Raw genomic sequence first — 144,179 nt, forward strand, 5'->3', positions numbered from 1 at the left:
CTCCTCAAAGTGCTAACACAATGTAGGTAAGGCATTATTGTTTAGACTGCACTGCCTTTGCCAAACTTCATTATTGAGACGATACAGACAAAAAGGTAGCCTTCTCCAGACATGTCTATCAGACTAATTGACCGTGTACCATGACTCGTTACTCTAAAGCACAGCTTTCTCTTGGTCTGCTGTACAAGAATGGCAGGTCTCACACAAATCTAGATGGCATTGGTTAGGGTGATTACTGGCTTGTGGATGGCTGTACAATTGTAGTAACCTGTATCATGCAATGTCCTGTGCATTGTGGTGGTGCTGACATGTGTCCCAATCATCTTAATGTGAACATATGTGTGATATCAACCTGTATTTAGAGTGGATGATTCTTTGCAGGACTCTCCTGTCAACTTTGGATATTTTCTGGGTTGTTTCATGACATTTTTCAGCACTAGTCTGCTTCCATTTGCAGATCACACCACCAGTCGTTGACCTAGGGGGATATTCAGTACCACTAAAATGTCACATTTTATTTTATTTATTTTTATGAAAACCTCAAACATGAGAGGTATTAGAATATTTAGTACTTAGTGCCGTGCATGGGTTGGAGGTTGAGAAGATGAAAGAAGATATTTGTTGACAGTAGACTTGAACTTCTGTAGGCTGTAATTTTCAGGAAATACGTATGAAGGAAGGTTGTTCCAGAAAACGGCAATTGAATGAATAAACGAGGAAGATGAAAAGTTGGTTCTGTGAGTTTGAAGTTGGACAGTAAATGGATGTTGGCTGGTGGCGGCACATGTTTGGACTGTTTTGAAAGAGAGAGTGGGAATTATAGAAGCCACTTCAGAAGAACAGTGCCCATGGAAGTATCTGTAGAAAAGGCATGCAGCAGAAACAGTATATCTATGAGACAGAGAGTGGAGAGACGGTTAGAGATGAGTCATCAGTTAACCTAACTGCCCTCTTCTGAATGGAAACTTGAAGCCTGAGAGAGGTTTTGGGGGCACCACCTCAGATGTGGGAACAATATTCCATGATAAGGCAAATTTCCAATTTGTACAGAGTTTTGGAAAAAAAGTAATGCCAAAAGTAAAGTACACTGTTTGGAAAAAAAGTAATGCCAAAAGTAAAGTACACTGTTTGGAAAAAAAGTAATGCCAAGAGCAAAAGAGAAAACCAAGTTTTTTAGATGCAGAGGAAGCAATCTTTGTAATGTGTTTGTGCCAAGAGAGATTAGAAAATAGGGTAATCTCTCATCTTGCTTAGAAATCGCAGTGTCACCAAAGATAAGTATAGGAGCAGAAGAATCCTTTTTGCGAGATATAAGACAGGACTGAGTTTTAGAAGGATTGAAATTGACTAAGTTGTCTTTGCCCCACTGGAGAATTACCTGGAGATCGGCATTTAAGGAATTAGTAGCAGATATTAGAGAAGTTGAAGCTGATTGAGCAGGGAGAGGTTTCTCAAACTGGAAAGGGGAATGCAATGTGCTATCACCAAAACTATGGATAGGATTTCCGGTCAATGGAAGGTCATTAATATAAAAGAGGAAAAGAGTGGGGGAAAGAACTGAATCTTGGGGGACACCAGCATTAGTGGAGAAATTAGATGACAGAGAGCCATCTACCATCACCCTCAGTGCACGGTCAGAGAGAAAACTGGATAACCAATTGCAAAAAACAGTTGGAAACCATAAGACGGAAGCTTGTTTAGAAGACCTTTATGCCAAACACGATCGAAAGCCTTTGAGATGTCAAGAGCAACTTCTTGTGTTTCACCGAAATTTTCCACAGATGGGTAACATAAGCCAGAATATCACCAGTGGATTGACACTGTGGAATCCATACTGGTGATCACTGATCAGACAGGTTTCTAAATAGTTTAAGAGTTGGCGGTTAATTGATTTCTCCATTACTTTAGAAAGAGTAGAAGTAATTACAATGGAAAGATAATTGGATGGGAAGGATTTGTCACCCTTTTTTAGGAACTTGCTGGATATGAGCAAATTTCCAAGCAGAAGGAAAAACACCTTTGGAATAAGAAAGCGAAAAAAGGTGGCAAAAACAGGAGTAAGTTCAGGATTGCAGGTTTTGAGAACAAGTGGGGAAATACCATTAGGACCTGGAGCTTTCTTAATATCGAGATTAGTCAAAATCCTTCTGACATCTTTCTGACAGAAGGACCACAGGAGGCATTGAATGGAGCCTGCTGGGAGGTGTTTTTACCAAGATCATTAATACATGAGTTGGAAAAAAAATGGGATGTAGCAGGTCAGCTTTAGCCCTTTGCTGAAGTGACAATAGAACCATCTGGTTTTGACAGGTGGGAGCAGAGATGGGCGAAAGTTCTAGTTTGGACTGATTAATAACTGCTTTACAATTGTTGCGAGCTCTGGTGGTAGGCAGAAAATGAAACTGAAGAATTGGAAACAAGCCAATTACAATAAGCAACATTCATCTCTTGAACAACCTTAGCACATTTATAGGAAAAACAAGGTGTAGATAAAGGACGAGATTTTAAGGTGGAATGTGGAATAAAGGATTCCATTCCTACAAGAATAATTTCGCTTGATCTCAGGAAACTTTGACATGAGAAGTTTCGAAACAGTAATTCAGCCAAGGAAAAGAAGAAAAGAAAATTTGCAGGTCATCCCATTTTGCATTCTTGTTATGCCAAACAACACGAGGTTGGGAATAGCCATGAGATAAAGGCTCCATTGAAGAAGGCAATCACCAAGTTGTGATCTGAGGTGGCTAAAGGACCACTCATTTTGACCATGTACTTGGAAAGGTTGTTTGTGAGAAAAAGATCAAGTGTGTTAGCTGTATGGTTAGGATTCTGGTAGGTAAATGAACAATCAGTGCGAGGTCATTAGTAATTGCAAAAGCCTCAGCATCTCGACAGCTGGGTCTGTGTGACTAGAAAACAGAAGCCAGCTGGAGTTGTGAACATTAAAATCGCCAAGGAAAATTACCTCACTGTTAGGAAAGTTGGACTGGAGAAAGTCAAATTGCAAAGAGAGGAAGTCAAAGAGTTCCAGGTGATTAGTGGAGTTGGGAGAACGGTAGAGACAACAGATAAATTTGACAGAATGAGGGAGAGATTTTAAGCCAGAGAAGATCGAAAAGAGGAGATTCCAAATTACCAAGTCTCTGACAGGGAATATCAGAATGGACATATGCATAAGTACCACCTTTGAGGCGAAAGGAATCATACAGCAAATAAATCTCTAATCATACAGCAAATAAAGGAATCATACAGCAAATAAATCTCTAATCATACAGCAAAAGGTTGAATCAACTGATAACTGAGATTCTGTCAGAAAAAGTACATGGGATTTGGCGGACTGTAAGTGTAAATGGACATCACTGAAATTAGAACTCCATGTTTATTTGTGAAATGAACTAGGAAGTGTTTGGGAGGTTTAGATCTTTTCGCAGATAAGTTTGCTCAATTAGTTTGACAATTCATGGTGTATTCAACAGTAAGAAAAAGGGGGGGACATGCTGTATGAAGTAATGAATTTTTGGATATGGTGTACACATGGTAAGAATATACCCAGATCCTTGATATAACGTGGCCTTGACAATGCCCCCACATACACACTACTCGGACTCCCTCCAGTCACTATCTGGCAGAGTGGAGGTAGCAAGATTATACACTAGCTGATCTGGAAGCCTCCTAAAGAGTTACCAATAGGTTCGGTCCGGCATACTAACTAGCAGCCAGCCTGAGAATACCGTTTTAGAGCTGTACCCTCGAAATGTAAGGAAGTTTGGATCTTGCCATGCTGTTCATCATAACCTCAAAAGACATCAATCATACTGCATGATGGAAGAGATGGGATGGGTTGACCAGAAGGTTTAGCTCTGGAGGCTAAACATGGGTTCCACCACTTCAAGCTTCCAATAAGCAAAGTGGTGGTATTGCACCCTGTTGATGAGTCATCTACCACCTAGTAATGGTTGATCACTTAATCTGCAATCTTATTAAAAATTGTTTATTTTAGCTTTAAAATGAATAACGTTTTATTCAAATTGTTCATTGTCTACAAAATATCGCTATTTACAGTATTTATTCTGACTCACCCTATACATATTTTTTGAACATTTTTTATATTACATAATATATGTATGTATGACTATAAAATGACTAAGCAAAACCTGGTGAATTCCAAGATCTGGAATGATTCGCATCTCAAGAATACTAGATACTGCAGGTTTGATTGTATTTTTTTTTCTTGTTTATCTCATGTGATTAATGTTAGTTATGACATGAAGTTAATCCTTTCAAGAGTCAGTTTGCTAAATTATGAGAGAGTTTAGAAGTGAGTTTTCTGCTAGGGATCAGCTCTGTATATTTTTTTCATGGAATTTTAAAGTTTGGTGAAAAAACTTTGTATAAATGTATTTAAATATTAATTGTCTTATTTTGACTTGATTTCCCAAAATGTATTATTATTAATTATATTGCTTGATTCAATTTCATCTGCTTATGGATCTGAATTCTAGAGGATTTCTTTATTTGCAACTTACATAAGCCTAAATATGACAAGTGAGGTTAACAGTTGCAATCCTCTCCTCCAGTTTTAAAAAATATTTGCATGCTGCCATTCTGTTGTACACCATTTTCAATATTAATTAGAAACAAAGAAAAGATGGCAGCAGAAACTGGAAGGATTCAAGACAATGGCAGTGTATACTAGAAGATTAAGACAATGTATATATCAGGGTAGTCTTAAAATGGGCACGTTATTTGAAGCAGCATAAAAAAAATGTATGTGAAGATTAAATGAGCAAGGCATAATGTAATATGGGTTTAAATTAACTACATTATACTGATATTATATAATAAAAAATATATATATATGTACTCCTCAGAGCCCACACACAAAGGTTTGTTTGAGGTGTGGTTATTAAATAACAAGACTGTTGCAATAAAATAAATATTTCATACAAGTTATCCCCTTCAAAATAATTGTCTTGGGCTTCTACACACTGTTCCATATGTTTCTTTCAACACAAACATTTCTGGAAATCATCTTCTCTAAGCCCTTTTAATACTTTTTTTTTTTTTTTTTTTTTTTTTATAATATCTTCAATGATTCCCTTAAGTACATGTTTCAGTTTAGGGAAGAGAATCACAAGGGTCTAGATCTGGCAAGTACATTGCATGTTCACATACAGGAACATTTCTTATTGTTTCTTATTTCTGGTCAAAAAGTTTCTTTGTTTTTTGGCCAGAAACTGGGAAACAGAGTGTGTTGTATGCTGGAGAATTGTCTTGGAACATACAACCATCCTTCCACAATTCAGGTCTCTTCCTTCAAATATTTTTATGTCTGGGGAATGTTTTGTCTTCCTTTGCATTGACAGTCTTTTAGTTTGAGTCATACTGGAGCAGCCAACTTTCATTGCAAGTAATTACAGTACTCAGTTTGGATCTTCTATTTTTTTCAAAACATCTTCACCAACTTGGAGTTGTCTCATTCTTTTATCTTCAAAATTTTTGGCACATACTTTTCTCATGCCAAAATTTCTGTTTCTTTATCCATATTAAGTTCTGATGCAACTATTCTAATGCTTAAATGATGATCACTTCTAATCAATGTCCTTATCCGATCCACATTTTTATCAGTTTTCATGAATACCAGACAGCCTGGTCATTCATTGTATTCCACATTCTCTCTTCTTTGTAAAAAATCTTTTATGCCATTCAAACATGCAAGCTCTTCTCTATAAACATGATGTAACAACTCATAACTGTGAGTCTGTTTATTTTCTTTAGTTTTGTTAAGAAATTTGTGGTTGATTTGTCATTCAATTCTTTTGTCTCATTTTTCCAGCAGACTGCAAAAACACAAGGTAATGAAAACCTATTTCACTGCAAAGCAAATGAGCGTGTTGGAACGTGACTGGCAGACATCTAGGGAAAAGTTCAAGATTAACTGCTGTGCCTTTGTTTCACAGGTGGTGCTTGGTGTGTAGTGGCTGTGCATGCAGTCTCGTCCATCTGGTGTTATACCTCAATTTAATAGCCACACCTTGTATTTATATATATGTATTATAATCTGGAAAGGATTAAGAACCAAGTTTATCTATTATGTGTAGCATTCATAAAATTTAAAAGTTAACATTAGTTAAATTGCATGTGTGTGTAAATACTATTTGGTATTTTTCTCTAGACTGAATGAATAATTTATTTTTTTATTAATAATTAGCACTTCCATATGATTGTACAGAAAACCATGACCACCCTCTCTATTCTGCTGGATATAGTGATTCTTCAGGATACAATGGCTCCAATAATTCTTTTATTAAAGGTCTTTCATATGCACATCAAACTCTAGACCAAGAAACATTTTTATCCCCTTTTGGTTGTCTTTCACATGGACCATCTGATGTTATACCTCGACAGTTTCAGGGTAGTGTTAATTCTTGTGGGATACCTGGTCAGCCATATGGATCTTGTCTCAACCATGGAAATAGATACTTTACAAATAGCGAATATCGTGGTAAGTATTACTGAACTTGGAAAACTTACAAATATAAATTTGTAAAATTAAGTCTTAGGAAAATTGCCAAATATTTTTGTTATTTTTCTCAATTCTTTTGATTGCTAGACATATTTTAAAAATTGTTTCAAAAATTTAAAATAATATAACTCAATTGCTATTTACAGATGGCTTTTCACAGTACTCCTTTGGGAGCTCAGCATATAATAAGCACCCTCATGAATTGCTTAATATGAACATGCCCTGTGTGCCTGTGTTTTCTGATAACAATAACTTAGATCATACGTGTGTGCCTCTAGTTGAAAGTTTTGATAATACACCTCAATTCTCAGTGGCTGGAGAGAGGGAAATTAAACATATTGGTGAGTTAATTTTTCTGATTTATCTGATAATCATCTGAAATATGGATAAATAAGATGAATTAGTATTGCATCATCTATGTATTGCATCATGCTTTTAAAGGAAAGTGGGTCTGAAATTTTGTAATGATGCAAATTCACATTCCCCCCTCCCCTTCAAATCTACAAAACTCCCCATGAACACACACACACACCTGAGCAATATACATAATATAGTGGTGCAACATGGCCTGAGATGCTGATGTTCCATAAAATCAACAATAATTGAAAATATTAGAGATATATAGTATTTTTCATCATAAATTTGTTTTTGTAGTGTTAACTAACTTTCTTGATGTCAAGCAAATTTTTTTTAAATGATGAAAAAAAGACAATTATAAAATCATATAATAACAGTTCTATTAGAGGAACAGTGGTTATATTGTTCTTTCCTAAGCCTGCTCTGTGTTTAGTAATTCAAGTGTACTAGTTTGGAGGTTGAAAGAAAGGGAACTGCTGGAAGAATAAATTTTAAAGGGAGCAAGTGAGGGGGGGCAATTTGAAGGATGGATTAATGCATGTTGATTTTGCTGGATGTGACACAAACCTTAAATGATATTTGAAAAAGATGTTTTTAAAATCATGCTGAATCCCTTTCAGATGCATCCGAAATGGATTATTATGATATTGAAACCCAGAACTATTCCTCAGACAACCATATTTTGGTGCCTCCGTAGCCAGGTGGGAAGGAGCAACAGTGCGTAGCACATGCTTCTTGATTAGACCGGGGTTCGAGCCCGTCACCACCAAATACGTAGGATGCGGAAAGGTCAAGGGAATGACCACTGCATATTCCCGGAGCAATATGGCCTTAGTTGCTAATGCTCCTAAAAACCAAATAACAAACAAACAACCATATTGAGGATTATCAGAAATTATGTATATTTATACAAGAATTACATTCAGATGATGATTTTTTTTTTCATTTCATTGCTAAGATAAGCTTTAATATTTCCATTGAAAGCTAGAAAAGGAAGAACACTAATTAATCATGAAAGACAGAATTATTTTAATATGTACTGTTTAGTGAAAATGCCTTATCAAGTAACTGATTCACTTCACTGGACTACAAGTTGTCCAGTGATCAGAATTGGAGCTTATTGCATTCTTCAAGAGAGTTGTAATATTAGCATTGACTCACATCAACATAGTTTTCTATTAATATGTTATCAATGAAAAACTGTTTGTTTGGAGGCAAGGAATTCTCAATGCCATGTTCTCTCATGACCTTTTGAGTTTGGAAATTAAATACAAATCTCTCTCAATATGATATCCCTAGTATTGAGTTTGCATCATGTATCATATAATCAAAGCTAAAGCATCTTTTTTTTTTTTTTTTTTTTTGCTCTAAGAATTGACTTTAGTCTGTAAATTTGTTTTATGGAATATCATCTCCACATCTGGTGTGGTGCATCCAAAGCCAGCAATTTTGGAGCAGTTCAGTATTTTCTGAAATGACATTTGGAATTCCACTTCTTTCTTCCAAACCGTCTGAATGCATGCATCAACCAACTGCTACTCATTCATAGTTTAACTCTAACCTCACCCAACCAACTTTCCTAATTTTCTTTGCATCTGCTCTCCGGAACACAGATGCAAAGAAAATTGTGCTGCCTCCTCTCTCTCTTAAATTTATTCAAACTATCCACCTATACACAATGTAAGATGGAAGTTTTTCCAATATTCAGATATTTGAGAGTAAATTCTTGCATCTCTCCTGCAACCCTCTTCCTATTTAAATATATTTCCTAATGTATGTTCACCGAGAGAGGGTAAGGATGCCATCACAATTTAGTTTACTCAACCTATTTAAAGCATTAAACGGTATTCAAGGTCTCTCCTTGCAAGTGCTAAGTTTCGAGCTGCTGCAATTTATAGAACTCAAGTCTTTCTTGGTAAGCATACACCTTTTTGTGCCTGTGACTAACATTGCTCTTTTCTCCTCTGTTCCAACAGATCTACATCCTTCCTAAAATGAAGTTTCCAAACCTGTATTCAGTGCTCAAGATTCAGTGCTTAACCATTGCTTTATATAGAAGGATAATCACTCCCTTTGTCCCTGATTTGGAAAAAAAAAAAAAAGTGTCAATGACACTCCTCATGAGCTGTCCTAGCAGCCTGTTTGCACCTTCTCGTAGAACATCATGTGCGACTAGGTTTTTTTCATTCTCCACTACCTTGAGTGTAGTAGTGTCACTCAAATGGTATATTTTTCTGGGATTATTGCTACCCAAATGCAGTATCTTGTATTTATCAATGATAAACCTCAGTTGCCACTTTTCAACTCATTTGCCTAACTTATCTAGGTTTTCTTTGAGTAGCATACCCTATTCATTACTTCCCGAAAATTAAAACTTAAATAAATTAATTTCAATAAGTTTGTTCTGGCTTACTAACCCTCATAAACAGTACTAGAACACCCTGTTTCAACCCTTTCATGTTGTCACTATTAAGAAAAAAAAAAAACTGTAACTAGCAATAAACATTTCCTTCTACTGCTTTGATAAAATGAAGAGATTTTAATTTAAATTTTATTTCCTATATATTTAATTTTCTTTGCAAGAGGAATACAGTGTGGTAACTGTAAAATAAGACTGATGTTAGGAGATGAGTGCTGGTATCTACTAGAAGTAAAGATGAAATGAAAGAGTGATTGTTCCTTGAGCAGTCAAGGTCAGAAATTGCTATTATTTCAGAATGTAGTGTGAGCTGAACTGTACCTCCCCTGTGTCTGTGTTGTGGAGGGACAGTGGAACAAAGAGCAAACATCAATGTTTGTGCTCAGCTGGGCAAAAAGTGCCATGGAAAAGTCATCAAATGATGAAGCAAGTGTATGGAGAGAATTGTCTGTCTTATGTATGTGTGTTCGAGTGGCATAAACATCTCACCCATAGAAAAGAATCACTGGAAGATGACGAACATCCAGGCCCAGTAAAAATGGTTTGAATACCAGAGTTGATTGAAAAGGTGCAGGAAATCATTACCGATGACTGATGTGCAACACTCAGAATGATTGCAGAAGATCTGTGCATGGTTTGTTCCATATTCATTAACACCATGGTCGATGACAGGTGCAAGTTGAATACTGCAGAGAACTCTGAGACTGCTGAAAGCAAACCCAACTTCCTGGATTCAATTGTTATGGATGACAAAATGTGGCATTTTCAGTATGACCTCACAATGAAGCAACAAAGTACGGAAGTTGGCAAACTCTCCCAAATCCAAAAATCATTTGTCAAGAAAGGTTTTTTTTTTTTTTGGTAGTTGTTGGCGCATAGGCTTCTGTGGCCATAATGCACCTCCCAAGGTTTTTGCAGTACTTTGATCCAAGCCCGAGGCGGGAATCGAACCCGCGACCTTTGGGTTACCAAGCAAGAACTTTACCCACCTGGCTAGCCCGGTCGGCTCAAGAAAGGTTAAAAATGAAACCATGCTCATCACTTTCTATGATAGCAAGGGAATTGTGCACAGAGTTCATGCCCAATGGGTTACTGCTGCCTACTATCTGGACATTTTGAAACGTTTATTGCAGAGAATCTGTTGTGTGAGGCCTCAGTATGGAGAAGACAGCAATTGGTTCTACTTTACACGATAATGCACCAAGACACAAAGCTCTTGTTGTTTGGGAGTTTTTGGCTAGTAAAAGAGTCTGCAAACTGTTGCACCCAACTGTATTCACCAGACTTAGCCCCCCCCCCCCATGTGACCTCTTTGTTTCTGAAGCTCAAGGTACCACTGAAAGGTTGTTATTTTGACATCGGCACCATTCAAAGAGCTCTGACGAGAACATTGAGCAGTACACCAGTCACAGCCTTCCACCAGTCATTCCAGTTGCTTTGTGATCGTTGCATGCAGTGTGTGGATGTGGGAAAAAGTTACTTTGAATAAATCAAGGTTAGTTTACTCATAATGGGATCATTATTTTTCCAATTGTCTCACTATGTATATGAGTAATAATACTATAATTTTTAATTTCTTTATAATCTGTTAACTCAACAGTGAATTCTATTATATGAACTGTGATAAATTTCTGTTTTAGATTCTGCCTTTACCAATAACACCCCAGTTGATTTTTCTCAAATGCACTCAGCTGGTGACAGCTTGAGCTATACAAAAAGAGAAGCAATGCATCCTCAACATCAAGGCTATGGATACTCCATGACTTCTGATTTCCAGGGAAATACTTCATTCATGTAGGTTTAAAATTTGAATTACTAAGAGTTCACTGTAATCTGATGGCCATTTAATATCAAGTTAGTGATGAATGATGCTTGCTTTAGCTAACTTCTGTTCTGATGACTAAACTAAACAATCTGTTTTCTGTGGATTAACAGAGATAATAAGTGAATTTATGGTTAGCTCTAAAAATTAATTTCACTGGTAGTACAAACATTCTAAAATTAATAACTTGTAATTCTTTTATACTGCATATATATATATATATATATATATATATATATTGAAAAGCTTTAATCATATTCTAGTGGAGATATATATATATATATATATATATCTCCACTAGAATATGATTAAAGCTTTTCAATATTTCTGTAAATAACATTATTTGTTGTGGAATATTTTCCTCATGGAAATAACTGGCTTTTGCTGTTCAATTTAAATCTGTAGCAGTAGGGTAACCTAATGTAAAAATATGAAAATGTTTTGATATAACCAAATTTTGTCATTGGACCTCAATTGAGCTGAATACATGTATTTCTCAACATGTTGTCCCTCTGACTAAATAACAGCAATAGTAAAATTTTGAACAGCAGAGAAAAGATGACCTTGAGACACATTCACTTTATCTCTACCTGGATTGCTCCCTTTAGTGGTCATTTTTTTTTTTTTTTTTTTTTTTTTTGTTTATGTTTGTAGAGTCAGTAATAAAAGTTCATAGCTGGACTTCAAGGTGAGGTGGCTACTTTGTTTCAAAACTTCCACTGATGCTTTGTCCACCAAAATTTCTTTTAATAACGCAGTAACTCTCTTGTGAATATGAGTGCCCCATCCTATGAAAAATCACCTGGTCCAGCAACCTCTCTGGCTGAAGTTAGAATCTGGAATGACATTTTCTGTCAAAAGTGTCAATAACTGCTTTGAAAAAAATGGTTGAGTTTATGAAAGCAGTTGTGAAATACCATTACCATTGCCTTATGTAATGGTTTTGTACTTGTTCACATATGAGTATTTTCAGTCCACACAACAGTTATGCATATTGACAGCATCAAAATGATAAAAGTGGACTTCATCAGACAATAAAACATCTTTAGTCCCTCCATACTCAAGTCTGTAAAATTCAGTCGCTTCTGGGTCAGGTGGCAACAATCCTTGAATGATTTTGAACTTATAAGGGTGTGGTCTATATCATGGTCAAGTATAGATGTCTTGGTTGGGTAATGTATTTGTAAACATCTGGACTACTCTTTCACTATATTCTCCTAAAGTAAAGTTTGATGATTATTCATTAACAGTTTGGCTCAGCAAAGGTTTTCACCTGTATTGAGGAGCTGGCCTTTTTGTGTGTGTGTTTTTGTCATTAATGCATCCGGTCTATTCAAACGAGTGATTGGGGAAAGTACTTATACTTTTCTTCATTCCTTGTTCTCTTTATAGTATATGATATTTACTTTTCATGAAAAGTTTTAGAAATATATGTGGAAGTTAATTTGATAATCTTAATCATGTTCCTTGTTATATTTCTTTTTAAGTGCAGCAATAAAACTAGGTTGTTTTTTTTTTTATGTAGATTAGTATGCTTATATCAAAACACTTACATTGTTACTTTGTGGTCACCCTATAGTTTTGTTAATGTTTCTACCTCCTCAAACTTTGATACTGAAAATTACGGTTAGAGATAAATGCATATTTACTTGCAGAATTTTCTAGTGTTCACCTCAATACAGCAGTCATTCCACAAATTCTGTCATATTCACCACTAACTGATAGTAGAGGATGCTTGTGCATTAATAACCCACTTATGCAATGAATAAATTAAATCATATGGGAAAAAAAAAATTGTTTAAACTCTGGGATAGTGATATATCAGAGAAATTTATAAGGTAGATCACATTTTACAGCAATGAATAATTGTGAATTCAAATATGCAGCATGCATAACTGTCTTTGTACACTGACTACTCAGCTGTAGTTTACTGACTTGTATGACACTTGCAGCCTGTACAGGTACTGGGATGAAACTGTTGCAGCAGTAAGCAAAACAGTCTGTAATCTGTTGTAATAAATTTATATTGATTATTTGCTGGATTATTTTTGTTTTTCATATATTTATAGTTTCATCATGTGAAAGATAGTGGTGTTCCAGTACTTCTGATAAAAGTGCATTTCATTTATCTTGTAAGAAAAAGCAACTCATATTCAGAAGTCCTTAATGACCTAGTCTAGTTTGATGAGAACAAGTGCTGCCACTGCAATGGCCAATTCAGAGCTACAGTGTTACTCCCTTTTTATAAATATTAGTGTATACAAGTTATTACATGTTATTTTAAAATAAACAGTACAGTGATGCATTTTTTATTTGTAAAACTAAATTAAACTTGCCCAAGAAATAACAAAACTCAATGTGTAGTGACTTATTTGCATGGAGATATCATTTGCAGTCCAATTTGAGACTTTGGCCCAATCTGCAACCCTGAGTTACACAGTCAATGCTGACATTCCTTTGACTATCAGGGTCTGCTGTTGAATGAGTTACACTATCAACTTGAACTTTTGGCTGTTTTAGACAGAAAGTTGAAGCATCCAGAACTTTTGACGAAAAAAGTTATTTTGTTTCATGACAATGCTTTCTGCTATACTGCCTAATTACTGTTATCATTGAACAGGTATGATTAAGAGTGTCTGGAATACCCTCCCTAAAAGTGCCATGGAAAAGTCATCAAATGATGAAGCAAGTGTATGGAGAGAATTGTCTGTCTTATGTATGTGTGTTCGAGTGGCATAAACATCTCACCCATAGAAAAGAATCACTGGAAGATGACGAACATCCAGGCCCAGTAAAAATGGTTTGAATACCAGAGTTGATTGAAAAGGTGCAGGAAATCATTACCGATGACTGATGTGCAACACTCAGAATGATTTCAGAAGATCTGTGCATGGTTTGTTCCATATTCATTAACACCATGGTCGATGACAGGTGCAAGTTGAATACTGCTGATCTCTTCTCCCATGTGATTTTTCACGTATACAGACCTTTGAAGAAAGCAATGAATGGAAGACAGTTTAGCACAGATGAAACAGTGCATCACATAGCCAAGGTTGTTCTACAAGTGGCTTATTTAACTTCATCTTGGGGCATGTGTGTGTGTCAACAGGCATGGTAAACTTGTATAGAAAAATATATCTTTTGTGCTTTATAATCTTGATTGTCCACTTTTCTGAATGTCCCTTATAATCATGAGGAACTTTCAGTAAAGAATGAGTAATAGAAGACTGTGCAGGTAACAAGCCCAATGCTTATATAGGAAAGTTCAGTTTTGATATTATAATAGCATTTATTTCCCTATAAGTCAACTGACACCAAACTAAAAAAAAAAAAAAAAAAACTAGCTGCACTACTGCAAGTGTGTCAAATGGTCAATGAAACATTATGATGACATCCTGAACATAATCAACAGTGCAGACAAAACATGTTGCTTTACTTCAATCCCAATAGAACAAAAAATAAAATGCAAAATATGTCAAAACTGCAAATAACTTTTCTTAAAAAGCTATTTATTAATTACAATATCAAAAATAACTGTACATTATTTATCTCATTACAAAACATTATTTTGATTTATATACAATTTCTTGAAAAAATGAGCTAAAATAGTTTTTTATAGATGTATTATTTTTATATTTTACAGTATGTGGGATGTAAAGAGTCCCCCTAACAAAAAGACTGACTCCTAATTTTATTGAAAAAAATTATGAATTCTCTTCTTTGGTTCAACTGTAGTTGGTAAAGACCTAAGAGTATATACAGTTAAAGAAAAATAAAGTTTACAAATTTAAAAGCAATACATAGTCAAGATTCTTTTATCATTAAATTGTTCCAGTAGATGTATAAGAAATTAAACTGATAATATAGTTTATGAAAGTCCAGCTTCTGAAAAGTGAAATAACATTTAAAATAAGTGTAGAAAGACTTCAAAGATTATCATGATAAAGACATGAGTACTGTCTACACCTCAAAGGTAATTAGGATTTGTAACAATGGAAGAACAGATTTGATTCTGCTTAGTCCTGAAGAAGAAAATGATGTGAATGGATTTTTTTTTTTATTGAGAAGTAGAATTGCATGTCATAAATTCTACATTGCAGTACCAAGGGGAAATTTTTAATAAAATGCTTTTTTTTTTTTAAACAATAATTATGTTAGTATTGTGACATCTTAAATAACACAATACACCTATAACACAATTGGCATGAATTCTGAAAATATGCCTGTTGAGTTACTGCAGGGACCAGCAAATTGCCAATCACAAAGCATAGAAATAAAAATATAATTAAAAAATTATAACAATTTTATAACTAGTATATTTTATTTAAGTTAGAGATATATTTGTACAAAATTTGGTAGGGCAATCTTGAGTATTTTTTGGAAAAGGTTGCTGGCCCCTGGTTTACAGGGAGTATTCCTTCCTGTATTTAGTCTGTAGGAAAATGCAGGTGTTGAAAAACTTGCATTATGATAATGTAATGAAGCACTGGCAAAGGTTTATGCAAATTATGAAAATGAATTGTGCTAATCTGTAGTGTTTTATAATTCAACCAGTTTACATGAAGTAAGGAGGTCTATGCTGTTAGAAATACATTTTTGAGCATGCATGAGCTCACTTGTGCGACATGAAGATGCATGTGTTGCTACCAACTATGGTTATAGTGAACATTTATCGTGAATAATAATATACATTTTAGTTTTCTATAATTCCTTTGCTGCATTTCATTATTACACAATGTAAGTTTCTGTTGAACTGCACCATCTTCCTACAGACAATCCAAGAAGCAGTACCCTAAATCAACAATCATTTCATCCTTTAATAATTTTATTTTCTGATACTGATATAATAAAACTTCAATTTTTTTTTTTTTTCCCTTCAAAGAAAACTAAGAACATTTTAGATTAGACATGCAATTCTGACTTGCTCAGTGTAATGTACCATGACTGGCTGTCATTTAACTCTTTAGCAGGGAGAGAGAAACCATATAATAATGTAAATTTTTAAATATACAATAGAGGCTCAGTTACATAATTATATGAAGAGTTGTCAATATTTCATTCAGCAAAAAAAATTATAAAGACTATCAGTTACCTACTTTGAGCTTTTGAAGTGAAGATTGCTTCAGGTTCATAGTTAAAGAAACAAGGTGGCTAAGAATAAAACTCAGAAAATTTGACAGCATTCAGCATCATTTTTTAGATTAATATTAAGGCCAAGTTTTGAAAGACATTTAATCTTTTAACAGCCACCATATAATTTAAGCTCTATAGTCATCATCACAATTTTCTACACAATGTTCTTCTGGTGTATTCAAGGACTTCTCATCTTCTTGACCTAATATTTCTTTCATTTGTTTGCGACTCAAATTGAGTATTCCACCCTACCAAAAATAAATAAAGAAAATAAGCAGTTCAGCATAGAGAATTCCTATCTTATACTACAAATCAATAGATTTTGCAAATAAACATTTGAAAAACTGAATTTTTTTACTTAATTGTACACTAATTTCAATGTGTAATTTAATTTACAGTGCATAATAAAATATTTATGTAAAAAGGTGAAAGTTAAAGTTAGCATAACTTAGTTGTTTACTGACACCCACCCTGAATATAATAAATTGCAGAAATGACCAGCACTCAGAATTAGTGTCAATGTCCACCCATGACATTGATTTTTAAGTAATACATGCTAGAGTGTGTTTATTGAGCTGAAGAATAAAATGAATGCTAGATTGTAATATCAAATGGCAGTTAGTGAGAGCATTAGCAAGGCCACATGATGCAAGAAAACAAGCTTATATAGCATCAGCCAAACCCCCCCCCTTTTTATTAAAGGAATTTTTTTTAAAAAAAGTCTTTTTTTATTAAGGGAATACAGAGGAGGATAGATGGTAAATATATAAGAAAACAGTGACTATTTATATAATGTTTAATAATACTGCCTGTTGTATCATGTTGTTTTTACTGCTTAAAGTCAAAGTTGGAAAGCTTATACTTGCAATGGCCTCTGTAGCCAAGTGGTTGAGTGCAGTAGCACATGCTCTTTGAGTAGACCAGGGTTCAAGCCCCTGACTGCTAAATACGGTTGATCTGCCAACTCAAACTGGACCAGCGTGGCACTTATGGTCCATTTCCCTCAGCATGAATTGTTGAGGAGGCTTCCATCCTGCAGTGGGTGGATAATGGCTGCAGTTTACTTATTATTTTTTTTTTTTTATACTTGCAGGAGTCCTTGCTGTGTGCTTTGGGACTTCTGTTGGGGTGCTTGAACAAGTAGGCACTTTGTTTAGTAAATGGAGGGTATTGCATCTCTAAAGAATCATCACTTGAAGTAACACCAGCATCTATTGTTTATAGCATTCTAAAATCAACAGATGCATTTGAATAAGATTCAGAATCTCATCACTTGAATAGAATTCTATTTCAGTATCAGATGACATATTAGAATATAACTGTCCATCCCTGTTCCTTTTTGATCCCGATATGCCAGGCTGTGGATCCATTATAACAACCTTTTAGGGTAAAATTTTACAGGAAAACATTTTATACTAAATTTTATCAGTAGACACACTAAGGATGATGTTTTGTTTTTCACAAAGTAAAGAATTAAAATTCAGCAAGCATAATCTTCAAAAAATTTTACCTTTTCTTTCTTGTGGAAGATACAATACTAGATAAAATAACTTCAACAATAAAGACCATATGAAGCTGTGAAAGTAAAGAATTAAAATTCAGCAAGCATAATCTTCAAAAAATTTTACCTTTTCTTTCTTGTGGAAGATACAATACTAGATAAAATAACTTCAACAATAAAGACCATATGAAGCTGTGAAAACCCAGTATACAGCTTTTAAAGTGCTCTCTAGACAGTATGATCGATGCTGAGCAAAATCCCAGCCATAATGCAAGTAGCCCATGGTTCAATCAGTGTGTCAATATTGAACAGCTGCTTGTTTCATGCACTTTTTCTTTTACAGTGCTTATTTATTGACTAATTGAATGGATGCATATTTGTCTTAAGGCACAAAAATTGTAGTTTGTTTTTACAAACGGTTGTGTTCTGGCAGCAAATGTGTTAAAGAGAATAAAGGATTGGGATAAGTTGCATGTGATACAGACCAGAGTTTTCATAAGATTTCAAAAAGTACTTCCTAGAAATTTGTGTTGGGGGCTAAATTTTTCCATTTCAGAAATAGAAAACTCCGAAAATGTTATTTTTCAGAAGAACTGGAGGTGGAAGAGTGGTATTAGTAATATATAATTTTTAGAGTAAATGGCATTTCTGATTATTTGAAGATATGTAAGGATTTTTCTCAAAGCTAAAGGTAAAAAACCCTTATGCCTTTCCTTTGCATCAGAACTCTTAGGAAATGGAACACTGTTCTTAAACTTACAGGTCACAAAATTGTTATTGTGTCAAAAATTTGATAAACATTTAAGGTATGTCTATTGGTAATTAGTGAAATAGCTATTTTGACTTAACACAAAACTAAATATTTCTATATAAATATTCAAACTGTTTACTCTTTGATGTTAACTGTAAAAAATCTTTTATACAGAGTGTCTCAAAAATACACGGCATAACTTCAGGAATGAGTTCCTCATATGTAGACAATAAAAATATTTTATATCAACATAGTTCCGGAAATGCTTGGTTTCCGAGTTTTGAAGGTCTGTCTATGACACTTAACTGTTCACATCACCTTATAGTAATTGTTCAAAATGTCCACCTTCTGCCTGAATACAGGCCTCACATCGACGTCTCACGGACTTGCGAAGACGATGCCAAATTCCTGGCATGTTTCGTATTGTCTCACAACCTGCCACAATTCGATTGTGGAGAGTTTCCACATCAGCTACCGGAGTTGAATACACCAATGACTTTAAATGGCCCCACAAGAAGAAATCTAGTGGGTTTAAATCAGTGAGCGTGAAGGCCAGGAAGTTGGTCCACCTCTACCTATCCATCGACCAGGAAACCTTCGATTCAGGTAATTGCGGGCTAGGTGGCTGAAATGTGCGGGAGTGCCATCGTGCATGAAGTGTGCTTGTTGACGAATGATCGGTGGCGGGTCGTCCAAGAAATCAGGCATGTTGTTTTCCAGAAAGTTTCTGTACGCCTGCCCTGTGAGTTTGTTTGGAAGTACATGGGTGCCCAAATGGGACTGAACAGCTGTTGGTGATGTGATGAAAGAATTGCATGTGGGTTTTCCTCAGCCCATACATGCTGATTGTGAAAGTTTTGGATTCCGTCTCGTGTGACCTGTGCTTCATCTGTGAATATCACTAAGGCAGGAAAGTGAGGAGTTGTACCACAATGCTGCAAGAACCACTGACAGAACATTACTCGGGCAGGTTAATCTGCTGGTGACAAGGCCTGTACCCATTGCAGATGGTAAGGACACAGTTGGTGTTCTTGCAACACTCTCCAAATAGTCGAACGTTGAACAACCAGTTGCATTGCTATTCTGTGTGTGCTGATTCCAGGAATGGTATGCACAACATCCAAAATCTCCTCTACTTCAGGAGTCGCAGATCTTGGTTGTCCTCTGTCAGCAGCACGAGGTGTAAAGGTCCCATTTTCACAAAGGCAGCGGTGGATACCTTCAAATGTTTTCCTGTCTGGACATCTTTGTTCTGGGAACCTTTCGTGGTACAAACGACGAGCCCTCAGAGCATTGCCATCCACCAAACCGTACATAACCGCTTGCTCCTGATTTGAGTACATGGTCGGAATGGAAAACTACCAGATTCTGTCAGTACCTTGTGATGAAGGAAATCAACGGTGGGAGATAAGACATTCTGTTTAATAACTCGGGAACGAAGCATTTCTGGAACTATGTTGATATAAAATATTTTTATTGTCTACATATGAGGAACTCATTCCTGAAGTTATGCCATGTATTTTTGAGACACCCTGTATATCATGTTTTGAAGTTAATGTTTTAAATTTATAGAGGTCCAAATTAGTAATATCTCACTAATTTGGACCCTCTATAATTCAAACAAATTTTTTTTTTTCATATACAAGGTGTTCCAATTAAAAGTCACCGAATTCCATCTCACTTATTTTTAGGTTTAGGCTAATTTCATCATATTTGGGGCTGAAATTTTTGAATTTGATGTTAAAAATTGGATTAAGTATTACCATTTACATTTTGGAATTTCTAGATTTAAAGTTTGCCTAATCAACTGGTTTTTTCTCAATGGGAAAGTTGTTCATCATCGTTGGTTTAGTTTAAACACGTCATCAGTGTACTTCTGAAATGAATATAAGCCACTTTTATTTGAAGAAAAAAAACCAAATACAATGGTCATATGTGATGGCTGCTTTCAAACAGGTGTGTTTAGTGCTGTGTCGAACAGCTAGCTGCATTGCATTTCCTTTTACAAATAATAGCAAAAGAAATAAATAAAAAATAAATAAACAGGAATGGATATTTGGTGTTTTTAAATTTGTGATTTTGGCCTTTTGTTATCAAAGATCACTCATGTAACATTCAACAAACACTGTATGGCTGCTGCTATTATTGCTACAGATGAAAGGTAACAATGTCAGATTCAAATAATTTTAAAACAGCAGAAATGCAACCACACAAACTGACCCTTCACAACTGGTGCAGCGAAATTCACTAGAAATAAAACTTCTTGGTGTTTATTTGCATGCACATTGTAAAATTGTGTGAAAGCATTACATAAACCATTCCAAAAATAGTTTGTGATATGGTATTACTAGAGGGACAATGTGGCTGAAATGCTAGAGCAACAGATTATTTCTTTTTTTATGCTCAAAAGGAAATGAAGAATATCATCATGAAGTGACAATACCATGGGACTTTCACTCAAGAGAAAATTTCTGATCCTTTTTTTAAAAAAAGGACAATACAACTGGGGATAGTTTTGGAATTCCACTACCTCTGCTTATATTTATAGTTCTGTGTAGTGCATTACGATTTGTTAAAAAAATCATTTTGTGATCTATTTTTCTTGTAAACATTTTTGTTAATTTTTTTTCTTTTCAATAACATTTGCCCTCTAATAGTATTTGTCATGTAGTGCAGGGAAGTCACAGGTGTTGTTGCACTGGCAAAAAAAAAAAAAAAAAAAAAAATACAATTTATGTACATCCCTCCTGACATAGTAACTATCTAGTTGACTTCTGGCTTTATTCAAACTACCTGCAAAGATAGTTTGACATGAAGACAACTTGTTCTTCCAGTGATCAACGACTTGTTGGCTAAATGGTGTAAACTTCCTACAACCTAGTCTAAACCTCTTCCCCTGTAATTTGAATTTATGGCCCCTAGTTTTGAAATTCTTTATAAAGTGAAAATTCCACCTTCTTTCATTTTACTAACCCCTCTCAGAATTCTCCTCATAAATTTCAATCAGGTCACCAAGCGCTCTAGCTCACATGATTGGAGTCTTTCTTCATATGGTGGCCTTTTTGCCAATCTTGCAATGCAAGTTGCCTGTTTTTGTATCTATTCAAGAAACTGTTTTTTTTTTTTTTTTTTTTTTTTCAGATGAGGTCTTCATACTTAAACACACAGTATTCCAAATGTGGTCTTACAATTGCCTTATACAGTGGGATTATGACCTCCCTATCTGTGCAGGATAATGTTTGATAAATCACTGATAGACACCATGTGCTTTCCTGGCTGGCTGGCTGCCTGCTTATGCTGCTCAAAAAACTTCAATCTGCCTGTATCATAACTCCTAGCTCCCTTTCTTCCTCTACCATTCTTAGTTTGATCCTGCTAGGTGTGTGATTTATTTGCTATTCCCCAAGTGTAAGATGTTACATTTTGCCACATTAAACCATAGCTGCCACCTTTCTGAAGTCTATTCAAGTCATCCAGAAGGAGTGCTGTTTGGCACTGCTTATTAATAGCTCTAATCTTTTATTGCCTGCAAATTTTTTACCATGCCTTCTATCCCTTCATTGATGTCATCTATGAAAATCAGAAACAAGTGCTCCAAGAACTGATCCTTGGGGGGGGGGAGTCCCACCCCTGATGTTACACCAATCTGAAGAATATCCATTAATCACAATCATCTGCCTTCTGCCCTGCAGCTTTTCAGCAATCCCAACATGTTCCAGCTTATACAGTAACCTCTTGTGAGGGACTGAGTCAATACCATATATAGATAAATTTACAGAGTTGCTGGATTGTGAATGTTTGTTAGTTTCTTGATTATAATTTTAAAAATATTTATATATAATTATATTCTATAATTCAGGCTTCACTAAGTCTAACTACTTGGTTCAAATAACTGAGGTTTAATGTATTTCATTTATTTAACTAAGAATGAAAGGGCACCCTCTTTCTTATTAACTATTTACTGTTTTTTAAAAAAGTGCTCCAACAAAGTAATTTACCAACTTCTGTTTGAACTCACAAAGTTTTTGAAATGTAAACCTTCATTCACTTGTGTATATATAAATATGTAACTAAAGTGTAGTTTGCAAATTATACTGTTTCTTTTACTAGTGTCATTGTGGAATTCTGTTTTCAGGATAAATCATATACATATTTACAAAAGGAATTTTATCATTTTCAGATATCAGCCTTTCAGTAACACTCTGAATACATAAATTAATATTTAAACAAAAAAAAAACATGGATGTAAACACCATATTACAAATGAGGAAATAAAGAATATTGGGCTAACAAATATCCACTAAAAGTTAAGTGAAGCAAACTCAAGCTATTATGGAAGAGAGATTAGCTCACAAAGACAGCTGAAGCAAAAATGAATGAATCTAGAGGCAGACCAAATAGGAAGGTGAACTGATGCTATCAAGCATGCATTAGAAGAAAGCAGGTTAATGCTAGTTAGGGTTATCGGAAAATAGGGCAGGGCAGAGGAAACGGTGAACTGATGGCTAATAGGCAAGACTGACTGATCTGTACTCTCATAGTTTTCATTTTAATTAAATGAAATCTGTGTGACTATACGGTTATATGGCTGAACATAAACGGCCACAATTGGAGCATGAGCATTAAGTTTTTCACAGTTTATTCATAAAACTGAAAGGTGCAGCCAGCAATTTAAAGATAAGATCAGAGTTAAGGAAGGGGACACTTCATGATCATGACTAGTTACCAGGATGATTTAATGCAATTTTTTTTGAATATTATAAGCCTAATATGAAATAATGACATTTTTCTGAAATGGGAAGCAAAAATAAAAAATTACTTGACTGCAAAAGGTATTTAATTCAGTATTTGAATTATAGTGCATATGCTAATTACAAGAGTTAATGTAAAAATTATCCATTACATCAATGTTGCCTCTAAAAATACATCTACCAAATTCATGATTATAATATAAATCTGAGGTATCGTTTTTGGTTGGAAAATTTGTTACTATTTGAATTATAACCAATAGATTCCTACCTTTTTGCGATCTGAAATGTTTAAGAAGCCTGATGATATAATACAAGCAATGGCATTTCCAAACAGGTAAATCATGACATATTTCCAACGATGAAGTATTTCACTTCGGTCTAAACTGAAATTGAAAGAGAACAAATAAATCTATAAAGACTATGGCTAACTGACTAGAGGAGATTGATTATGAATCATGCATAAATTTCACTGAACATTAACAATTCAAGAAATGAGATTTGAATAACTGAATTCGATAGATTCTGCAGCTACTCTCTCTCTCTCACATAATAAGCTCAGGGCAGTCAAGAAGTCGTGCAACGGTTTCTTGACTGCCATATAGCATACTGTAGTTTTATTTCAATTATTATTGTAAACATAATTATAATAGCTTACAAGAATGTTGAAAGTGCCCTCCCCAGATGTAGCATGAACTCTTTTTTACCATGATATAATGTTTGAACAGTTATCTGAGATTGAGTCTAAATTGGTTTGATTCTTCCAATGTATTAGTTGTTATCACATAAAAAGCAAAAATCACAACAAATAGGAAGGTGTTATAACTGTCTAATACTAAAATAAAACTGAAACCACACAGTGTTCTGTGATAAGGATGGGGATAACTACCTAAAAGCATCTTTAAAGTCCATATTGATAAATTTGGCCCATACCAAAAATCAAATTCTGCATATTTGAAAAATAAATAACACAAACCACTATATCTGGAAGAAAAGGACACTCAGAAGTGAAGCTACCATGGTGCAAGAATTAGCAAAATAGAAGGGAGCCTACAACTCTGTTCAAATAAAAAAAAATTTTTTTTTGTAAATATTATGGATAAAAAACTATATCATATAGTATTATATACATCATCCAATCAAAACATCATGGTCGAAGGGTGGCAGTATTATGGAAACTGCAAATCATGTGGGCTGTTCGCAGAGTGCTGTAGTTAAGGATGGATAGTGTATAGAGCAGCATTTGCCAGTGGTGAGCACTCACACTTCATTAGCATTAGTAGAGGCATATGATGAAAGTAAGCAAGCTTATACAGCATCGGCCAGAAAAAAAAAAAAAAAAAAGGCCCCTTCCCATTTCACCCATCCATTCATTCCAAATGCTTGTCTAGTTCTGCCTTGAATTTATTTAAGCTATCGACTTCCACAACAGATGGAAATTTGTTCCAGCAATCAACTACCCTGCTGGCTAAAGGTAAATTTCTGCACATTTATTTGACAACTGTCTTTCCTCAATTTCAGTTTATGCCCCCTCAGGTCTCTAATCGGAGCAAGAATCCTATCAGCATTGAGCCTACTCAATCCATTCAAGGCCTTATACACCTCAATCAGATTGCCTCGCAGGTGCCTAGTCTTCAGATGCTGCAATTTGCAGAACTCAAGCCTTTCTTCTTAAGAGCACCCCTTTGTTCCCCTGCTAGTCTTGTTGTCCTTCTCTGTACTCGTTCTAGCAACTCTACATCCTTCCTAAAATGAGGCTTCTGTTTGTAAAGGACAGTTATGCAAGTGCCGGTCCTAGTTAGCCAATATCATTTCATGTTCTGATCAACTTGTAGCCCTTTTTCTGTTTTAATTACTATTTCATTATTACACTTTGATTATTATTTTTTGTTTTTTATTTATTTATTATTATATATATTTTTTCTAATAAAAAAACACTTGTATAAACAACATATTGTAAGATTCCTCTGGCTTTCTGTGTAAGGAATCACAATTGTATACAATTTATGTTAATAAAGAATCTTATTATTATTATAATAATATTTTTTAAAGTAAGGCATTTAAAAGTAAATGCCTTACTTTTAAAGTAAGGCATTTTAATAAAAACTGAGAGGAAGTCCCTCCTGTGGTCTTTACATGAGGGGCCCAAATAGTCTAGCTAAATTACTAAGAATACTATTTCTGACTCTCCCAAGACAACCTGGAAAATTTTCAAATATGGAGATGCAAATAATAATGTGTTTATCTACATTATGCAGGAGCATGGCTTCAACAACAGTGATGTCACTGGACAAAATATGAAAGAGAAACATGTTGGATGGGATCTGGTTTTGTATGAAGTTTTACTAATGAAGCGTCAATAAAAGAAAAAAATTTCATAAACAGGGCCATACAAAACACTAGTTGGATCAGTGATCATAGTTAACTGTTGAGTCTTCCTATATAATAAAATATATATCCTTTATATAAAATATGTATTGCAGTATGAGTGATAAAAAAATTTGTAAAAGAGAGAAACACTTATTAACAAACTAAACATCTTCCTGTTAAGAAACATATAACAAATTATAAACTTTCGTTTTTAATTTGTTATATGTCACAGGTTTTGGAATTCAAAATAAAAATGTATTTCATGATTAAAAAATTAATTTTTCATATTATTACCTTTCATTTTTTCCTGAGATTTTTCCAACGATAAGGTTAGATATTCCAATCCCAATCATCTGAACCGATGTTGTAATACCCATAGCTGAACCAATAGTGGCTGGAGAAACAACTAGTGGGATAGATGGCCACATACTAGCCTAAAAAAAAAAAAAAATATATATATATTTTGCATTTGAATTGTGTTTTTTAATTGTGCATGAAAACACACACACAACATTGCAAGTTTCACCCTTTCATTTTTGAGTGCTGAGTTCTTAGTCTGGTTTTTGATGGTATCTGTTCTATATGTAGAGTTTCACAGTAATAAAAGCCCTTACCATTCAGAAAAATTACTTAAGCACTTGCTGTCTGCTTTTTGAAATACTCGTTGTAGATTTAGCAGCTTTCTGAACAGAATAATGCTATGGATGACATTCTACCCTTTTCATTTTTAACTGTTGAATCATTTCTGTGATATTCACACTTTAGACCACAGCTTACTTTGCTGTTTCATGGTTCCTACATTGTAGTCTTCAGAAAAAAATCTTCAATTTGGCATTTTTGTTGCCTTATTAGGTCCAATAATTTAGTATACTAAATTAGTTTATCCTGCGTCTTTAATTCTAATTACTTTTATCGTGTCTCTTCCCTTTGCTTCCGACTCCTACTCAATTCACAGTATGGATTACCATTTGTTGCTTGTGATATTTCAAGGTTTTCAGTTCTTCAGCCAATCTTTTCAGTGGTTTCAAAATTATTCGTTTATGTTTTATTTGATTAATACAAGCTTTAACCATTTTATATTTATCAAAGGTATTTTATACCTCAAGTGCTATACTCCTGCTTTTATCTCTCCTTTTTGCAGTTGTTGGTACCACCTTTATTTCTTATTTTTCTATAATATACATTATGCCTATATTGCTGTTTTGTGACTCTGTATAGATACATATTTGTCTTATATTTTTCCCCATACTACTCATGCATTCTTTTCCTACTTTGGTTTCTTTTAATACAAGGGGGTTTCAATAAATTATCTACCTAAGGTACTTCCCATTGTTATATTTCAATGATCTATGATTTATCATGTTCCTACATATCTCAATTTGAATCATACTAATTTTGATCCCACTATGTTTTTAGGCTGTGCTGCTGTAACAGAAAGAAGGAAGACACCTGTATCAAATTATGGATTTGCTGAAATTGGAGCATTGTTCAGTCATCAAATTTCTCACCAAAGGCCATTCATGAAAGGATGTTGGCTGTGTATGGCAACAGTGCAACTATAAGTACCAGGTGAAATTTTGGTGAAAATAATTCAAGTGGGGTAGAGTCCATTGAAGATGATCCACGTCCAGGAAGGCCTCTGACAGGGACCATTCCAGAAATGTACCAACTGTGGAAACCCTTGTACTGAATGACAGACATTTAAAGGTGTTCCAAATCTCTAGGGAATGTAACATATTCGAGGGAACAGTTTTAACCATCTGCCATGAACATTTGGGGATGACTAAGGTCAGTGCAAAATGGATCCCCAGATTTCTGACCCCCTGTGCAGAAGCAATTCAGAGCTTTATGGAAGGGATCCTGAAATTTTCATCTCCAGAATTGTTACAGGTGATGGGTTCATTACTGGGATCCTGACACCAAGCAAGAATAAATGCAATGGAAGCAGCACAAGGGTTCTCCCCCACCAAAAAAATTTCAAACACAACCCTCAGCTGGCAAGATTACAGCCACCCAAAAGCACCATTTTTTGGGATGCTGAGAGAATTTTGTACATTCACTACTTGGAACACAAGCAGTCACTTAGAATTCATATATAGTCAGTTCTGCTATGTGTATTTTGGCAACACAAATTTGCTTAAACACGACTGATATATTGGGGAACAATGCAAATATAATGAGATTTTCATGTTGGCTCGTGCGATTTCATCTGCGAGTAACACTAGGTGAATGCAAAACCCGGCACCAAGCTGAGCGTAGCGACCTGCGCAGCAATACATAGAAGTTTACAAAGCTTAAAAAATGTCAAACATCATCAAATGCGTGAGGGCTATATTTCCCATTTACTGTAGTTATATTGGTCGGAGACACACTGTTGTCATTCGCTGTATTCATACAATATTGTAGGCCAACTCGTTCTGAGGAGCTCACATTTTTCAGTTTGAACAGAAATTTCGTAAGGCGTGATAGCGTGAGCAGAGGGGTACATTTCTGGAGGTCACTACCATAAAACAATAAAAACAATTTGCAGTTCCTGGTTTATTGGGCTTTTCTATTAGTGTAATCTAATTATAAATGGGTAGTTTTTCAGTTTTCATTTTTGCACATTTTTTTTCAGTTTGAACAGAAATTTCGTGAGGCATGATAGCGTGAGCAGAGGGGTACATTTCTGGAGGTCACTACCATAAAACAATAAAAACAATTTGCAGTTCCTGGTTTACTGGGCTTTTCTATTAGTGTAATCTAATTATAAATGGGTAGTAAACTTGATCTTATTGCATTTGTTATAATACTGATAGCTAGAATTCTGTGGGTTTTTATGTTATTATGGTGAAATGTGTTTCCCCTTCCATGAAATCTTCAATTATATAAAAAACAAATTTTCAGAATCTTCTCTTCATTCCTATTTTTAATGTGAAAAATTGTTACTGCGTATCTTACTTGTGTAATTTGTGCATGCCATGTTCGTCGTTATTGATTGCTTATCTTTTTTACTGTTTTAAATTTTAGAACAGAAATATCAATTAGTATGTGTATATTACAGTGCTATATTTAATGTAATATTAATTTATTTATTAGAAATTTAAGATGTTTAAACCTGCGTTAGCAATTTTATTGGGTTTCGAACTGTTTTTTTGGAATTTTCTTACTAGACTGAAAATTTTGAGTGTCCTGATGCATCCCTATTTTTTCCAATAAGCCCTGTTGTTTTTAATATGCGAAATTCCATAAAGCAGAGATTTTTAGGAACACATGTACTATGTTATAGCAGAACTGACTGTACATCCCTACTGTACAACCTAAGGGATATAATTTTTTCAAAGATGAAATCATATTTAGAATAACAAAAACTGCTAAAGGCAAAGTTCTCATTAACTGGCAAACATTTTGTACAGTTTTATAAGTTGCTGCTACTGGCTGCAGTACTGTAAACTTAACTTGTTAACTCATAGTAGTATATCCTAGGGCGCCTCCGTAGCCAGGTGGGAAGGAGCAGCAGTGCGTAGCACACGCTTCTTGATTAGACCGGGGTTCGAGCCCGTCACCACCAAATACGGAGGATGCGGAAAGGTCAAGGGAATGACCACCGCATATTCCTGGAGCAATATGGCCTTAGTTGCTAATGCTCCTAAAAACCAAATAACAAACAAACAAGTAGTATATCCAGGCACTTCCGTAGCCAGGTGGGCAGGAGTAGCAGCAGCAGCAGTGCGTAGCACACACTTCTTGATTAGACTGGGGTTCGAGCCAGTGCCCACCAAATACGGAGGATGTGGAAAGGTCAGGGAATGACCACCGCATATCCCCGGAGCAATATGGCCTTAGTTGCTAATGCTCCCAAATAACAAACAAACAAGTAGTATATCCTTGGGGGGGGGGGATCCCATAGTCTGATCCAGAATGTAACCCAGCTCAGCTATATTGCCTTATTTTCTATGGAAAACAATTTCTGCATGGTAATTCCTAGGAATATCTTTTAAAAAAACTTTTTTTTTAGCTTTTTTTTTTTTTTTTTAATTCTTATGTATGACTTAGATTACGTGGTTGAGTTGTTCCTTATTTTCTATTTATGCACTATACTTTTTAAAGTACAGCATTAAAAAAAAAAAAACTATAGTAATGGTGCATTTGATATTTAAAATGCTTAAACCATTTTATCCACTGAAGGAAAAATAGTAAAAATAAAAGAAAAAAAAAACCACATGAAATTAAATTTGCTTATGTAAAAAAGCTTATGTAAAAAATGATTAATCGGTCGTCTCACAGTCATTGTGTATTCATATTAAAAATTTTATTTTTAACCTTAGTGTTAAAATTGTCCCATGATGCCTGTGTTACATCAAGGTTGTACTGTATAAACATGTTTTAATATCACCATTATTCCGCTAAATGCTTTCAGTTCTACCTTTCTTATTTACCTCTGTATCCTAGCAAACTCAGTACCAGTAGCAGTTGTGTGTTAAACAGATTTTTACTTTCTGTTTTGTGGTTAATCTCAAAGTTTCAGTTATCATATGAAGAACTTTGGTATTGGTATTTAGGGGCACAAGGGCAGCTGAGGCCAAAATGTGCCAGGTCCTATATTATTTAACAGTTTTATTTTATTATTCTTTAGTAATATAATAATTTGTTCCATTTTGGCATCAGAGGAATTTATATATGTGTATTTGTGTCAGGAAAGTATAGAGTTCAGCTTGGTTAGCACTATTTCCAATCATGTGGGTAAGCAATAATGGTTCTTGCAGTTGTGATTGAGAGTGGAAAGTAATAGTGAATAATTAACTATCAATTATTGTTTAATTGCTGGAGGGCTGAACTGCCATTCTTTGGACTGTTCTGCGCATTTCGAATACTTTCTGTGTGAAAGATGTAAAGGCTTTATAATTTTCCTCTTCTATGATGAACAGATGTTCTCCCCTGGGAAGGGGGCCAATCTGTGCTATTAGCTCTGTTCTGGGGATGTCATTATATTATACATTCATATAGAATGTGTGCCCAGTCTTCACTCTCGCCACAGGTGCAGTTTGGGTCATCAGTCAGCCCTAAGGAGGTTAATTTTGCCTTTAGGGAGCTGTGACCTGTCAATATAAACATTGCAAAAAGTCCAGGGGCATACCACTTAGGTGGCTTTGGGCTAACCATTGAAACCCGTGGGAAAAACCGTTTGATAACCAGACCTCTGGTTTCCTGCTCCCACTTTGTTTGCCATAGCTCATGGAGCTTTGTGGTGGCTATTCTTTTTCTTTCAGCATTGAAGGTGTTGGTTGTATCAAGGACTATCCCCAGAAATTCTGTGGGTATGCCCTTTTTTAAATCTATAATATAAGCCTCTTTTGGCTACTTCCAGGTAAAATGGGAGAGCTCCAGCCAGCAACTGTAGCGCAGGTGTGCTTACTGTGCGACATGCTCTGGTAATAGTGAGTAGTATTGTCCTTTGTATCGATTCTAATTTGTTTCTATTTCTTACTATGGCCGAGCAGGTGAACCACGCACCGGCTCCATAGGTGATAACAGGTAGGAACATTGCATAGTATATGATTACCAGGGTCTTTCTTTTGAGTCCCCAGTCTGCTCGATTGATCCTGGCAATCATACCTGTATAATTTCTCACTTTCTTCGCCAAGTAGATCAAATGGGGGTAAAAAGTTAATTTTGAATCAAAGGTCACTCCAAGATATTTTAGTTCTGTTACCATTTTTATAGTGGTTGTGTTAATTTTGAATTGTGGACATCTTATGTCCAAATTGCCTTTTTAGAAGTATGTTTGGTTTTTTCAGGCAATATTTTGAGCATGTGCATTTGTGCCCACTCCTGCAGCTGCAAGCAGGCGGCATTTGATCTTTGCTCTACAACCACTCGCGTGTTACCTTTTACAAGGAAAATCATGTCATCTGCAAAGGCCTGGCTTTCCACAGGCCCAGATCCAAGGCCAGAAATTCGTCCAGAATAATGTTCCAGAAGAAAGGGCCAACGATTGAACCCTGCAGGCAGCCTTTATTCACAGGGTGTGTCAATCCCTGGAACCTTGTGCATACTGAGACACTTCTGTCTGTAAGATAGCTGTTTATTACCTTATAGAGATTTTGTGGGGCATTTGCCTGGTGGAGTCTCCTAAGGACACTAGGCTACCAGAGTGAGTCAAATGCCCCAGCAAAGTCAATGGAGATTGCTAGCATATTTGTATTTCTCCTCTGTTTTTAACTGTTGTCAGTAGGTGGTGAATGGCATTCCTCCGTAGAATTGCCCTGCTTAAAACCGTATGGATTGTTGGAATGTAAACCTGCTTCTATGTAATATTGAGCTAATCTGCTATATATTAGTCTTTCATATTTTCCTTAGTACAGGGAGTAGGGCTATTGGTCTATATGATTTGGGATCAGTAGGGAGTTTTTCAGGGTTTTTAAGAATTAATCTTAACACTGCTTTTTTCCATATTTTTGGGAATATACCTTCTGTCATACAGTTATTATGTAGTGCTATTAATTTGTCTGGTGCTATTTCTGCTAAGTTTTTGATAATCTCAACCTCTAAGAGATCAAAACCTGGGCATTTACTGTTTTTGGTTTTAGATAGTGCTATTTCTAAGTCTTGTATAGTAAACAGAGGTTCAATATTGGCATTATCATATTCAGTGTTTTCTTTTATAATGTCTAGCTGGGTGGGAGAATGACCCCTAGTTACAGTCTGAATAATACTGTCTAGGATGTTATTTACAGAATCGAACTCAGGGTTGGAATTCCATCTGGTTTGACAGTAGTTTCTAAGACATCTCCTCTTGGCAGCTTGTTGGTCACTATTCTGTAGACAATTCCCCAAGGGTTATTGTTTCCAGTAGTTCCCACCAAGTGCCTCCTGCACTCCTTTTTCTTGTCTCTTATGAGGGCTGTATACTGATTCCTGAGAGTTCTATAAGAATCTCTCAGTGCATCCACCTCATTTTGTGGCCAAGATGTTCTGGCTCTTTGAAAATGTCTCCTCGCCTGGTGTACCCTACTTCTGAGTATAGTCAGTTCGGGGCACCACCAGGGAACTACCTGCTTCCTTGGTTTTTTCCGTGGGATAAACAGGGTTGCTGTTTTTGTTAAAATGTTTGTCATAGTCAGTGCTTGCTCGTCCGGGCTACAGTTGCCTGATCTAGACAACTCATTTTCCTGTTTTTGCAGCTCAGCTGCTGTATGTTCTGCGAAAATCTGCCAGTTTGCCTTTTTAAGGTTATATCTTTTGATATCCAACAGGGAGTGTTGGGTTGTTTGTAATTGCCAGTTTAGTTTGTAGGAAATGGCTCTATGAGCTGATGTAGTCCAGGCTGGCTATAATATTTTATAAGCTATTGAATTGGTGGCAAGAGTAACATCAATGTCACTCTCCCACATGGTACTGCTAAAAGTTGGGAGGTTATTTGGTTGGTTTAGCACTTGAAAGGGTGAGGTGACTATATAGTCTGAAAGTATCTGACCATTGTGGTGCCTGCTCTGTCTTCCGTACAGCTATGCCATAAGGCTGATTGGCAGTTGACATCAGCACACACTATGATATTTGCAGTAGGTGGCAAGTTTGTGACTACTTGTAGGTATTCAATAGTTGGATTTATATCTTTACCTGGTCTGGAATATAGTGAAATAATGTAAAACTGTCCTACAGCACTGGTGAGATGGGCACACACTCCCCTGGGGAGCAGAGGTGACCCACCTTTGTGACTGTAAGGTCAGTATTTTTAACTACTATCGCTGTAGAAGGGACATCTGAGGTGTATTCTATTATTTTATAGTCCCTTGGGTATCCTTGAACCCTACTCATATGTGTGTAGGGCTCTTGGAGTACCAAGATATCTATATTATTTTCTTCCAATTTGAGTTTGATCTGATCTACAACGGCTCTTGCTCTTTGAGCACTCAATTGAATAAGATTTAGAACCCTAGTCACATTTACGTTTTCAATCTGGCCCATAGTTGGTCCTAGATTGTATAAATTTTACCATTTTTTTATAACAGGGGCATTTATCATCCCTGATGCTATGTGCATAGTCAGTCAGCAGTGCTACTTTATAGGTAGCACATTTTGGCTGCTGATTTTTATTTTGGCAGTTCTTGTAATAGTGGACACTGACTGCACAGTGGCCACAGACTGGGTAATTCTGACTGCAGTCTCTGGAAATATGCCCATATTTATGACAGTTAAAGCACTTCTTGTACAGGAAAGAATTCCCTGAATTTATGGCTGGTCCAGCCAGCATAGATTTCTTTGCTGTCCTTGTAGGTTTTTCCAAATTCTGGGTGACACTTCCACAATGACATTGAATTGCCCATTTCTTTTGTTTTTTTGTCCCTCTCTTTAGAAGAAATTCTTTGGCAAACTCATCCAGTTCCATTATATTGATAAAGTTTTTGTTGTAGATGATTTTTTTTTTTTTTTTTTTTTTGATTTGGTAGTTGTTGGCGCATCGGCTTCTGTGGCCATATTGCACCTCCCAAGGTTTTGGTGTACTTTGATCCAAGCCCGAGGCGGGAATCGAACCCGCGACCTTTGGGTTGCCGGGCAGGTACTTTACCCACTCGGCTAGCCCGGTCGGCTTTGTTGTAGAAATCGAACATAAGACCTCTTTCCAGAGTTTGTCTCAGGGATGTCAAATATAATAATGTTGGGGTTCCTGCCCCTTGGCTTTTCTGTTTGCAGTCCCAGTTTGAAACCAACCCAGAGGTAGTAAATCTTTTTAACATCTTCTTTATTTGTTACTTCAATTAAAACTCCATTATCTATTATTTTTCTCATGTTATTCACTTTTATTTCTTTCAAATGAGGTTTTAATTTTGTCATGACAGTATCCCTGACTGCCTTGCTGGATTTGTATGTATAGTCAGGCTTAGCCATTATAATGATTAAGTTTGTTTCTTTTGCCTCTGGTATTTCCTTAGTCTTATTGTTGGTTTGTTTAGTTTGTGATGAATCTGCTTTGGTGGCCCTTGCTACTTGGTTGTAAGTCAAAGTATTTATTTCTTTATAATTATTCTTCTTTTCAGTCACCATTTCTACTTTTGCATTCAATACTTTGTTTTCTGTATTAATTCAACCACTCTGTTCCAAAACAGACCAGCATTTCACTATCTGCAATCTTGTTGCAGATGTAATCCTATTTTTCTGTTTATAAAGAAACTCTTCTAGGAACAGTTTCATTTCTTTAATTTGTCTTATGGGATCCTCTATTTGATTTATAAGCTGAAATTTCCTCTCCTCCTCCTCTGTTTTTGTTACCTGTGGCTCTAAATTATCATTCTCCTTTTGATCTGTATTTTCTACCCTGTTTTACACTAAGGTGGCAAGATTCTAAGTCTTTGTTTGTAATTTCTTCAGGCAGGTCCTTCAAGTCAAGATTGCGATTGATATTTTTAGATATTTCAGTTTTTTTCCCTTGAGTTTTGGTTTTTGCCAGTCATTTTGCTGTTATTATAATGTTCCTTATATCCAGGGGAGTAATTTAAAGTATATTTTATCGTTGTGGGCCTATTAAAACCCAAGATGCAACGTTTTCCAGTTTTGGCGGGAAAACAGCCACACACACACACAAAGAAAGATACTCTTATACGCAAGAATATGTTTAATCTAAGTGAAATTCACATTTCCCCTCACAAATATTGTGTATTCAGCTAATTTGATTGAAAATTTATCCCAATTTTTGGAATTTTGAGGCGTTGCAATATCAAAATCGGCAACGCTGTAACAATTGTATTGCACGTAAACACGTTCAAAAAACCAACAGCTAAAAACAACTATAACTAACTAGCTTGCTTGAATAATAATAGTTGTTTTCATCTGTACACAACATGAAGAATCCAAGTTCTATGGTTTTTGAAGCCGGAAAATCCAAGTAATCCTCCCTGCCACTGTCGGTCCCTACCCGTCGTTTACATCAAGTGGAGCTTCTTGCAGATGCATCAGTTCACCTCCACGATCACAGCGCCCTCCGGCTGTAAGTGGTAATGTACAATGCATGCAGAGAGGTGAGTCATTGGTGCATGCATGTACATTACCACTTATATAATTTTTTGATATAATTGGGTTCAACCAAATTACACCGATGAGCCAAAACATTATGACCAGCAAGTCGTTATGCAAATCAAAGAAACTGCAGGTGAACTACGGTGCATGTGTGGGTCGGGACACTGTGTAAAAAACCACCTGATAGTGAGCTCTGTTAATCAGTGTTACTCTTGTTTTTCAGATGGGAAAGGCAGCAGACTTAGCACAAAGGCCAAATTGTAATGGCCAGATGACTGGGTCAGAGCATATCCGAAATGGCATGGCTGGTGAGGCGATCATGGTCAGCTGTGGTTAGTACGTACCGAAAGTGGTCCGAGGAGGGGGAACCCATGAACTGCAGGCGAGGTGCTGGATGACCACGGATCATCAATGCTTGAGGTGAGCGAAGGCTCTCCCAGACAGTACCTGGCAACAGAAGGGCGACTGTGGCGCAACTCGCCAGTAATTGGAATGCTGGTGATGGTCACAACACACAGTACATTGAACCCTGCTGAAAATGGGGCTATGCAGCCACAGGCCACTCCGAGTGCCCATGCTAACCACAGTTCACCGGCGACAGCACCTACAATGGGCACCCGAGCATCGAAACCAAACCTTGAGTGATTGGAAGAAGACTGCCTGGTCCAATGAATCCAGTTTCCTGTTGTACCATGTGGACAGCTGGGTATGTGTGCATTGTTTACCTGGGGAAGTGATGGCACCTGGATGCACTGTGGGACGAAAACAAGCTGATGGCAATGGTATCATGCTTTGGATGATGTTCTGCTGGGATACCGTAGGTCCAGTCATCCATGCGCCGGGCACTCTGATATCTACCTAAACACCATTGCTGACCAGGTACACCCTTTCATGGTAACGGTCTTTCCCTCTGGCGGTGTCATCTTTCAGTAGAATAATGTGCCATGCCACACCGCCCGGATTGTTCGAGACTGGTTCGCAGAACATGAGGAAGACTTCCAGGTATTGCCCTGGCCTCCAAATTCCCCAGAGATCAATCCCATCAAGCATCTGTGGTTTGTGTTGGAACAGCAACTCCGATCTGCTGGGTCTCGACCACGTACCTTACAGGAGTTAAAGGATCTGCTGGTTACGTGTTGGTACCAGAAACCAAAAGACACAATCAGAAATCTTGTAGCATCCCTGCCTCACTATTTTGGCTGCACGTGGAGGACCAACATCATATTAGGTAGGTGGTCATAATGTTTTGGCTCATCAGTGTATATCAACAAAAAACACACCCAACATTGTATGAGAAACAAATTCGTGAAAGGCAGTTCATGAATATTTACATTTCTTCATTCAAACAACTTTACAGAAAGGTCTAAGTTTTATTTTATAAGAAAAGCTATACTTATTAATATTGCAAAATTTAACAGTTTTAACTTAAGATTTATATGCTTAGGTTTCCAGGTAATAGTTTTTTGACTTACAGCAGCAACTGAATATGTCACTCCTAGCCATAAAGTGGATACCAATGGATGCACCATAGTAAAAGCAAGCAATCCAAATACTGGTAAAGTAAGAATGGCACAAGAAATGGCTAAATACCCTCTCTTTCCAAACACATCCTATAAAATACAGAGAAAAGAAATGTCAGCAAATGGTACTAAGTATTATAATACAAATTCTAATATAGTATAATCTCGATAATTTGTCACTGATGGGACTCTGACTGTGACGTATTAAAAGTAATGCATATTATACTGCAAAAACCATGGAAAGGGTGGTCAGAAATATGAATAAGCCTGGAGGCAGACCAAGAGGAAGATGGATGAATGGTGTTAAGCAAGCTTTCTATTCACTATTTATTGCATGCTATCCCCTACTTTCTATTGGATTTTTTCAATAAAAATCCAACAAAATAGAATGGAAAGCTGAGAGTCCAAGAATGATTTGTACTATCACAGTAACTTTACATATTTGAATGATATCCTTTAATCCATTTAGCTACTTTTTTTTGTTTTTGACTGAATGCAGTTAAAATTTAAGAACAAAGCTGTATTATTTATTATGAGAATGATGCTAATAGAGTATTTATACTTTTTCACATAAATCTGAAGGTGCTGGAATTTTAAAATTTGTAATATAAAATTTCAAATAACATTTTGCAGCCCACAAGCAGGTGAAAAAATACAAAAAACCCAGAAGTTATGATGCAATACTGATGTTTACTGAATGACTCATCTTGGTTGTCATGTATCCTGAGTATATCATAACCATCACAAAAGTCAGCTTTAAGAAATCAATAGTAACATGAAATCTGGCCATAATGTCAATCCAATAAATATTCAATCTGATACAATTTTAGTACTGTAATTCTATACTCAACAGTAATTACCAGAAAAAATAAGTGGCTGTATCTTATGTACTCTCAGTTTTGAAATATCAAGAGAGAGAGAAATGATATGATGGAAAACTTTGGTCTGAAGCAAGGTGTCTCACACTCACAATCCAAACAGAACTTATCTATAAGGATCATATGATGATGGTGGAGTGCCCAGATACATGCTTTGGATGGAATAGAGTAGTACCCGATAGCTTTTATAAATTAAATAATCTTTATTGAATGTACCATAGCCTAGAAGTAACAACTGAAAGGTACATAATGTCTGTCATGATAGGAAGCCAGTGACTAATAGGATTGTTGAATATAGTGTTTTATATAATTAAAAGTTGGTGCTACATTCAAATTGTCAGTCATATTCACAATGATTCAGACAGAGATTTCTGAATAATAAATTTAATGTAAGGTTGATAACTATTATTATAAATTAACATATCATTTTATTTAAATAAATTTTTGTTATATAAGTAGCAAAGTTTTAAGAATTTCATTAATTTTCTCACTCTTGGGTATATTTAATTGCATAATTTTTTTATTTTTTCCCGATTTTTAAGGATTTTATTCGATTACCTGACTTTTGGATATGATACATGATGTATATCTCCATTACTGATAGCATATTTGCATTTATATACAAAAGGACTAATTAATCTGAAAACTGTAAGGTATATTCAAGTTATAAGGTCTGATTTCATTTCACAAATGTATTATCAAATGTCTAAAAAAAATGTCTTCTATAAAATGACTGCATAACAGAAAGCTTCTGATAGTGTTCCTGTTTAAGCACATTTGATATAGTGATAATGGCATTTTCCTTAAAAGAGCAGGTGTTATCTGATTTCTCATCTGAGAAAGTTCTATTAGCATTTGCTGGAAAATGCCAGATGTGAGTCCTAGAGAGCTGATAGATGCAAAAAATATATGAAGTTGGGCATGTAAGATCCACAAGAATTGTGTGATAATGAAGCATGGCAAGGCCATAAACAAACCATTCAATGCCTGCACTACCAGTATTGAGGCAAAAGCTATAGAGGACAGATAACAGACAGTGGATGACCCTTCAATATTGTGAGTTCTATGCATGCAATTTTGCTTGAAGACCTCAAAATGTGCAGATTTTCAGCCAAATGGATGCCTGGGGCATAAGAACAATTGTACCAACATGCATCCAATGAGGCGATGATTAGCAAATGTCACCAATGAGGAAATGTGGTGCTTGACCAAGTGCTTGATTTGATTTCATTTTTAATGGTGCATATTCAACTATGCCATGATGTACGAAGTCCAGTGAAGACCAAGTGCTAATCTCCACAAAATTTCTTTGGTTGTAGTGTATTACTGCACTTCCACTGAAGCACACTGATAAACTGCTGCAGAGAAAAATGTTTGTAATTTTTGAGAATGCAGTATGGGATGCTGATTGTCATTCTCACACACTGCATTGCCAACGGAACTTCAGTTACAAGAAACAACTATTCAATGGTTCTGAAGGAGAAATTCTACCAGCCAGAATTTACTGGCGAATGACTTCTGATTGTTTCCAACAAGGAAAGACTCCTTTCATTGCCAATAAGTAGCATTTGGTACCATCAGTGGGCTAAAAATATTCTTCAGTAACCCTTCAAATGCCAGGGGCTCACATCTGGTGACTATAGGCTTGGCACACCCAGGGTCTTGAGCTGGATATCATCATTTTTCTCTTTCTTGGTGATTCCTTTCTACTTCTGATTCTCTCTCTCTCTCTCTCTCTCTCTCTCTCTCTCTCTCTCTCTTGGGAATTTTTTTTTTGGCTGGTGCAGCATAAGCCTTAAGTTTCTTGCACCATATGGCTTATAATAATAATAATATTAATAATGCAGACTTCACAGCTTGAGAACAAAGATGCAAGAAATGTGTGAAATGTTTTGGAGACTATGTTGAAAAATTATATAAATGTCATTCCATCATGTATTATTTCTCCTGAATAAATTAGGGGATCTTATAAGTTGAATGGATCTTTTAAATTAACATTATTATTGAGGTAAATATTGAATTACAATTTAGAGCTAACAAAATGATAAAAATATAATTGTGAAAAACTTACAATTATTCCACCAAGAAATGGAGATAAAACCATAGACACATCATAAACTGCTCCTGACATATACGCAGAAGTTTTAAGATCAAAGCCATATTTATCATGAATAAATTTGCTGAAGGGAAAAAAATAATCAAAATGTAAAAATATTTATCTGAAATGGCTTCAGAAAACTAAATAATGTATTAATTGATTATTAATATATATATATATATATATATATATATATATATAGAATCCAAATATTACAGAGTTTAAATTGTAAAAAATATATAAAATTATTAAGTGTTACATATAGAACTAACCGATTAATGCCATCAAACGATAGAATATTACATCGGACGTTAGGTATGTCCAAATTGGATAAGTTATAGTGTAATGTAAGTACCTCCATAGTTTGAAAATCGATGTAGCCACAGACCAACCGTACATCCAGTATACATGAAAAAATACATGAAAAAATATAAAATATTAAGTTAGTTAACATAATAAGCCTTACATGGGAAACCCATTTTGCAAGAGACTTTGTCGAGGGCTAAACCCTTACAAAATAACCAACCCATGTTAGACTGAGCCATCGGTTTCTGTTATCATCTGCCTGTATGCCAAAACCAAAAATCCATAATAATGGATAATTCATCTAATTTAAAATTAGGTTATAGTAAAGACTATAAATCAGTATAAATCTAGCCGTCCAAAAAGGGGGGTATGTCTAACCATAATTTGTAAGAATACAGGCTGGATGATATTTAGCCCGACCGATCGCTGCAACATTATAAGCACAACTGAGAAATTATTAATATTTGCTGAACAATATTTGCTGAAAATGGCTAAATTAGCTAACTAAAGGCGAACGGAAAGTAGTGTAGTTAAAGCAATAGTACCTCACTCCCCCTCGAATTACTCTAATAGTTCGTGAGATATGAAAAAATAAGGCAAGAGGATAGATAAAAGTGAAAAAGAAAAGGAAAAGCAATTTATCGATAATACATCGGATAAAACCGGGAGTGTAACTTCCTGACCCTAATAGTAGGGATCCTGGTTAAATAGTAAGAGCTGGTAAAATATATATCAATAGAATGCGAAAAGGAACGGAAAAAAAGGAATGGCTAATTCCTAAGATAATTTACTATAAATCTAACATCAAAATATCAAGTAGTGGCGAACTTTATGTAAAGCGTTAAACATTACATTACACTATAACTTATCCAATTTGGACATATATATATATACACACCAGCTCAACTGATGCATTCACAATGTAATAAAAAAAAAACATTTAATATGTATTTATGGTATTACACTGATAATACAAATTAGTGTTTCGGCGTACATGCTTTTATCAAGTGGTCTAGTAACAACAAACGATGTTGGTTTATGAGCACATTAGCTACTGTACCCCTATTATGCCTTTCAAATGGTTTCTCATGATTTAAATTTCTTTTTTTGTTTTAGTATATATTTGATTAAAGCACTGCTTAAGTTTTAAGAACAGTAAATACATCAACAATATCCTGTAATATATGCTGCAAAGTCATGATGTCATGCTTATGCATGAAGGAAGAAAATGCTATTTGACATGCCTGTTTAAGAGACAGCCAATAATAATATGCTTGATTGTAAACTGAGTGTGACTGTCACAGGAGTTCCAGTATTGTAATTCTAGTCTGATTTGAAGTTTATTCTTGGTTTAATTCTGGCATATCTATTTCAAATGATCTTTGGTGTGTGGAATATTGGAGTTTATAGTCAGCAGATTTTAAGTTTCAACAATAGGGCTTGTTAACAGTTCTAGCACCTTGATTGGCACATTCACTTTGAGTGATTCCAATATGTTCTAGAATCCAGCATATTCTTATAACTCTGTGTTTTCTCTTAAACTTCTTAATGACATTGCATTTTTCTTGTGGGGGGTGAAGATGTAAATTCTGTTGTAAGACCCAAAATGCACTTTATGAGTCTGTTTATATCACTCTGTATGGAAATAGTAGTAGATGAATCAGATCCATGGCTATTTCTATGGCGTATATCTCAGCAGTGTATACATTGCATTTAATTGGAGGTTGATACAGAAGGGTTCCATCTACACCAACATTGATAACAGTTTTGGAACTGTCTGTATATATTCAAAACTGTAAGAGTATTGAGTGAGTGAGTGAGAGAGAGAGAGAGAGAGAGAGAGAGAGAGAGAGAGAGAGAGAGAGAGAGAGAGGCATGCTGCTGTTTTAAATGATGACTTAGAGAGGTTATTTTTTTCAAACAGTAAGACACAGTCATCACATATTAATGAACAAAAGTCCCAGGGAGGTTCTAGAGTTGTGTTTTAGTCAATCCTGTTGTAATTTAGTTTCCAGTCATTTAAAATATTTTGTAGATATATACCAGCTGGTTTATTTATCAGTTTACTTTTGTATAGGTTTGTCCATTTTGGATCATAGAAGTGTCATCACATGTATGGTTGGAAGACTTTTAATCTTTTGCAGTATAGTTTAGCATGACCGCCCAACTGATAAAATTCCTGTTTTGCATATATTAATGAAACCTTGTAAATATATCCTGAAGACTGCTTGGGTAAAAACCCTTTGCTTTTTTTTAAATGAAGAGAAAAGCTTGCAACAAACTGAACAATTCAGTTTCAATTTACAGCTGATATTGGAAAACTCCCTGTAATTTCTATATTGTCTTAGTATTGTATTATGAAAACTGTTTAATTTCTTCCAAATACATAAAGCCAAAACTTAATCTTTCTTTAATTAAAGGAGGCAGATTTTTAATAAGCTGAGAATGTAATGGAATCCTTTTTATTAACAAATTTTGTTCATGGATTTTAAATTATTTCACCTTCACAGTAAAACCATGCTTCACTGTTGTTGTTCTATGGTTGATCAAGTGCTGCATAATCTGCTCAATGATAGGAAAACCCATTAGCTGCATGACATGAGACTGCTGTAACAATGAAGTTGACATTTTTTTTCCCATAGCAATTTCTAATCACGAACTTTTTCATAGGTCCAGCTATGGTTCTATGGGTAATGTACATGACCACAGGTTAGGAGGTGTTGCAAACCTGAGACTATATACTTCCAGGAAAAACACACAGTCCATGCATGACAATGCAAGTGCTGGTGCTATGAAGGCACTGTCCCCTAATTCTTCAGATGAGTCCTTGTGACGTTGTTCCTTCCAGATGAAGGAATTACACAAATGTTAACACTTCTGATCAACACAAGATACTGTAAGCAGCAGACTGTTCTCTCACTGCCCCTTCAAAACCAGGATGTCGATGGTATCAGACACCTCCTACATGTTTGGAATCAAGTTATAATGGAGGCTAGGAATTACTTTGATGAAATGTTCCCATCCAGTACTTGTAAATAAAGCTTGTTTTCTTAACAGCACCTTATCACCACTTTTTGAATGACCCTTCTACATTACATGAAGCTGCACTGAAACAATGCAATAAACAATGGCAAATATGCTGAAATATACCAAATAATTTAAATGACATACGAATACAATAAAGATAATTACATAGATGCCTCTTGTTTCACATAAAATATATCTTTTTTTAACATATTTTCACTATATAGATATTTTCAGCTTATCATTTTAGCATATAGAGATAGAGAGATCTAAAAGCATTCTTGTTAATATTAAACCAGAAACTAATAAAATTCTTTTCAAAATTATAAAATAGTTATCTAAAAAATCAGTATCCTACTTCTTCAAAATAATTCATATTTATTCATTACATGATATTTGCTGATATTAATCCAAAATTTTACATCATTAGCACACATAAAAAACATTTTATGTAGTGCAAAAAAAAAAAAAAAAAGTTCAACTAAGTTAAAAATCCATAGCAAACCCTTCTGAAGTATTCTCCTTGTGAGGTAATCCTGAAAAGATACATACAACTGCAGCTAAAATAATCAATTTGTTCAGATTCTATTAATATTTCTGAAAGCACTTCTGAAACCCCAGATGCTTTATGCTTTATATTGCCTCTTTTGATTTTCATTTTATCTTCAAAGTGTCATTAAATCTTATCCTTTGATATCAGTTTTAGTCTTGAAAACAGAAATCACAGGAGCCAGATCCGACAAGTATGGAGGGTGGGGGAATATAGAGCCATATTATTTTTGGCCACAAATTGTTAAACAGAAAGAGTGTTATAAGTGGATGGGTTTATTTCTTTGGCTTATCGTAATGCAGCAACCAGTCCCCTGCCTAACAGCCTCCGAAAGATTCTGTAAAAGTGCTGATTAAAGTGAACCCTGTCAAACTCAATGTTCTTTCAAATCCATCACCTGGGTAAAATATAGACATCGCAGAGTTCTTAATCAGAGATGCACAAAATACCACTGAAACAGTTCATCTGAGAAAAATATAGACATCATAGAGTGTTAATGCAATCTAATCAGAGGTGTGTAAAATACTACTGAAGCAAAATAGACAAGGCATCTTCTGCTTCAGTGGTGTTTTATGTGCCACCTAATAGCAAATTCTATACAATCATCTGTGTTATTGGCATTCTCTTCCCATGGGAAGGGTAGTCTGGGTACTTTTGGGTAGCACCAAGTTTTGTACAAAGAAAACAATAGGTGTGAAAGGAGAAAAGACTTGGTTTATTACTGAATGCATTTGGATATCATATATGTCAAGGAGGGCTAAATATTAATATAAACACTTAATGAATTTTTGCCATCAGAGTACAATTCAATGAGCACATAATTTTGGATATGTTTCTTGATGCTGGAAGAATCTGTTAATTTAAAAATAATAAATTTCAAAGCAAAATCTACTAACCTTGCATCAGCAACAAATGGAAATACTCCATTGTAGAAAAACATAATAGATATAGCTAAAAGCCAGTAAGAGAGGGAAAAATGCCTGATATCTGTGAAACGCTGGAATGAAATATTAAGATAATTAGATATACTGCAAATAAAGATCTATACTATAAAAGACAAGTTTGTTTCATAAAGGTGCTAATTTTTCCTATTGTGAAGTTATTCATTATGAATTACCCCAGTGCTCCATGGCAGATAAACCATACTTCTAAAAAGAAGTACAACCTATTTATTTGTAATGTGGCACCCTCAGAGATGCCTCTTTTGAGAATTACAATCTTTGCATAAATACATCTATCAGTACAGCACTTGACAACTAAGTGACAACTTAACTCGAGAAGAGAGAAAGGAGTGCAAGGTGAAACAAACTGTTTCACTTAATTAGAAAATAGAAGCATCAAGCTTAAAGTTTTCAAACTAATTCATCAGCAAACAAGCTGAAACTTTTAAAATCTCAGTTACTCAACTTTCACTTTGTGTGTCTTTTAGACTGCTCACATCTTGTTAGTTAACTCACTACTGATTGGACTGTCATGTACTGCACTGATTGGCATTTAGCCACCCACTGATAAGAGGATAATAACTTCAAGCAGCCATCTGGATGACTTTACAAATAAAGAGAATTATATTCCTACTTTAAAGGAGTTTACTTTTCTTCTGGGAAGTAAAACTTTCAAGCTTTTGTCATCACAAATTACCTTGAATGTTGCAGTGCAACATACAAGATAATTTGTGATGACAACTTTGCAACATGAGAGATTAATGTTTTGTGAAAAGACTTCTTTTTAGAGCAAACCCTTGTTTGCCATAATTATTCATCTGGCAAACACATGGAAGTATCATTATTTACCTTTGTTATCTTATGAAATGTCTTTAGGAAAGTGTTATGTCACTTTACTGATATTGTTCTTTATCATCAGTACACTGTTCTTGCAGTGGTTTATGGCATCGTTTGTAAAAGTAAAGTGAGCTTAGATGATTATTTGTAATGCAAAATCATTACTTTCATTATATATTTTAAGTATCATACTAGAGAATAGACCATTAGCGTCAGTTAATTTAATTGCTTAGCAGCCAGGTTTGTAGGAAATACAAAAATGGAGAAATCATAACTTTGAAACAGCTAAAAGTATCTCTGTTTGAAGGACATGCTTGCAATAGACATTTGTGTTGGTATGCTGACAACATTGATGGGCTTTACTTCACCATATTCTATCGGTAGATATATTGGTAATATTGCCATATACTTACGTTATGCGGATGGATAGACAAATGAATGGAGGGATGTGGTGAACTCACATCCCTCCTTTCATCTCTCTGTCCATCCAATAAGCAGTTATGTATATGTGTGTGTGTTCCAACATGCCTAAAAAGAAAAAATGTAATTCCAAACAATCAAGGTAAATATTTCAATTGTAATCAAATACAGGGCGTTTCAAAAATGATGGTCAATAATTTAAAGGTGAAAAGTACAAACTAAAATAAGCAAAAAAGTTCCAGTGAACATTGGGCCGCAAATGACCCATGTTTGAGATAATGCACATTTTCTGTTACACTCCGCCACTGACTATGGGAGCACTAGTTTAGCAAAAAGCTGTGAATCCTTTGCTAAGGGTGGTTTTATTAAACATAAGATAATACATTTTTAATTTTTGGTTTCAACACCACAGGATTTTACAGATGTTACAAAAGGTGTTCAAAATGCTGTCCTTGCATCCTTATGCAGCTTTGTAGTCTTCTCTGCATGGAGTTGCGAATCCTCTCAGGCATTCCTGGGTCATTTCTGATTTGCTGAAAGGCCCCTTCAACCCGACACTGCAATTCCTCAACTGTGTTAATGTCAGAAGTGTACACTAAGCTTTTTACATGACCCCAGATACAAAAATCCATAGGATTTAAGTCTGGTGATCTGGGAGGCCACATTACAGGCCCACCTCTACCTATCCACCATTGACCATACCTTCTAGTTAGATACCAAGTCACAACTCGAGCAAAATGTGCCGGTGCACCATCATGCATAAACTACATGTTCTGGCATTGCTGAAGTGGAACATTATCATCATCAAGGAGGTCTGGAAGAACACTCTGCAGGAACTGAAGGTACAGCTCTCCTGTTAGCCTGTTTGGCAGAAAGTGTGGTCCAATTAGACGGTCTCCTAGTAGTCTTGCCCAGACATTCAACGAGAAACATTGTTGATGTCGTGACTCGTGAATTGGATTAGGATTTTTGTGGGACCAAACGTGACAGTTATGAAAATTAAAAGTATCATCATGAGTAAACTCAGCTTCGTCAGTGAACAAAATGTTGTCTAAAAATTGGGGATTCAGGACACAGTGTTGTTGCATCCACTGGTAGAAATTCACTCTGGGAGGGTAGTCTGTATTGCTGAGACCTTGTACACACTGGATATGGTAGGGGTACAGTAATTGGTGATGTAAAATTCACCACACACTGCTATGACTCAGTACACACTCTTGCAGAGCAACCCTCCTTGTCAAAATTCATGGATTTTGTTCTATTCTTTCTAACACCCTTTCCTCAACACCAGGTGTTATGCTTCTGGGCCTACCTGCTTGTACTCCATATGCAAAGTGCCCATGTTCTCTAAGGTGTTGATGTACCCTGATGAATTTGCGCCTGTTAGGCTGCCTTTGGCAGGGAAATGCTTCTTGGTACAAATGTCCAGCCTCGAGTGCACTGCCATTGGTTAAGTTTATCATACATGAAGTGCATGTCCGCATATTCTTTGTTGCTGTAACCTCTTTCTATGTTGACTATCCTTTGACAAGTACTAGTATGCCTGCTACGTCTCAGAGCATTGAGAGAGGGAAAAGGGAGAGAATGAGCATAGCATAACCTAACCTAAACAAACAAGTCAGTGGTGGATCCCAACTATAAATGTGCAATATCTCCAAAACGATTCACTTAAGGACCTGTGTTTACTAGGCTTTTTTTGCATATTGTAGTCTGTACAGTTCACCTTTAAATTATTTACCATCACTTTTGAAACACCCTGTATATATTTTCAGCTTTAGTCAGACACTGGGTATTTTTTTGGCTACCACAGTAGTTGTTCTAAAGTGACATCAAGCTGGCCACCAACTCACAGAGCATAATTAACAAGAACAGTTTGTGCTTCATTAAGTTTACTGAAAGTGATAATGCAAAAAAGAGAGAAATTCCATTCTTTTTTACCTAGGTCACTAATATCAAACATCAAATAATATCCCAAAATATGAACACTTTCTTGAATGTCTGCCACAGAGCTTGTTTTAACGTACAGCTTGTATATATCATATACAAGTTGCATGACTGTTATGGTGGCAAAACCGAAACTTAGTCTCATTTAAAATATTAATAATTTTTTGGTATCATTGTGATAGACATTCATGAATATACAGTTAACACATTAATTTAGTCAATATTATTATTAGCAATATGGTGCAAGGAAGCCTGAGGCTTATACTGCACCAGTCAAAAAAAAAATTCCCAAGTTACCCTGTATATGTGTGTGTGTGTGTGTGTGTGTGTGTGAGAGAGAGAGAGAGAGAGAGAGAGAGAGAGAGAGAGAGAGAGAGAGAGAGAGAGAGAGAAGAGAGAGAGAGAGAGAGAGAGAGAGAGAGAGACAAAAGGGAATCACCAAGAAAGAGAAGAATGATGATATCTAGCTCAGGACCCTAGGTATGCCAAGCCCATACTCACCAGATGTGAGTCCCTGGGGTTGAGAAAGTTAATTGTGCTGTGGAGAAATATAATAAATTAACATGTTAACCAATTTATTCATGAATGTCTACCACAATGATACTAAAAGATTATTAATATTTTAAATGAGACTCATGAAAATTCTGTAGTTTTGAGAAGAATATGTGACTAAAAATTTTTATTTATTATTTAATACGGGCAAATACTGGCATGACCTGAACTTGTAAAGATACTTTGAGCCCCTTTCACATGTTCACTGCCTTTAAGCATAAAACAGCACTAAATGATGTGCTGCTATGCACATCTGAGTTCAAAAGGCACACAAGTGCTATGCTGTAATGCACAAGAAGTATTCTTAATTAGTCAACCAAAGAGTGTCATAAATTTATGTAAAGGCACATGAAATTAACAACTACTCAGTATTGACATGCTAACTGAATGCTTTGCAGCAATGCTTGGCTTTTGTTTATAGATTTGGTGCACAGTTTTATTTGTTCTTTGCTTATGTTGATGTTAGTTTATGTATATGAATAAACTTTTTATATAATTTTAAGATTTTTTCTGATTTGCAGCTTAGCACAAAAAATACGTGTTTGCTTTTAGCAATGAATTCCAAACTTTTAATTTCCAACCATTATTTATGCATTTTTTGGAATGCTGGAGATTCAGAATGTTGATTTTTTTTTTCAACATTCCAAAAATAATGGCATATTGCACGGTTCTCTCAAATTTAGATGGCAACGAACGTGTTAAATCAAAATGGATGTATTTTGGCCCTTTGAATTTTAAATTAACCAAGTTTTACTGTAACTACATTACTTCATTGACCACTTATTCGATTATTTTCCTGGCACAGAAGTCAAGCTTACAGGTCTGTAATTACTCATCTTGCCCTTTGATCCTTCCCCCCCCATGAACCAGAGAGATATTTGCACAGCTGGATTACTTACTTCTGTATAATTTCTTCAATAATATCTTTTACACTTTTGCCTCAGTTATCATAAAATCACTTAACTCCCAATCAGCATTAGACACACTTATGATATTCACATCTCTACTAAAAACTTCATGTGTGAATGTAGATGCAAAATATTTTTGTTTGTTAAGAACTTGTACAAAATCATTAATATTTATGCAATTCATATCGAGTGGAACAACACAGGTCACTTTCCTTATAGTATTAATATAAGCAAAGAATTCTTTGCACTCTTAGCAAGGGGCTTCTCATAATCTGGCTTAGCATGCCTACTCCCTGAGAAGCTTGGTTTCACACTAATTTATAATTAGTGTAAGTTTCTGTATTCTCTGATAATTTATAATCATCCCATGAATTTTGATTCTCTGCTACTGGCAGAAAAGATGAATAACTTGGATCCCTGGGATGAATAACTAGAGGATAAAAATGGCATGAGAGATTTATAGGTTGACAGACTCATTATAAGAAATCAGTGGGTAAGAAAGCATTGGAACAAGGAATTTTTCATATTAATTAGTTCAAAGTTTGTTTTTTTAAAACTTTTCAGTATTATTGCTGTTCAAGTTTTCATCATGACAAAAAATACTTACCACCGCTTTTGATTGCTGCGCTAATTCATTAAAACGGCCTAACTGTCGAGCTCCCCAAATATCTAAGAAACTCACAAAAATGGCAGATATAAATCCCACACCACAAAGAATTGCACCTAGATGTATATAAGAAAAGTGAATTATTTTATTTAAATTTACTTCACAGCAGAATTAGGTGTTAAATATAATTAGGTATTAAATTTAATTTTATTTAGGTATACAGGGGTTGCCCAAATTAAACAGAAAATGTATTAGGAAAGAGTTCTCAGGATAACAAAATATTGTTTCTACTGACTTCAAATGATTTATTAAAATAAATTATTCAAAATTAGAAATTAAAAATAAATAAATTATAAATATATACATGAGTTTAAAATAACTGACTATGAATAATACAATAAAACTGTACTACATACAATTAAAATATAAAATAAAACAACCAAATAAAACAGCTAAAACACAATCACTTTATAAAAGATAAGACAAGAAGCTTTTGAGGTGGTGGGCCACTTCTTCAGCTGTAGAAGAGGCCCTCTTCTTTCCACTAAATGCTTTCCATTTAGCAAATTCTAAATGGAAAGCATTCAAGAAATTATTCACAGAAGCTACTAGGCTTTTCCTACCAACTGAGAAATACTCTTCAAGGTATAGGCCTAAATGGATGCCAGATAAACTAATGGGACTCTTAGCAGAGAAGAAAATGCATTGGATGCATATAAATTATCAGGTGATACAGACGACTATGGTAGATACAAACTAGTCCGTAATCAAGTCACAAAGGAGGTTAGGCAAGTGAAGGCAGATTACAAGAAATCTTTGGCAAAGGATGCAAAGAAAAACAGCAAAGACTTCTTTATTTATGTAAACACAAGAAGCAATGGGATGAATCAAATTGGTCCACACATAATACCAATGGTTTTACTGTTGACGATCCTGCTCAGGTTTCTGACAAACTGAATGAGTATTTTGTATCTACATTCACACAAGAGGATGCCAGAAGTTTATCAAACTATAACAAGGAGCTAAATGATAAGTAATAACTGAGAGAAAACAGGAAGAGAAACTGTTGAAGTTTAAACATAAGAAAAGCACTTGGGGTGAATGGGATCTAATCAGTTATATTACGGAGACAGTGAAGGAAGTAAACAAGCTCTTAGTCATAATCAGGAGAGCATCATTGGATTCATGGGTTGTTTCTTGAAGATGAGATGAACAAATTTATTCCCAATTCATAAAGGGTGACAAGAGTAATTACAGACCTGTTAGTTTAACTTCTGTTCCAGGGGAAATAATGGAGTCACTACTAGTAGTAGTAGCATGTGATGCAAGAAAGCAAGTGTGAGCATATGCAGCATCAGCAAAAAAAAAAAAAAAAAAATCACACCATTCCCTCCAAATGCCTGTCCAGTTCCTCCTTAAATTTATTTAACCTATCAACTTCCACAACGACAGATGGAAGTTTGTTCCAGCAATTAACCACCCGCTGGCTAAAGGCAAATTTCCGCACATCTATTCTACATCTGTCTTTTCTTAATTTGAATTTATGCCCCCTTAGGTTTGTAATCTGAACAAGTGGAAGGATCCCATCAGAATTCAGCATGCTCAACCCATTCAAGGCCTTATACACCTCAATCAGATCACTGCACAGGTGCCTAGTCTCCAGCCACTGCAATTTGCAGAACATAAGCCTCTCTTGGTAAGAGGATCCCTTCATTCCCCTCACCAATCTTGTTGCCCTTCTCTGCACACGCTCAAGCAAATCTACATCCTTCCTAAAATGAGGCCTCCAGACCTGTACGCAGTACTCAAGGCGTGGCCTGACCATTGCCTTACACAGAGGGACGATCACATCCTTTTCCCTGCTAGCAAAATTCCTATATATCATTGACAAAAACCCCATGACCTGCCCTGGCAGCATGTCTGCATTGCTCAGAAAACTTCATATCTGACTGCACAATTACTCCCAGGTCTTTTTCATTTTCTACCACTTTAAGTGTAGTACCACACAGTTGGTAAGTTTCTCTGGGGTTACTTCTACCCATATGCAGTACTTTGCATTTCCCAAGGTTAAACTTCAGTTGTCACTTCTTAGCCCATCTGCCCAAATTATCTAGATCCTGTTGCTGTTTGTTTGTTTGTTATTTGGTTTTTAGGAGCATTAGCAACTAAGGCCATATTGCTCCGGGATATGCGGTGGTCATTCCCTGACCTTTCCGCATCCTCCGTATTTGGTGGTGACAGGCTCGAACCCCGGTCTAATCAAGAAGCGTGTGCTACACACTGCTGCTCCTTCCCACCTGGCTATGGAGGCGCCTAGATCCTGTTGCAGTAGCACACTGCCATTACTGTCATTAACAACCTTGCAAACTTCAACACTAAGCCTGATACCTTCATCAATATCATTGATAAATATACAGACACCGAAGCATCAACACCGAACCCTACGGGACTCCACTAATAACATTAGTCCATGAAGAGCAGCACCCATTGATTACCACCCTCTGTCTTCTCTCACTCAACCATCCTTTTATCCATTGTAGCAACTTACCCTAATACCATTCTGCTCCAATTTGTACAATAGTCTTCCATGCGCAACGGTGTCAAAAGCTTTCCTGAAATCCAAATATATGATATCAAAATTATTTTTTGCATCCAGTTCCTTTGTAACCACATCATAATATCCTATCAAATTTGTCAGACAAAACTTTCCCTTAACTAACCCATGCTGTGTCTGAATTATTGCTGCAGTCTTGTCTAGATGACCTTGCAATGCATCTTTAACCAGTGACTCTATTATTTTACCCGGAACAGAAGTTAAACTAACTGGTCTGTAATTACTCGTGTCACCCTTCGATCCCCCTTTGTGAATTGGGGATACATTTGCACATCTCCAGTCTGTGGGGACCTCTCCTGAGTCCAAGGATGCTCTCATAATTATGGCTAAGGGCTTGCTTAGTTGCTTTGCTGCCTCCTTTAATATAACTGGATAGATCCCATCCACCCCAGGTGCCTTTCTTATGTTTAACTTCAACAATTTCTCTTCCACTTTGCTCTCAGTTATTACAAAATCATTAAGCACCCTGCTACAATTTGATAATCTTCTGCCATTTTCAAACCTTAATAACTCCTCATGTGTGAATGTAGATGCAAAATACTCATTCAGTTTGTTTGCTATCTGAGCAGGATCATCAATAGTCGAATCATCGATATCAAGTGGACCAATCAGATTCATCCCCTTCCTTTTAGAGTTTATATAAGTAAAGAAATCCTTGCTGTTTTTCTTAGCATCTTTTGCCAAAGATTTCTCGTAATCTGCCTTCGCCTGCTTAACCTCCTTTGTGACTTTTACTAGTTAAAGAAGTAATGCACGATCAAGGCTACAATTATATTTAAGATACAGCATGGGTTTGTTAAGGGGAAATCTTGTCTGACCAATTTGACTGGACAGTATGAAAAGAAATTTATGGAGTTAAATAGTGTTATGACAACTTTTAACAATTTAAGTTTGTTTATATAGTGATTTAGCATTAGCAGAGGCATATGATGCAAGAAAGCAAGCTTATGCAGCATCAGCCAAAAAAAAAACAAAAAAAAAAAAAAAAAAAAAAACTCACTGCACTGGGTTTAGCACGCTGAATTCTGATGGAATCCTTCCACTTGTTCAGATTACGAACCTAAGGAAGTTGATAGGTTGAATAAATTTAAGGAGGAACTGGACAGGCATTTGGAGGGAATGGTGTGATTTTTTTTTTTGGCTGATGCTGCATAAGCACATACACTTGCTTTCTTGCATCAAATGCCACTGCTGCTACTACTACTAATACTACACCACTCCCATTTCACCCCTCCGTTCGTTCGAAACACCTGTCCAGCTGAGCCTTAAATTTATTTAGGCTATCAACTTCCACAACAAGGGATGGAAGTCTGTTCTACCAACCAACTAACTGCTGGCTAAATGCAAAGTTCCGCACATTTGTCTTTCCTCAATTTGAATTTATGTCCTCTCAGGTGATTATTCTGAGCAAGAGGAAGAATCCCATCGGCATAGAGCATGCTCAAACCATTCAAGGCTTTATACACCTCTATCAGATCACCTCGACAGTGCCTAGTCTCCAGACACTGTAATTTGTAAAACTTTAGCCTTTCTTCGTAAGAGCAACCCTTTGTTCCATTCACAAATCTTGTTGCTCTCCTCTGTACTCGTTCCAGCAGCTCTACAACGTTCTTGAAATGAGGCCCCCAGACCTGTATACAGTACTCAAGGTGTGGCCTGTATACAGTACTCAAGGGAATAATCACCTCCTTATCCCTGCTAGAAAAATTCCTGTATATCATTGACAACACACCATGAGCTACTCTTGCCGCTCGTCTGCACTGCTCAGAGAACTTCATATCTGCCTGCACAATTACCCCCAGGTCCTTTTCATTCTCTACCACTGTTAGTGTAGTACCACAGAATTGATATGTTGCTCTGGGGTTACTGTTTCCCATATGTAGTACTTTACATTTGTCAATGTTAAACTTCATATGCCACCTCTCAGCCCATCTGCTCAACCTTTCCAGATCCTGTTGCAGCACCATAGCGTCAGTAGTGTCCTTAACAACCCTACCAACCTTTGTATCGTCTGCAAACTTGGACATTATGCTTGATATACCATCATCAATATCATTTATAAATACAAAAAACAATAATGGACCCAAAACTGAACCCTGGACTCCACTAATAACATTATTCCACGATCAGCAGTGTCCATTGATTACCACTCTCTGTCTTCTCCTCCTCAACCATCCCGTTATCCATAACAGAAATTTGCCTCCAATAGCACACTGCTCCAATTTGCGCAGCAGTCTTCCATGTTCAACAGTATCAAAAGCCTTTCTGAGATCCAAATATATAATATCAAAGTTATTCCCTGCATCCAGTTCTTTTGTGACTGCATCATAGTACCCAATCAAATTGGTTAGGCAAGACTTTCCCTTAACAAAACCATGCTGTGTCCGAGCTATAACTGAAGTCTTGTCTAGATGATCCTGCAGTGCTTCTTTAACCAGTGTCTACATTAATTTTCCTGGAACAGAAGTTAAACTCACAGGTCTATAATTGCTTGTGTCAGCCTTTGATCCTCCTTTGTGAATTGGGGTCACATTGCACATCTCCGGTCTATGGGTACCTCCCCAGAGTCCAAAGAAGCTCTCATAGTTATGGCTAAGGGTTTTCTTACTTCCTTTGCTGCCTCCTTTAATATAACTGGATAGATTCCATCCACCCCAGGTGCCTTTTTTATGTTTATCCTCAACAATTTCTCCTCCACTTTCCTCTCAGTTATTACAAAATCATCTAGCTCACTGCCAGAGTTTACTTCACCTCTGGCATTCCCCTTCCTGAATAACTCCTCAAAGTGTGAATGTAGATGCAGAATACTTGTTTAGTTTGTTAGCCACCTGAGCAGGATCCTCAACTGTTGAACCATCAATATCCAGTGGACCAATCTGATTCATCCCTTTCCTTCTAGAGATTACATAGGTAAAGAACTCTTTTCTGTTTTCTTTGCATCCTTTGCCAAGGATTTCTCATAATCTACCTTTGCCTGCCTAACCTCCTTTGTGACTTGGTTACAGACCAGCTTATATCTATCTTAGGCTTCCATGTCTCCCATTAATTTATATGTATCCCATACATTTTTCTTCTCTGCCATATGTCTCATTAGTTCATCTGACATCCATTTAGGCCTAAACCTTGAACAATATTTCTTAGTTGGTATGTAAAGCCTAGTAGCTTCCAAGATAAGTTCTTTGAATGCTTCCCATTTTGAATTTGCTGTTGGTAACATCATCAGTTGGTCTCACTGTATGGAATTTAAACTGTCTCAGACCATCATTGTTGCCTTTACGAAAGCAAAAACCCTTCCCTTTACCCCTGATGGTAGTTACCTCTTTGAGTAAATCCCACTTCAGTACACTGTAATCACTGCCACCTAGTGGTTCCTTTATCTGCAGATCCTAAATGCATGAAGAATCACTACTGATAATCAGATCAAGAGTATTACTCCCTCTAGTTGCCTCCCGAACATGCTGATGTAGAAAACAATCATCCAACCAAATCCACAAAAGCCTTGCTAGTGTGTGAGTGACCAACCCACAAATTCCAGTCAATATCTGGGAAATTATAATCCCCCAATATAAGACTCTCTGATTTACTGGCCCACTCTATTTCCCTGTACAGTTTCTTATTATACTCATCAGAGTCATTAAGCCTATAGCACACTCCTACTCTCAATTTTGATCTCCCAATGCTTATGTCCCACCAAACTGACTCGACACTGCACTGTCCAGCGATGTCGACTGGCTTCACTTCCTTGGATTTTATGTGTTTCTTAACTAATAGCATAACCCCTCCTCCCTTCCTATCCTGTCTATCCTTTCTGTACACATTGTACTCCCCAAATTCCAGTTCTGCATTCCTTATATCTGTGTGACACCACGTCTCTGATATCCCAACAATATCTGCCTTTGATGTTTTGAGCAATACCTTAAATTCATCAAATTTATTTACCCAACTCCTAGCATTGGTGTACATGCAAGTATACATGCACCTGTTCCTATTCTTAGCTACCATAACAGAACCCATGTGTTTACTTGTACTGCAGTGACTCCCAGCAGTTTCTGAAATATCCTGCATCTTGTTTTCCAGGCTGCTTCTCATTCCAATAGAAGCAGTGCAAGAATCACTTTCACCTCTGCCAGTTGCTACTGTTAATCTATTATTCCTTGTATCCCCCCTAAGCTAGCAGTTTTCCGCCCCACCTAACACTGCCTCGATAGCATCAGCAGATATTCTTGCACCCTTTCTATTTAAGTGTATCCCATCCCTGTAGAAGCAGTCTCTCCTGTTAACAAGTACAGACCAGGCTGAAAAAAATTCTACCCCTTGAGCCTTGCACAATCTTTCCAGGGCTGAACTGATCAACAAGTCTCTCAATCATATACTCCCTCTTATCGTGTCTGGGCAGAATTGCAGACACTTTCAAATTCAACCCTAATTCACTGTTTTTTTTCCAACAGTGACCTGTACTTGTTAAGTAATTCTGCCGGTCTCCTACTCTTAACATCATTAGTGCCAACGTGTACAACTATATCACCTTTTGTGCCCTTAAAAGATGATATCCGCTCTACAACGTCATCAACCTTTGCCCCTGGCAGATATACCCTGGTCCTGTTCTACCTATCCTTTTTACAAAGCATGTTCCTCATTTCCCTTACAATCACGTGTTAAGCTTACTGTGCATTGAAGGGGCAATAAACAAACATTTTTCTGTTGCCCGCCTCGGTGTGTTCCATCAACCATCAGAAGAAAAAAAGTGTTACTTGTTTGTCTCCCGCTAATAAAGTCAATACAGACTTGCATTTAAAAATTCGTGCCTCTGTAGCCAGGTGAGAAGAAGCAGCAGTGCGTAGCACACGTTTCTTGATTAGACTGGGGTTCAAGCCCGTCACCACCAAATATGGAGAATGCGGAAAGGTCAGGGAATGACCACCGCATATCCCAGAGCAATATGGCCTTAGTTGCTAATGCTCCTAAAATCCAAATAAACATAAACAATTTAAAAATTCAAATTTTTAAATGAGCCAGGTGAAAATGTTACCGCGAAGGAGATAACGGTAAAAGATCTAGATGAAATCTTTCCTAAGCAGGGAACCGCAAACAAAAGGTTTGAGGTTCTCTGTGATATTTATTTTGCCAGGGCCCAGAGAAGATTGTTGTTGGCTATCGGAAATTTATATGTCAGAGGTTCCCAAACATTCTCGGTACACGGCGCACCTAGACCAAAAGAAATACCTAACAGTTCTGTTTATTAAGTAGTTAGGTCCAAACAACTTAATAAGAAATGTCGAAACTGTGAACTACCTTGAGCTAGTAGTTCGCGTGGTATCCGACGGATGTTGAGTATCGCCATTTCCCTTGAAAATTTAAAATATTCCGCAGCGCAGAGTTTGGGAACCACTGTTTTATGCAATAAACATTTAATTCCATGATTATTTTCATTATCTTTTACATGGTATACAGTTAAAAAGTTATTTAAAAGGTATTTTTAAAATTCTTTATGGACATTCGTGAAGGTCAAGGACCAATCATAATTTTTCCTATTGATTATTATATTCGATTAACGCGTTTCCGTTTTTCACGATGTGCTCACGGGATGAATTAATCGCATTAATTGAGGTCAGCCTGCAGTCTATTAGAAGGTGTCCTTGCCAACTTTCTAAATACACGTAGTGGGTTGTTGCATTGTAAACAACCTCCTGAGGTATTTCAATGAAATACCGTATAACATTTTTACTGTTTATTTATTATTCATTGAGAATACCTGATAATGATATTTTTGCAGCAGTATATTTAACTACATCATGATACAGTAGTAGCTGTTACTTTATGCATTTTAAATAAAATATACTAAAATCATTACAATGTAGAATAAATATGTTGAATTATCACCATCTTTTGAATACTGATTCTCAATTTTTTGTAAAAAAAAAGAAACAAACAAACAAAAAAAAAAAACTTACCAATCCACAGAGTCATACTCAAACCAGTTGATAAGTACATTGATTCAGTGAGAAAGAAATTTAGAACACTCCCTAAACGAGAAAATGCCAAGGTAATTCCAAAAGCCAGTGCCAACTCTTTCCCCGTAAACCAGAAGGCTGTAATTCGATTTTGTACAACTAAAATACAAGTAAAAAGTTCATTAGCAGTATTACGTGGTGCTAGAAAATTCTTAAATTTTCAAAAAAACAACTCTTTAAAAAGCACAAGTAAAGATCATTCAAGTGGTACTGCTATTGGCAAGTATGCTTGAATGAGAAGAAAAAGCCATGTTCCCAGGGTCCCCAAATTCAGGTTTTTAGCATTAGCATTAGTAGAGGCATTTGATGCAAGAAAGCAAGCTTATGCAGCATCAGCCAAAAAAAAAAAAAAAAAAAACACTTCCACTTCACCCCTCCGTTCGTTCAAAATACCTGTCCAGCTGAGCCTTAAACTTATTTAGGCTATCAACCTCCACCACAAGGGATGGAAGTCTGTTCCACCAACCAACCACCCGCTGGCTAAAGGCAAATTTCCGCACGTCTATCCTACATCTGTCTTTCCTCAATTTGAATTTATGCCCTCTCAGGTGATTATTCTGAGCTGGAGGAAGAATCCCATCAGCATTGAGCATGCTTAAACCATTAAACCAGGTTTGGTCCTGAAAACTAAAAGTGTTCTTTAGTATATATTCCTGTGTGTATATACCTCTTTGCTTGATACATATATAAATAATAAAGTAACTACTATATATAAATACTGATTTCATTCAAATTATACAGTGTGGCAATAAAGTTTCTTGACTGTGGTCATGTTCAATAAGTTGAAAATAAACAGAAGTGGTATGTTGTAGTTCAAACTTCCTCCAACAGATAGTGGTACAGAGATTGTTCAGTAGGCTGACAGATTGTATGTAGCAACCAGTTTCACCAGTAACGTTAATATTCTGTGTCACAATTTTGCAATGGAGCAATGAATGAATATCAAATTTTGCTTTAAACTGGGAAAATCTGTAACAGAAACATGTGAAATGTTAAAAACTGTTTATGGTGATGAAACATTAAGTTTGATTAGTATAAGTGGTTCAAAAATAGATGTGAGGATGTTCGTGATGACTTAAGATGTGGTCATCAATCAACCTCTAGAAATGAGGACAGAGTTCCAAAAGTGTTGGAAAATTGTGACAAAAGATTGCCATTTGACCCTCAGAATGATGGCTGATGAGTTGGATATGAATATGAGGGGTATCAAAAAGTTCGTACCCTGACCTAGATAAAACATCAGTAGGAAGATGCCATTTTTAATATAAGTTGTCTACATATTCAATAACTAACATGTGAAATTTCATTCCTGTAGGTGATTGTACACCAGAGGTGGGGCCAGGAACCTGAGGAAGGAAGCTATGGTTGACAAAGTGGGTATCAAGCAGTGGTCAAGTTCCTGCATTTGCAGGGCAAGAAAGCTCAGGAAATTGACAAAGAAATGAAAGCTATGTATGGGTAGAATTGTCCATCCTATGATACCATAAAAAAGTGGGAATAGGAGTTCCAGTGCGGTCATACAAGTGTCTTTGACGAGCCAAGAGAAGGAAGGCCATCAACATCCACAGACAGTGAGACGGTTTCAAAGGTTGAGCAGCTGGTGCCGAGTGACGGACGTGCAAAAATTCATAATTTCATCGCAAATGCAGCGGGAATTAGTTATGGGTCTGCCCACAGCATTTTACATGGCCATCTGCACATGTCTAAGGTCTCCACATGATGGGTTCCAAGATTGCTGACGCCTTTGCTTGATTGATTTTTTTGATTTTGGTAGTTGTTGGCGCATTGGCTTCTGTGGCCATATTGCACCTCCCAAGGTTTTTGCAGTACTTTGATCCAAGCCCGAGACGGGAATCGAACCCACGACCTTTGGGTTGCCGGGCAGGTACTTTACCCATTCGGCTAGCCCGGTCGGCTACGCCTTTGCAGAAGCAATGTTCTTGTAGATTGTTGGATTTGTGTAATATGGATGTTGAGAACTTTTTTGATCAGTTAGTGAAAATTAAGACGAATGCTGGGTGTACTAGTATGATCCAGAGACTAAACACATGTCAAAGCAGTAGAAGCACACCTCCTCCCAAAAACGCAAAGACCACTCCATCTGCGAAGAAGGTGATGTTGTCCGTGTTTTGGGACAGAAAAGGGGTTATCCTGACAGATTACCTACCTTGTGGTTCCACACTTACCGGAGAATACTACAGAAATATTTTGGAAAAGTTAAGTGATGCTTTGAAGGTGAAAAGGCATGGAATGTTAACCAAAGGTGTCCGTCTTCTGTCAGACAATGCACCAGCTTACATGGCTGCTGCCACTACTAACTTTGTTCCCCAGTGTGGCTTCAAACTACAGCAGCACCACTCTATTCTCCTGACCTAGCACTGTCAAACTTCTTGTTTCACAAAATGAAGATACCACTGCGTAGACGCCGCTCTGATTCGTCTCAGGAAGTCATCAATGAAGTGGAATCGTAGTTTAAGGCAAAAAGTGCGGACTTTTATGATCAAGGCATTAAACAACCGATCCATAGATGGGAAAAATGTGTTACTATACATGGAGAGTACATAGAAAAGGATTAAAGTTCCTGTGAAGTGTCACCTTTCTAGGGCTATTATTTCTAGGTAAGGGTACAGATTTTTTGAATCCCCCTTCGTAAGGAGAAGATATATTCAATTCTGCATGAAGATTTATAGAAAAGGAAGGTCTGTGCAAAAGTTTTGCCTCACAGATGATCAGAAGCAATAGAGAGTGCCATAATATGAGACTGCACTTGTAAAGATAATCCTAATTTCCCCAACTGTGTCCCTGGATATGAGTGTTGACTGTTTCAGTATGATCCAGAGATGAAGCATTACAGCATGCAGTAGACTTCAAGATCATCACCAAGGCCCAAAAAGTTCTGTTTACAGAAGTCCAGGATCAAGATGATGCTGATCATGTTTTTTGACAAACAGGGTGTGATTCACAAAGAATCTGTACTTGAAGGGGAGAGAGTCAATGCTGCATTCTAAGTACAGTGTGCTTCAAGTATAGGTGCTTTAAAGACTATTTAAGTGCATTTCCTGAATGAGACTGCCATTTCGAGAGAAAGACAGCTGTTTCTTGTTGCATGACAATGTCCCTGTACATTCTGCACTTGTTGTGAAGACATTTCTGATGAAACATGGCAGTACAGATTAACCATCCACCATACTCTCCTGATCTAGCACCAATGGACTTCTCCCTCTTTCCCAAGGTGAAAATTGGCTTCAAAGGAAAGCAATTTCAGGATGTTGAGGGCAAAGAAAAATATAACCACTGAACTGAACATCATCTCTTTGGATGCCTTCACTGACTCCTTACAGAAATTTTTAGAATGGTGTAATAAGTGCATTCAATCAGGTGGTAATTACTTTAAATAAAAATATAGTCAATTTTGAGCTCCTTCACTTTGTGCTCTTTTTATTGCACCAGTCCAGGAACTTTATTGACACTCTTTGTATGTAAGGCAAAACTTTGATTTAACAAAAAATATGAGGGCTTACAGCTGTCTAAATTCAAAAGAAGGCATGTGGTTACAAAAGTTATTAAAATGTTATGAAAATTGTTTTACTATGAAATAAAAAATCTTAAAGAAAAATATAACCACTGAACTGAACATCATTGTTTTTTTTTTTTTTTTTTTTGATTTGGTAGTTGTTGGCGCATCGGCTTCTGTGGCCATATTGCACCTCCCAAGGTTTTTGCAGTACTTTGATCCAAGCCCAGGCAGGTACTTTACCCACTCGGCTAGCCCGGTCGGCTAACATCATTGTATTTTACTGCTCTTATCAGGCACGAATAGAAGAATCTTGAAACTGTCATGTTGCACTGTGCTGACTCTCAACTAAAGCTTATTCACAGTCTGAAAAGCTCTTGAATACCCTCTCTAGAGGTTCGGATAACATCTATTGAAGAAGCCTGAAAACTTTAACTGGGTGGTTTCTAACATTACCTCCTAATACCCATCTCCCTGACATTTTTTGGGTGATGATAATAATCTGAGGAAATTACCATACTATGGGGTCTTCTAATGTGGGGAGTGGGATCTGAAGAGTTGTTTGTGAGAAAGAACCGTTAGTAATTGCAAAAGCCTCAGCATCTCGACCAGCTGGGTCGGTGTGACTAGAAAAAGGAAGCCAGCTGGAGTTGTGAACATTAAAATCACCAAGGAAAATTACCTCACTGTTAGGAAAGTTGGACTGGAGAAAGTCAAGTTGCAAAGAAAGGAAGTCAAAGAGCTCCAAGTGATTAGTGGAGTTGGAAGAACGGTCGAGACAACAGTTGAATTTGACACAATGAGGTAGAGAGATTTTAAGCCAGAGAAGATCAAAGAGAGAAGATTCCAAATTGCCAATTCTCTGACAGGGAATATCATAACGGACATATGCACAAGTACCACCTTTGAGGCGAAAGGAATTATACAGTGAATAATTTGAGCATCTGAGATCAGCAGTAGTTGAATCAACCGATAAATTAGATTCTGTCAGAAAATGTACATGGGGTTTGGCAGACTGCAAGTGGAAATGGACATCGTTGAGATTAGAATTGAGACCACATATATTTGTGAAATGAATTAGGAAGTCCTTGGGAGGTTTAGATCTTTTTGCAGATAAGCTTGCTCTATTAGTTTGACAATTCATGGTGTATTCAGTAGTAAGAAAAAGTGGGTGGGACAAGCTGTATGAAGTAATGAAATTTTTGGATATGGCATATACATGGTAAGAATATACCCAGATCCTTGACATAACGTGGCCTCGACAATTCTCCCCGCATACACACTACTCAAACTTCCTCCAGTCACTATCTGGCAGAGTAGAGGTAGCAAAATTATACACTAGCTGATCCAGAAGCCTCCTAGAGAGTTACCAATAGGTTCAGTCCAGTGTACTAACTAGCGGCCGGCTTGTGAACACCGTTTTAGAGCTGTACTCTCTAAATGTAAGGAATATTGGATCTCGCCACGATGTTCATCATAACCTCAAAAGTCATCAATCATACTGCATGATGGAAGAGATAGGGAAGGGTTGACCGAAACTTAGCTCTGGAGACTAAACATGGGTTCCATCACTTCAAGCCTCCAATAAGCAAAGTGGTGGTATTGCACTGGTTGATGAGAGTCATCTACCACCTAGTACTGCCTGGTAACATAGAGGGGCAGCATTCCTCATGTGATGTGGGTGCCACACCTCAACCCCTGCTTACATTGGTTCACACCTGGGTGGGCACCCGCCATGTACTTGTGCATGGAGGTTATACCCAGGATTACTAACAGTCCCACCATCGTGAAGCTGCAAGCAGAGGATTTGGCTGTCACAGACCGTCCGGACTTCACCGAAATTGGATCTACTTGACTTGAGTGTCACCCGAATATCAGTTCCATCAGCTTTTAGACTGCCAGGTAGCAAATACAACTTGTCTGGCATATCTGATTTTATTTTTATTTTATTTTTTTAGGTAGTTGTTGGCACATCGGCTTCTGCGGCCATAGTGAACCTCCCAAGGTTTTTTTTTTTTTTGCAGTACTTTGATCCAAGCCCAAGGCGGGATTCGAACCCGCGACCTTTGGGTTGCCAAGCAGGCACTTTACCCACCTGGCTAGCCCGGTCGGCTGGCATATCTGAGAGAATGTCTGTGACAACCTCAAGGACCGAAGAATCTAGTGTCTTGACAATATAATTTTGTATGTTTAGTAAAAGAGCAGTGAGGCATTTTCAAATATCCATTGTTTTTGAAGTTTGTTAAAATGGATGTTTACTGTAATAAACAAAAACCTGAGGTAGCATCTACAGCACCAGAATGGACAAATCTAACAATGGCTATTTGGCAGGCCTTGTGCTCTTTGCACATCCACTGTAAGGTTGCTATTACTGGTAACACTTAAACAGTGTAATTCAAAATAAACTTCTAGCTATGGAGAAAAGAGAGAAATCCACATTTATAGAGATAATGTGTGCTAATCATTAACAAGATATTCAAGACCTCTTAAGAGTTAAAATCCATATTGACAAGAAGTCTTCATCTGAATGGAATGCTGATATGGAAGACAGAAAAATAAACTACCTGTAAAATAAACACTGAAAATGGTGTTATCCGTGCTAATTGGGTAAGTGAGAGATAAGAGAGCTGAGAGATAAACTGATTATTTATAGCAGCATTCTTTTTGAATATACACTTGAGAGGCATGTTGGATTAAAAGAAAGCACCCACAGAACTGAGCTATTGATCCCATTATGTCACCAGGTGAGAGACAGACTTAGCACACAACTCTGTTGGCTGCTAGTGAAATCAATGTGCGATAACTCTACTTACTTATCCCACTTAAAGTGATGTTGAACACCTCCAAGAATCTCGTGATGTGGTAGCTACATTGGCGATGTCTGTAAGCGTTACTGTAGCACTTGCCACCTATATTGCTGCAGCTGAGCTTGAATATCAAGGCCTATGTGACATTTTGCCTTGTCATGGTCCAACACTATGCCATGTGTTTGTGCCTCCTATGCTTTTATGGCCTTCTATAACTGACCCACTATTTAACTGTTATTGAACAACCAGCTATCGGAAGTGATTGGTGTTGATCAAGAAAGAAGGTTAGCACAACCTGTCCAATGGGCATGTAGCAAATTCTCTTTGACCTATTATTCTTATGTAACATTCTTAGATCACTGAAAGACTCGCACATTTCAAATGGTACACGGCTACCACATGATGATAAATGTTGATCGTGTTTGGGTCGTTTTTGGCACCACTCAAATACTGTATCACTGCACACATCTGGTTGAGTGTATGCATGTTGCTTGTGGTATGTGAATTATGGCTACTATTTCCACCTCATGTCAAGTATTTGACACCTATAGTTACATACCAGTCCTAGTGTGCATTGTTGTTCTGCAGGTGCAGTCTTTCATTTCCTGCACATCTGAATTGCTTATCTGAATTATTCCAAAAGTCCCTATTTCATTTGAACAACCCTTACACTAACAGTACCTCTTATGTACTGATTTCCAAGCACTATAACAGTTGTTATTAGTAAAGTTTTAGGTTTTCTGTGGCACTTAAAAAAAAATAATAATATATATATACAATAGACTCTTGATTTTCCGGGATAGATAGTAAAAAACAAATCCCGGATAATTGATTTCCCGGTTAATCCAGAAATATAGAAGTCCCGATATACATAAGAGATATGTTCCAGGACTTCTTACTTCGTCGAGTTTTACATAACTTGGGAATGACTAGTAACATATTGCCACTATATTATTATTGACAAATCTGAATTCAGCACGATACTCGTTAATGTCTGACCATTTTCATGCATTCTTATTAGTTTAATTTTCTGATCCAAATCGATTGCTTTCCTTTTGTTGGTAGATGTACTAGTACCATTGTCACTTATTCTCTTAGTCGGCACTACAATAACGGTCAAAATTAAATTTTCTGAAAAGAACTTCACAGTGTTAAGGCAAAAACTCACTATTATCACCCCGCGCAAGCTCACATTTTACTAAAGCACATTTTTGGAGGTCAACAAAAAACAATTTGCACTTTCCATTTTATTGGACTTTTCTGTTAGCGCAATCAATTATAAATGGATAGTAAACTCGATCTTATTGCATTTGCGATGATACCGATAGCTGGAATTCTTTTTGGTTTTTACGTTATTATAGTGAAGTGTGTATCCCCTTCACTGAAATCTTCAGTCATATAAAAAAAGTAAAACATAAATAATTGTAAGAATCTTCTCTTTTTTCCTATTTTTTTGCTTGTTACTCCGATCTCACTTGTGCAATTTGTGCGTGCCATGATCATTGTTATTGATTGCTTATTTTTTTTTTTTTGTTGTTTTAAATTTTACAATCTTAAAAAAAAATAAATAATAAATAAAAAAATAAATAAATAAAAATTGAGTGAAAACAAATTTACTTAAATTCATAGTTGCGTAAGTTGGGGACTTAATGTATCGAAAAATGTTCAGCAACTGACGTAAAAAATATGGTGATGGATAAAAAACTTACCACGTACTACTCGTGTGTTTCCAACACGATGCTTCCCTTTATTTTTTGAGATGTCAATTTTAAATCGCTTCACTTTATTTTTTACAATGTTGCGTATGGTTTGGTCACCACTATAATGGTTCATTATAGATTTAACGAATGCACCGTTTTCAAAATTTTGAATAATTTCAAGTCTTTGTTTAACTGAAAGCGCAACTCTTGCATTTACTTGTGCAATTTGTGCAATTCGTGATTGTGCAACTGTGCAATTCGTGATTTCAAACAAAAAAAAATATATTTACTATAAAAAAAAATTGACATCCCTGACATAAATAACAAAACAAAATTTGTCTTTTTGCAGTGCGACGGAACAACAATCGAAGCGATGCACTAAAACAAACTAAACATTTGGTCTCTCTCTCTCTCTCTCTCTTTTTTTTTTTTTTGAGAGGCGGGCGTGAAGACAGCGGGGTTTGCAAGATAATAGGTACACTAATCTCCCAATGACGACTTATAACACCGCTTCTTGTCGCTTATTTACAACTTGCAAAATATCTATTTATACCTATTCTAGTTATTACTTGAATTTTATGATTTCTGGTTAATTTTTTTTTCTCTTTAATTTGGAATCTTGAAGTGTCCCAGTTAATCCGATCCTGGTAAATTGAGAGTCTGCTGTATATATATATATATATATAATTTTTTATCGAAACATAATATTACAGTTACATACACATACTTACTAGTGAGAGAACCATTTCCAGCACCAAACAGAAGACGTCCAGTGAGCATAAGTGGCAATAATGCTGCTTCACCTCGAAAATGAGCTCCTAGTGCAAAAACTGCTGATCCACACACACATAATGATGAAAAAAGGAACACCCCAACTAACAAGCAAAAAAATAAAATAACTACACACTTGCATAAATTAAAAATAAAAGAAGCAAAGAATATGAGAAGCTACTCAAAATTTATAAAAATGTATTTAAAAACAAAGATTCATTTAGTTACTAGCTGTTTCAGTTTGTTCTCTCCATTCAAGCATGATTAAGTACCAGTAATGGTCTCAACACCCAAAACTTAGTTCTAAAATGGAATTCATTCGGAAATATAGCCACTTTAATTTAGATACTTTGATGGATTCAAAAAAAAAGTAATAATTTTATCCTTTCTGTACCAATAAACTAAATGAAACAATATTCACACAATATAAAGTAACTGGCTAAATTCAAGAAAAGGAAAATAAATTGTTACTGTATTACTGTCATAATTTAGATAAAACAGCAAAACTTCTTTAATATAAGTAACTCACTGGATATTTGCATAAGTCTCAATTATGGAAATATTAAAAATAAAAAGAACAAAATATTGGGGAACTATTAAAAAGACTTATATTTATTCTGAAATGCATTCCAGATAAGTGTGTATAATAGGTCGTTAATTTATGCAGTGCATAACATTTCAGCACATTCGATTTTTTCTTCTTAAATTTAGTGAATTTTTTATTTTTCTGTGATGAATCAAAGTGAAAAGTAAATATAGTTATCTCCTTATCAATTATTTATTAAGATTAGAACTTTTTAGAATTTAATAAATCTCTGTAGTTTTATGTTCTCTAAAATTAGCACACAACTCTGTTGTATAATATTTATTATTCAATCCCACATACTTTTAAGTCTCTTTCCTCTCTCTGTATATATGTATACCTTCACAAGTGACACCACACTAGTGAGTCTTAAATAATAATACAAGCGAAGCATGCACGGACTGTCTAAAGCTAACAATACTCCATTAAAAACTACTTTAATCTATGAATTTCTTTTTTCCATACAATTCATATGGAAAAAAAGATATATATATATATATATATATTAATTTCTTGGAAATAAACAAGCAGTTACCTTTTATTCAGTGCATAGGATTTCTTCTTTCCCAAAACTCCTTATATGAATAAATTACGAAATGATGCTTAAAACAAATTTACATAATTTAAAATAGTTTAAAACTCATAATGTGTTCCTCACTATTGACACACGGACCAATACCCCAGGATCACAGTGGAGAACCCCACCTCGACCCCAGAAATATTAAACCCCCATGCAACCTTTAGTGAAGGAAGACATTTTGTCATAAATGCAAAATTACAATACGAATAAAATGCTATTAAAATAAGATGAAAGTACCATAAAACCATGCAGTTAAAAATTCCTCACAGGAATATCAATAAATTACTATTAAAATACTGAGACAAAATAACTAAAAGATTCCACCCTTAAGCGGACTAAGACTTTGACTATTGTCATGTTCACAGGGTAGAATGAAATTAACGAAACAGGGGTATGTTGGGAATCTTATAAATAGGAGATTAGTCTTTGGTACGCATGTGTTCAAAAGTCCACGAATCAGATATGAGATTTTTTTTTTTTTTTTTTTTTTAGGAGCATTAGCAACTAAGGCCATATTGCTCCGGGAAATGCGGTGGTCATTCCCTGACCTTTCCGCATCCTCCGTATTTGGTGGTGACAGGCTCGAACCCTGGTCTAATCAAGAAGAGTGTGCTACGCACTGCTGCTCCTTCCCACCTGGCTACAGAGGCGCCTCAGATATGAGAAATGGTCGACGAATGTTGATAGAGTTTTTTTGTATTTTCATTTCTAAAGTCTTGGCAATCAATAATTTTGTATAATTATGTTGAATACTTAAAATTTTGGCTTCATTAAACAGGAATGTATGGTCTTCATTTATCACATGGAATGCTAGTTTCGATGCGTTTGCACATGATGCACGAACTGATGCTTCATGTTGCCTAACTCTCAAATTTAAAATACATCTTGTGGATCCAATGTAAGACAAATCACAATCCTTGCAAGAAATGTGGTAGACAAGGTCATGTGCTACTATTTGCATTTCAGTACCTTTGAAGAGGTTAATAATTTGCCTGTACCAGTGTTCAACATATGGTATTGAAGTAAAATATTTTTTACTAATCCTGTCATTATGTCTCTTATTGATTATTTTGTCTTCCGCTTCTAATTTAATGCTGTTGATAGAGGTAATCGGGTATTCTTTATTTAAGAACTTATTTGTCAGTTCATCCATTTCTATCTGTAGGGCACATTGTGTGGAAGAATATTTGAATGCATTTAAGAACTGGTTTAGAACGATTAACCTTTTATATGAGTATGGGTGATAGCTACTATAGTGTAAGAACATCCCCGTATTCGTGGGCTTATGATAAATACTGAAATTAATATTTCTGCCCTCCCTCATAAGTGTAAAGTTTAGAAAATTTATAGACTGTTTCTTTTGTTCTGTTTCTAGAGTAAATTTTAACTTAATGTGCATATTATAAAAAGTTTGTAAAACTTCATTAATATTGTCATTATTATTTCGTAATTTATTCGTATAAGGAGTTTTGAGAAAGAAGAAATCCTACGCACCGAATAAAAGGTAACTCCTTGTTTATTTCCAAAATATTAATAGAACGTAGGAAAAGTTGAGCATATGTAAGCTCTCATTTATCTAATATTAATTTCTGGATTTCTATTGGTCTGATTTTAATTAAATTTGAAAGGCTCAAATATACAATTTCATGAAAATCTGTACATTGGGAGTTGCTCTGTTACATAGAGACAGATGGATGGATGGAGAAACAGATGGACACACACGGTGAAGACAAGGCACATATGTACAAAGGCAGATCAATAAGTAATGCACAATAAGCTGTAACATCTTTATTATCTCTGAGACATTGTAACCATACTTCATATACATAAAATATAATCTATCAAACTTTGTAAAAATACCATTCAATATAAGAACCACCACATTTGCTGCATTTTCTCCAGCATTCTTTCCAGGCAGTGAATGCATTTGGTAAAAATCAGGAGGCTGATGTTTAATGACAGAAATGAGTTCCACGTCACTCTCAAACTCCTTACTATGCAGATAAGTCTTTAGTCTATCACACACACACACACACACACACACACACACACACACACACACACACACACACACACACACACACACACACACACACACACACACACACAATAGGTAAGGCATTATGCTGCACCCCAGTTGAGCAATCTTTGACAGTGTCATCTATACTGCATGCAGCCTTATGGTTTATAATGAGTCAGTTCAAATCTTTTGGCTCTCAGAGCTCGATTAAGCTTTTCCAAGGACAAGAACATCTTTCTTTGTTGATGCTTGTCCCACTTTTCAAGACATCAATAAAAATGATGCCATTTTGATCACAGAAGAAGGTGCCATAGCTTTCGTCAATGATTTGTAAAGTTTTGGATTTTTGTTTACATGAGGTCTCAAAATGGAAGGTTTCATCACATGTGATGACCCCTTTAAAACATTCAGGATTGCTAGCACCAGATCTCTCCAAAAGATCTTCACAGAGCTCTTTCCTTGCAGCCATCACCTCTTATGTGAGCAGCTTAGGCATCCACTGAGAACAGATTTTTCTGTTCTCAGTTTCTGTACCCCAGTCTGCTGATGATGGTCAAAACACTTCCCTTTGACATTTTCACAGCATCCATCCATCCTTTTCTGGTGGATATGCACCTGCCATTTTGAATGAGCAGTTAAATGAGTTCTTCTTCGTGTTCACTGTTTGTAACACACTGTTTGTGGCCTGCTGGCTCTTGGTTTGTCCTTAATGTCGAAACAATCTTCCTAAAACTAATAAAAACGGTTGGAGCTACCAATGGACATTACTTTGATCAACTGTCTGGTCTCCTTAGACTGCCAGGAGCTTTTGATGGATAGATGTGGCTGACTAATCACATCCAATTTGAACAGGAATCCATCACACACTGTTGCTGGAAATGGCTGTCACTTTGTCGATCCATACCTTCAGATCTAAAAACACCAGAAAAATGATATTAGGTGTTAATGGGTAATTGGTAGTACAAGTGTACATCATAAATTTCCCTCTTCTTTATTTATTCAAGCATAGTAATTATGCATTACTTATTGACCCTGTCCTTTTGTGCATTGTGTGTGTGTGTGTGTACAGGCAGTTTTCGCTTTACGAGTTCCCGGGTTTACGAGTTTTTTTCCCCAAGTATCAAGTATCAACAAAATCGAAAATATGAACATTAATTGCAAAAAATGAATGTTAAACATTCATAAATACCGCATTCTAAACCATGTGCGTAGCTATACAATACAGTGTACCCCGCTTTACGATATTAATCAGTTCCAGAGACACCATCGTATCATGAAAATATCATAATGTGAACCCAATAACACATTGTTTTTTGGTAATTCGTTTCAAGATCTCGGAAGTTGAAATTTTTGCTGTATAACTAAGCTATTTATCTCTCTAAATTGTCATTTTTAATTAAGGTCACGCTTGTGACCTTAAGGCCATATAAAAGGTCGTGAGCATGGTTTGTAAATTGTATTAGTTACCAATTCAAATCAAAATGCACTACACTTTCATCGTTATCATATGTTCCATTATAAGAATCAATTTTAAACGCCTTTATGATATTTTTCTAAAGCACATTTCTGGAGGTCATGACCATAAAACAATAAAAACAATTTGCACTTTCCAGTTTATTGGGCTTTTCTGTTATTGCAAGAAATTATAAACGGGTAGTAAACTTGATCTTCTTGCATTTGCGAAAATACCAATAGCTGGAATTGTGGTTTTTTACGTTATTATGGTGAAATGTGTTTCCCCTTTACTGAAATCTTCAATCGTATATAAAACATAAATAAATTTTCAGAATCTTCTCTTCATTCCTTTTTTTTAAGCTTCGTAAACTTGTTACTCCACGCAAATTGCGTGTGCTGTTAAAAAGTGCTTATGCGTGCAATCGTGAAATTTATAATTAAAAGAGAAGATTATCTTGGAAACAAACACCTCTTGAAACATTTCTGAAGAAGACGACTCCTTGTGCAACAAACCAACGAGTGCCGAGCCAATAATCAGTGATCAACAAGTTGAATTTAGTTGATAATGATGAAGAAAAAACATTCTTTAACATTTGTAAGTTGTAAATAATTATTATAATTTGCTTGAATTTACAGGCTACGTTTTCATTTTTTGAACATGAACTAATTTCATCGTTGAGAACGTAACCCCTATTTTTAACTTTGTCTATGGGAAATAAATTCCTGCTTTACGAGCGCACACTAGGAACAAATTAACTCGAAAAGTCAAGAACTACCAGTATTTTGAATGGAACAACAAGAAGGTATAAAGATAGAAATAACAAGAAAAATGGGGAAGTAGTCTTTTTTCTCCTTGCTGTGTGTGGGCCTTAAAAAAAAGGAAAGAAAAATGAAAGTGAGGAAACAACACTCAAGGCTAACATGATTTTTGCCACCACTAATATATCAGCTGTTTTGAATTCAATTTTATGTGCAGAATTTGAAAATGATTCTTAAAATTTTGCATATGTCACAGTTTCTACGTATACAGGTTTTTGTGTTTACCCATAATATGCACCTTACTACGATTTAGGGTAGTAGATATGACACGGAGCTGTTGTATTATCTGCAGATAATGTTTGCATGTGCTCACAGATGGCAGTAATGTTGGGGAAGGTTAACATATTCAGTCTGTCTGCATCCCATTTTTCTCTCTCTTTCTTTCAATAACAGAAAGACAGTTGTAGTATATGTACCATTTATTTGTATATCCATTCCTCTGCTTAAATTTTTTAAGCAGAGGAAGTGTCTGAATTACCATGACAATTTATGCTACATGTATAGACAGTTTACAACAAAATACAGGGGAAGAAAATCTACAGTATTGATAAAAGTATATATTCTTTGCACTTTGGTTGCAAGACATGAGGACAAAACTTGGGTTCCACATATGTGCTGTATGTGCACCACAAATCTGAGAATGAGGCTAACTGGAAACATTAGAAGTATGTCTTTTGCTGTTCCTATGGTGTGGTGAGAATCGCACAACTACATCATCAAATATCCTGACCTATCACCTGCAATAAAGCCTGCCAATACCAGATCCCTTAAAATCAATGGATAAAGGAAGCAGTAAAGAATATAATGAAGATTCGTGTGTTTCAGACTTTACTGGACCATCCACTTCAAACAGATTTCGACTAACCTAAAAAATGACTAAATAATGCTCATGCTGTGCTATGCAGATGTTCTAGGGCATACGCCGACTTATAATTGTGAACTGTGCCAACTTATAATTAATGAGCTGTCCTTGGTGCATTGGTTTTCGATATACTGAGGTCACTAAACAGCTGAACTAAGATGCCTAGAAATGGGAGAGCATGATCCAGCTAGTAAAAGTGCTACAAGAGGAAAAAGAATTGAGATAATGAAGGAGCAGCATGTCTGATCCACCAAGTATAGCTCATGCTGTGCTATGCAGATGTTCTAGGGCATACGCTGACTTATAATTGTGAACTGTGCCAACTTATAATTAATGAACTGTCCTTGGTGCATTGGTTTTCGATATACTGAGGTCACTAAACAGCTGAACTAAGATGTCTAGAAATGGGAGAGCATGATCCAGCTAGTAAAAGTGCTACAAGAGGAAAAAGAATTGAGATAATGAAGGTTGTTTGTTTGTTGTTTGGTTTTTAGGAGCATTAGCAACTAAGGCCATATTGCTCCGGGATATGCGGTGGTCATTCCCTGACCTTTCCGCATCCTCCGTATTTGGTGGTGACGGGCTCGAACCCCGGTCTAATCAAGAAGCGTGTGCTATGCACTGCTGCTCCTTCCCACCTGGCTACGGAGGCGCCCCAGATAATGAAGGAGCAGCATGTCTGATCCACCAAGTATCTGCATGTTTGTCAAATCGGAGTACCCATAGTTGTACCCTGCATTATTATTAAGGATTTTAATATCCTGGAGGAAGAGTTCATGGTTTCCTTCAAAGTGGTCTTCTGTTTACATTTACTCCAATACAGCCGGCAACTGCTTTCGATAGATGACTGTCCAACAGTCATCTATCGAAATAGGATTCCATACTGAAAGGCAGGACCTCTCTCTCTTTCTCTATAAATGATATCTGTAATGCCTTAAATATTTGTTTAGCAGGCTGAGTGATTTTGTTCAGTGACTCCTTCTACAGCAGATTCAGGGTATAGCTTTTCTTTCTTTCTCTCTTTCACCTTTTTTTTTTTTAAACATTCATGTTCTACATTGGTCTGTTGTTGCACATGTATGTGTGTGTGTGTGTGTGTGTGTGTGTGTGTGTGTGTGTGTGTGTGTGTGTGTGTGTGTGTGTGTGTGTGTATAAAAAATGTACAATAAAATATCTGTATATTTTATTTCTATTCTGCCAAGGAGATTTATTTTATATTTTGTCTGTAGTTACAAGATTTGTTTCAGTAAGTTCAATATTCAGTCCCAATTTATTCTCAATAAAGGATGATGTCTTTCAAATAAACTAAATTTCAAGAAATTTTAAATATGTGATGATTACACTAACTCTACAAGAAATATTTTTCCGATTTGCAATAAAGAATAAACAATTTCAGATAAAATAGCTATCTAATCCCCCCCCCCCCTAAAAAATTAAAAAAGCAGATGCATTAGATGTAAAAATTAAATGTATGTGGTAATGATTAATTTCAAAAGAAACATTTTGCTGATGTACAACAGAGTAACAAACATGAATTTGATCTGTTATAAAAACAACAAAACAAAAAACTTATCTTGTTCAGCATAGCATTTAACCAATATTTCCAATTATTAATAACTGCTAATAATTGGAATGATGCATTTTATATATAGCATTCCAAAGTTTTATAATGAACATAAAGTTCAGATGATGCCTTCTTAAAATTTAAAAAGTAATTTCTGGAATGAAAATTAAGGAGGAAGACAGGAAGTCTTCCTCCTTACAGGACAGTTTACTCCTTCCAGTTATAACCTAGGAACCTGTGGAGATATGCCAGCCTAGCTGCAAGGGGAGTCGACACAGGCAGCTAAACTGACAATCTCCCACCCACTGATTCATATCTCATTATTTTTCAGGCTACGTCAAACTTGAACCACACCCTCCAGAACATTCAACCCAAACAAAAATACTATCTGGATCACCAAGTATCAAAGTTGTACTTGTGAAGCTTAAACAGAGGACTGTATGAGGCATGTAAAGCAGTAGCTTTTCATTTTCTCAGTTTACTTACCACAGTCAATCTCAAAGAAGAGATTGAAGAGATCTCAAAGGAGACCGGCAGAATTACTTAACAAGTACAGGTCACTGCTGAACAAAAGCCGTGAATTAGGGTTGAATTTGAAAGTGTCTGCAATTCTGCCCAGACACGATAGGAGGGAGTATATGATGAGAGCCTTGTCGATCAATTCGGCCCTGGAAAGATTGTGCAAGGCTCAAGGGGTAGACTTTTTTTCAGCCTGGACTGTACTTGTTAACAGGAGAGATTGCTTCTACAGTGATGGGATACACTTAAATAGAAAGGGTGCAAGAATATTTGCTGATGCTATCGAGGCAGTGTTAGGTGGGTCGGAAAACTGCTAGCTTGGGGGGAGACAAAGACCAATAGATTGACAGTAGCCACTGGCAGAGGTGAAAGAGATTCTTGCACTGCTTCTATTAGAATGAGCAGAAGCCTGAAAAACAAGATGCATGGTATTTCAGAGACTGCTGGGAGCCATTGCGGTACAAGTAAACACATGGGTTGTGTTAGGGTAGCTAAGAATAGAAACAGGTGCAGGTATACTTGCGTGTACACCAATGCTAGGAGTTTAGTAAATAAATTTGATGAATTTGAGGTATTGCTCAAAACATCAAAGGCAGATATTGTTGGGATATCAGAGACGTGGTGTCACACAGATATAAGGGATGCAGAACTGCAATTTGGGGAGTACAACGTCTACAGAAAGGATAGACAGGATAGGAAGGGGGGAGGGGTTATGCTATTAGTTAAGAAACACATAAAAACCAAGGAAGTGAAGCCAGTCGACATCGCTGGACAGTGCAGTGTTGAGTCAGTTTGGTGTGACATAAGCATTGGAAGATCAAAATTGAGAGTAGGAGTGTGCTATAGGCCTAATGACTCTGATGAGTATAATAAGGAACTGTACAGGGAAATAGAGTGGGCCAGTAAATCAGAGAGTCTTATAATGGGAGATTTTAATTTCCCAGATATTGACTGGAATTTGGGGGCTGGTTACTCACGCACTAGCAGGGCTTTTGTGGATTTATTGGATGATTGTTTTCTACATCAGCATGTTCGGGAGGCAACTAGAGGGAGTAATACTCTTGATTTGATTATCAGCAGTGATTCTTCATGCATTAAGAATCTGCAGATAAATGAACCACTAGGTGGCAGTGATCACAGTGTGCTGAAGTGGGATTTACTCAAAGAGGTAACTACCATTAGGGGTAAAGGGAAGGGTTATTGCTTCCGTAAAGGCGACTACGATGGACTGAGACAGTATTTAAATTCTATACAGTGGGTCCAACTGATGATGTTACCAACAGCAAATTCAAAATGGGAAGCATTCAAAGAACTTATCTTGGAAGCTACTAGGCTTTACATACCAACTAAGAAATATTGCTCAAGGTTTAGGCCAAAATGGATGTCAGATGAACTAATGAGGCATATGGCAGAGAAGAAAAATGCATGGGATACTTACAAATTAACACATGACACAGAAGCCTCTGATAGATACAAGTTGATATGCAACCAAGTTACAAAGGAGGTTAGGCAGGCGAAGGCAGATTACGAGAAATCCTTGGCAAGGGATGCAAAGAGTTCTTTACTTATGTAAACTCTAGAAGGAAGGGGATGAATCAGATTGGTCCACTTGATATTGATGGGTCAACTGTTCATGATTCTGCTCAGGTAGCTAACAAACTAAATGAATATTTTGCATCGACATTCACACATGAGGAGTTATTCAGCAAGGGGAATGCCAGAGGTGTATTCAACTCTAGCAGTAAGCTACAGAATCTTGAAATAACTGGGAGTAAAGTGGAGGAGAAACTGTTGAAGATAAACACAAGAAAGGCACCCGGGGTGGATGGGATCTATCCAGTTATATTAAAGGTGGCAGCAAAGGAAGTAAGCAAACCCTTAGCCATAATTATGAGAGCTTCCTTGGACTCAGGGGAGGTACCCATAGACTGGAAATGTGCAAATGTGACCCCAATTCACAAAGGAGGATCAAAGGCTGACACAAGTAATTATAGACCTGTGAGCTTAACTTCTGTTCCAGGAAAATTAATGGAGGCACTGGTTAAAGAAGCACTGCAGGATCATTTAGACAAGACTTCAGTTATAGCTCAGACACAGTATGGTTTTGTTAAGGGGAAGTCTTGCCTGACCAACTTGATTGGATACTATGATGCAGTCACAAAAGAACTGGATGAAGGGAATAACTTTGATATTATATACTTGGATCTTAGAAAGGCTTTTGATACTGTTGCACATGGAAGACTGCTACACAAATTGGAGCAGTGTGACATTGGAGGCAAACTGCTGCTATGGATAAAGGGGTGGTTGAGGGGGAGAAGACAGAGAGTGGTAATCAATGGACACTGCTCATCGTGGACTAATGTTATTAGTGGAGTCCCTCAGGGCTCAGTGTTGGGTCCATTATTGTTTTCTGTATTTATAAATGATATTGATGATGGTATATCAAGCTTAATGTCCAAGTTTGCAGAAGATACAAAGGTTGGCAGGGTTGTCAAGGACACTACTGACACTATGCTGCTGCAACAGGATCTGGAAAGGTTGAGCAGATGGGCTGAGAGGTGGCAAATGAAGTTTAACATTGACAAATGTAAAGTACTACATATGGGAAACAGTAACCCCAGAGCAACGTATCAACTCTGCGGTACTACACTGACAGTGGTAGAGAATGAAAGGGACTTGGGGGTGGTTGTGCAGGCAGATATGAAGTTCTCTGAGCAGTGCAGACGGGCTGCAAGAGTAGCTCATGGAGTATTGTCAATGATATACAGGAATTTTTCCAGCAGGGATAAGGAGGTGATTATTCCATTGTATAAGGCAATGGTCAGGCCACACCTAGAGTACTGTATACAGGTCTGGAGGCCTCATTTCAAGAAGGATGTAGAGCTGCTGGAACGAGTACAGAGAAGGGCAACAAGATTAGTGAATGGAACAAAGGGTTGCTCTTACGAAGAAAGGCTTAAGTTTTGCAAATTACAGTGTCTGGAGACTAGGCACGGGCGAGGTGATCTGATAGAGGTGTACAAAGCCTTGAATGGTTTGAGCATGCTCAATGCTGATGGATACTGCCTCTTGCTCAGAATAATCACCTGAGAGGGCATAAATTCAAATTGAGGAAAGACAGATGTAGGATAGACGTGCGGAAATTTGCCTTTAGCCAGCGGGTGGTTGGTTGGTGGAACAGACTTCTATCCCTTGTGGTGGAGGTTGATAGCCTAAATAAGTTTAAGGCTCAGCTGGACAGGTATTTTGAACGAACAGAGGGGTGAAGTGGAAGTGGTTTTTTTTTTTTTTTTTTGGCTGATGCTGCATAAGCTTGCTTTCTTGCATCAAATGCCTCTACTAATGCTAATGCTAAAAAGAGATCGTCATATATGATTATGTCCTAAATTCTTTATTTGTTATTTAAGTTTTAGTTTTATAAATTTAATAAATATATTGTTAATTATAGACAGTGAAGCACAGCTCTTATTAATTCCATTTATTCTATTAAAAAATAATAAATTAAAACTTTAATAACAGAATGGATAGAAAATCTCAAATGATAATCTCTGAAGGATAAGAAAAGGGAAAAATTTATATGTTTACAGAAATCATGGAGACTATGCTTTGCTGTTTTTTAGTTGCCAGTTTCCAGCTTTAACTTGATTTCAGTTGTATAGAGAAATTCATAATTAAAGTGTATTAAAAACTAATAGAATACCACAATAATGAGGAAAAAATTCACATAAATAATACAAACCTCGATTTCCAAGTTTATCAATTAAAAATCCAGCTCCAATGACCACTACAGCATTCCTTAAGGTTAAAATAAAATATAAAATTTATGGCAAGTGTCTTAAGTCTAAATTAATTCAATGCATAAGCAGCATATCTATATTGAGATTCACCTCTCAATCCATATGGTTTGTCATATAAAGAAACTAAAATCAAAAGGTGATAATCACACTTAAAATATCTAAAAGATTTTAAAATTATCATTCCCTTTCAGTAAATTTATACTTTCACAACAGTTTATTAAAATTGATTAAAAAATTGCTAAAGGTTTAAAACCATGAAGCCATAATGGAAACGTTTGAATGGCATGTTCAGCCGGTGTAAAAGGGCTGAAAATGAGGTGGGACATTATTATGAGAGGATGTTTTCTACCTACTGTATTATATGCTAATTTGCTCAATTAGTCTGAGAATTGCAGGAAAATGCATCACCAATTTAAAATTTCAGTGTAACTTACTTAAAATTTAAGACTGGTTTACTGGCAGTGAACATGAAGACACTCAAACTTAATATGCTGACACAAAAAGACTTTAGCTTTTGAGTGGTTATGACAGAATTTCTCTTTTAGTGTTGTGTTGTGTTCTCTTAATTTTGAAATTATATTATAAAAAAATGTTTGCCAGCCAACAAAACTTTTATTCAGAGGTTTGGAAGCTTAGCTGTAATCACATTTTTTCACAACTCTCAGATTAATTAAACTAACTAATATATCATAGATAACAAACATTCCTCTTATATATACAAGGTGAAATCAAAAAGTATGAGCATTGAATTGATATTTGGGAAATGACAAAGAAAAAAATGTCAATTCAGGAAATGACTGTCATTATTTCCTGAATTTACATTTTGAGCAAGACTACCATCAACATATAGCTTAGTTAAACCATTCAAAGCCTTAAACACCTCAATCAGATCTCCCCACAGGTGCCTAGTCTCAAGACACTGCTATTCGCAGAACTGAAGCCTTTCTTGGTAAGAGCATTTTTTTATTCCCTTCACCAATCTGGTAACCCTTCTCTGCACCCATTCCAGTAGATCTATATCCTTCCTAAAGTGAGGCCTCCAGAACTGCATACAGTGCTAAAGATGCAGCCTAACCATGGCCTTGTCTTCTTCCAATCACATAGCTCCCTGAGCGGTTGTGGCCACCAACAAATTCCTCCAACTGCATCGATTGTGTGCTATACGAGCAGCATTGCAGTGTCATGCCCAGAAATTCACTGATCACATCCTTCCACCTAGTTGCAGGTCTTCCTCTGCACCTCTTCCCCTCGGTTTTTCCTTCCATTATATTCTTCAACGAAAAGTTTTCCCTTCTTACTATATGACCAAAAAACTTGAGTTTTCTTGTGTTGATGCTATGAAAGCCTGCCAATTTTATTCAATACCCACTTATTTGTTCTTCGATCCAAATAAGAAATACGCAGTATTCTCTTGTAACACCACATTTCAAAAGCCTCAATTTTCTTCCTATCAACTCTTTTCAGATTCCATCCTTCACATCCATAAGTGGCAACTGGAAAAATTAACAAATCAATGATTCTCAGTTTCGTCTATAGGGGCAGATTATGATTTCTTCATAATTTTATCAGATCAGCGACCAACATTTTAGCAATTGTGTGTTGTCTCTTTACATCGTTAGAGCAGTCACTATTTTTATTTATTTTTAACCCTAAGTAATCAAATTCATCAACTTCTTCGATACCTTGCCCATTAACCTTCACTTTACTGGAATCAAGATTATCACCATTCACCATAATTTTAGTTTTACACACATTCAGAGGCGCCTCCGTAGCCAGGTGGGAAGGAGCAGCAGTGCGAAACACACGCTTCTTGATTAGACCGGGGTTCGAGCCCGTGAGCCACCAAATACGGAGGATGTGGAAAGGTCAGGAAATGACCACCGCATATCCCGGAGCAATATGGCCTTAGTTGCTAATGCTCCTAAAAACCAAATAATCAATCAATCAATCAACACACATTCAGAAGCAATCCTTTTTTCTTACTTGCTTCACATACTCTCCTCGGAGTTTCTTTAAGATGATCCTTAGAATTAAAAATTAGGACAGTATCATCTGCATAACAAAGGTTGTTTATCTTCAGTCCTCCAGTTTTGATGCCAATCTCTAAATCTTCCAAAGCTTCACGCATGATATCTTCGGCATAAAGATTAAAAATGTGTGACAAAATACAGTCTTGCCTGACACCGTTATCTATTGTGAAAAAGTTCGTGTTTCCCATGTTCATTCTCACAGTTCCTTCCTGTTCCTGGCGCAGTAGCTTAATCAGCTGAATTATGTGGATTGGGAAACCCATAATAGTCAGAGTTTCCCATAGTTTCTTATGTTGAACACAATCAAATGCTTTTGCATAATCTATAAAACACAAAACGACTGGAATATTGAATTCTTTGCATTTTTCAATAATCAGTCATAGGCTTAAGATCTGATCTCTGGTTCCTCTACCCCTTCCGAAACCTGTTTACTCTTCTGGCATTTCTTCTTCAAATTTTCCTAAGATTCTGTTCAATAGATTTTAAGAAGAATCTTGCTAGCATGAGAAATTAGGCTAATTGTCCTGTAATTTGAGCAAATTTTCAGATTTTCTTTTTTTTTTTGGTAAGGGGATGAAAATTGATTTCTTCCAAACTGATGGCCACCATCCCGTTTCCCAAATTTTTAAAATTATTTTATGAAAAAACTCGGCGCTCTATGAAAAAGCTTTAATCAATTCTGCTAAGATTTCATCAATTCCAAGTGACTTGCCACAGGTTAGTTCTCTAATGGCTTTTTTGACTTCTTCCTTCAGTGGAACTGGTTCATGATCACACTCTTGAAAAGGGGGTGGCTGATCATTAGTGCCAGCAGGTGCTCAGAAGAGCTGCTCACAGTATTCTTTCCACCTTCCTTTGATTGTGTTCTCCTTTGGAGTCCTTAATTACATTAAGCTTTGATAGAAACTTTTGTCTTAAGGACTTAATTACATCATACATTTTTTTAGTGTTGTTTCGTTTGTTGTGGTATTTGATTTCTTTACACTTTTGATTGATATAATCCTGTCTGTCCTGGTTTAAACTGCGCTTGATGACTTTGCTTAGTTCCTGATACTCTTCATTTCCTTGTACACTCTGGGCTTTTGCAGTTCTTCTCTGTTCAATAAGTTTAAAAGTGGCTTCTATAATCCAAGGCTTCCCGATCTTTGACCTTTCTCTAATGTGTCTATTTGCTGAATCCTTAATAATGCTTTTTGTATTTTCTCACATTTCCTCAGGCAACATATCGTCATCTAGTTCTAATAGAGCTTGAAAACGATTGCCTGTTTCAAGCATATAATCGTTTGGAATATTTTCTACATCCAAATCTCTATGGAAAACCTTATTCATGATCTTTTTCAGCTTCAGCTTGAGAATGATGTGGAGTAGCTGATGATCGTTGCCACAATCTGCTCCAGGAAGTGTTTTTGCTGTGATTACACTGGAATGCCACCTTTGCTGCATAAGGATATAATCAATCTGATTCCTTGTTTTATGATCAGGAGATTTCAATGTGTAGAGCCTTCTCGGGTGCTGCTGAAAGCAGGTATTACATATGACAAGACTGTTCAGATGATAAAGTTCAATTAAACTTTTGCCCCGCTCATTTCTACTGCCAAGACCAAACCTACCACATTCCGGACTAGAAGAAACTGTCTTGCCTACTTTTGCATTAAAATCACCCACGAGTATCAAAACATCCTTTTTTGGGACCAGTTGAAGAGCACTTGATCTGGTCCCTTTTTTGGGACTGGAGATTTTCATAATAAACATCCATATCTTCGTCTGTGGATGTTGATGGCCTTGTACAAACAGATAATCACCTCCTTATCCCTGCTAGCAAAGTTTCTATATATCATTGACAAAGATATATAGAAATGAGACCCCATGAGATGTCCTGGCAGTATATCTGCACTGCTCAGAAAACTTCATATCTAACTACACAATTATCCCCAGGCCTTTTTCATTTTCCACTACCCAGATTGACATATACCAATGAGCCAAAACATTATGACCAGCAAGTTGTTATGCAAATCGAAGCAACTGCAAGTGAACTACGGTGCGTGTGCGGGTCGGGACATGGTATAAAAAACACCTGATACTGAGCTCCATTAATCAGTGTTACTCTTGTTTTTCAGATGGGAAAGCAGCAGACTTAAGCGAGTTTGACAAAGGCCAAATTGTAATGGCCAGATGACTGGGTCAGAGCATATCCGAAATGGCACGGCTGGTGAGGCGATCATGGTCAGCCGTGGTTAGTACCTACCAAAAGTAGTCTGAGGAGGGGGAACCCACGAGCTGCCAGCGAGGTGCTGGATGACCATGGCTCATCAATGATCAAGGTGAGCGAAGGCTCTCCTTATGTGGCAACAGAAGGGCGACTGTGGCACAACTCACCAGTAATTGGAATGCTGGTGATGGAAGTAATGTATCACAACACACAGTACATTTAACCCTGCTGAAAACAGGGCTGCATAGCCGCAGGCCTCTCCAAGTGCCCGTGCTAACCATGGTTCACCGGCGACAGTGCCTATAATGTGCATGCAAGCATTGAAACTGGACCTTGAGTGATTGAAAGAAGGTCGTCTGGTCCGATGAATCCCGTTACCTGTTGCATCATGTGGACAGCCAGGTATATGTGTGTCATTTACCTGGGGAAGTGATGGCATCTGGATGCACCATGGGACGAAAACAAGCCGGCGGCAGCGGTGTTATGCTTTGGGTGATGTTCTGCTGGGATACCCTGGGTCTAGTCATCCATGTGCACTCTGATGTCTACCAACTACCTAAACATCATTGCTGACCAGGTCCACCCTTTCATGGCAATGGTTCACCAGGTCCACCTTTTCATGGCACCATGCCACACCATCCGGATTGTTCGAGACTGGTTCGCGCCACATGAGGAAGCTTCCAGGTATTGTCCTGGCCTCCAAGTTCCCCAGACATCAATCCCATAGAGCATCTGTGGTTTGTTTTGGAACAGCAACTCCGATCTGCGGCGTCTCGACCACGGACCTCACTTGAGTTAAATGATCTGCTGGTTACATGTTGGTACCAGATACCACAAGACACATTTAGAAATCTTGTAGCATCCATGCCTCGCTGGGTACAAGCTGTTTTGGCTGCAGGGCCAACATCATATTAGGTAGGTGGTCATAATGTTTTGGCTCGTCAGTGTACTTCACAATTGGTATGTCAAACTGGAATTACTGCTAACGATATGCAGTACCTTGCATTTGTCAATGTCAAACTTCAACTGTCATTTCTCAACCCATTGGCCATTTTCTAAGATCTTGTTGCAGTAACTCACCATGATTTCTGTCATTCCAACCTGCCAACATTTGAATCATCTGCGAACTTAAATATTGAAAACAACAATGACCTGGCACTGAACTCTGGGAGACATATTTAGTCATATTTATGAGAACATCCATGAATCCATGGATGCTCTCATAAATATGGCTAAGGGTTTGCTTAACAACTTTGCTGCCTCCCTTAATATATAGATTCCATCAATTAATATATAGATTCCGCCTGGATAGATTCCATCCACCCCAGGTGCCTTTTTTATGTTTAGCTTCAACAATTTCACTTCCACATTCCTTTCAGTCACAAACTCATTCAACTTCCCTGAGAGTTTAATTAGCATCTGGCATACCTCTCCCTAAAGAATTCCTCACATATGAATGTAGATGCAAAATACCTCTTCAGTTTGCCAGCAACCCGAGTAGAGTAATCAATAGTTAAGCAACTGAAATCAAGTGACCCAATGTGACTTTAGCAGTCTTTGCTGCTGCTGTTCTTTGTATTCTTTGCCATAAACTTCTCATAATCTGCCTTAGCTTGTCTGACCTTCTTTGTAACTTGAATGCAGACTAATTTATATAGACCACAGGCTTCTGTATCACCTGATAATTATATGCATCCCACGCAATTTTCTTCTCTGCCACAAGTCTTATAATTCATCTAACATCCATTTATTTCTAAGCCTTGAACAGTATTTCTTAGTTGACATGTAAAGCCTAGTAGCTTCTATGCTTACTTCCTAATGCTTCACATTTAGAATTTGTTGATGGTAACATCATCAGTTGATCCCACTGTGTAGAATTTAAGAACTATCTGAGACAACTGTAGTCACACTTACGAAAGCAAGAGCCTTTCTCTTTGCCCTTGGCAGTAGTTATTTCTTTAATTAAATTTCACATTAGTACACTGTGATCATTCCCATCCAGTGGATCTTTTACCTGCAGGTTCTTAATGCATGAAGAATCACCATTGATAACCATATCAAAATTGTTGCTTTCTCTTGTTTCCTCTCTAACGTGCTAATGTAGAAAACAGTTATCCAATAAATCTAGTCTTGCAAGTGTGTGGGCGAACAACCCACAAATTCCAGTCAACATCTGGAAAGTTAAAATCTGCTGCTGTAAGACATTCTTCTGATTTACTGGCCTACTCTCATTCTCTGTATAGCAGTTTGGCATACCCATCACAGTCATTAGGCCTATAGCACACTCATACTCTCACTTTTGTTTTCCCAATGATTATGTCACACGAAACTGACTCAACATTGCCTTAGTCATTCATGTCAACTGGATGCACTACCTTAGATTTAATATGCTTCTTTAGTAAGAGCATAACCCCCCCACCTCTCCTGTCCTGTCTGCCGTTCCTATATACATTGTTGTTTTTATTTGGTTTTTAGGAGGATTAACAACGGGAGAGGGATGCCAGATGCTAATTACTCTCAGGGAAGTTTAATGAGTTTGTGACTGTGGAAGTGAAATTGTTAAAGCTAAACATAAAAAGGCACCTGGGGTGGATGGAATCTATATATCTCCCGGAGCAATATGGCTCCGGGAATATGCGGTGGTCATTCCCTCACCTTTCCACATCCTCCATATTTGGTGGTCACGGGCTCGAACCCCAGTCTAATCAAGAAGCGTGTGCTATGCACTGCTGCTCCTGCCCGCCTGGCTACGGAGGCGCCACATCATTGTACTCCCCATATTCAAATTCAGCACCTTGCTTATGTCTGGGTGACACCATGTCTCTGCTATCCCTACTATGTCTGCATTTGATGACTTAATCAGTACTTCAAATTCATCAAATTTATTTACATTGCTGCAGGCATTCGTGTACATGCAAATACACATGTACATGTCTCTACTCTTAGTTACCCTAACACAGCCCACATATTTACCTGTTCTATGATGACCTGCTACAGGGTTTGAAATCACTGACACCTTGCTTTCCAGGCTGATACCTGTTTCAATAGAAACTAAGAATCACTTTCACCGCTGCCTGTTGCTCTAACAAGGTTAGCCACTAAAATCGATAGGAAAAGCACACATGTGGGTAAATATTTACATTTTTATTCACACCATCCATTGAACATCAAAAGAGCAGTTCTCTACAATCAAATTTATAATGCCATTAAACACAGTTCTACATATGAAGATTTATCCATTGAGTTACAATATCTCACAGAGATTCATAGCCAGGAAATATCCACCACAATTAATTAGAGAAACCATCTCTAAAGCTGAATATAGAATTAACAACCCAAATAATTTAAACCGTGATAAGAAACTGGGAATTCGCATTGTCCTTCCCTTTCATAATCAATATGCTAAACGACTTTGTCAAGTTTTTATGAACACAGATATAATGCTGACGTTTTCATCATACAACAAACTGGGTTCTAAGTTCAACACATATAAAGTGACACACAAGTATTTCACGCGAGACTTTAATAACATGTTATATTTGATAAGATGCCAATCAGACTGTACAGTGTGTTACATAGGAAGTACTACAGCAAAATTCGGCACTTCCAAGATATCTAATACATGTGCGTATTATCACTTCAACAGTTTCAAAACCAACCAAATACATACAGAACTCACACAACATGTCCATTCCTGTAATCACGATCCGTTAATTGATTCGGCAATTACAGTTATTAAATTGAATTCCAATTACAAAATCCTTCAACACAAAGCTCTCGTCATCGAATGGTTTTGGCAATAAAGTAAAAAAAAAAAGTAAACTGCAGCCATTATCAACCCACTGCAGGATGGAAGCCTCCTCAATTCATGTTGAGGGGAATAGACCGTAATCTGTCACGCTGGTCCAGTGCGGGTTGGCAGATCGACTATATTTAGCAGTCAGGGGCTTGAACCCCGGTCTACTTAAGGAGCGTGTGCTACTGCACTCCCGCTCCTGACCACTCGACTATGGAGGCCTCTTTACGGAGTGTTTCTGTGATACACTTCATTAAATGTGTTAAACACTAAACTCTTCATAAACCAGTCCCCCATTTGGAACTTAACACACATGAAATTTTGGCATGTACTGAACTGTATCATGGGAAATAAACTTCCTTTAAATACTTCGCATTCTCTACCACACAATGCTAACTGAAGACGAAAAGTTCGAAAGTCGCCCATTTATGACTATTAGCTTTTTTCATCAACTATTTACCTTATCAGTGTTAACACACAGGTCTTATATGACAATTAAGAAAGGGGATGTGCACTTCCCTTTTTTTGAGCAAGTATCTTGATTCTTTTAAATTGTAATCATAATTACAACCATGCAACAGCCATGTTCTATTCATATTATTTAGATTTCTAATTCACACAACCATGCTTCTTTAATTTTCATTAACACCAAAATGGATTATATGAGGTGAGTACTGTAAATTAAGCTTTTTGCTATTTTAAAATTAAGTCTTAAAATTACGGTACATAAAGAATTTCTAAATTCACCATAGCCTTATTAGTCATATAAAGCAAGGAAGTCACAGGCTCTTACTATACCAATCAAATAATAATAATAAAAAAGAAAAACTATGTGTTTTCCTTCTCATATAGACAAATATCCTGCTCACCTCTGAATGTTCACGAGCTGTCAGCCAACTCAATGAGGTAAATTATTCCAGTAATTAACAACTTGCTGCCTAAAATAAAATATCCTACAATCCTATCTAAACCTCTGCCCTCAGAATTTGAATTTAAGGCTTCTAATTCTGGAATCACTTATAACAGTGAAAATATTGCCTTCATCCAGTTTACTATCTACTATCCCCTTGAGCCTTATAGACCTCAATCAGGCCCCTCGTTACTAAGCTCTGTAGTCCACATATTCAAAGTCGTAAGAGTACTCTTTTACAGATCTTAGCAAGTGGGCTACCTGTCTTTGGACACTGTCAAGAAACTCTTCTCTTTTTAGGTGCAGTCTCTAAGTGTGGTCTTACAACTGCCTTATACAGTGGGATTATGAGCTCTATGAGCAAATGTTCAATTAATCATTGATAGGACACATGGGCCCTCTTTGCTGCTTGTCTACCCTGCTCAGAGAACTTCATGTCCACCCGTATCATAACTCCCAAATCCCTTTCTTCTTCTACCGTTTTTAATTCGATCCCACCAAATGTATAAGTTATTCAGGGATTGTTATTTTGCAAGTGTAAGACCTCACATTTTTCTATACTTTTCTAAAAATGTATAATTTTCCAACCATCCCTGAAATCTATCCAAATCATCCTTAAGAAGCACTGCAAGGCACCAATCATTAACTAATCTTTACATCATGGCCTCTATTCCTTTTATCATTAAAGAAAATTAGAAACAAGTGTCCCAAAACTGACCCCTGGCAAATCCAACTTCTAATGTTAGCCCAATATGAATAATAACCATTAATTCCATGATTCACCAGCTTATACAGCAGCCTCTCGTTGAGGAAGAGTCAATTTTTTTGCTAAAATCCAAATAAATTATGTAGAAATTGTTTCCCCTACATCTAGCTCATGAGTAGTTCTGCCAAAATAGCTAACTACATTAGCTTAACATAATTGTTCTTCCTTACCAAAACTGTGTAGTGCTTTCTTTAGAATTCCATTTCGTCTAAATGTTCCCCTGCATTGCACTCTTGATCATTGCTTCTGTGAAGTCCTCCTACAATTGAAGTTGGACGGACTGTTCTGTAATTACCAACTTTTCTGTTAGAATCTCTTTTATCTATTGGCAATCACACCATTGGTACCTTCTCAAATGCAGAATCTCTCCTGAGTCCAAAGATGCTCACATAATTAACATAATGATTCAATGCACTCTCTTGCTGCCTACTTCAAATTTATTGGGTATATGCCATCAACCTTAAGAGCCTAGGTTTGAAAATATGATTGCATCTATGGGTAAAACAGAGTACAGAGGCAAATGGATTATGTTTTTGCTCACACTCTTAGTTTTCTTATGAATTAAAATTCATCATAAAACCAAGAATATAAAAAAATATATACAGTATCTTACAAGAGCTATTGCAACTTCAGTTTTAAGCAGAGTGAATAGAGGGAAGGGCAGGTAATCTCATAAGGATTAGCCTAAATAATCTTCAGAGAAAAAGAATACCATATTAATAATTTCTGAAATTTCAAATGTATTACATTATGTAGCAATTTATTTGCAACTAATTTCTGCACTCAAAGTAGCCATTTGAAAGTGCTCTTCTCCCAATTAACCATATATTAATTTTCATTTCATTAAATCCCTTAACTGTAGCACTCCTCCCAGTCTTGCAACCAAGGTTTGATTACCAAGTCCCCATCTCAGCTTGGTGTGTAAATATTGAATGAACTATATAAATTATAAGAATCAAAACATTAAGGTTCAAATTTTTATTTTTCAATAATAAATACAAATAAACACTATCACACTGGTTCAATTTTATATTTTCTAAATTGAGTTGAAACTAACTTACGTCCAGGCATAGATTGCATAAAGAAGATTATACTGTTCTGGACTCATTCCTAAGCAATCAGTGCAGCATGTAGCATTTCCTGTATTATTACTGCAACTATAATTCTATAATAATTAATTAAAAAGATCTTTAAGAAAATTTGAACAGGAAGAATAACAATATTTTTAAGCTTAATGAATATGTAAACTGTTGTCATCAAGTATATTAAACTCCCATTATAGCATTTTCTATCAGAGTAGTTCTAAAGAGCCTTTTAAGTGGGATCGCTTTTTGTTTTTGGACCTATTTTATACAGGGTGTCTCAAAAATATTGGTACAAACGTTTAGGGGGGGGAGGTAGGTAACATCTAAAGGAATGGGAATCGCAAGGAACCCATAACCGGAAACGTCACGGGGAAAGTAGTAGCAGAGGCACAAGAAGCAGAAATAACACAAGACAGTAATTAGTGGCAAACATTTATTTGACATAATATTAACAATGGAGTATGAGATGGATGCATTTCATGATGTTACAACAGATGCTCGAAAGTTTCACCATGAGACGCGATGCATGCGTGACACCGACGCAGCATGGATTAGTAGACACGGTCGAACACACCTGGAGTTTCTTTGACAGTAGCAGCAGCGCAGATGAGTCTCACCACAAGATCCATTTCCATCACCACAGGCGATTCATACATGATAGATTTGAGGGCCCCCACAGAAAGAAATCAAGGCTTGATAAATCAGGTGAGCGTGGGGGCCAGGCAACAGATCCACGACGGCCAATCCATCAAAACCCAAAATGGGCAGGCACCTTGTCATGTTGAAACCAAATGTTGCGTCTCACATTTGCTGGAACATCGTCAAGTAACCCTGGTAGAACTTGTTCAAGAAAGATCCGATATTTAGAGGAGTTCATGCTGGATGGTAACAGGTATGGGCCGATTAAGCAGTGACCGACCATACCTGCCCACACATTTATTGTGAAGCGATGTTGTGCCACATGGGGGTGCACACCGTGTGGGTTGTTGTGAGCTCATACATGAACATTGTGCTGATTGAATAAGCCTTCCCAAGTGAAATAAGCCTCATCCGTGACCAAAACATAGGCTGGAAAATTCAAGTGCTGAACACTTCCTTGGAGAAACCACTGCGCAAAAGCCACAAGTGCAGGATGATCTTGGTGGAGCAGTAACTGAACCCTTTGGAGATGAAAGGGGTGTAAGGAATCGTCGTGCCAGACACGCTGTACACTGCAACGAGACACTCCTAAGGCAGAGGCAACGGCACGTGTGCTGGTAGTAGGATTATTCTGGACGGCATTCAACACACTTTCTTCCATGGCGGGAGTTTGCGTTGAACGTGGTCTGCCCGCACTACTCCTGTTACCTCTAAATGACCCATAATCGCACAAATTTTGATGCACACGCGCAAACAAACGGTACATGTCTGTCTGGGAAGCGTTATCCATAAATTCGTTGAGTAGCTCGTCCATTGCCCTCTGCTAATCCATACAGTAGGTGCATGTCTGCAAGCTCACAGTTCATATATTGATGCATGCTCTTTGTGCAGCGACTACTCCTTGAATGAGTAAACCAGAAATTTTCCCTCTCGCAAACTGATGAACAGTGCCATGTACCGACTTACATTGACGACTTTCCGGTTATGGGTTCCTATGCGATTCACATTCCTTTAGATGTTACCTACCTCCCCTAAACGTTTGTACCAATATTTTTGAGACATCCTGTATATATTAATAGATAACACTATTTTTTTTTTTTTTGCAGTAGTATTAGTAATTTTTTTTTTTTTTTTTTTTTTTGGTAGTTGTTGGCGCATTGGCTTCTGTGGCCATAATGCACCTCCCAAGGTTTCTGCAGTACTTTGATCCAAGCCCAAGGTGGGATTCGAACCAGCGACCTTTGGGTTGCCAGGCAGGCACTTTACCCACCCGGCTAGCCTGGTCAGCAGTAGAAGTATTATAATGGCAAATGATGCAAGGAAGCAAGCTTATACAGTAATGCAATGTAAGATGTGTTAAGCACCAAGTCTATGAGGCATCAGTATACAGTGTCTGTAAATTTCATGTATTCTATGGTTAATTTACCTGTTTGCTATATAGAAAGAAAAAAACCCAGAGTTCCTAGAAAAAAAAAAATCATGCTATCCTTGCCTGAGATTGACAAACCCAGCCACATTGTGAAAATAGTCCATAAAAATTCTTCACATCACTAACAAGATTTGAACTTGGGTCTTTTTCACTTGATGTGGGGAAAGCAGGTTTAATAACTGTGTTACCCATGTAACACATGTAACTGATGCTACATGCTGATGTAGCATCAGTCAAATAAAAAAAAAAGTATTTATGAAGTAATGGTCTATATATAAGTTGAAAACCTGTACACTTAATATACTGTGCTTTCATTTTTGGCATAGTATATTAAATTTTTCATTCTGTTTAAAAGGAAAAAAAATTTCATTTTTTGCCTTTTAAACAGATTGAAAAATTTTAAAAAAATATGTATTAAATTAAACTAAACATATCTTGAGTATTATAAACATGATAAATGCAATAAGTGGACTACAGTAATAACATAATGCTACTATTAAAGAAATTTATTGATGCCATGCTGAAACACACAAACGACACCACAATTTAACTGCCAATTAATTAATTAATTACTGTATCGGCAAGGAAAGTAGACAAATGATGTTGAATTAAAAAAAAAAAAAAAAACACCACCGAGGAGGGCGTTCAAATAAATGCAAACAATAAATGGCTAGGCAAAGTTTTAACAAGTGGTCTTTTAACCTTTAATTTAAATATGAAATAAACAAATGCCATCTGCACCTGGATTGATTTCTACAAAGTGCACAAACTGCACTATAAATGATTCCTAGAATTTAGTCTCTACCATCCTTATACCAAAACCAAAAATCAAGAAAAAGGAGTTATATCCAGGTTTATCCCTTCTTGGACCCTTAAAAAATTAAGAGTTAAAAGGGAATGCTACAGGCATTAAAAAATGCATTACACTTTGTTGAATTTATTGTGGAACCAGAAGAAAAGAATGTTAAAAGCAGGAGTGTTATAATGGGAGTTTACTGTACTTATATTTTTTAAAATGCTAGAAAAATAAACTACATAATTTATATATGTGCATTTTGCAACAAATTATACGAAAACTTATTTAAGGTGTTCTACCGGTCATCCATAAATTATGTAATTAAATTTTCAAACATGCAATTGTGGAAGGCACTTTTTTATACCCATTCACGGAAAGAAATTTAATAAGAGAGATAATTGGTATTAAATTAAATTTACATTAAAATTACATAGTGAAGTGATAACAGCAAAACAAAAAATGATTAAAAGAATAATAACAATAATGGCACACTCTTAAACTGGCACACCTTGTGTAGGTCACTGCCCAGTTTAAGGAAATTGTTCCTGCTATTTTTTTTTTCCCTCCAGTTTAAGGTTAGTTACTTTTTGTCAGTTTTGTGTCAGTTTAAGGAGTTTAATAGTTTCCTTAAGCATGAACAATAGTGTTGGTTCTGGATGAAGAGACAGAGAGTGGGTGTGTAGACACACATGTTCCACCCCCCCCCCCAAATCAACTTATTCAGACCACATCATAAAGTGGATTACAATTTTGGAATCTGATAAAAATAAACATGGTTATGACTGTAGAAGTAATAGCACAGCTGGCTAAATACAGAGCAAAACAGATTTTTTTGGAAGCCTTTTCTTATAGTCTGCTTTGCATGTGAACCCTGAAGTTTGGTGAAGAAGTACTTGCTCTATGCTAAAAATAAGTACAATTGCTGTCAATATATTGCACACATCAGCTACTATTGCTACAACAGATAGAAGATTCAGTACCTACGGTATCATTCTGCAAAACATAGTAAATTAACTGTTACAAGAACTGGAAAACTGACATACATAACACAAAATCTTAAACTTATAAAACAGAAGTATAAATGCTACAACTCTTGGTTCTAAACATGAGATCTTGATGAGTCAGCAGTTGAGGAAGGCGGAGCTAAAGTGTCATCAGACTCAGGCATTGAACTTTTTACACACTCAGATTAATAATGTTAAAATAAAAAATACTTCATTATTTTATTCTGTATTTTAAATATATTTCAAGTTTTTCTTTCCCCATCAATATTCTTAAGGGAAAGATATATTCATAGATGTTCTTCCACTCAGTATCAAAGATATTCTAATTTTAAAATGACATGAAATTAAGTGGAGGCAGGTTCAAGTTGCAAAATAAAGCAGCCAAAGTAATCCTTATGGGTTACTATAGAAATTATTACTAATTTAAAGTGTGTGTGTGTGTGTGTGTGTGGAATACATGGTTATACCATCCATAGCCTATTTCAATCATATGAATTAGCTATGAAGAAAATTCTTGAGATTTTTAATCACTAGTTACATCTGACAAACCCCATTCTTACTTACTGAAGATAAGTTTTCTAATACTACCTTTAGTGTCCAATTATATGTATCTTAATGAAATATGTAGTTTTGTTAATATTTTATTTACTGAACTAAAACCACTTTCAACCATATAAGATGCTGGAAAACAAAGAAGTACTTTAGCCATTTCAGACCACATTGTTGGATAAAGAAGTTTAATTGTTTTTTGATCCCCACAACTCAACCATTCCACATTTTCCAATTTATATTTGCACTCTTCCTTACATTTTAATTCAATGAGTTCTTGAATTTTTTTCGCTAGCAGACCCGGCATCACATCCAACTGGATCTAACATCCATGGCTTCACTTCAAAAGAAAATAAATCTGAAAATCTATTTTTCATTTCACCATTTAAAGAACACAAATGATCTGAATAATTCTTAAGATCATTTTCGGTGAGAGATTCATTGATTTCAGCTAACTCTTGCATACCATGATATTGTTTTCTCATTAAATTGCTTTCAATTATTTACAGTTTTTCAGTGAAGGCTTTTATAATATGTGTTTGCAGTCTAGCACTATAATTCATTTCTCTTGAAGTTGAAATGACACTTCATTAAGTTTTCAAAAAATCCAAGTCATATAGTACAGTATATGTTGTTTTTGTATTTGCCAGTCTCCTTTGCTAAATCTCTGTCTCCTTCGCTTTCTAAAAAACTAATTATCATATCGAAAAGGTTTACAAGTCTTGTTAGACATGTTCCTTTAGAAAGCCATCTGACTTCTGTACGTAAAAGCAGCCTCACATACTGTTCGTCATTGTCAACACAAAATTTTCTGAAAAGGTGGTCATATTTGCTGTGTGACTATTTTATTGATGGTTTTAATAACTATACTGAGAGATTGATAAAGAACTGGACTAATATTTTTTGCAACCAGAGGATGTTGGTGCACAATGCAGTGTATTGCAAGAACTTCGGGACATACTTTAGGTAGGCAATAAAACCTTTGTCTTCCAACCATCGATGTAGCACAATCAGCAGCACAGGATACCAAATTTTCCAATGGTACTGGTTTTTCATCAAACCATGATTTTACAGCAGAAAAAAATGGAAGCTCCAGTACAGTCAGTTTCTATAAATTTTACGAACAACATCTCTTCTTGCAATTTACAATCATCATCAAAATAACGAACGTCTGCCATTAGAAGGGCCTTATCGTCAGTAATTGTGGATTCATCAATCTGAATAGAAAATTTTCTTGTTTTTAGTTTGTCGATTAGCTGCTCTTCAATGTTTGACGTCTCATCAATTAGTCTTCAAATTGAATCGTTGCTCAATGGCAATATTTTTAAAATAATGGAAGGATTTTGATGCATCACTGTTGAAATTGGTCTATAATTTGGGTTGTATAACAGTCTCAGCAACTGTATGAGCACTACTAGTTTTTGCAATGATTTCTGCAATTTTATAAGATGCAATCATTTCATCATCATTTGTTTGTGTGTTCTTCTTAGATAAGGAAGTTACAGTGTTATGTTGCTCAAAATTCTGTTTTAAATTTTTAAAATATTCAATATATGTTTACCAATTTTATCAGGATGTTTACTTTTTAAGTTATCTAAAAGTCTTGATAGTTTCATAGCCTCATTTGAAAAAGAACTATTACGCATAAGATACACACAGGCTGTCTTGAGTCAAATGGGCTTTCAATAAAACCACAAGCTAGATATTCATTCAGATACTGTTGACACTTTTTATTTTCAGCACATGACATGATTGATGATGGGTTGAATAACTACAAAGAATTAAATAATAAAATATAAACTATTTTTATTTAACTCTCATAGCCCATGTCACTTACAAAAGCACTGCGGATCAAAAATAAACAACTTCCACAAGGAAACAATAAATCAATACTAATTGTTGCTTAGAAAGTAGAAAAAACAGACTGAAACATTTTCTCATCCCAACCATGCCTCGTATATTGTTCAATGAAACAAGAGAGTAAATAAATAAACCATGTTGCCACCAAGGTTGCAGCTGTTGAAAAGGTGCAAAGGCCAAGGATTACAGAGACATTACCTCTGAAAACACTTAGGCATTTAATACCTATGAAAAGCAAAGGTGGTTGAATAAAATCACACTCACTATCTTCCTTTTATTAAAATTTCTCACTCACTCCTAATATACCTATATGTTAAAATTAAGGAATAAGATATTGTCGGGGAGGGTTGAACTTTGGAGGGCCACAACCCATTGTTATACCCACGATTTTTTAGCCCCTCCAAAAATACCAAAAACCAATTTTCACCCCCTTGAGGACAATATTGCCCCTGTTGAGAATCCCTGCTTTAATACACAAGTAAATAACGTCTTCAAATTTTTTTCTTCATTTTCGTATAAAAGTAGTGACATATTTCACATAAGTTTTCTTTTTAATAATGTTTGATCAATTAAAAATAAATCAATGTATCATTCATTTATTCCTTTATTAATTTTTATCCACACATTTAAATTTCTAACTCTTGTTACTAAGCAAGGAACTGAGAAATATACCTTGATTAGTAGATAATAACACAGTCAAGCCACAGTTCAAAAAAAGTCAAAGTGTAAAATATGATAAGCTTGTAGACACTTAATTCTATGCCAAAAACTATAAGCAATTCAAAACAGTGAATCTAAACATAAAAAACATTAAGAGTTTACTAGAATCAGAATAAATTATTTTTTAAATTGAATATATATAAGTGAAAAATAACAGAAGGAAATTTAAAATGCTCAAATTGTTATTTTAAATACTAATTATAAGTATTATAAAACACCTTACATGAGTATTTACTCTATCAGTTCAATGTGCATAAAAAAACACTTTCACATGTTGAAAGTCTATATTGCCATTATCATATTTCCTAACAAGGAACTAGAAAGCAAATTAGAGAACAAATGAATCAAATTTTTAGAAAATATTTTCCAAACTGGTTAACTACCTAAGCAGGACATGCATTCGTGAGAATGAACAAAAAACAATAATTAATTATCACTGATGATTTCAGAATCACACATTTCAGAAGACATCAATGATAACTATTCCTTAATTTTATAATGGCGTAATATAGTTATATTATACTTAATACTTGTAATAATTATAGCAACAAAATTTCTGTCTTTATTTATTTTATAGCAATAAACTGATTATCTATATATAATATATATATTCAAATTGTAAACCTTAGTTTATCTGTATTTACATAAAAGTATTTTTAATATATAAAAAACATGCATCACATGTTCATCAACTGGTTATAATTCTTTTTCAGAGAAAAGCAAGGATATATATTATGAGGGCTGTTCAATAAAGAATGATTGTAATTTTTCATGAACAATGATACTGCTTGCTATTTCTAGTTCGGCTGTAGAATTTAAGACCAAACTAAGCTGCATCACATAGCAACTGCACAGTTGATTTGAGCACATGGTATGATCTTAGCGGTTGGTCAAGTTTATGTCTGTTCAGTTTTGCCTACATAATAATGGATGTGACACACAAGGAACAGCATGCTGCTCTCAAATTTTGTTTCTGTCTTAAGAAAACATCTGCTGAAGTGTATGAAATGTTAAAAGAGATTTATGGTGAATATATGTTTCCATATAGCACAGCTCACAGGTGGTTTAGAATGTTTAAAGATGGCAATGATTAAATCATAAAAATCAGTTTTCCTGGAGCTCCAACCACTGCTTCTGTAATCATGAGAGAAGCCTGTCGTATTGTTAATTGTTATTTGTAAGTTGTTAATTGTTAATTGTAAGGCAACTGGCAGAGACGTTGAGAACATCAGTAGGAAGCATGCACAATTCTCCATAACCATTTGCATATGACGTGTTTGTGCACGCTATGTTCCAAGACTACTTTTACCTGAGTAACAGCAAGTTCACATGGAGGGTTCTCAGGAGCTGCAATGGATGGTTACCGAAGATGGTGAGGTCCAGCACAAGGTGATAATGGCAGATGAAACATGGCTTTGTTGATATAGATGGACAGTGCATTGTTGAGTCAGTTTGGTGTGACATAAGCACTGCAAAAGCAAAAATAAGAGTAGGAGTGTGTTATAGGCCTAATGACTCGAATGAGTACAATGAACAATTGTACAGAGAAATAGAGTGGGCCAGTAAATCAGAATGTCTTATAATGGGGGATTTTAACTTCCCAGATATTGACTGGAACTTGTGGGTTGGTCACTCACACACTAGTCAGACTTTTGTGGATTTATTGGATGATTGTTTTCTGCAGCAGCATGTTCGAGAGGCAACCAGAGAAGGTAATACTCTTGATCTGGTTATCAGCAGTGATCATTCGTGTATTAAGAATTTGCAAATAAAGGAACCACTAGGTGGCAGTGATCACAGTGTGCTGAAGTGGGATTTACTCAAAGAGGTAACTACCGTCAGGGGTAAAGGAAAGGGTTTTTGCTTCCGTAAAGGGGAGTACAGTGGTCTCAGACAGTTTTTAAATTCTGTACAGTGGGATCAACTGACGATGTTACAAACAGTAAATTCTAAGTGGGAAGCATTCAAGGAATTAATCGTGGAAGCTACTAGACTTTTCATACCGATGAAGAAATATTGTTCAAGGTTTAGGCCTAAATGGTTATCAAATGAACTAATGAGACTTGTGACAGAGAAGAAAAATGCATGGGATGCATATAAATTATCAGGCGACGCAGAAGCCTGTAGCAGATATAAGCTAGTCTGTAATCAGGTCACAAAGGAGGTTCGGCAGGCAAAGGCGGATTACGAGAAATCTTTGGCAAAAGATGCTAAGAAAAATAGCAAGGATTTCTTTACTTATATAAACTCTAAAAGGAAGGGGATGAATATGATTGGTCCACTTGACATCGATGGTTCGACTGTTGATGATCCTGCTCAGATAGCAAACAAACTGAATGAGTATTTTGCATCTACATTCACACGTGAGGAATTATTACAGTTTGAAAATGGAAGAAGGTTATCAAATTGTAGCAGTGTGCTTAATGATTTTGTAATAACTGAGAGCAAAGTGGAGGAGAAATTGTTGAAGTTAAACATAAGAAAGGCACCTGGGGTGGATGGGATCTATCCAGTTATATTAAAGGAGGCGCCAAAGCAACTAAGCAAACCCTTAGCCATAATTATGAGAGCATCCTTGGATTCAGGGGAGGTTCCCACGGACTGGAGATGTGCAAATGTATCCCCAATTCACAAAGGAGGTTCGAAGGGTGACACGAGTAATTACAGACCAGTTAGTTTAACTTCTGTTCCGGGTAAAATAATGGAGTCACTGGTTAAAGATGCATTGCAGGATCATCTAGACAAGACTGCAGCAATAATTCAGACACAACATGGGTTTGTTAAGGGAAAGGCTTGTCTGACAAATTTGATTGGTTATTATGATGTGGTCACAAAGGAACTGGATGCAAAAAATAATTTTGATATCATATACTTGGATTTCAGGAAAGCTTTTGACACTGTTGCGCATGGAAGACTACTGTACAAATTGGAGCAGAATGGTATTAAGGGTAAGTTGCTACAATGGATAAAAGGATGGTTAAGTGGGAGAAGACAGAGGGTTGTAATCAATGGGTGCTGCTCTTCGTGGACTAATGTTATTAGTGGAGTCCCACAGGGTTCGGTGTTGGGTCCACTGTTGTTTTGTATATTTATCAATGATATTGATGAAGGTATATCAGGCTTAATGTCGAAGTTTGCAGATGACACGAAGGTTGGCAGGGTTGTTAATGACAGTCATGGCAGTGTGCTACTGCAACAGGATCTAGATAATTTGGGCAGATGGGCTAAGAAGTGGCAACTGAAGTTTAACCTTGACAAATGCAAAGTACTGCATATGGGTAGAAGTAACCCCAGAGAAACGTACCAACTGTGTGGTACTACACTTAAGGTGGTAGAAAATGAAAAAGACCTGGGAATAATTGTGCAGTCAGATATGAAGTTTTCTGAGCAATGCAGACAGGCTGCTAGGGCAGGTCATGGGGTTTTGTCAATGATATATAGGAATTTTGCTAGCAGGGAAAAGGAGGTGATTGTCCCTCTGTATAAGGCAATGGTCAGGCCACGCCTTGAGTACTGCGTACAGGTCTGGAGGCCTCATTTTAGGAAGGATGTAGATTTGCTTGAGCGTGTACAGAGAAGAGCAACACGATTGGTGAGGGGAATGAAGGGATCCTATTACCAAGAGAGGCTTAAGTTCTGCAAATTGCAGTGGCTGGAGACTAGGCACCTGCGCGGTGATCTGATTGAGGTCTATAAGGCCTTGAATGGGTTGAGCACGCTGAATTCTGATGGGATCCTCCCACTTGTTCAGATTACGAACCTACGGGGACATAAGTTCAAATTAAGAAAGGACAGATGTAGAATAGATGTGCGGAAATTTGCCTTTAGCCAGCGGGTGGTTAATTGCTGGAACAAACTTCCATCTGTCGTTGTGGAAGTTGATAGGTTAAATAAATTTAAGGAGGAACTGGACAGGCATTTGGAGGGTATGGTGTGATTTTTTTTTTTTTTTTTTTTTTGGCTGATGCTGCATAAGCTCCTACACTTGCTTTCTTGCATCAAGTGCCACTACTACTACTACTACTACTTTATCATTTCAACCCAGTGAGTAAGCAACAAAACTCTGTTTGGAAGTTTACATCATAGCCAACAATGAAAAAAGCAAAAGTTGTGGCTTCTGGCTTATGCAGAAAATGTTATGGTCATCTTTTTTTTTTTGACATTGAAGGAATGGTTTACCAGCATATTGTGCCATGTCATACAACTGTTATGGGACTTGACCACAGAACTGTAATGCACACTTTGCAGGATCACATTTGTTGCAAATGACTGCAACTACACACAGGTTTGTGGATGCTGCATCATGACAATGTGAGAGCTCACACTGCTTGTACTATCATCGAGTACTTAGCCAGCATTAATGTCAAAGTTGTTCCTCATTTGCCGTACAGTCCTGATCTTGAACACTATGATTTTTTTTTTTTTATTTCCAAAGTTAAAAGGAGCTGTGAGGAAAACATTTACAGTCATCAGAAGAAGTTGTAAAGACAGTGAGGCAATTCTCAAACAAATGTCAAAAAATGGCTTCCACAATGTTTACAAAGAATGGCAGAAACATTGGAGTAAGTGCATTTCATCAAATGGGGATTACTTTGAAAAGGACCATCAAAATATGGATGATTAACAAAGCTATGTTGTGAAAAAACAAATTATGATCATTCTTTATTGAACAGCCCTCATAGAAACAAATCTGGCATGAAATCTGGAGATGGTATAGTCTGTGTAATATTGTAAAATTGTCTTGATATTAGCATTAGTAGTGGAAAATGATTCAATAAAGTAAGCTTATACAGCATCAGCAAAAAAAAAAAAAAAAAAACCCACTTCCCATTTCACCTACTCATTCACTCCAATAGTTTGTTCAGTTCTTCCTTGAATTTATTAAAGCTATCGACTTCCACAACAACAGATGGACGTTTGTTCCAGCAATCAACCACCCCCTGGCTAAAGGCAATATCCACACATCTTATTTGACTGCAAAATTACTCCCAGGTCGTTTTCATTTTCCACTACCCTGAGTACTACCACACAGTTGGTAAGTTACTCTAGAGTTACTGCTACCTATATGCAGTACTTTGCATTTGTCAAAGTTAAACTTCAATTGTCATCTAATAAGGATAGGTAGACTAGAACCAGGGTATGTCTGCCGGGAGCAACTATTAATGATGTCACCAGCAGACTGTCAGATTTTAAGGAGGATAAAGAGAATATTATTATTTATGTGGAGACTAATGACATTAAGCATACACGATCTAACGATTTGTTAGACAAATATACGACTATGCTGAAGAAATGCCACGAATTAGGTCACATTGTCTATGTGTCTGCAATTCTACCCAGGCATGCTGAAAGCATGCCTGGATAGAATTGCAGATATATGCTGAAAGCCTTGTGGATTAACTCAAAACTTGAAGGGCTCTGCAAGGCTTTGGGGGAAATTTCTATCAGCTTGGCCTGCACTTGTAGGTAGAAGGAATCTGTTTTGTAGAGACGGGATACATTTAAATAAAGGTGGTGCATGAGTTCTTGCCAGTATTACTGAGGGTACCTTATTAAAGGTTCAGGGAAATTGCTAGTTTGCGGGGAGGGACAGGGTAATATAGATATGCATTTATCTGATAATATTGGTCAAAGTAACACTTGCACATACCTCAAGAGTTCTTGTTTGTTACTGCTACAGAACATATTAGCAAGATGTTCTGAGGGCAGAAACATTTCAAATGAGCAGGGAGCTAATGCCAGGAAAGCGAGCTTAAATAACTTTAATGGGTGTGTCAGGGTAGTTAAATATACCAGAACACTAGGTCTTGTCTTAACTGTTTATACAGTAATGTCAGAAGTGTCATCAATAAAATGAGTGATTTTGAACTGCTGGTTAGGACAAGTAACGTTGACATAATAGGGCTTACATAAATGTGGTGCCACCTGGAGATAGGAGATGATGAATTTCGGTAGGGTATGTACAATGTATTTAGGAAGGATAGGGCAGATAAAAGGGGTGATGGGGTCATGTTTCTTATCAAAAGCAGCCTGAGCGTGATGAAAGCTTTCCCGGATTGAGACATTTTGCATGCTAGTATAGAATCTGTATGGTGTGAGATAGTTGGAAGCAAAGGTATAATGAGAGTGGGAGTAATCTACAGGCCAGGTGATTGTGAAGATTACAATGAGAACCTCTACATGCAAATGGAATGGGCAAGTAAGCGTGAATGTCTTATTATGGATGACTTTAATTTGCCTCTAAATGATCTAATATCTAATTGATATACTTGCGGAAACTCCACATGGGGGACAAAATTTTTAAATCAACTAGATCAGTGGTTCTCAACCTTTTTTGCTCATGGCCCACTTCTGAGTTTCATTCACCTTTGTGTCATCCCTCATATTATTTAATTATAATAAATGTAATATTTATAATAAATATGTACTCTATCAACTGCACTTTTTATTTATAACATGTATTATTTGTTTATAATATCTTTATATTATAAACAAATTAATAATAAAAGGGGTTTATTAACTATAATCTTTATTTATAATAGAATTTTTACTCATATAATATTTTGTTTATTCACAATATGCAATTATGCTCCTAACAAAAAATATTACAATATTATTGTCCCTTAGTTTAGTGATATCCTTGCAGATCTCACTAATTTATTTTTATATTAGTAATAATTTTATTTTAGAAGTGAACTTTTCGTGGCCCACTTAACAGTTTACATGGCCCCCAATTTTATGACTTTTACCTCTACCCCCTCAGAAATATGGCATGGCCCCCGTTGAGAACCACTGAACTAGATGATTGGTATTTGCATAAAAATGTCAGGGAAAGTACTAGGGAAAAAATTATATTCTAGATCTCATCGTCACCCATGAACTAGATGACATAAGTAGAGCTGATAGTACAGGAACCAGTAGCAGGAAGTGATAACTGAGTTCTAAGGTGGATGATGAAGAGAGAGGTAGCAGTAGTTAAAGGCAAAGGAATGGGTTATGATTTCAGGAAATGAAATTACGACAGCTTAAGATGCTGCATGGCCTCTATTAACTGGGTAGATATATCACAGAGAGCGAATATAATTGAATTATGGTATAACTTTAAAACAATCACAGAAGCCTTGAATGCTTATATACCATCAAAAAAATACTTCACGAGGAGGATTCCAAGTTGGATGAATAATGAAGTTGCCAGATTACTTAAGCAGAAAAAGACGACATGGAAAAGTTACAGAGCAATAAAAAGTACTGAATCCTATAACAGCTACAAATTGATCTATAATAGTGCCACTGAAAAGGTTAGGTTGGCAAAGGCAGATTATGAGAAATCACTGGCAAAGAGGGAGGGGGATAAGGAATTATTCACATATATAAATGCAAAGAAGAGAAAGACAAACCAGATCAGACCCTTATGTAATGGACGTGGTATTAGATACCCCAGCTGAAATTGCAGATGAACTCAACAGTTACTTTGCATCGATATTTACAGAAGGAAACCCTTTACGTCAATGAGAAATTATGGGAGTGAACTTGAAAAAAATGTAATTAATGAAGTTGAAATTTCACATGTTTATTTAATGAAAAAACCTTTGAGCTTACAGGCCAGTAAGGCTCCTGGGGTTGATTAGCATGTACCCTATAATCTTAAGGGAGGTGGCAAGTGAGTGCATTGAACCATTGAGGCTAATTATGAGAGCATCACTGGACTCAGGAGTGATCCTGTTGGATTGAAAAAGTGGCAATGTATCTCCAATATATAAGGGCAGTTCTAAGAGTGAAGTGGGAAATTACTGGCCAGTTAGTCTAACTGCAGTAGTAGGGAAAATCATGGAGACAATGATCAAAGTGAATTCTGGATCATTTAGATTGAAATGGAATTCTGAAGGATACTCGGCATGGTTTTATAAGGGAAAATCATGTTTAACTAATCTGGTTAGCTATTTTGACAGGGTTACTCAAGAGCTGAACTTAGGGAATAATTTTACATTGTTTATTTGGATTTCAGCAAAGCATTTGACTCAGTCCCACATGAGCGGTTACTTTATAAGCTGGAACAGGTTGGAATCACTTGGAAAATCCTTAGATGGATAGCTTCATCTGGATGGCTTCAGAGGCAGAGGGTTGTGATAAATTGCTATTCCTCACATTGGTTGATGTAAGAAGTGGGGTTCCCCAAGGATCAGTATTAGGACCACCGTTGGTTTTGATTTTCATAAATGACATTGATGAAGGGTTATAGGGTATGATGTCAAAATTGCAGATGATGTAAAGATTGGTAGAATAGTTAATGATCACTGCCAAGCAGAGCTTCTTCAGAGTGACCTAGATAGACTTCAGGAATGGTCAGAAAAATGGCAGCTATGCTTTAATCCAGCAAAGTGTAAGGTATGGCACCTGGGAAACAGTAACCCCAAAATAACCTGCACACTTGGTGGAATTGAACTAAAGCCGGTAGTGGAGGAAAGGGACTTGGGCATTGTGATACGGTCAGACATGAAGTTCTCTGAGCATTGTAGACTGCATCTGAAATCTCCTACCAATGTTTGGTGCATAATGGCCTTTAGCTGCCGTTGCACTGTAAAACCAACAACATTGTAAACTGGTTGCAAGGAAGGCCCATGGTGTCCTATCGATGATTTATTGAACAATTGCTAGTTGAGATAAGGACGTCATGATCCCATTATATAAGGCTATTGTTAGACCACACTTGGAATACTGTGTTTAAGTATGGAGACCCCACCTAAAGAAAGACATTGTGCTTCGTGAAAGGTTCCAAAGACGCCTAGTGAGATTGGCAAAAGGGGCATCCATATGAGGAAAGACTTTGAATATGTGGATTGCAGAGCTTGGAAAATAGACACCTTAGAGGAGACTTGATTGAGGTGTTTAAGGCTCTGAGAGGCATAAGCAAAATGAATAAGGACAAAATTTTCATGGTTGTAAATGATTCTAGACTAGGGCCCATAATTTCAAGTTAGGAAGAGATGTTTAGATTGGATCACAGGAAGTTTTATTTTAGCTAGCATGTTATAAATTACTGGAATAAGTTACCTACATGGGTGGCAGAGGCTGACAGTTTGGGGAAATTCAAAGGTCAGCTGGATAATTACCTAGGGGAGGAGGGAAACACATAAGTTTGTCTATTTTCTTTTCTCTTATTAATTATTATTTTATTTATTTTTTTGTTATTTTATTTTATTATTATTATTTTCTTTTTTTGGCTAGTGCAGCATAAGCCACAGGCTTCCTTGCACCATGTGGCCATTGCTAATACTAATACTAATTTCTTAGACCATCTGTCCAACCTATTAAGATCCTGTTGCAGTAGCATAGCAAGTACTATCATCAACCACACTGCCAACTTTTGTGTCATCTGCAAACTTGGAATTATGTCTGATATTTGTAGGGTAGTGGAGAATTAGATAGTATGAACCAGAGCTGTAATGCTCAATATGTTCTATGTTGATATTAATATTTGTAAAATAATAAGAGAAGTTTACCTCAATATAGTACGTAGAACACTTCTGTATGATACTCTCCAGAAATTAAAACAAAAAAAAAAATTGAAAAACTTACATTAGAGTAACAAATAATTTTAAAAAATAATTAAAAATCAATTTAACACAATAAAACTCAATTTAAGACAGTCAGGTGGATCTCACTGAATAGCTGTCGATATGATGCATAACAAAAATACAGTGAATGAGTGCTAAAATTGAACTACACGTGCGACGTAGAAGGTCAAAGAATGCATAAATGCCAAAAGAGAGAGGTAATATTTAAAAACAAACAACCCAGTAGTAAATAGTCCTCAGAGAAGATAAAAGTTGATTGAAACAAGAAAAGTAAATACCAAAAAGTGAATTATGGAAAAAAAAATTCCTAATAGAACTTGAAATTAGCAAGCTCTGTAATACAAAAAGTTAAAGGTATATTTGGGAAAATATGTTGGTTGTTCCCGACAAGCCTGTTTTTATGTAAATTCATATAGTAGAATTATACAGAATTCTGCACTGCTTTTTGTTTTATTATTACTGTTACGTTTCAATGGTGTAAGAACATTTAAATTATTTACATTTAAGCCATAAACAGTTATGTTCTGTCATTTTCTCCTTATCCAATTAATTTGTATGGCAAAATATGTTTTACTGCTACATTCCAGAGATGCAAACTCAATGTTAATCAGGGTATGCCATACATAGCTGTTTTGTGTATAAATTAATTATATTCCTAATAACAAAACAGACTTGGGCAATGTCCACATGTTCACCTACTTTAAAAGTCTTTGAAACATTTAATTTCACAAAGTGTCACTTGCTTTTTGCTGTCTCTTCTCAACAGAAAACATTTTTTTCTGGTTCATGATAAATTAATCTTATGAGCAAAATTAATCTTAATCAAAGTTTGCAAGATGAAATTATATGAGGACTATCTGTAGTTTGGTAATATTCTATTAAATAAAAGAAAGAGATGTATTCTATTCATAAAAATTATAAACTAGCATTCTTACCCCTTGCATTTGTTCCTGAAGTACACTTGGCATGTCAAAACAAAAATAGGAACCAAATGTTAGCAGACAGTTGAAAAACAGCACAATGAAACGGAAAATTGCTGAAACAATAATCAAATGTGTGAGTTCATTTGTATATATTTAATCAAAAATTATTAAAACATAAAAAAAATTAGTATCTTGTGAAAACTTAATTTTAAAAAAGTGGTTTTAAACAGTGGAGCTTACTTTCCATTTCTTTTTAACATATTCACCCATGGAACTTTTTTCAATCAACATAGCTGCTTGAAATAAGAAATACTCTCTCTATATTACAAATACAGTCTGAATTACATTAATAAGCACAAAAGTTATAAACAAATGGTGCTTATAATTGAAGCGGCACCATTTGTTTCAAGATTGCAGATCAAAATAAAGACACCACTTAAGAATAAACATGAGTGTTATGTGCATGTACACACAAGAGTGTCTCTGTCTGTCTGTCTGTCTGTCTGTCTCACTCACTCACACACACACACACACTAGTGGAGTATTTCAGAAATCTAGCTTCTGAATAAAATTTACAACTTTCTACAGCTCAAGCTGGAAAAAATTATAAAATAAGTTCACAAGAAATAAGGCTGTGTGAAGTATATACTAAATATTACTATAAACAGGAAGCAGATTGCAGAATCTAAATTCAAGGCAGGCTTGGTGGTGATGCTAATGTCAATCCTGTATTGGATCTTGGGCTTCCATTAGAGGCCCAAGATCCAACACAGGTTGCATGCTCTCTAAAACTTATTTTTGGTACTTATAAAGCACATGAATTTCAAAAACATTTTGGAAAACACCACTGAACACTGTCATTTATTACTTTTAAAAATAGCTGACAATGGTTTGATATCATTAAAACAAAGATTTGAAATTTATGAAGAATACTAAAAAAACATTTAGTTTTTCTATGCAGCATAAAAAAATTAAGTCTTGATATAGGGACTAAAGATTTACATTTAGCACTGGCAAGTAACCTTGATGGGACTAATATCCGTGTGAGGAAATTCAAATACGTTGTCAAATAATCTTTTCTTTCAACATTCTAATTGTAGAACGTTGGAAGCAATGCAATAGAATTTTGAAGAATTAGGATACAGTAAAAATATCCTAATTTTGTTGCGATATATATATATATATATAGTTTCATAATATTACCTATATGAATACACTAGTATTCATACTAGGTACAGAGACACATTACACTAGTACAGGGGGATCCTCGGTATCCAAGTACCCATTATTCGAGTCCCTGCAGTTACGACGATTAATTTCTGAAACCGATACAAGCAGTGAAAATAATGTGAAGGATTTCTGGAAGACTTTTAATATTCTGTACAGTATAAAAATGATTGGAGAAGCTTGGAAAGAAATTGTGTATAGATTATTGAATAGCTCATGGAAAAAGTTATACCCCTGTTCGTGAATATGAAGAAGGCAATGTGACTGGGTTACAAAATGAAACTGTAAGTCTTGCAAAAGAAGCAGGATTCAACAAGTTGATGATGGGGATATTGCATAATTGCTTGAATCAAGTGCAAAACCACTTACAAATGATGGGTTAGCAGAATTAGACCAACTATCCACAGAAGAAGAGGAAGCCGAAAATGATAATGTGATGGAATCACCAAAGGAAAAAGATTTGAAAATTAAAGAATTAAAGGAAGCCTTTGAGAAAACTGACCAAGCACTTGAATATTTTTGTGAGAATGGCCCTCTTCATGATCGTGCAGTAAAAGTTAAGTGCAAAGTTAAAGACATAAGTAAATGCTATGACACAATTTTATCTGAAAAAATATGGCAAAAAAAAAAAAAAAAAACCCCAACAACTCTGGATTCATTTTTATTTGTAAAACTGAAAAATAGTGTAACTTCAATAAACTTTACTTAACCTTATATTGTTCAACATATTATAATAAAAAAATTGTCTAATTTTTCAGTTCCTTCAATCCATTTTTTATTATGTACAAGTACATAATACACATTACAAAAATGTGGTCCCTGTTTTAAGTGGAATTTTCTGTAACCAATTATTCTCAGATAACAAGAACCCCCTGTATATTCATATAAGCATAAATGGTGTCTGTTTATTCTTATTTATTATTTTATTACTGAAAAACTCTATATTTTTTAAAATTCAAACAGCCATAGATCCATAACCATTAAAAATTAGACTTTTTTTGGAGTCCTGAATCAATCCTAAAAGTATGGCCCATATGTTATTAAACACCTTGTGTATGCACAAACACACTACCTCTAGCATTTATATGAACTTAAATGAAAAAAAGTCTAGTTTAAAAAAAAGAAATTTTTAATATCAAGTATGATTCCACATGGGCTTCAGTAACCTGCCTGGAGCACTTTGTACATGTTTTCACTAAGTGCAGACTGGAATTTTTCTGCACTCCTGCTGTAAGGCTACACCAGTTCTCAGCTTTAATTAGGATGTCTTTGTCTTGTTCTCAATTGTTATTCCATATACATCCCAAAGGTGTTCGACTGGATTCAGATCTAGATGCTTTCACTGTTGTATTGATTGCACTTTTGGACACTCATGAGATTTGGCAGATTGCTGTATGCAGTTTTCCTGATATTATATTGCCATCATGGACCTTATAATCAATGTTGGAAATTCATTATGATCTTTTCATAAATTACAAAGTTGACAAGATATTATTCTTTGAGAGTAATCAACAGGGATGAACTTGCTTCTGGTGAACTTAAACAGGGGTAAGATCACCAGAAGAAAGATCAAATTTTGCTTGGCCCCAGAAGCATTCACTACACCTCTGGCTACATCCAGGTGCATCAATCTGATGCACGGACTGTAGTGTGATTCATGATTCCAGATCAATTTCTCCCACTGCCATAGTATCCAATACTTCACCCTCTGCACCAGAATAGGCATGTTTTTGCTAAGAGACAGCTTTGACTTATGAGAAACTGTGACCATGGTAAACCATTCTATCAACTGTTTTACTGACAGTTTGCATCCTAGTTATCCCAATCCTGTCAAAGGATGAATTAAGCCTTATCATCTATTGATGTATGGTGTTTCCAACAACTGATTTTGGTTCTGCTGCCTTTCTGCTGTCTAGCTAATTGACATGCACGCCATGTGACAACTGCTATCACACAACTGGTGAAAGGATCTAAGGAGTTTTCCCATGTCATTCTTTTTCATCCACTTACTGTTATGGGTTGTGCACATTTTTATACTCCACTTTTAAGTGTTACTGATGAGGTGTATCAGTGAGGTGTCCCAATACATGTATTTATAAAAGTAATAAAATTTATGTTCTTGGGAAAGATTAGTCCTCCCATTCCTGCCCAAGCCCAACTCAACCATGTATGTAATTAAACATTACTTTGTACATAAAAAAATGGAAATTCAGAAGTCACACAACCCATAGTATTCTTTTCAGTTTTATTTCAATTATTAAATATAATAATAATAAAAGCTACAAAATTTTGAAAGTGTTCTCCTTCTTGAATGCAAGAAAACTCTTTTCTTGTCATATTTGATGAGACTTGACATAGCGTAGGAGATAGAAAGGAGAAAGAAAGGAGATAAATCAGAAATTGGAAATTATAGACCAATTAGCTTGTTATCCCATATCTACAAGTTGTTCACAAGGGTCATTACTAACAGATTAGAAAGAATACTTGATGAGAATCAACCGAAAGAGCAAGCTGGCTTTAGGACAGGATTCTCAACTATGGATCACCTTCACGTAATATCACAGCTAATGGAGAAAGCAAATGAATATAAAACACCATTATGCCTGGCATTTGTGGATTATGAAAAGGCATTTGACTCCATACAGCATAAGGCAATGTTTGGGGCACTGGAAAGACAAGGCATAGATACTCCATATATTATGATTTTGAAGAAAATATATGAGAGTGCTACATCCTTTATTAGATTAGACAAAGACAGTAGGAAATTTAAAATCGAGAAAGGAGTTCGACAAGGAGACAATATCTCCGAAGCTGTTTACTGCTGCCCTTGAGGAAGCTTTCAGAAGATTAGACTGGTCGCAGAAAGGAGTCAATGTGAACGGAGAGTACCTAAACCATTTACGATTTGCAGATGACATTGTGGTCATAAGCCACGATCCCAAAGAATTAGAGGAAAATCTTAATCAGTTATGCACAGTTAGTAAGGATTTTGGACTAAAGATGAATATGGCTAAAACAAAAGTAATGATGAACAAGTATGCCACGGAAAGGGAAATAATGATTGAAGGAGCAGTAATTGAAAAGGTGGAGTCATATACTTATCTGGGACAAGTTATTAGCTGTAATAATGATAAATGGCTGGAAGTCAAGAGAAGAATAAATTTTGGATGGATAGCATTCAGGAAATATGGTCACATACTGAAGAGCAATATCCCAGTTTGTCTGAAACGTAAAATAATGAATCAATGTATACTCCCCACCGTGACTTATGGAAGTGAAACTTGGGCACTCACCAAAAGAATGGAAGAGAAGCTAAGAACTACACAGCGAAGAATGGAACGAATTATATTGGGAATCAGACTGTTAGATAAGAAGAGAAACACATGGATTAGGCAGCAAACTCAAGTAAAGGACATTCTTATCAAAACTAAAGAACTAAAATGGTCTTGGGCAGGACACATAGCTAGAAGACATGATGACAGATGGACTAAGAAAATAACAGAATGGTACCCAAGAGGAGCTAGAAGAAAACCTGGAAGACAAAGGCGGAGATGGATAGATGAAATTCATGAGTTTTTGAGTAGTAAATGGATGGCCAGTGCTCAAAACAGAAGGAACTGGAAAGTTGCTGGAGAGGCCTTCATCCTGCAGTGGATTGAAAATGGCTGATGATGATGATGATGACATAGCGTATGAACTATGTCGTTACCTTAGAAATTTCTGATTTGATATTAGTTTTTAATCCTTCCAATGTGTGAGGGTTGTTATTGTGTACCAATCTGTTTAAGTATTCTGCAAGATAAAAATCTGGAAAAGTTAAATTTAAAAATAAAAATCTAAATCTGGGGATTGTAATGGACATAAATTTTTGGAAATAAAATGTCTGGGAAACCTACTTGCAATACTCAAAAACAAAATACTACTGGCAAGTGACTAAAGAACCAGCATAAAAAAAAAAAAAAAATATGTCAGACCGGTGGAGATGATTAGTGGCTACCATACCAGCAGGTGCACCTTTGTGAGAGCAGATTACTGAATCCACGATTGTTACACAACACAGTTGGAAGGAATATTGGGAATTTTCGGAGGGGTGGAGGAGCAATGTGTAGTTTTGTAACTGACAGTTGCACCACTATTCTAGTCAGGAACATGCAATGGCCTGGGTGTATAATTAGTTTTAGGGGCCCCTTTCATTTGTCATAACTATGTTATAATCATAAAGGCCTCCGTAACCAAGTGGTCAGAAGCAGGAGTTCAGTAGCACACATTCTGAGTAGACTGGAGTTCAAGCCCCTGACTGCTAAATATGGTTGAACTGCCAACCTGCACTGGACCAGAGTGGCAGATTATGATCCATTTTCTCTCAGCATGAATTGTTCAGGAGGCTTCCATCCTGCAGTGGGTTGATAATGGCTGCAGTTTGTTATAATCATTTAGGAAACGTTTGGTGTGCTTACCCAAGTGTCATGACCTATTTCCAAAAATGGAACATTTAGTAGTTATATTCTGTGAGTGTGGTGTATTCTCATTAATGAGTCCCACTTAGGTCTGATTATAGGATTCGGAAAGAATTCTGAAATGTCAGCAGATAACAATTTAACATCAATATTGTGTGTGTACTTGATGTAAGTGTTAGATGTTGAACTGGGTATCGTCATTTCCTAACCATATTAATTACAGCTGAATTCATGTAATCGAGAATACAGATCATTCGTCTTGTGAATTTGAAAATCAGAGCATCCAGGGAAAGTAGTGGAGGGTGTATGATGTTATACACAGTATATTCATCCTTTTATTAGCAAATGGCATACGTTCTAGCGTTTTGATAACACTGGCGCGAGTTTAATCTTACGGAATATACTCCCCATTTTTTTTTTTTTTTAACTACAGCCATAATAGACTCAAATCACAACCCATTATCGAACGCGTTGTTGTAGACACTTGTCGATCAAACTGACTCAGAACTTAAAATATGGCAATTTATAATTCAGTATATTATTAAATGCAAATAAAATGTAATATACTTGTGCGTATACGTAATGTACATATAAACGTATGAGCTCAAGAAATATAAATACCTTTATCGGCATCTAAAACGGCCATGGCTGGTTGGTTTAGAGAAAACAGCTGACAACAAAAGTTAACCCACTCAGCCCATGTCAAAGTAAAAATTACGAAAAGGGAAAGTTGAAAGTCGCGTGATTTGGATGTGTGACTCTTTCGATTGGCTGATTTCACACACGTGTGTGATTAAAGGTTATCACTTGTAGCTGTGAGAGCCAAAGGAAAGTTTCTAAGTCGTTGACCTCTATTTTAGTGCGATGCGATCCTCTGCCAGACCTGTGTGAGTTATTATTATTATTATTATTATTAGCCATATGGTGCAAAGAAGCCTGAGGCTTATCTCTCTCCCCGTCCGCCAATAACATTTTCGATTAGCCTTTACCACGGAGTAGTAACATATCTTACTTCTCTGTGGCCTTTACAATCTGGTAAGGTGGTACTCCTTCCGACTGATCGTTGCGGGTAGCAGTAATTGATGTGCCTGGCTCACTAAGTCTTAGGGTAATTTATCGCCCCCTTGCCGTCCTCTACACACCGGGTAGAAAAAACCTAAGTTCGAATCCCTTCAATGGCGTGAGGAATTTTTATGGGCCTCTTTCACAACGTGGCTGAGTTAGTCGGTCTAAGGCGAGGTTATTAGATGTAGGATGTACAGATGAATTATTAAAGGAAATTAGATGTAGGATGTACAGATGAATTATTAAAGAAACATATACTAAGATTATTTGTTTAGGTTCTCAGCTGGTTGGAAGTCGCAGATCGGATGCTTCGATAGAACTCTAATGAGAGGACATACAGGAACCCTTAGGCGTTAACAGGATTCTCAAAAGAATGTTGATTGATTCTGGGGCGTGATACCTGAAATTAAAAACTAAGGAACTAGATGGAAACATAGTTTACAAGCATAACTTCTTCTGAAACTTATGCAGTTACACCTTGTGTGGTCTTAAGTGGCATCTAGATCTGTGACCATATAGATATGAACTACCGCATACATACACTTGAAAACTACACGAACCTAATGAAACGTGTTTTTCCCAACGAGAACTTTTGTAAGTGAAAATACTCCATTTTCTTACCTATGGACTGTCATTGTAATTTCAAATCATACACAAGTTAGGATTCTCGGGAAAAATAGAATAATTAGAAGTCTTCAGCAACTAGAAGAGAACCACCTGAAGAAGAGTTTTAAGACTTATGTTGGCAAAAAACGGAGAAGACTACTGGGACTGACTTCTTTCTTGAATGAAATCAAACTGGGCAGTTCAACTTGTGACTTCATTTGAAAATAAGAAAATGTACTGAGAATAATTGAACTGTGGTGAAAAAGACTAAGACTAGGAAATCATGTTTTTATGTTAATATAATTGTTACAACTGTTTTGCTAGAACATCCTCCTAGCCTTGGAGTGGACCAAAATTACATATCTCCTAAGAAGAGGAGTGTTTGATCGAGATACTCAGATCATAAATGTATATAACTACTAGTTTTTTTTTTTTTTTTTTTTTTTTCTGCTGACTCTCAGGTAAAGGCAACCTGGTAGCGAGATTGCAGGTACTCGCCAGTATTGCACTACCTCTGGCGGGTGCGAGATTTTCGGTGGTAATTACACCGGTACAGAATGACTGTTGACCCAGGCACGGTGCTAAGGATGAGCACCAGGCAGCAGCTGCCCATACGTTGGCTGCACGCTGGTGGCATAATAGCCTGGCACAAACAAAACAACACACATTAATATTGCACACATGCACTGATGCTTTTCAGGCCCATTATGCAGAGTTTCGGCACCATAACAGAGTACAAAGGTGGAGATGGGCTAACGCCTAGGAGCCACCCCGATATAAGAACATATACACACACGCAGTACCTTGATTACCATTATATAGAATGGATATATATATATATAAATATATATATATATGATGATGTCAATAAAACTGTATATAATCTTGTATATAAATTATTTATATCATGAGAATGTACATAAAATTATGTATGTAAATAAATGGAAAATGCTCACAGCGCTGTCCACAATGAGTCGTTATTCTGGAAATGATGTATTGCCTATACACTCTTGATATTGTCAAACGGGGATAGTGCAATTTTTGTACCATATCCGCGATAGATTTACCCATGCATCGGGCATCCACTATCATCCCTCTTTAAAAGTCGCTTAACTCACGACATATAACTCTGCTGACATCGAATTACCGTCTACATGAATGAAGTGTATGTATACACCTGCCAAGCGGTGGGTTCGTACACTAACGAGAGGGGTGACAGCCTCGCTTTGCTTAGCAACCAGGTTCCCATGAATTCTGTCCTTTCAGTGTAATGACTGTATGCTACTGCAAGTGAAGCTCTAAAAGTAGGGAAGATGGGCTGAGAAGAGACAACTGAAGTTTAGCATTGACAAATGCATATGGATAGAAGTAACCGCAGAGAAATGTAACAACTCTGTGCTACTACATTCAGGGTAGTGGAGAATGTAAATGACGTGGGGTAATTGTGCAGTCTGATATGAAGTTTCCCTGATAGAATATAGAGGCTGCTAGAGCAGTTCATGACGTCCTGTCAATGATATACAGGCATTTTTCTAACAGGGATAAGGAGGTGGTTATTCCTTTGTATTACACAATGGTCAGCTCACACCTTGAGTACAGCGTACAGGTCTGGAGTCCTCATTTTAGGAAGGATGTAGAGTTGCTATAATGAGTACAGAGAATGGCAACAAGACTGGTGAGGGGAGAAAAGGAGTGCTCTTAAGAAGAAAGGCTTAAGTTCGGCAAATTGCAGCATCTGGAGACTAGGCACCTGCGTGGTGATCTGACTGAGGTGTATAAGGTGGGGATGGGGTATAAGGGTATACGGCCTTGAATGGTTTCAGCAGGCTCAATTCTGATGGGATTCTTCCTCTTGCTCAGATTCTACACCTTGGGGGGGGGGGGGGGGCATAAACTCAAATTGAGGAAAGACAGTCGTAGAACAGATGTACAGAAATTTGAGTTTAGCTAGTGGGTAGTTCATTTGGTGGAAGAAACTTCCATCGGTCGTTGTGGAAGTTGATAGCTTAAATAAGTTCAAGGGAGCAGTGAACAAGCGTTTGGAGCCAGTTCCAGCAAAACAGACAAATTGACGAGAGATTATATGCCAATTTACATGCACAATACTTATATGAGTATATAGAAACAATTCTGGGTGACTCTAATATAATAATTGAATTTTGGAGCAAATGGATGCGTGAAATGGAAAGTTCTTTTTTGGCTGATGCTGTATAAGATTGTTTTCCTGCATCATATGCCTCTGCTAATACCAATGCCATTCACATTCAGCTTACTCAATCTATTCAAAGTTTTAAACACCTCAGTGATCTCAACCTTCAAGTGCCTAGTCTTTCCAGACGCTGCAATTTGCCGAACTAAAAGCTTTCTAGGTACGAGCACCCTTTTGTTCCCTTCATCAGTCTAGTCTAATTCTTTTGCTGCCGCCCTTAATACGATTGAATAGATCCATCCTTTTTGTATGTTCAACTTTAATAATTTCTCTTCCGCTTTTCAGTTATCACAAAATCATTTAGCCCTTGATTGGAGTTGTGTTAAATTTCTGACACCGCTTCTGACATATTATGTTAATTGTCATCCTCTGAATCTTTTGTGGATTTCTTTTTCTCGAAATACTCTTCCTTGAACTTAAACACTTTCGCCACCATAGTATCCACGTATTGAATTATTTCTGCAAGCCATTTTTCGAAGGACTGCGAAGTTCTTTCGATGTGGCTACGATTATCGTTGTATGGGACGCGAAACTCTTGCCTTTCAGAGCTTTCTTAAGACGTGGAAACAGGAAGAATTTATACAGGGCTAAGTCTGATGAATAAGGGAAGGGAACTGTGGCAGAACCTTGGCACCAATTGCAATGATCACTGGCTGCGCAATATTAGCTGTATGTGGCCTCTGGCATAGCCTTGTTGGAGAAATCACTTCACATCGGAAAGTTCAGCCACATTGAAACATGGCCGTCCTACTAAAACCCTACAAAACTATGTGTAAGACACAAAGTCTTACAAGTTAAATTTAAATATAATTTAAGAAAGAACGCTAGATAGTGATATTGTAAACCACAAAAGAAAACACTTAAAGTCACTAATATTGTTTAAGATAATGGGTCTCGCGCTAATGGAATTAATTTAAGAGAAGGTTAAATTTAATGTACAAGCAAATATACCTTGAAGAAAAACATTAGAAACAGATATACGATCAGTGCCCACACCGGAAATAGCAAGCGGAGATAGCAAGACGGAACAGTGGGGGGTCAACTGATAGTATGGCAAGGGACGGTTTGGTCCAGAGATGACAATAGGGGTACCAGCGGGGGCGCTCTTGTTTACTGCAAACAGAGCAGGTGTGGTCATTTTATAATAAGGCGAGACGAATCAAGAAAATGGACGCAGATGTTTTCCGGATGGAGTCTGAGCTCCGAAATTCTGGTCTTTTCCAGAATATTCGAGAATTCTATAGAAACGGAAGTTCTCTCTACACCGGAAGGGGACGATGATGGTCAGATAGAAGTGATTGGTTGAGGAAAGGAGGGGCGTTACTAAATTGTGGGAAATAAAAGGGGAAGAGCGCGTGCAAAACGGGGTTTGGAAAAAGTGGAATGTGATAAGATGTTTTAGATATGTGATGAAGTTTTTCGGAGATGATTTTTCGAGATGTGATAAAGTTTTTTTGGAGATAATAAGGTTTTTCGGAAGATGATAAAGTTTTCTTCGAGAGTGATTTTTTGGAAAGATAGGCCCAGGAAACAGTCCCCGGAAGCGATCCACCAGTAGAACCAGTTATGGTGAGTTCACTAAATTCTGATAGTTTTAATGAAGTATAGATGAGTTACAGAAAGGGGAACTTTCTCGAGATGAAACACAGAAGTCCGAAAGCGTCCACCGAGAGATATACTTGAAAGGAGGACAGCGAGAAGAACACCATACCGTCCTGTGGAAATAAAGTGATGGGAAGCAACCCCTACTGAATGATCCGGCACAGCAAAGAAGGATACGAGACCAGTATGATCGGCAAAGCGAAAAGTGTCCCTGGCAGAGTTTAGCATTCCAGATGAACGTTCCCAAACCAATGGAGGACCCAATGCAGAGCAGAAAGTCACAGGCCACACGTTGTATTAGCGGTAAGATCCAAATCCCCAGAAGTAAGTGGTTAAACAACGAAGTTACCTCTATGTAATTGCAAAGGACTGCAGGGAAGATAGATAAATATTAAGGGAGATTTAGGGAAGCATACAGTTAAGAGTTAAGTTAAGGTATAGATAAGTAAGGAAATATCATAGAAATAGTTTATGAAGGATGGTTTACAGTTATGATTTATTTACTGATTAATCAATGGAGTAAAAGTAATAATTTTGGACGGGTTAGCCTATAGAGCAGGTACAGTTGTGTGTTATTTATATAATGTTACTGAAGTAGAGAAATTAGTCGCTATATGCTGAAGTTTACCTGAGGGAATGAAGAAATAAATAATCCCATGTATATTTCATTAACATATAACTTTAAAGTGCTGGGGAGAGAATAGAATAGAATAGAATAGTTTGTAGAGTGGACTAAATTCCAGAAGAAGAATTGTATCAACCATGAAGAAGAATGTAGGATTGTGCTAGATAGGTATGAAAAAGGAAGATATAAATAAATAAATAATAAATGTCAATTGTAATTAAGAAAGAGGTAAATTAAACTGATTGTACGAGATGTTAGTGGGCCTATAGTAAGAAGAAGATGATGGATGAGAGAGCCTAATGACCAGGAACGTGATCCATGCCCTGTATCTATATATGAAGTGAATAATGTGTAATGATTTGTCTTATCTTTTATTTGTAAGTATGTATAATAAACTGATTGTATTTTACTTAATGCAAATAGTGTTTGGTCATTTCTGAACACACAGCTAAGCCCAAAGGAGGAGTGCTCTAATATAGAAACTCCCTCAGAACCGGAATTCTTCTGTGAGATAACAAGTCAGATGCAAAGTGGGGATTTTAAGAATATAATTAATAATAAATATAAATAACAAAATAAAAAGTAATATAAATATATATAATAAAGAGAAACCCCACCCCCACAATTGGCGACCCAGCCAGGGATAAATAGAGATAGATTTTTGTTACATCATTAAAACGCCCCCCCCACATATTAAATGAGGCCACCCCAATAGTTAAATTCATATGCCGTGCTGTGTGTCTTATGTCTGTTAATTGCGTGTGTTCTATGGTCGAGTTGTCTGTTTTGCTGGACGAAAAACCCGAGTTTCTGGGTGGGGAGAACCTTGATAACTACCCCTGAGACCGATTAACTGAGCCACGGAGTGGAAAAAGCCCAATAAAGTTCCTTGCGTCATCAATGGGATTCGAACTTACTAAAACACTCATTACCATACGCTTCATTCGTCTCTTTAACTGCTTCTGATGTATTTAAGCCCCATCTGAGACAATAAATAATGAACCTCATATCGCTGTTCAATCTGTACATTCGACATGATTATTAGTTCAAAACAATTGTTCGTGACACGCGGCTGAAAAACTCTCTCTATGCAACAGTAGCTCCACAAACACTGTCAATCGCACTCAAAGTCTGCTTAGTATCGATATGGGGAAGTTATGGAACGTTCGAGCGGTAAACATAAAATCTTGTCCCAGTTAACGAATTAAAAGATCACCCCTCGTACAAGCGTAGAAGTCGTTACTGCTTTTTTGGCGTTCTTCGCCAGAGACACTCTCGTAATCGATTTAGCTTGCCAAACCTCCTTTGTGACTTCAATTAAGGCTACTTTAATATCTACGATAGGCTTTTGTATTAGCTGATAGTCTGCGTGAGTAGCACAGTGGAATGTTCACCGTTCTCCTCACACCGGTTGGAAAAGGCGCTGGTTCCAATTCCATCAATGAGACGAGGAACTTTGATGGGCTTTTTTCACTCCATGGCTAAGTTAGTTGGTCTCAGACGTAGGTAGCAATGGTCTCCCCCCCCCCTCCAGAAACTTGGGTTTTTCGTCCAGGAAAACAGACAAATCGACCAGAAAACACAAGAAATTTTACAGACACAATATACATGGGTAGATAAATTAACTTTCCGGGTGACCCTAATATAATAGTTTGTATCACCTGATAATTAACATGCATCCCAGGCACTTTTCTTCTGCGTCACTTCTCTCAATAGTTTATCCGACATCCATTTAGGTGTAACTCTTGAATAATATTTCTTCGTTGGCATGAAAAGCCTAGCAACTACTTTGTTTACTTCCTTCAATGCTTCCCATTTAGAATTTAAAAACTGTCTGAGATCACTGTAGTCATCCTTACGAAACCAAAAGTCTCTCCGTTTATCTTGGCAGTAGTTATGTCTTTAATTATATTCAACATTAGTGGCAGCGATCAATGTATGTAGGGTCATGCTGATAACCAGATTAAGAGTATTGCTTCCTCTTGCTGTCTTTCTAACATGCTGCTGTACAAAACAGTCATCCAAGAAAGCTAAAAAAATCTTGCCAGTGTGTGTGTGTGTGTGTGTGTGTGTGTGTGTGTGTGTGTGTGTGTGTGTTACTAACATACAAATACTATTAAACATCTAGAAAGTTAAAATCCCACATTATAAGACATTCTGATTTACGGGCCCCTGATTTGTTATGCTCATCACTGTCATTTAGGCCTATAACACAATCCTATTCTCAATTCTCAATTTTGTTTTACCAGTGCTTATATCACACCGGACTGGTTCAACATTGCATTGATCTTTCATATTGACCGGATGTAAAGCTTTAGATTTAATATGCTTCTTAACTAAGAGCAGAACCGCTCCACCTATCCTGTCCTCTCTGTCTTTCCTGTATTCATTGTATTCGCCATATTCATATTGAGCATCAGTTATGCCTGACACCATATCTCCTCTATCCCTACAATGTGTGCATTTGACGACTTAATCAGTACTTCAAATACATCAAATTTGTCTACAATGCATGTACACTAATGGTCCTAGTAAAGTGTAGTACATGCACATATTCTTACTCTTAGTTGCCTTTACACAGCCCTTGTGTTCACTGGTTCATGATGACCTACAGGAGGGCCTGAAATTCCCAACATCTTGCTTTTCATGCTGCTGCATTTTCCGACAGAAGCAGTGCAAGAATCACCTTCACCTATGCCTTCTTGTCGATATGATCCTGTAATGGGTTTTTAACCATGGGCTCCATAATATTAGCAACAGAATTGAAACATACTGCTCAACAATTACCTCTCATTCTTTAACTTTACCATTATGGATTGGTGAGATAGTGATACTTCGCCAGTCGAAGAGAATAATTCCTGAATTAACATTACTAGTTGGTTCAATGCACTCAGATCTTCCTTTTTTTTTTTTTTTTTTTTGAGATATTTTATAATGTTTTGACACTGGTTTAATCTAACTATTTATATGTTTAGTGGTGTGCGACGTTCACATCGCTGGGTGAGTATGTATGAGTTTGATATTGTTCTTGAATTTTGCAAGTTATTGAGTTCAAGAGTATTTTGTGTGTGGTAGCAGCGTGGTTGTTTGCCGACATTTTCTTTTTCAGCGTGTGTTTGTGGTTGAAGTGATGGACAAAGCAAAGTTAGCTAGAGTAAGTAGATTTTTAATTTTTTGATTGACGAAATTCTGATATTTGTGCAATTAACATAAGATATCACATCTAAACTCTTGAAAGTTTTGTAATGGCCTTTTTTTGTTAAAACCTATTTGCGATATTTGGATATGGTTGAGAAGTACAACGACCTTCAAGATTCTATGGGAATGCGTTCTTCTAAACGTGATTGAAATCTCGACCTGTCGAATTGCTTTTCTCTTCACGTTATAATTGGGAGATGCGTTGATATCTTGGGGAAAAAAAAATTCCCCTCATTTTTTTAGTATGTATTAGCTGTATAAGGCAAGGAAGACGTGGGTTAGTCTTTACAATCTGGTATCCGTTGCGAGTAGCAGTGTAGGCAGATGGCAAAGAGGAGCCCCCACGATATCCATTCAATGGTTTATTAAATATTTGCCCAAAAACACAGAGATCATAATTCCACCGTATACTTGAAAAGTTGTTTTAAAGTATGGGATCACCTGAAAAAGGTCAATGCTTCCTGGGAGGGTCCAAAGACATGCAAAAGTCTATCAGCAAAAGGACACCTGTATGAGTGGACTTCGAATATGTGGGCTACTGAGCTTTGCAAATTAAGATCCTTTGAGGATACCTGATTGAAGTGTATGAAAGAACTTTGTGTCCTATGATACGACTCCCAAATCCCTTTCTTACTCTTATTTTTTAAAAAATTTAAAAAAAAGGAAGATGGCATAACATTATAAAGTAACCTAAAAGTTATTCTTGGCTAAATGCTTAAGATTATGAAGGAGTTTATTTGTGCATGGGTATTGATATTTTGATATTTATTTTCTCAAATCGAAGAACTTTTGCGGGATGAAAGCTTTGAAAGTATGGCAGGCTTTCAAATGCGTTGAGCTATAAAGAAATGGGATATCATGTACTGCCGAATCAAAGTTCATTTCTTGCATTTAGACTTCTTTCCCAAAATCTTTGGCACAATGAGTGACTAGCAGAGGGTGGTGATTCCATCAAGATGTTAAGTCACTGAAAATTTGCTACCAAGGTTTCTGGAATGAACATACGTTGGACTACTCCAGGATGATATACACCTACATTCCAGACAAAATGTTCTAAAGAATATCATACTTATATTTTTAAATTATACATAATTTTTATAAAGTATATTAAACTTTGAAAGTGATAAAAATGTAATTGTAACCATTCTCGTGTTTTTTTAATGAAAACTTTTGAAAGTTTGGCAGGCCTTATGGTACCTTAATTAACTTGTAATGATGTTATCAACAGACAGTATGAAAATTACATGTGCTAAGAAAAAAAATCTGCTTTAAACCAGCATACAAAACTGGTTTAGGAAAATTTAGGATTTACATTTTCTCGACTAGTGTAATAAGTACATAACATGGTTATTTTCTCAGATGATTAAAACTTATTTTGCTGTTCAAATATGTTATGTTAAAATAAAGTTTGTTTGTTTTTCTTTCAGCAGTTTGTAATGAATGGGCAATTTATTAGTACAATAATGTTACTATTAATCAATGATTTAAAATCTGGTTTCTACCTTCCTATAGTGGACTTTTACTGAAATAGTTTCTGAAGTGACTTCCTTATGGTTTTCTTATAGAAATTGTGTGTGAGAACCTGTCAGATGCTTGCCACCATTGCAGCTATTTGGATTTTGCTTGTAGAATGGCATGGTATCAGACTGGGGCCAATGCTCTGTTTGTTTAAAGTTTCAGGTTGCTTGTTTTTCTTGTCCCACTAGATCAATAAACATCTTTCATCTTACTTCATTTGGTTTTGAAAGGTTTGTTATTGTTTTTCACAGCATAAAGATGATATCTGGTGAGTATGGGCTTGGCACACCCAGAGTCCTGAGCTGGATATCATTCTTTTCTTTCTTGGTGATTCCATTCTACTTCTGACTCTCTGAGTAATTCAGAAATTTTTTTTTTTTTTTTTGGCTGGTGCAGCATAAGCCTCAGGCTTCCTTGCACTATATAGCTAATAATAATAATTAAAGCGGTCCCAGCCAACCAGTGGCAACCCTGCTGTCAGTTACACATAATTTAGCAGTACTCTTATATACTCCCTCTCCTGTTTGCCCAAGTACAGGGAGGGAAAAATCTGCCATGACCAAAAAAGATTGATATGAACAAACTGAAAATAATCAAATTACATAAAAAAATAAATATAATTAAATTTCAGACAAAGTTTAAACTTCATTGGAAAGAGCTACATCTGTTGGAAAGCCAGCAGCGCCAGGAGCTGCCGAGAACAGAAATGCCAGCACAAGAAGCTGGAGTTGCAGTGGATATAGCAGACTCGAGCCTCCATGATTTCACAGAACTTTAGGTAATTTGGCATATGCAGTACTGCATTACAAATCCAAGACTTCCAGATGCAGAAGAGTCTTGGTAATGCGTACACATCATTTCTACTACCAAAGTAGTTTTAGTGCATCATTTTAATTATATTTCATATTGTGAATACCTTCACGAGTTGTATGGTATTGCACTACCTCGAATAAGCAACACTTCACTTTTGGAGAAGACTAATGTTACTTATTCTTGGTGGATACCACTACCTGGGCAGCACTGTTTCGAAGCTTATTGGCTTCTCATTGGTGGGTGGGTGGGTGGGCAGGTACCCTATTGTTGCAGTAGTGACAACCCAGTTATGAAGTATAAGTCCACAATATGAGAGATGCCTGATGGTGTAATCTAAAAAGTATTTCTTGGCTAAATGCCTAAGTAATATTAGTATTCTCCATAAGCGAAGCATTACTTATTTGAGGTGATGTAATACCATGGCAACTTATCGTGAAGGTATTCACAATATGAGATAAAATTAAAATGATGCGTTAAAATTACCTTGGGATAGAAATGATGTGTGCGCATTACCCATGCATAAATAAACTCCTTCATACTCTTAGATTAACCTGCAAAGATATTCAATGTCATTTGAAATAACATGCATTGGGAAGCTGAACACAAGAATATAATTAAGGAGATTGTATGCATAGGTAACCGATTTTTACGCTACTAAAGTAATCTGATAAAGCAAATGCCCCATATATTATATACTCTGCAGTAAATATAGCAGCTGAGAATAGGCACAGAGTTGGCTTTTGGCCCCTTCCATTTTGCTTACAAATGGTCTGCTGTTTCACTCGTGCGAGAGGGAACAAACATTCCTGAAACAGTGCTGTCTGGATGGTGGCACTAAACTGAGAATAGATAAGAGTAGCCTTCTCCATTTGCATCGTTTTACTTAATTAGTAGTGCAAGGCTGAGCAATTTGTTGTGAAGAGTTTCAGAATGTGAGATGTATAGTAATGATGCTATAATCCAATACATATTAATTAATGCTCATTTAATTTGCTGATAATCTATGGTTGAAATTTTATGAGTATAGCGTTTAGTGTACAATAAATTGTACTAATGTTACTTTGCATATTTTGGCATCATAAAATGCATAATAGGCCATTGAGACTCTTGTTTCATTTAGATATTCTGAATAATTATTTTGCCTTTTACAAGTATTTTGTACAAGAAGAAATGTAGAAAATGCTTGTAAAAGTATATTCTACATTGCATTTCTTAATGAATGCAAATACTTTTATCAAAAATGCAATATATATAAGTTGCAAATGAAGACATTGAAGTATGATTGATTTTTGTTTTCTAAATAGTTGCTTTGCATCTTACTTGGTCTGGATTTAAATTGTGCTAGATATCTTATTGGATGTAAAACAATAATTATCTTCATTTAAACAAATCTTGCATAAATGATTATCACTGGTTAATTAAGATTGAAAATTATACTTACAGGTTGTCAAAGTACTGGGTAGGACTGGTTCTCAAGGACAATGTACCCAAGTAAGCTTTTTTTTTTTTTAATGAAAATAAAATTATTAGTTGTCACTGTAGTTGAATATTAGATTTACTTCCAGTCATATGATTGGAAGATAATTTGGGGCATTTTTGTATTTTTAGTATTTCATTTAAGCAAAATTTCATGAGCTGGAACTAAAGCAGCTTAGGTAAAGTGACCAGACTTCCTGGATTATGCAGGACTGTCCCAGATTTCAGTCTTTTGCCATTGGCTTCATTTATTAGTTCTTCATAGTTTCAACAATTTATATAGGACAACCAGGGGATGAGGTGGTGCACTTCTTCTTCTTCCTTTTGGGCAAATTTTAATTACAGGTTTTTAATAATCCCTACTCTATTTAGCCGAGTGGTCAGGAGCGGGTGTGCAGTAGCACACACTCTTTGAGTAGACCAGGGTTCAAGCCCCTGACTGTTGAATACGGTCGATCTGCCAACCCGCACTGGACCAGCGTGGCAGATTATGGTCCATTTCCCTCAGCATGAATTGTTGAGGAGGCTTCCACCCTGCAGTGGGTTGATAATGGCTGCTTTTTACTTTTACTCTATTTATTTTAAATTTTAAATTCCATTTCTATGCAACATAATTGAATTTCCATAATTTTGCCTTAAACACCGTACAACTAAGTGGATTATTTGAGGTGAGTACCGTCAGTTAAACTTTGCTATTATTCTTTTTAAGTAAAATTTCAAAATAATGGTACATTAAGAAGCTCGATTAATTAACTAAGTAAACACACTATATCCTTAATCACAATAGAAAGTTTTCTAGCTACCAAACCAAGTTCATAATTTATCAAATTTAGTTTGAAAATTGCATATACACATGACCATTGCTTCACTGTATGAAAAAGCATGTGTTAAAATTTACCTTGAAACATTTGCTACAATTAGTTTGTCTCCTAATTAGCCTATTTGATATTCATAATGTCTCTCTCATTGGTCTTTAATAATTGTTAATTGTGGGTGGGGGATAAATAAAGTGCCTCTAACCTTCTGACTGTTGGTAATGCAGTCAGAGTTGCTATTCTGTGCATTCATTTCTATAGGAATGTTTATTGATATTTGTTTTTATTAATCTTTACATTAGTGAAATCTTTATTTCCCTCTGAAGTGAGGGAGGGTATCATCCCTGGTCCATATTGTATCCACGGTGCTGGAAAACTCCCACAGAATAAAATTTGCTTGATGGTTAGCTGTATGATCGTGGCAAGCATTTTCTAGGTGTTTATTACAGCCATATTCATTACTCTTTTTTTTTTTTTTTTTTTTTTTTAATTGTGTTGTATAACCAATATTTTGCTAACTGAAACAACATGCAAGAGTATATAAATGTCTGTTTTACTTACCAAATTAATCATTAAATTAAACAATGAACGATTATGGTTAGACTTAAAAAAGTACTGAAATTAAATTATTAATGGTATTCAAATGCAGCTACAAAGAATTTTATGAACAATGCATCTTGCAGTGTTCAAGAATGCAATTGGCCAGTGATACAGTATACAGGATTATGCATGTATTCAGAAAACTGGGAAAACTAGATTATTTTTATCTGAAGCTTGTCTGTCCAATTGTTGACATTTGTCTTATGCCAGAAGATTGATTTGGACCTTTTGTATTTTGAATAAAACATGCCAGTAATGCCAAATTAAAATACTAGATTGATGTTTCTTTCCTAGAGTGGCTTTTTTCCTCTCCATTGGTTTTAGGGAAAATGTTATTGCAGTAGTTGCAGCATACTTCCTGCAGCTGCTAAAACAGCAGGAGTGTCCAATTATAGGGAGAATCTTAAGTTTTTTTTAATTTTTATTTCTTTGTGGGAGTATCTTTTACTGTTTATTAAAAAAAATATCTTGTGCAGTGACAGGCGTTTTTTTTTTTTTTTTTTTTTTTTAATAGATTATTTCTGAGCTGATTTTGTTGATTTTTTTGGTAAATTCTGGTGCAAAGTTTTTCACTTATCAGTTTTGACCAATGGCCCAAGGGATAAAAGAATAAATAAGAAATACACATGCATACATATATAGCTAAGTAGATAAGTATGAGTTGAGAAATCCTGACAAGTTAGATGTAGTTACAATGGAAAAAATTAAATAGGTGCCTGTAAAATAAAATAAAATACTACAAATAGTGCCGACCGGGCTAGCCGAGTGGGTAAAGTACCTGCCCGGCAACCCAAAGGTCGCGGGTTCGATTCCCGCCTCGGGCTTGGATCAAAGTACTGCAAAAAAAAACCTTGGGAGGTGCAATATGGCCACAGAAGCCGATGCGCCAACAACTACCAAATCAAAAAAAAAAAAAAAAAACTACAAATAGTACTTAATGCTATAGATCCTATGATTTTAACTATGTATAGATACGTAGCATATTTCATATCAGAAACAGTTGGCCTTGCTGTATTTCCTTTGAGTTTGGCTGCTGACCCTTGATGAAGAAGTTAAAATCATAGGATCTATAGCAGGGTTTCTCAAACTTTTTCAAGCACAGACTGGTGTTTGCAGTTTTTTTTTTCACGGCCCACCTATAGCTATAAATTAGATAAAGATGGGTAATTCATATCTTTGTTTATTGTCAAAAGTTTACATAAAACTAACATATTTTAGGAAAGGAAATAAGGAAATTTTCTTATAGTTTATGTAGGTATATTTCAAATAAATTGTTCGCAGACCAGTATTTTCTTTTTGCGGGCCGTTATCGGGCCGCGAACCATACTTTGGGAAACCCCGATCTATAGCATTAAGTACTATTTGTACTGAAATATGTTAAGGGCTTTAGCCTTAGGCTGCAAGAGATTTAGACAACGTACGAGTTAGTGCAAACGCGTCATATTAGTACTCTGAATAAGCAAAAATGTGCAAAGGTGGCATCGTTTAAGTTATATCTCATATTGTGAATACCTTCACAACGAGTTGCCATGATATTGCACTACTTCGAATAAATAGCGCTTCACCAAAGGAGAAGACTGTTACTTATTCTCAGCGTGGGTACCTACCTACCCTCTGAAGAAGGGCGAAATAGCCCTGAAACGGTGCCGTCTGGCTGGTGGTATCCACTGAGAATAAGTAACAACAGTCTTCTCCTTTGGTGAAGCTTTACTTTTTCGAAGTAGTGCGATATCATGGCAACTTGTTGAAGGTATTCACAATATGAGATACAATTTAAACGATGCTGCCTGCATATTTTTGCTAATTCAGAGTTCAGCTGCATACTAATGTGTTTGCACTAATTTGTAAGTTGTACTATTTGTAGTATTTTATTTTATTTTATTTAATTGGCTTTTATTTTATAGGCACCTATTTAATTTTTTCCATTGTAACTACATTAACTTGTCAGCATTTCTCCACTCATACTCTTATCTACATTCCATTATGGTCACTGGGTATTTCTGCTATTGCTAGCAGTGCCCCTGGTCCATAATCCATCCAAATATTTTAATTTATCATTTTACAGCCATTCCTTTTGACTACAACTAATTATTTTTTAATACTGTACAGTATCTCATATTGTGAATACGAGTTGCCATGATATTGCACTACTTATTTGAAGTAGTGCAATATCATGGCAACTCATTGTGAAGGTATTCACAATATGAGATATTTAAATGATGCTGCCTTATAAATATTCTGTTTATTCAGAAATGGCTGTGTATTAATGATGCTATGGCACTTAATATATATACAGTGAAATTTCTAACGGACACCTCTCATTAACGGGCATCTCTCTCTCTCTCTCTACAACGGACATTTTCAAATTCCCCAACTCACCTCCATTGGTTTTAACGTGTTTGCAGCTTCTGTCTAGCGGACATTCTCTGTAACGGATGCGAACAGGCAATCTGCACTGTTTCGTTTAGATTAGCACTTAATTTGATCTCCCCATAACGGACAGCAGGCTGAGCTCACGGCCCTTTTTCTAGGAACGTTTCTTCCACGTATTGCCTCAATCGTGTGTTTATTTTCTATTTCCGATTCTCTGAATTTTATCAAGGTTTACATCACGGTTCTAAACTCTTTTTCAAGAATTTTAAGGCACGCGTAAAACTTCTGATGAATTCGGTGTGTGCAGGGAGGGGGGGGGATATGGTCGGCCTTTCGTCTTTTCAGTTTTCAGTTTTGCTCAGTGTCGTGTGAAGTGCACACTGTCTTCTCGTAAACATTTAACTTTAAAAGATAGTTGAACTCATTAATGCGTATGATCGGCAAAAAAATGGTGTTCGCAATCTCGTTGTAAAATTCAAAATCGGGAAGACGCAGGTAAGCGACATCCTAAAGGAAAAAAATGAACTGCTCAAACAATTTTGGCAACACATAAATGATCAGATTCAAAAATCATTCCCGAAAACTGTTGGACTTCAAATTTGTCGCGCACGTGCTAAAAAAATTCCCATTAATGGGCCTATTATTAGGGAAAAGGCTTTGGAGGTTGCGAAATCTATGGGAGTAAATGAGTTCAAAGCTTCTGTGGGATGGCTAGACAAGTTCAAAACTCGGCATAAAATTTCTTGGAAAACCGTAAGTGGTGAAGGTGGATCTGTTGATACTGGGGTTGTAACAGAGTGGACCGTCAAATTGGAAGATTTATGTCGTCATTTTGAGGCTAAGGATATTTACAACTGTGGCGAAACAGGGTTGTTTTTTTAAAGCTCTTCCTGAAAACACAATGAGTCTAAAAAATGAAAAGTGCCATGGCAGAAAAATTTCTAAGGAATGCTTGACTGTACTATTGTGTACAAATATGCTGGGAGACTTTGAACAACCTCTTGTTATAGGAAACCCACAAAATCCTCATTGTTTCAAGGGCATAAAGTTGAATCTTTTGGATGTTGACTGGAAGTCTAATAAAAAAGCGTGGATGACACGAGATATCATGAGCGAATGGATAAGTCACTTTAACCAAAACATGATTCGTCAAAACAGAAAAATTATTCTTTTCATGGATAATGCTGCATCTCACCCGCACATTGAATTGTGCAACATTCAAATCATTTTTCTGCCACCAAACACATCTGCAGAGTGTCAGCCCGTGGATCAAGGGATAATAAAAAAATTTTAAACTTCACTACAGAAAACGTGTTTTAAGACATCTCATTGCAAACATGAACGATGTAACATGTGCGAGTGACCTTGCAAAGAAAATCGGCATCCTAGATGCGATTCAATGGATTTCCTCTTCAGTAAACGCAATTAGAAAACAAACTGTCGTGAACTGTTTCGTAAAGTCTGGCTTCTCAAACGCAAAAATTGAAGTTGTGAACAGCAATGTGGAGCACCAAGAAAAACAAGAACTTCAACATCTAATGATAATGTATGATACTTCCGCTACAAGTGACCCTGGCTACAAAGATATAGACTCAAACCTCACTACAGAAGATGGTGCTCTAGATATCAACGACATTATCATCAATATTTTTCAAGAAGTTCCTCATGAGGATGAAGAAATGGAAGGAGGTCATTCTGTCGAAGACCATATTAACGACGAACCACCGATGAAAATAGAAGAAGCGTTCATACAAATCAATCGTTTAAAAATGTTTTTCGCCGCTGAAGAAGATACTGAAGGACTTTCGATGGTTTCTTCACTCCAAACAAATGTTGAAAACAAAATTATCAGCCGGAAGAAGGTGCAGATGAAAATAAGTGATTACTGTATGTATTTTTCTTATGATAAAGTCATAATATGCATAGCACAATTGTATGTATATTATTTACAAAAATATTGTGCAAAATCTGTATATAATTTAATTTTACATTAAACGTTTAACGATTTTTCTTTCTTTCTTTCTTTTTTTTTTCTCCCTCAGACTTCTTGTTAGCGGACACTTCTCTCTAACGGACACATTTTCGTTCCCCATGGCTGTCCGTTAAAGGGAAGTTTCACTGTACATACTGTACAGTATATATATGGCAAGCTAAATAATAGAGGAAATTGCATGTCCTGGCCCATTTCTGTGGGTCTTCCTCAATGGACTTTAAAATGGGATTAAAATGAAGACATGCTTATAGTAAATTATTGTTCAGTACAGGTGCTGGATAAAATTTTATTTTTGAAAAATTGCAAATTTGTGTACATGCCAAAGTTAGTGTTAAGTCAGTGACTGTGCACTTGGGATAATTTCATTAAATTATTCCAGTAAACTGTTATGGGAGTTGTAGCAATAGTGATTTAATCTTAATATGAAGCTTTATAATACATCTTACATTTTTGCATACAGTTTATGCCTATTTTTTTAAATTAATTTATTATGAGAACTTCTGCAATTAAGCGTAAATTTATTTATTTTGTGCTCTGAGATGCTGACTCCATTAATTAATAACAAAGCCTGCATAGGTAGCCCAGTTAAAACATGACTGCTTTTTTTACCACACAGGAAATGTAGGGGTTGGTGTCTTGTTGCTGGCTGGAGTTGGAAAAAAAAAATTTTTTTTTCAAACCACATTCAAGTTTGTTTCCTTGAGTGACAGTTCTTACTACCTGAAACATATTTTTCATCTTGCAAAACAAAAATGCATTTAATTTAGAACAATTTCTACACTTTATGGCCTCACCTTATGTTGCCTTGGTTCATATTTTAAATAACCTGATTCTTAACAAGATAATCTAACAGAATAACATTACATGGGATAATAAATTGCTTAACATATATGCACAATTCAAAAATATCCATTCATTAAAATTGTTATTTAAAAAAATATATATATTGTTGACAATAGGTAAGAGTTGAATTTCTTGATGAGTCAAACAGGACAATTATACGAAATGTCAAAGGACCAGTAAGAGAGGGTGATATTCTTACACTGTTGGAATCTGAAAGAGAAGCCAGGAGATTGAGATAGTATTCTCTGAAAGGTAGATATCATAAATATTTAATTTTTTTTAATATTCCTTAACTATTTTCTTAACGTCAACAGTATTAGCAGTTTAAAAGTATAATTGATAATAAGCTTTGCTGCTTTAAAAAATAGTTGCCATCTGTTATGATTTCCCTAGATTTCTGTGGTTTAAATAACTATAACAGTGTGCAAAAATAACTATTTTGATTTGATATTATATGGTAATACTAAGTTTTAAAGAAAATATTTTTCCCTGTGATAGTTTTAAATTACTGCAAAGTCAACTCCTTTTAGTCATCTTTTTGCATTTGCTTCTGGTTTATTGTAATAAAATTGTCAAATGCAACTGTCTACTTTTTAATTGTTATTTCTAAAACTGTTATTTTGTAACGTGGAGAAAATGAGCAACCCTAAAAGTTCTTGAAAACATATGACATAAACAATGTAATTAACCCCATCCGAAGAGTTGGAAAGAGGCTAATCAAATCTTCATGGTCTTTAGAAGTGTCTTTGATAGTGGATTTCCAAAGATTTGAATTGAGAAACAAATCAAAGAAATACTGAAAATGTTGATTTAAACACATGATTTTTGATTGAGATGGGTGGCTTTGGTGTAAACACTGAGGTTAAGTTGATCCCTTTGCTGTCAGTATTGAAATTATTTTGCTTCCTTAAATGAATTTTAAAAAAAATTCATATATACTCTACAGCTAATGCAGTCAGCAGAGTTATCATTATTTTTAAAATTTGTAAATGTAGAAATTGAAATTTTTGCTTTGTTCTTGTCAGTGGTGATTGATAGATGTTACCTCATGTAAGGGAGCTTCAACTTTAAAAGGAGCAGCAGAGGATTGTCTCCTCCTCCTCCTCCAGCCTAAACCAGCTACCCAGCTTCTGCTGATGTCCTGAAATTGAAAGATGGCAAGATCAGTTTCATTTCTGCCAGGGAACACAACTACACTAATTCAGCCTATGGATCATGGCATTATTTGAGCCTATTGTGGTGAGCTGCTTTGCTGGTGTTGTGAACTCAAAAATTTGAGTTTTAGAATTTCTGGAAACATTAATGCTAAAAGACGTTGCATACAATGTAGGATTAGCATGGGAGAAAGTAAGCTCAGCAGCAATTGAAAACTGCTGGGAAAAAAATGTATTGGTAAAGGCAAAATCACTAATAATAATGAATTATTAGCATTGTCATTTACAATAAGCAAAGGCTTATTGTAAATGACATATAGTGTATGGCATGTACTTGACGGCAGTCTTTGAGCAGATGACCTACTGTTTGGATTGAGGTGGATGCAGAAGCTCCAGTTGCGCATTACTTGAGCTAGAAAGAAATTGCAGCCTTTGTGAACAATGGGAAGATAATTGACAAACAGAAAGCCAGTGAGATAGGGAGTGACTCAGAATATGGATGATTCAAAGAAAAAGGACCAGAAATTGATGAAGTGCTTGAAAACAGTATTGAGGCGATTGCATGGCTTGATTGTCAGAGTGATAATGAATATCTTAATTTATCGCATCTGACCACTATTAGGAATTACATACTGAAAAAAAAATGGTGCATTTGCTGAGCATGTGTGGTAGATGGTTTTATGTGAAACATCCTTTGCATTTCTTTTTAGGTCTTTTGATTTGTATACAGGGTGATTCACTATCAGTGCAACAAACTTGCAGGAGGTGTAGGGGGCACAAAGACGAATCAGAATCACGTAGCATTGCTGGGTCCGAAATGCCTTCATCATGCGGTAGAGGACATTGAACGGGAGGTCGCGTGAACAGCAATCCCACTGGAAGTCAGCATTTGCGAACCGGTTCCCGAGGCAGTAGGATGGACGAGTATTGAAACGTTGAACTGGGCGACATGCACCTCGTGTATGGAGCTGCGGACTGTAACGGGTGCGCCGCTCTGTGCTTGTACCAGGAACGTTTCCCGCACAGGCGTGCTCCTCATCTTACGATTTTCGCACATGTGCACAGAAGGTTACGTGAGGTTGGTTGTTTCACGAGAGGTACCATGAATCGAGAGCGAACGACGTGGACACCAGACAGTGAGGAGAATGTCCTACATCTTGCAGAAGGCAATCAGAGTAAGAGTACTCGAGTGATAGGCCAACGATTGGGTATATTCCAATCCACTGTATGGAGGATACTGTCAAAAAACCAAATGAGTTCATACCATCTGCAACGCGTCCAATCATTGGAGCCTGCGGATTATCCACTCCGGAGGACTTTTGCTACTTGGTTTCTTCAACAGAAACGGTTCGCAAATGCTGACTTCCAGCGGGATCGCTGTTCACACGACCTCCCGTTTAATGTCCTCTACTGCATGACAAAGGCATTTCGGACCCTGCAATGCTATGTGATTCTGATTCGTCTTTGTGCCCCTTACGCCTCCTGCAAGTTTGTTGCACTGGTAGTGAATCACCCTGTATATTGATTATGAAATAACAATGGAATGTAATGAAAATGTGAGATGAAGAAAGAAATTGTTGACAAATATTTGTATTGTTGCATTCATACTTCCTGCAGTAGTAACTGCAGGAAGTATGAATGCACTTCTGTGATGCATTTTTCATGACCGATCAGATTTACTGGGTTGTAGGTGCCCCCAAGAATATTTCAAATCAAAAATCTGTTTTTTATCATCAGCATTGTGTATTAGTAGAATGTAAAGGGAATGATATAGCCTTTAATACTTTGTCTTTTAGTATGCTCATGAAACATTTGTAAATAAAGTATTTATTTCCTAAGAGTGTGTTCTTGTTTAAAAAAAGTGAAAAATGGCAAACATTTTTCAGCTATAATGCACTTTGCTTATAATGGGTATTGAATTTGTCACCTGACACCTGTTATATGTGGTTGCACTGTTATTGTCCTAACTCTTCTGAAGTGTGTGTGTTTCCCATATTGGTCTCTAGTTTTGGTGAGGAGTTTGTTAACCAGAATTTGAATTAATCTTTATATACAAAATTAACTAATTGATGCATTTATGCAAATGACTACATGACATTGTAAATCAGGATATTATAAGCATAACAATAGCACTTGGACCAGTAGTGTAATGGGTAAGATTCATGTGTGTTTTTATTATTTAGGGTTATATGTGATGAAATTCAGATCTATGAAGGACTACTGTATTGCATTACAGAAGACTGTAAAATATAGGTTAAATACATAATTTTAAAAGTACATGTAGCCCTCATTTTACACTGGTCTGATTTGCGTCAATTCTCTATAGTGCCAGTCACTAACCACGAGGCCATTTTTGTTTATTTATTTTATTTTTTTGCAATTTTTTTATAAATTGAAAGTTTAAAATCGTCAAAATTTGTCAGCATCGCACTGCTATGTATCATTCTAATTCATTTTACTTTCAAGTGATTATGTAGTGTGCAGTTGTTGAAGTTGAGTAAGAGTTTGTATGATCAAGGTTTTGAGTTCATAAATCAGATGAGATGCCAAATTCATGTTTTGTAAGAACGAAATTTCATAAATTGGTTATTTTTATGTTAAGAGGTTACTGAATATGGTTTACTGAAATTAATGTGGTTGGTTTCGACAGATTTTACAAGTGTTCTAATAAAGTATATATTTGTATCACAGTTTTCTTTTGGGTAGCATTGCACTAAAATAATAGTTTCACCTCCCTTAAGCTTACCACAGCTTGTGTTACTTTGCATGCTGTATAAAACGAGGAGGGAGATTAAATTTGCAAATAGCTAGAATCAGGATGTTTTTATCCTCCTGTTATGTTAGCTACCTGTATACATTCAACTTATTTCACAGCTGCAGGTAATAATAAATATAATTTGTTATCATAGTTTGCAGAATGTGCCATATGTTTAGATCACTGCCAAGAAATAGTCTGCTATTGTAATGTAGCTATAAAAACCTCATTGAATTTTTACTTAAAAGTATAACTAAAGCTTTGTTGGCATGCATGTTTTAACTTCTCATTTCTTTCAATTAACTTGTTTTTTAAAAAATGACTTGTTTCTCTTTTAGGTTTCCTGTAAGGCAGAAAAAAATGTAAAAATAGAAGACTATTAAAACTATAAAGAAATTGTATTTTTGTTTTTTATTTACTTGAAAGTTCAGCTTAATGAATTACATATTCACTCAACTTTTATACTACTGTCATTAATCTAGAAGAACCGATTTTCATAAGTTAGGTTTCTGAAAATGCACTTTTCACATGATAAGTTTCAAATTAAAATAAATATTAATAGTAGCTTATTGCAAGTTGTCTTTAGCATATCCCAATTTTAAAATTGTTTGATCTTTTCCAATATGACAGTTTCCTAAGCAGGGAAATTTACAAATTTTACTTGTTTCAGAAACTGAATTTTTCACCCCTGGCTGAATGTAAATAATTTAGATATTGGGTTTGATTGGGTCGAAAATGTCTAAAAAAAGATTATTCCTACTGGTCAGTAAATCTTATAACTGATCACTTGATAAAGTGTATTTTCTGAAATTGCGAGAATCTTTCAATATACAAAGATGCCATAAATTGCAAGGCTTACCCTTACAGCCATATAAGATGAGGGGTTCATAACACCAGTTATGTTTGAATACATACACTAGGTATGTATGAAACTATTTCTAAAGGCAGTGGTTGTTACAACTGTTGCGTTTCGAAATTGAGCCTTGCATCTAGGTTTTTCAAGGTATTTTCTGTGCCAATTTAATGCATTTAAGTGTGTTTTCAAAATGCATGCATCACTGGATGGTTTGTTGATAATTAAATTCCATGGTGTATGTTTCTCATATTCTACTCGATAGCAGGTGTACCCTTGATTGTCCGATTTTGAAGCTCTGTGTCTAACAGATCAACATGTGTGACTGCAAATTTCAAGTTTATGCTGGAGTTGGCAGCATTATTAATCCCAGTCTTTGGTCTCTGTATGTAGGGAAAATGGAAACTATTTCCCAGTTGTGTACAGTACCATGGATATTCCACGTTTAGAAATAGAAATACAGATGTTTTTATTTGCTGGTTGATGTGTATACCAATGTGCAATAATGTTTATTAGGGACACTGCTAATGGAAATGTACCAGTGGTGTTCATTTGAATGTGCACTTCTATTTGTAAAAATCCCAGTAATCTCAAAAACTTCCAGGCATAAATGTAAAATTTGGTTACACCAATGAAAAATGTACATGTTTTATTATCAACAAACTGTCAGTTTATTGGCAAACACTGCTTTGGATAGTGAAAACTCATTTGCCTATTGTGGAATCTTTCACATAACCCTCCAGTTCTTTTAGTCAACTTGTGCTATATTTATTTGTCCCATATGCAGACACATCCACAGAGTTTATGCAAGTTGGCTTGTTATACAACAGTAAGAAAGACAAAATCATCAACCTAACCCTAGTTTCTTTTCTCTAATTTTTTATGTACAGTTGAGAAATTCATCAGTTGTAATTGCTTTGTGTTTTCTTAATTCCAAGTTATTGCACATTGTTTTTGTAATTAAAATAAAAAAAAAACCAACACTGCACCACTCAGTTAAAAGGCATTGCTTAATATGAACACTAGTTATTAGAATCAGCAACTTATTAAAATGAAACTTCAGAGAATGGATTCAAATCATAAAAAGCACCATTTTTTTTTCCATTACTTTAGAATCAGACTGAATAAAATTAAATACGGTATTGTATTTAATTTTCTATAGAGATTTTGTTTTGGCTTAATTTTTGCTTGCCTTGCATTGCTGAGCATAATTCAGTTCCAGTTCTCAGCAATATTGGAAATAAGTGCATCCTGACTACCTTATACCAACTGCTCATGGATGAAGATCAATAGTTCCACTTTGGACAGCAATATCTTGGTCCAATATTTTTTAGGTCCTGTTGTCACCCTGAATGGACAAATGATTGCTACTGATTAACCTGATGTTCAGTGACCTGGTTCATCCCAGGGGCAAAACAGTGTTTCCCACAAATGATGTGTTTTAAGATAACACTCCAATACCCACACAGCCAGATATGGCCAAAGTAGTGAACATAAAACAGGCTAAGCATCTCCCATGCTGCACATTTCCAGACTTTGAGCCACTGTGAGCATATTTGGCAGGCAATAAGTTAATATAAATCAAACTACAATTAACAGTTCATTCCACAAAAGAATTAGCCATGGTGAATATGTGGGATAATAACAGGTGCAATTTATTAGTTGCTCCTATGCTAATAAAACAATCACATTAACAATAATAGCTTTATATCCTATTATAGCTATTTTTATATAGAAGAAACTTGGCTAATTGGTGATTGATTCACTTCCTCCCATGAAGCCTGCTCAGGTTTATCGTGATTTCAGCTTATAAACAATGAGGATTTGCTCTTGTCTTCTATGCCTGCTTACAGAAGGGTGATAATATACCTAATTTTTTAAAACACTAATTTAGTCAGTTTTTTATTACTGTTTTTTCACAGGTCTAGAAATTTCCCCATGAATGCATGGTTTTTGTTGGCCCATTAGCTTTCATTCAATTCCCATACTGTTATGTCCATTACTTATTTCCAGTTATAGTAAGCCACAGTGGAGTTTCTAGTTGTATTCATGGGCAAAAAAAGCAGCAAGAATTTTTCTAGCAGTGACATTGGAGGTGATTATCCCATTGTATAAGATGTTAGGCCACATCTTGAGTAATGCATACAGGTCCGGAAGCTTCATTTTAAGAGAAAGGTGGATCTTTTGGAATGGGGCCAGATAAGAGCAACTGCTTAATTGAAGTGATCAAGGCTTTGAATGAGTGAGTAAACTTGATTGTATTCTTTCTCTTTGTTATAGTACAATAGTACTATAACAAAGAGAAACTTTTGTACTATAGTACTAGTTATAGTACAAAAGGGAATTAAAAAAGGATGGTTGCAGGATAAAGGTACACAAATTTGCTTATAGCTAGAGAGTAACATTATTGGAATAACCACCATATGTTTTTAGTGGGTAGTATGAATAAAAGCCAGAATTAGACTTTAAAAAAACAAGGGAAAGGTAGTTTTTTTTTTTTTTTTCCCTCTTATGCTGTATAAGCTTGGTTCCTTGCATTGTTTCCTACTAATCATTGCTACTAATAACAATTTACATTAAGTACAATATAACCAAGTATATATCCATGTTTGAATTGGTACACCATTACTGATGAATAAATGTCATGCGAGCAGCTATTTTTTTAGTGTAATAGTACCTAGAAATGTGAATTCAACAAGATTTGGAAAATTCCATAGCCACTGCAAATGTAAAGCTGCAATTTTCAAGATAGTTTCATGAGTAGATTAGTTGGAATAAAGAACATGAAAAGAGCATTGTTACACATTGCACTTTAGGTGACATTAGACTGGAGGTTCTCAAACTTTATTACCTGAGCCCCAGTAAAGTTTTTCATAAATTTAATGTGCCCCCCCCCCCCCCAAGTTACAGAAAAAGTACAAATTTAACATAATTTAGTTGTGAATACATAATATAAATAAGCACTCAATATATTTAATCTCAAAGAAATAAAATACAAACAACAAAGATAAATTTAAAACACTTCATACCTGGATTAGTGGGAATGTTTGTTCATATTTCATTTCCAAAAAAAAATGTTTTAGGAAAACAAGTGCCCCAAAAAGGAAGCACACCACACTTTGGGAACCTCTGCATTAGACGAAATCTTGAGAAACAGCATTCAAATAGGAATATCACTTGGTTCAGCTCATTTCACTAAGAAAATACTTAAAAAAATGTTTTCCATGCAGAGAGCACACAGTATGCATGAGCCTCAATTTCAGGGTAATGTTAAAAGATTGTGCTGTTGCTGTTTTAATTGTTTACTCAATGGAAAGGTATTGAAATTTTGGATAAAATTCATTTCACTTGCCTTAGTGTCTGCCCAATAGTAAAATTGAGAGCATAGAGTTTTTTTTCTTCTACAATTTCCTTACATGCTTAAAAATCGGTAATTAGTGTCGTACAAGCCTGTTGGGCTGTAGCATAGCAATTATCTGTTGGGCCCGTGTTTTTTAACAACCTATTATCTCTGATGTTTAACAAAGAGCATGGAATTGCCCTCAATGTTGTGGAAAATGAAAGAGCAGGCAGTTGCCATACCACATACTGAACCACTGAAATGTTGCAAGTTTTGGGGGGAGGAAGCAAAGTCTGGCTGTCTGGACTCCCGATAATAGCCTACAAAAGTAATTGCGACATATTCAGAACCTCAGTGAGCATTAAAAATTGGAGTGTATTAAGAAAGACTTGTCACCTTGCTCACATGATCAGAAGAATGAATACATATTGCTGATGAGCACACTTCCACAAAGGTTCATAAACTTAATTGTTAATTTTTTTTGTGGTGGGTTACTTTTAAAATGAACATCCTTTCAGTAATTTTATTACAATGATGTGGTTTTATTTCATTGGTTGATCGGATTAGTAAGTATGACTGGGTTTACTTCAAGATAAGTGGAAATATATGATACAATTTTAATTTGTTAATGTAATTCAATTTATCCAGTACTACTACTTGTGTCCCACTTATCAGCTCTTTGTTTCTTGGGTAAATTGTGGGGTGGTAAGTTATAATTCAAGCTTAAATGTGAAATGTACTCCTGGGATTAAAGTGTATGATGACAGATTAGTCACTAGTTGATATGTAGGTATGATGCCTGCCTGATGAGGTAAATTGCAGAGGGTAATAGTAAAAACTAATAAAATGTGCAATCAAATTAGTCAGTGATTATGATTGCATTGGACAATGTATGTTGCTTTTCAGCATGTAATTTTGCTGGGCATTAATCATAAACTCCTGCAATGTCCAATACTGCTGCCACATGAGAATCTTGGAATCTGGCCATTGCTGGTGGTATATTGTATATAATGCTGCTGGAATTTTCTCCCATGGATTTGCACTAGTCCGTGGTGAAGGAAAGTCACTTTCATTTACTGTGAATAATTCTCGAAGCAATACCGGCATGGTACATTATTCTGCAAGAATACACCTGTACCGTCTGCAAAGACAGTCACCATGAAGAGGAATACTTGATCAGCCCACAAAATGTAGGTAGAGTTTTAGCATTCAGAGTGCAGTCAAAGGGTATGGGGGCCCAAGAGACTTCCAGGGAAACATCTCCCATGCCAAAGAATTGCTGCCACCTGTCTGTTTCTCTTGAACCAGGACATTGGAGTGATCCTTCCCCTCACTTTTCACCATACTTTGTCTCCCACATAGCATTGCTGGAAACGTCAGAAAAGAACATTTTCTGAACCAATAAAATTTGCATCTAAATAGATGCAAGCTTTATGTGTTGGTGGAGATGGGTCCCTTGTCTGGATGGCTGTTCCAGCTGCCTATACAAAGGATGGTTCACATTTTTGGAAACACTGCTAGTCGTACACTGGTTAAAGCCGGCAGAGGCGGACTGGGTCAAAAATTTAACGGAAGATTTGTAGCAGCCTTATACTAGGGCATATTGTTTATGGCTAAAATCACACTGACCTAGCGTGGTTTTCCCGGTAAGTCTTATGGCCAGTCCACCTGTGATGGTTCTGTTTTTCGTGTATTGGCTGAACAACGAACAGCTTACGTTCTTATGACAATGAGGCATGGGCACTTGGAGATGGTGGTGCTCTGCCCACCATCCATCCACTCGTGGAACAACTTTACAGTACTCCGTAGCCATCCGTCAAGATTCATAGTTTTCATAATACTGTACTGCCACCCATCGAGCTATACCCTAAAATCAGGTCACTTTCCTTGTCCATGTCGAACAAGTAGTTCATAAGAACCACATTCCACGAACTTCCACTATGATATTAACGGATTATTGCGATACATGTGCCATCAGTGCAAAGGATTGGTTGCTTGCTAAAATACGAGGTGGCCATAGTATTTTGTGTTGACACAACATGAAATACTTCACAAATATTAAAATTATTTGCGAAGATATTTTCGGATAATTTATTTTCTCATACCGTTACTCAAAAAAAAAAAAAAAAAGTGACGTCTGGATTCGTCCTTGGAAATGCCCATCTAGATTCCTTCAAACACGACAAAAAATATGGCCACTCGAAGTTCAACACTTCTAGAACTGTAAGGAATAAATAGAGGATCGTTGTCCTGATAATAGCCCAAAGGGCTGAAACCGATTATTGAACGATCATTCAGTATTTTTAAATAATCAAAAAAATATTCAGTAAGTTTTAATTTGCTTGCAGAATTTAGGTGGAAAGAATGCAATAAGAAATTCTGCTTTAATTATCCATTCATTGAACTTTTTAGAAACTGCACTGCTGAATAAAACGAACAGAACACGAAGAAAACGTGGTGTTTAACTCATGCAGCTTGCAATGAAGGGCAAATTTCAGGTATGTGTAACGGACATTGGGGTACTGTATAAGCATTACCAAAAATGTCA

General features: G+C 36.3%; 2 protein-coding genes across 2 annotated transcripts; one reads left to right on the forward strand and one right to left on the reverse strand.

Annotated features, from left to right (window-relative positions):
- Positions 1-16,148: 16,148 nt before the first annotated feature.
- On the reverse strand, positions 16,149-114,487 carry LOC150083405 (lysosomal dipeptide transporter MFSD1-like). Its single transcript, XM_090377248.1, has 13 exons — positions 114,415-114,487; positions 108,122-108,222; positions 90,591-90,694; positions 79,761-79,816; positions 67,580-67,723; positions 58,768-58,926; positions 50,203-50,318; positions 44,890-44,990; positions 40,087-40,195; positions 37,090-37,227; positions 25,919-26,058; positions 23,526-23,640; positions 16,149-16,502 (listed from the first exon to the last, which is right to left on the reverse strand). Exons 1-13 carry the CDS (start codon positions 114,437-114,439, stop codon positions 16,380-16,382), a joined length of 1,431 nt encoding a protein of 476 aa, XP_090233374.1. The 5' UTR covers positions 114,440-114,487; the 3' UTR covers positions 16,149-16,379.
- An 8,444-nt stretch (positions 114,488-122,931) lies between these two features.
- Positions 122,932-137,818, forward strand: LOC150083406 (small ribosomal subunit protein eS28). The gene is made up of 4 exons (XM_090377249.1): positions 122,932-123,054; positions 126,873-126,920; positions 133,646-133,781; positions 137,777-137,818. Exons 1-3 carry the CDS (start codon positions 123,031-123,033, stop codon positions 133,766-133,768), a joined length of 195 nt encoding a protein of 64 aa, XP_090233375.1. The 5' UTR covers positions 122,932-123,030; the 3' UTR covers positions 133,769-133,781; positions 137,777-137,818.
- Positions 137,819-144,179: the final 6,361 nt, after the last annotated feature.

This window comes from Mastigoproctus giganteus, chromosome 7, assembly GCF_048544385.1.
Source record: "Mastigoproctus giganteus isolate SK-2022 chromosome 7, ASM4854438v1, whole genome shotgun sequence".
Lineage (NCBI taxonomy): Eukaryota > Metazoa > Arthropoda > Arachnida > Uropygi > Thelyphonidae > Mastigoproctus > Mastigoproctus giganteus.

Coding starts and splice junctions, on each gene's coding strand:
- LOC150083406 (XM_090377249.1), top strand. CDS start 123,031: ATGGACAAAGCAAAGTTAGCTAGA. Junction 123,055..126,872: donor ACAAAGCAAAGTTAGCTAGA/GTAAGTAGATTT, acceptor TTATACTTACAG/GTTGTCAAAGTACTGGGTAG. Junction 126,921..133,645: donor CTCAAGGACAATGTACCCAA/GTAAGCTTTTTT, acceptor TGTTGACAATAG/GTAAGAGTTGAATTTCTTGA.
- LOC150083405 (XM_090377248.1), bottom strand. CDS start 114,439: ATGGCCGTTTTAGATGCCGATAAAG. Junction 58,927..67,579: donor TGGAAATGGTTCTCTCACTA/GTAAGTATGTGT, acceptor CTTGTATTTTAG/TTGTACAAAATCGAATTACA. Junction 40,196..44,889: donor CCATTTGTTGCTGATGCAAG/GTTAGTAGATTT, acceptor TTTTCCCTTCAG/CAAATTTATTCATGATAAAT.